At 31.7% G+C, this 128,318-nt stretch overlaps 2 protein-coding genes across 4 annotated transcripts; both read right to left on the bottom strand.

Annotated features, from left to right (window-relative positions):
• Positions 1-2,693: 2,693 nt before the first annotated feature.
• LOC134726150 (integumentary mucin C.1-like) lies at positions 2,694-7,864 on the bottom strand. The gene is made up of 5 exons (XM_063590549.1): positions 7,840-7,864; positions 6,322-6,501; positions 5,406-5,530; positions 4,403-4,531; positions 2,694-2,961 (listed from the first exon to the last, which is right to left on the bottom strand). Exons 1-5 carry the CDS (start codon positions 7,862-7,864, stop codon positions 2,758-2,760), a joined length of 663 nt encoding a protein of 220 aa, XP_063446619.1. The 3' UTR covers positions 2,694-2,757.
• A 22,089-nt stretch (positions 7,865-29,953) lies between these two features.
• On the bottom strand, positions 29,954-126,349 carry LOC134724639 (cAMP-dependent protein kinase regulatory subunit-like). 3 transcript variants are annotated; one of them, XM_063587784.1, is made up of 11 exons: positions 126,141-126,349; positions 78,091-78,252; positions 68,631-68,722; positions 59,147-59,208; positions 48,830-48,876; positions 42,166-42,264; positions 40,541-40,600; positions 33,827-33,887; positions 32,992-33,113; positions 31,986-32,067; positions 29,954-31,520 (listed from the first exon to the last, which is right to left on the bottom strand). In XM_063587784.1, the coding sequence occupies exons 1-11, from the start codon at positions 126,303-126,305 to the stop codon at positions 31,348-31,350; spliced, it is 1,125 nt and encodes a 374-aa protein (XP_063443854.1). In that variant the 5' UTR covers positions 126,306-126,349; the 3' UTR covers positions 29,954-31,347. The 3 variants fall into 3 exon arrangements, with proteins under 3 accessions (XP_063443854.1, XP_063443855.1, XP_063443853.1); XM_063587785.1 differs by lacking the exon at positions 126,141-126,349 and adding an exon at positions 105,736-105,881; XM_063587783.1 differs by lacking the exon at positions 126,141-126,349 and adding an exon at positions 97,892-99,150.
• Positions 126,350-128,318: the final 1,969 nt, after the last annotated feature.

Genomic DNA, 128,318 nt, shown 5'->3' with positions numbered 1-128,318 from the left:
GTTTTGTCGTGCTAGAATGTATGAACTTATGAATCTCATTCGGTTACGACATCTTACCCTCATATGTACTCAATGTCGTTAAACAACCCCTAGTAGTTGTTACGACTTAACTTTTCTCGCACGTTTTAAGTACGTAAGTCTTGCTGATATAGTTGAGAAAAGAAACTGACACAAATACTACCTTGTTTAATTACATTACATCAAATATACTATTAAAATCTACATAAATTGTTATTGATAAAAAAAAAAGTCGTGGACTTCTTTAAAGAAGACACTTATTTACAACAATTACACAATCAACAGAAGCTGCATTTATCAATCAATATGTATTATATAAAATAGGGGGTTTCACATCAAAAGTCAACTATTTTTTCGGGAGTAAAAGATCAAATAAATTTTTCAATTTAGTAGAATAGAGAATACTTAAATCACATATCTATGTAATTTTCCTGAATAGGCAATCAATTTGCCACTAGACGATACAAAGCCATCCATCATCATCCCCCTCATTGTCTGTGTTTAGATATGGTTAGACTAACAGCTACAACTGCCTACATTGTTGTCTGATTATTACAATGTGTTTCCTAATATGATCATAACGAACACTAATTGTAATACTAGTAAACTGTTATGACAGAGATATGTCTCGCCTTTTGTAATTTTGATTATGCAAATGTTGAAATCAAAATAGCAATAATTTAACAGCTTACACAAGTTATGCAAATAATCAAAGTCAATGAATCATGACTGAGTTACATTGCTTATCAATTTCCATTTAAATGAGATGTGCCAATGCTAATACAACTACATACCAAATACCATTGACTTATTATAAGTCGTTCTCAAACCTACATACAAAAATTAACTTACAAGTAAGCTATGTAAAAGTTTCAAAGTCAATGAAGCATGAAGAGGGGTTGGGGCCATATAATCTCCATGGAAACTACTTGCAAATGTAAATGAATTTGAATACCGAATATCATTAATTTAACATTTATTTAGCAGTTCATCTAAAACTGATCTAATCACAAACTAATACATGTATATGTAAACTGAGATAAGTTTCAAAGTAATTAGACTGTGATTGAGGGTCGAGGCCAAATATTCTCTATTGAAATGAGGTGTGCCAATGCTTATACAACTGAATACCAATTAATATTGGCCTACCACTGATGGTTACCCTTGAACTGACCTAATCATAAACATGATAACTTACAAAAATTTTCAAAGTCAATAGACCATGACTAAGGGGGCAGACCGAAACTATCTCTATGGAAATGAGATATGCCAATGATTATACAGCTGCATACCAAATAAGATTGACCTACTAGTTGTGGTTCCCCATAAACTGACCTAATCACAAACTAATACATGTAAAATAAGCAAAAGTTTCGAAGTCAATAGACCATGACTGAGGGGGCAGGGCCAAATAATCTCCGGCCATGAAAATGAGATATGCCAATGCTTAAAAACTGCATACCAAATATGATTGACCTACCACTTATGGTTCACCACAAACTAGACCTAATCATAAACTAATATATTGTTAGCGCCATTGCCGCCATCGCCCCCACCGTCGCCGGAAACAGCATATATATGTCTCGCTTTTTGACTCCGTCAAGACGAGACAAAAATGGGAACAAGCAAAATAATTAATCTCATTCAGCTTCGATTACTATATAGAAGCACAATCTAATCTAAAATGACAGAAGTCATATTCAATGATTTCAAACTTACTGTTATTGAAAAGATATAAGAAATAGATTTTTTTGCAGAAAGTGCTTGACCAGTTCGAGCTATTATTTAAAATTCTGGTTCTACCTAATGTGGAAATTTCACTGAATATATGCACAAATACTATCTACACACTCAAACTCAAATATAATTTAGCTATGCTAGCTATAGTCGAAGTTCACATACTACGTTTTGATCATAAAAGCAAAATTTAGAATGCTAAAATTACAGATTCATTACAAATATACAATTCAAAGAGACTTGGATAAAAAGATTACTATTCACCATGATTTCGAAACTTAACCTTTAAATAATATGAAGCTTGGCCTTGTTTGCATGTCAGTATTTCTACGACTCTCTATAAAAAATGTAAACCTATTCTTGCTGGGATTTTTTTTTTTTTTTTGTACCTATAAAAATAATTTGAGTGATAAAAACTGAGATGTGAACAAGGTTATGAAATGTAGGGCGTTTAAGAACAATTGAAAATGAATTTTTCAATTCTATTTCATCTGACAATTAACATTTTAAAAATAACATTAAATGTGAGGTAAATTCCATTGTATCAATCTTAATAAAGACGTCATTTACAGATTTACCTTGTCTCGATTTGCATGATTAAGTGTTGTTATTGCTTACACAATGGCTAAAACTAAAGGGCTGAAATGGGATTTTATTCAAATCAATAAACCCCTATTTATCGTACAGTAGGAAGTTTGTTAATTACTTTAACTATGATCTTGGAAAGTAAAGGTAATGAAATAAAAGGGGTATGGAACAAATCTTTAGAGATAACATTTACTGCTTGTCATAATCTTTGAACATACTCTTTTAACTCTTTGATAACTAAATATGCAGCACTAGTAGATTTACCAAAAAGGTCACCTATATATTAAGTTTTTCATGTATTTTCTTTTCAGATGAAGAGATTTCTTCAATTTAAAGTTTCTACTGGGTGGTTTTGACCTGTCTGAATCCGCAATTATATTGTTCGTATACAGTGAATCTTTCAAAAGTATTCGATCAGAAAAGACTTATAGCTATACAAATCACAGACATCAGAAAATTGTATTTCACATATTGCCCACTATTGAGCAAAGATAGATCCTTGTTGCATAAATGGTCCCGACAGCAACCAAAGATGTTTTTTTGATTGGTGCAGCTTGTAATACATCCCATGGTATAGTTAGCAATGCTTTCATTTTTCGAGTCGACTATCTTATTAACCTGGAACAAAAATAAAAAAATGTGTTGAACTGAACATTGCAAGGTTATCGTTGATCATAATAATGAATATTGATTTTCTCGCTTGAGTCTGTACGGCGAAAGTGAGAAAATTAGTCAAGTTCAGATGACCAATGATAATCTGTTTGTCGCTATTTAACCTTTCACGACATTTTTAATTTCATTGACAACGGGCACGTGTGCCCTTAGTTTAATTTCTAGCAATATTTTTTCAAATCTACTGTGTTGAGAAAGGAAATTAACAGTCTAGAAGATCAAAGAAAAATTTAGTAAAATAGCGATAAAACATTTTATAAACAATAAACTTATAAGAAAATGCAGTAATTTTGACTTTAAAATAAATGAAAAAAGTATTTTATTTGAACATTCAGTTTTAATTGTAAATAGCTCGATTACATTATCGGCTGTAAAATGAAATTTAGTTGTTACTCATTTTAAAAGTATATTGATTTGAACACAGGTACTTGTTGCAGAGCAAAATGTGATAAAAGTTATAAATGCAATTGTGCTAATGAATGGGATAAAAAAAGATACAGACTAGAAGGGAAAATACCCACTGGATTCTTGGATACTACACAACAGACTTTATTTCATAATAGACTAATATTATTAGAAAGTTTTTTTTCTGTATGAATTTTGAACAAAAGAGTTTATTTACCGGAAAAAAATGTTCAAAATTAACTTTTACCACGAATAACGACATGTGCAATTTGAAGAAAATGGATAGAATGAACAAGTACAGAATGAAATGTATAGCGGCAATAAACGTTACGCGCGAACAAAAAAAGGTTAAATATAATCTCATCATAGATACCAAACATATATTTCATACTTCGCGTGCTTTTCCGTATGCATATTCACAGAAGACTCAAAACTAAAATCATGTTTTTTGGTGTCATTGTTCCCATTGTCCAATGTTGTTATACACACACGTTTAAAAATCAAATGAGCTGATCACCAAATAATTTATGATTTAATAAACGAAAATACAAAATAGAATATATACTAGTAGGCTAAGTCAGGTAATAATATCCTATGGAATGCACGCGAAAAATGTTTGTTGGTACAATAAATTAAAAAGGCTAGGCAGTCGAAAAAGTCCAGTGTGAAAAAATAACGCCAACCGTTAACTGTTGTGTTGGCATCAAAAATGAGGGACGAAAGATACCAAAGGGACAGACAAACTCATAAATCTAAAACAAACGGATAACGCCATGGCTAAAAATGAAAAAGACAAATAGACAAACAATAGTACACATGACACAACATTGAAAACCAAAGAATATGTGATGATGATTCGAGTTTTTAACGACATTGACTGACAATACAGCCATTGCACGGTCGGAGTTGATGATAGCTGATGAGTTTTCAGATGAGTATTCATACTTTTAAAAATTCACATAATATATATAAAGCAACTTACGAAACAATATCCTGTATCTGTACGATCACACATCTTAACGTTATTCGGAAAGTGAACTGTTTTGTTCTCATACACGTCCGGACAAGCTGCTTTGTTACATGAAATTTCATACATGTAGCACGTATCAGGCTGACAATAAAAGAAATGAAAGATAAGTGTATTCACCGATAGATTTCGTTATATGTGTATGTGTTATATCTTATAATCTATATGTTTTCTGCATGAAGAGAGATATATTTATCCTTATTTTCCTTCTTTTTTGAGGCAAAATATTGGATTCTACATAGTGGCATACTTATATTCTCTATGAATTTAAATCTACATGCAACTATGCAAATCATATTAAAATATTTATAAAGTTTTTTTCTTCCTCCGTTAATAAAATTCGTCAAGATGCTTTATCTTTGATTTGTCTTAATGATTACTTTGATATGTGTCCATTCTACGTGATACATTTCAGTATCAGAAATAACTTTTGTGTACAGAAAATGTCATGTGGCTATATGCTGTCCTATAGTTTTCATATGTGGTATAACCCAAGGGTGTAACAATTGCTTTTTTCTCTGTTTTAATCATCTATTCACTACATATCTACTGTCAGGCTTAGATGATTGATTCTTAAAGAGTATTTAAAACTCAAAAAACATTTTTATATAGGGGCAGCTGAGTCACGCCTCCGTGTGCGGGATTTTCTCGCTGTGTTTAAGACCCGTCTGTTTTCACTCGGGTTCGGTTTGGGTTTTTTTTGGTCGGGTTGTTATCGCTTTGAACCTTTCTTCATTTCCATTCTCAATGTTATTGTTTATTGTTTGAAACCGTATAGCGACATCTACCTATAATTCTATCAGTAGTGTCTTTACGTTTCTGTCTCGCTAACGTGTGCCGTGACCGAAAACGTTTATTTCTGTTTAATTAACATGTGTCCCAAATCTTCTCATCTGCATGTATATGATACATATGATGGAAAGAAATTTGATCTGTTGGATATACCATGTATACTTACAGGTTTTGGTGTTGTCGTTGTTGTTGTTGGTGTTGTTTTTGGTACTGTAGTTTGTGTTGGTCCTGTTGGTACTGTTGTTGATGAAGGAGATGACGTTGTTGTATTCATTGGAAGCTTACTGGTAACTGTACAATACAATGAAAGTAAAATTGCAAATCTGAATCATACAAATACTATCCTAAAACAATACCGTATGGAAATGCGTTGTGACTATGTAGGGATACGTATTGAAGTGTAATAGTTCCAGTTCTTCCAAATTGTTTCTCAGATAACTGTTTAGGCTAGTGTAAGCCTGACTGATGTAATCGAATTATTGAAAAGCCTTAGAGAAGCATTTTATTTTCGTCCCTGATCACAAGTACTCAGAGCTTACTTTTATCTTGTTATAATAATTCTGATTTTTGCAAAACATCATTTTATATTGAAGTCAATCCACCCATTGAAAACTATATGCAAATCAAATTATCATTATAGTTATCATGTAAATTAGAATACTATTCTCGTTCTTTTTCCTTCCTTTGTTCAATAAATGTTGTCAAGATGTTTTATAACATTCCACCTTGATTTGACTTACTGATCTATTTTCTAATGTGTTTATTCTTTGATTAGTTTCAGTTTCGGCTATTTTTCTTTTGCGTACTTTCTAGAGGGAATCGCAATTATGTTTTTACTACATATACAGTTCACATATAAAGAATGATATGATCTCAGTAGATATTTCCTGGAAAGAACTTCTCTAATGAACAAATATGTTTAAACATTGTTCTTAGTTCTGCTAACTACCTTCTATAAGTAACATTAATAATAAGCTCGGTATACAAGATATTTGGCACTCAATAGCTGTAAAAAAAAAAGTATGATGGAAACTTATATTTCATTGGTGGAAAACATGAAGTTTAATTAAATCTAGAAATACCATTTGCTGGAGGTGTAATAGTTGTAGATGCTGTATTCACGGTAGTAATCTTGGTTGCGGCTGGTAGTGCAGTGGTTGTTGTTGCAACGGATGTTGGTGGAGCGGCTGTTGGTGGAGCGGCTGTTGGTGTAGCGACTGCAGCGTTTCCATGCTTTACTATGAATAACAGAATAATCAGTCCTAAGAAAAAATAAAACATAAATTCATTTGCCAAGTCAAAGTATCACTATATAATATAACACAAAATTTTCAAACCCAAAGATAAACACTGACATGATAGTATATAACTGACTGGTAAACATGAAAAACAACAATAACCGATGAAACATGTAGTGTCATTTTGAAAATAAATACTACATTTATAAAACTCAATAAACTTGCATCAATTTATATTTACGCTGAACTTTTTTGTTCCAATCTTGATAGAAAATTGTCATGTGATATCGTTTCACGTATTAATACAAGAGACATGCATTTAAGGAACGAGTTGAAACAAATTGATGAATTTTGGAATGAACACAAAATCTGAGTTATTTGACTATCTATCTGAAACATTGTCTACTGTATAGGGGATAGATTCTAAATGGGTAAATCTTTCATCCCCATTGTTTTACCATCTAATTTCAAGGTTTTCTTAGTTTTCCTTTTTTTTTCAAACACAAACACAAAGCCAAATTTAATACTACGCCCGAGATTTCACTGCAAATCTACAATTTTTAAAACTTGTATCAGTATAAGTATTTAATTTCACATCAGCGCTGTATGTATATCCCTTTTCTAATATTTCAACTTTAGAGTTATCTAAACTCTTTCTGTTCGGTGTGGGCCAAGACTCCGGATTGAAAGCCGAACTTTGACCTGTAATCGTTTATTTTTACAAATTGAGAAATGGATGGCTCATTGGCAGTCATACCACATCTTCGTATACTAGTAGCTCTTTAACGGTATATCATATAAAAACAGTATTTCTTTGAAATGAATAGAACACTTTATAAATCGATGAGATTACAACCAACCACCCGGCGCACTGACGGAAAAGACATCTGGACGTATATTAAAAAAATCAAAATGAAATATCTGTTCATTATTGTAATTTCATGAAAACATATGGCTTGTTAACTTTGCAATTCTGATACCAGAGTTTCTAGGATGTAAACGAATTAAAAAAAAGAATAGAATTGCCTCATCTAGGAAGAAAACCAAATATCAATCAACTATAAAGAAGTTAAAAAAAATGTGTCCAATGTAATTGTAGATAAAATATATCTAACTTCCGGTTGTTGACTGGCAACATAGATATATATACTACAATAGCTTCCTCAATTCTTGGTTATTTCCAATGCAGTTATTAATCTGAGTTGACTTACTAATATCTCACAGACATGATTACGTGATATTTTAGCATAAAATGATGTGACATACTTTATAGGGGTCACGACAAACAGATAATGGAAATGTTGGGGGGTTTTCTGCAGAAAACGACTTTCTATAAACTACAAATCTTTGGTTTGTTTTTACCAAACTCTCTTGGTTTTTTAGTCATCGTCACGTATCTATCTCCCTGGCTGTCGTTGTGTCCGTCTATTTAAATGTCTGTAAGTATAAAGTCCGACAAAGAGTCACTTCTCAGCTATTTTTTTCATGTTGAATTAGGAATAAAAAGATTCCATTTATAAAGTGAACAACTTCGCACTTTTTACATAGAGTTTGTGTGCGACATAACCAATATTTTTAGATCCGCCATGTTTGTAATACATGCATCTTTTTCATCATCTTGTCGGATGTCCGCTAGGTATTTTGGCACACCGATTAACTTCTGCTCTGGTGTCGATCTTAGTCTCACCCTCTACGACTGACAAATTCTTTCAATCTTTATGGCATGTTGTTTGACATCATTAACTTTTTTAGTTGAAATACAGAATAATGAACCGGAAGAACAACCAAAGAGAGAAAGATATAATTAAAGATAATCTAATATGTGGGCTAATCAAAGTATACATGTAGGTATTTCTTTTAGGTGTTACATGTTATATAGTTAACTCTGTTATATGGTTAAACCCCCAAAAATGTATTAGCTAGAACTGCAATTTTTTAACCTTTTTCTTTGCATTTTATTTTTCAAATCTACTGACTTTGTGTCATGAATTAATACATCATGTATAACCTTATTTGTACTTGTGTTTCGCACAACAATGTTAGAACTGCAGTTTACACTTGCAAATGTACATCTTTCACTCAATAGGATTGTGTGTCGTCTCTCTGCCACACACGGCTTTTAGGCGGGGGGAAATATTGTAAATAAAATAATGAATGACTAGTGCTGATTTCCAGAATATAGGACGTAATAACTTTTCAATTAATTTATTTGCTTTTCGTTTTCAAAAGTGTGTATATCCTCAAACAACTTGTTTCTATCGATATGGGGTTTACTATCCATACCCGTACGAAACATCACTGTTTTTCGTACTGTTTTTCGTACGGGTATGGATAGTAAACCCCATATTGTAAGTAACAAATGCCTGTGTCCAGTTGTAGTAGTGGAATATTTTAACGCAACAACACAACAACAAATCACAAGCAAATTCTTATTTATTTATACATGTAGTATCTTTTTTCTTAATTGATTTGTTTTTAGAAAAGCAATACATTACATAATTTTTAAGCGTCAAAATCTTATGGAAAGCTGTAAAGTATTGTGTTGCAATTTCACTTTATATCAATTTATAACATTATATAGGAAACAAAACGCGTTTTCATATATTTTTAAGCTTTAGCTTCAAATACCTTAAACTTTACCAATAACAACGCTAAATATTTTTTTCTCAAAATCTAATCCAAAGTTATCATTAAAAATTCTGATAATACAATATTGTAATAAAATAAATATAATATTGTGTATCATACCTGCTATATTTATCATATTCAATTTTCTGTTAAATATCTCCATTCTGTCGTCTGTAAATGATAACTTTTTCCTGATTAAAGATAAAAATTTAGTCAGGTGTTTTGAGAAATATCTTGGTTGTCAACTAAACATAGCATGATTCAGAATTTTAAAGGTTAGGCATTTTTAAAACGCATTTTTGGTACAAAATTACGCCTATTAGTGGAAGTTTTGATAATTTATACATGATATATGGGAAGACGTAACTATGGCAGTCTATGGGATGGTCAATTAAATGAACTTTTCTCTTTTTTGAGGAAGTAATTCTGTTATCATATAAGATGGAAAATGTATAATGAACTTTATATATATATTACATATTGAATTTTGTTGAAAAGATACTGACAATAAATGCAAAAATGTGTACCTGACTATAAAAAAGAAGATGTGGTGTTTTTGCCAATGAGACAACTCTTCACAAGAGACCAAATGACACAGAAATAAGGCTGTTCATTAGCTATAGTAATCAGCATATATATTTATATAGAAATCACTCTTGAAATAGGTTTGCTTGCTGTGTATTAACAAATATATGAAAATAAAAAAGAGGGGGAGGGTTCTTACATGGAGAATTGTCTTTAGAACATATAGTGTGGTCATATTTTTAAAAAGCACGTTACGGTATACTCCGGCACAGGACATGAATTCAGGGATTTGAAGAAATACACGTCTAGTTTGTTTGTTGTACATACTTTTTGTGAGCCCCAAGTTGCGAATTTTCATATGATGATATTCTAGTATAAAAGAAATAAGGAGACATAGTATTCCTTTAAATACGCAGCACTATTACGACATATTTCTATCTTGAAAATGTAAGATGAGTTCGAAAGAAAACCATATTCGAAATTTTATCATAAGTGAAAAAGTTCATGTAATTTTCTGAAATAAAAAAAAACATTATTTATTATTTACATAATACATATGATTGGTATGATACTAATAGTACCAAATAAAATGGTATTTTTATACAAAGAATAAAACATTTCATCACTTTTACTAGTAAGTACTTGTTGCCTTTATTGAGGAACTACATTCTTTAGTGGATGGGATTCAATTTCTGTGGTTTACTTAATAATGGTCATCTATACTTCTTCCGTATACCCTTTCTAGTTAGTTGCTGGGGATGTATTAATATCATATCGCGACCAGTTGGCATGGAATCAATGTCTCGTCTGAAGAAAATACACCACTCCGTCTGCACGTTAAAAAATCTTAAGTTTGCTATCACAAGTGAGAGTAAATAAGTATATGGTTAAATATCCAATCTAACTTACCCCTTTCTCGCAGTTCAATTTCACTTTAATTTCTAACCTCTGGATCCAAATTGGAGAATTTAACAATTTGATTTTGATTCGTTAATTTGCTTGTATATATATACTGAATATGTATGAAACAGTATCTAATGAAAATAAGACAAGCAACGTCCTATCAATTTCAAAATCAATTGGAAGGTGTCAGTTGAGATTAATAATCAAAACAAGGCGGTAATATTTCACAACCTCATAGAACAAATAAACATTCTTTGTGATATGGGCGGAAATATTTCAGATTTAGTATGTTAAATACGATTTGGAAGTTTATTTTTTTGTTTTTCTCGTCTTCGTTGTATATCAAAGCATATATTCGAATAGCTTGAGGTCTCCCGCTGGCTGCATCACAATATGGGAATATTAAATATTAATTTGGAAAGGGGGGAAGGGGGTCGATCATGATAAAATATTAACTTTTTTTCGTTCGAATGTGCACACACCTAGTTTTCACTATCAAAAAAATAGTAAATATAAACTTCTATTAGCTGCAGCAAATGAATTTGAAAAAAATGTAAAAAAAAAAACGATTGTGTGGGAGTGTAGTGTAGAATACAGAGTGGAAAAGTCAAAACTGACAACTGAATTAAAATGACCATCAAAAGCACGTAATTTATCTATTATATCAAGAGAAACACTCCAAAAAATAGTTAATTCCGCTATTTGTATATGCTTTATTACCAACGTTATAAATAAGTTATTTGATAGTAGTTATTAGGATCTGGTTAAAAACACAGGGAAAAAATGTATTAGAACACATAGTAAAGGCAGATATTGTTTTAATTTCACCTTTACTCATCTTGACGGTTCGAATTTATCTTATTTTGTGTTACCTCATTTAAAAACTTATGAATTACTCCTGTTTAGGTTATAGGAACATTACATTTAAGAAAGGAAAAGTCATAAAGACGGAATGACGAAAATCGGATATTTTCAATTAATAAACCATAAAATGAAAATAATACAAGAAGCAAGGATTTGTATAGTACTATACAATTCCTTGCTATAGAATGGTATTCCAATTTGTCATAACTAATCAAAATACGTTCTTATCTCTTGGTTTCTCAATCAAAAAGATTTATTATTCAAAAACGATAAAGAATCTACTAGCCATCAATGCCAGCATGAAACAAAATCATTTATTCAATATGTCCTGTTCATAAAGCTAAGTATTTAATCTTTAATTATTGACTATTCTCTTGATACGACCACGATAAATTTCAATTGGAGTAACGGCAACTCGAGAGCACTCATGATGTTTGCATATGCTGATAAAAAGTTCATTTATAGCATGATTATTCTGTAACCTTAGTAATTGTTTCTGTAAAAATAGTTTCTTTATTATGAAATCATTTGTAAGCGGGATACGATACGTTATCCGGTTAAAGGTTTCTACAATGAGTTTATAAGGAATTTCGCTGGTCATGTCGGCCATCTTGTTTTCATCATATTGAGGTCCTTTGACTTTTTCCTAATAGCATAGTTACGACAATTTTGACGTGTGATTAACACTTTTGTTTGATAATTTCAGTAAATAAAATTTTACATTACTAAAAATATCGTTAAAGACTTGTCATTTATCAAGAGATTGTGAGAGTGAAAATCTTTATACAAAAAAGAAGATGTGGTATGATTGCAAATGAGACAACTCTCAACAAGAGACAAAAATGCCACAGAAATTAACAAATATAGGTCATCATACGGCCTTCGACAATGAGCAGAAAACTAAATGCATATAATAAATGAAAAATCAAGAAAGATCCTGTTTCTAATGTAATTGACGCCATTTGATAGTTTGGTCTCGAGAAACGATAGTCCGTCGGACTGGAGACGATAAATGGCTGACCCGTGTTCAGAGAGAACAAACTCTCTTGCACGTAAATGACACCCTTGAGTATTTCGACAAAGAGCAAGCTACTGCACCTACAAGACAGCACTCGCACCCGCAAAGTGGAAAGGGATTAATACAAGTTGCAATAACTAGTTTCCCAATCCAATATAAATAAATATGTTTAAAACTAAACTAAGGAGATATTTTTAAAAATCTTAAAACGCAATTAGTCACTGGTATCTATTATTCTGTCTTTAAATCATTATTTAATTTTAAATATTTGGTAACATGTAATAACAACTGTTTTTGAACATTCTTATTTCGAACACAACCATGGATTTTCCCCTTGATTAAAAAAATGCGATCTAACAAAATCCTAGCGAAGCTGAAATGGGATTAATCCATCACCTCACCTGGGCATTTACATAGTTTACCCAGAATCCCCAGAGCTTAGTACGTGGATTAATCAAAACCTTTAAACAAACGCTATGTAAATACAAGTCAAAGAATATAAGTAAAATATGTTCGAAAAAGATCAATCTGTATAGTATAGGTCATCCCCAGCTGAGATGAACGCAGTGATAAGTGAGCAGGTTAATACTTGAACGGACTACTATAATTGACCTTCAAATGAAAAAAAAAAAAAAACGTCTGATTCATGAAGTTTTTTTGCAGAGGCGAAGTTATTTGTTGAGGACTTTTAAATTGTGACACACCAGATGCAGTTTTGAGAAAACGAAGACCGGTACAGATCCAGTATTTTGAAAAAGAGATGGGTGCATGCTAGCACGACAACGTTTGGCTTGCATATGTATTTATTCTATATGAAGCTTCACGAGGGGCGTTCCCCTGTCCCACTCCCCAAATCTACCACTAGTAAAACAATGGTATATAGCAGAAGATAAGGAGAAGTAAGAGAGAAGCGAAAGATTCAAGAGGTACAATCAAACTCATTGATCAAAAATTAAACTGACAAAGGCAAATAAGAAAAAGAACAGACAACTAATAGTACACAGAAACAACATAGAATCTAAAGACTAAGAAACACGAACCCCACTAGAAAATGGGGGTGATCTCAGGTTCTCTGCTAGGGTAGGCAGATCCTGCTCTACATGTATCGCTCTGGCTTGGAGAAATAAGAGTAATGGCATTGCATTGACTATCTTTATGACTAATGGCAATAGAGTGTTAACTAATATAGTAACTGGAACGGATTCGCACCGTCTACTCTGTAAAGCAGTTATATGGTACAGTATTGCGCTGACTAAGATGCCTAGTAATAATTGTCATTAATGCACTAGCTAATACGTGATGACTCATCAAAATAAAACCATTGCTATACAAAATAAGATTGCCAATCATGAATGACACAAGAATCCACTAGATTCTTGATAACGTTAGCCTAAGATTTGAAGGTCAAATAGTACGCGACAATCAACAATGAACAAAACCCATACTGTATATTCAACTATTTAAGACCCTAGCAGAGAGAAAAATATGAAAAAATCAGACGAATAAACCGAAATCATAGTACGTCACATCCGGTTACGAAAAAGGGTAGAAACAAATATTCCTTAGAGTTTGACAGTTACAGGAATTTTTTACATTTTTTTGCAGTAAAAAAATATACATATATATAATAACTTCGGTTTTTCAAAGCAACATTATTTTTTGTATTTTTTGTATTTCTATAGAAAGTTTGAAAACTTGACGTTCAATGTCTTCCAGTGACGGCTTTTTTCTGATATGCAATGAAATGATAATAGTACGTGGAATTTTGTCTATTATAATTCTGAACATGATAAAATTTACTCATGCCAATAATTTCTTTATTCGAAACAAAGATTAACTCTGCACATTTTTTAAGAGAACATTTAGAAGAGACAAATAGGGGAGAATCAATTGTGGTATTACCTCTTTTAGGGTAATAGAATAGGTAGTGTACCGACTCACGATCGCTGACGGCTCAATTGTGACGAAATCGGGCTATATATAAACAGCACTGATATCGCCCTGAATATTATTGGTGGTTTAAAAGTAATAATATATTAGCTAGTTGGCGGTTTCTAATTTCTGAAACTGCATTGGCTATAGTTGGGAGACTGACAGCAATAGTTTTGCGCTGGCTAGTTAAAATACTAACGGCAATTAAATTGACTTAATGACGGTTATTTTCTTTTGAGTATTACTAAAATTTGAGTTTTTTACTGTTTCATGGAATATATACCGCGAGTTCATTAAAAAATTACTTACCTCTTATGGTGGTTCAAATTAGTATGTTGCGTCCAAAACTCTAATTGAAAAAAAAAATCTCAGTGGTATTGTTTTCCAATATAGATAACCTTGTTAAAATTCCAGGTAATATTCGCTTTGTCCAATAAATTTCTTCGGCCTTATCTTTGAATATTTAATGGAATTTTGAAATAAAGGAAATTTGACGACTGGTTATAGAACAATATCAAAGAAAAAACAAAACTAATGAAATATTTATCAAATTTGTATACAAATTCCCGTGAAACTGTTCAAGTTACAAATATTTCTATTGTCATAGTGACTTCGGAGATTTAATTTCCGTTCGATGTGGAATAACAGGTCAAACTACACGTAATATTTTTAATTGAGACTTCAAATTCAAAAGTCAAGAACATTGACAATGGTATATGAATCTAGAGAGATTAGGAGAAAAGAGAGAGACAAGTGGGTACCGACAAAAACGGCAAAAAAGGTTATTCGATAATTCGATTGAGTGTTTCCCTGTATTTCTGTTTATCACCATACTTTCAGTTATTAACTATTACTGTACTTTCTTTGGAAATTTTAACATTTATGAACAAGGTAATGTTTGAATGGCCCCATTCTTGAGTGGCAAGCATGCAGAGTAATGTCGTGTTGAACTGTTCAACAGATGAACAGTTTCCTGCTGTTTTCTCTTAATTAAGCACGTTACTTTTCTTTTCAGTATGGGATCATAACCTTTCTTTTTTCATTTGCCCAACTCTTCTTTGTGCTTTGCTGTCCAGTTTATATTTCAAACTTTTGTCAAGAGGATTCTATAAAATTGATAATTTTAAGGTTTTTTATAAATCTATTTTGTTTCGGTCAACTTCAGAAAACAAAACAAAATATGATTATAATAATCATATGAAATTCAAATTTGGAACATACGGCTATGAAACAGTAACTTATCGAAAAATTTACAGAAATTCATTAACAGTTCTTACAGTAATGTAACATTTATCATGATCATTTAGAGAATACAGCAGTATATTCTATCGTGTGTCATCTTCTCAGTGATTTAACCAGATTACGTTCTGCATGTCTACTTTATAGTTTTGAATGTGATCATTTATTTAAAGTTGGTATACTATTTTTCAGCAGTGACCACATTTTGCGGTCTTTGTTTGCATAGCCTTTTTGTAGGTATGCAAGTGTGTTCGATGATGACCAAGGACTCACAAGTAAAGAAGAAGGTAATAAAAGACAACTTCAGGGGAAACTGAATCAAACCGTTTGAATCTGAAAAAAATTACGAGAATTGGTGGAACCAGTCACAAAGTCGCATTAGATTCTAAAGCCTGTCTGTTTTTTCAGTGAGATTGCATTAATAGTCCATGGATAATCCAATCCCACTTTTTGTCTCAAATTGTTAAAAAAAGTTTACAAATTCTATACAAATTACTTTTATGTGAAGATCATTCACTTATTTATGTCCAGTGACAAATATGTATGTTGTTTGTAACTACTTACTGTACAGCAGTAAACATTTCCTTTGATTATAAGTGATATCGGTCAAGTCGCAAATATTTATTGCGATCACAAGCTTCAAAATGTTCAGTGGTAAACATTCATTGTGATAATAAGATACTTTCTGTCTAGTGAAAAATATTTCATGTGATCATACGCTTCTAACTGTTCAGAAGACTGCCTTGAAGTCCCATTGGTGGCCGGCCGTCAGCTGTTGTCTGTTCATTGTTTGGGTTGTTTTTTCTTTGACATATTCCCCATTTCCATTCTCTAGTTTATTGTGATAATTAGCTACTTTCTGTTGAATGACAAATATGTATTGTGATCATTAGCTTTTAACTGTTCAGTGGAAAATATTTATTGTGATCATAAGCTAATTGCTGTCCAGTGACACATATTTGTGAGATCATAAGCTTCGTACTGTCCAATGAAAACATATTTATTGCCATCTTAAAGTACTTGCTGTCCAGTGACAACTATTTTTTGTGTTCATTAGCTTCTAACTAATAAGTGGAAATTATCATTTGAGATCATAAGCTTCCCATGTCCAGTGACAAATATTTCTTGTGATTGTAAGCTACTTTCTGTCCAGTGACAAATATTTCTGTGAAAAATATTTATTGTGATTGTTAGCTACTTTCTTTCCTGTGACAAATATTCCTTGTGATCATTAGCTTTCTGTCCTGTGGCAAATATTCCTTGTGATCCTTAGCTTTCTGTCCTGTGGCAAATATTCCTTGTGATCATTAGCTTTCTGTCCTGTGGCAAATATTCCTTGTGATCCTTAGCTTTCTGTCCTGTGGCAAATATTCCTTGTAATCATTAGCTTTCTGTCCTGTGGCAAATATTCCTTGTGATCATAAGCTTTCTGTCCTGTGGCAAATATTCCTTGTGATCATTAGCTTTCTGTCCTGTGGCAAATATTCCTTGTGATCCTTAGCTTTCTGTCCTGTGGCAAATATTCATTGTGATCATTAGCTTTCTGTCCTGTGGCAAATATTCCTTGTGATCATTAGCTTTCTGTCCTGTGGCAAATATTCCTTGTGATCATTAGCTTTCTGTCCTATACGTATATTCCTTGTGATCATTAGCTTTCTGTCCTGGTCCAAATATTTCTTGTGGTCATTAGCTTTCTGTCCTGGTCCAAATATTCCTTGTAATCATTAGCTTTCTGTCCTGTGGCAAATATTCCCTGTAATCATTAGCTTTCTGTCCTGTGGCAAATATTCCTTGTGATCATCAGCTTTCTGTCCTGTGGCAAATATTTCTTGTGATCATTAGCTCTATGTCCTGTGACAAATATTTCTTGTGGTCATTAGCTTTCTGTCCTGTGGCAAATATTTTTTGTGAGCATTAGCTTTCTGTCCTGTGGCAATTATTCATTGCGATCATCAGCTTTCTGTCCTGTGACAAATATTTCTTGTGATCCTTAGCTTTCTGTCCTGTGGCAAATATTCATTGTGATCATCAGCTTTCTGTCCTGTGGCAAATATTTCTTGTGATCATCAGCTTTCTGTCCTGTTGTAAATATCCCTTGTAATTATTACTCGCTTTCTGTAATGTGGCAAATATTTCTTGTGATCATTAGATTTCTGTTCTGTGGCAAATATTCCTTGTAATCATTAGCTTTCTGTCCTGTGACAAATATTTCTTGTGATCATCAGCTTTATGTCCTGGTTCAAATATTCCTTGTAATCATTAGCTTTCTGTCCTGTGGCAAATATTCCTTGTGATCATTAGCTTTCTGTCCTGTGGCAAATATTCCTTGTGATCATTAGCTTTCTGTCCTGTGGCAAATATCCCTTGTGATCATTAGCTTTCTGTCCTGTGGCAAATATTCCATGGGATCATTAGCTTTCTGTCCTGTGGCAAATATTCCTTGTGATCATTAGCTTTCTGTCCTGTGGCAAATATTTCTTGTGGTCATTAGCTTTCTGTCCTGTTACAAATATTCCTTGTGATCATTAGCTTTCTGTCCTGTGGCAAATATTCCCTGTAATCATAAGCTTTCTGTCCTGTGGCAAATATTCCTTGTGATCATCAGCTTTCTGTCCTGTGGAAAATATTTCTTGTGATCATTAGCTGTATGTCCTGTGACAAATATTTTTTGTGATCATTAGCTTTCTGTCCTGTGGCAAATATTCATTGCGATCATCAGCTTTCTGTCCTGTGGCAAATATTCCTTGTAATCATTAGCTTTCTGTCCTGTGACAAATATTTCTTGTGATCATTAGCTTTCTGTCCTGGTCCAAATATTCCTTGTAATCATTAGCTTTCTGTCCTGTGACAAATATTTCTTGTAATCATTAGCTTTCTGTCCTGGCAAAAATATTTCTTGTGATCATTAGCTTTCTCTCCTGTGGCAAATATTCCTTGTGATCATTAGCTTTCTGTCCTGTGTCAAATATTCCTTGTAATCATTAGCTTTCTGTCTTGTGGCAAATATTTCTTGTAATTATTAGCTTTCTGACCTGTGAAAAATATTTCTTGTGATTATTAGCTTTCTGTCCTGTTGGAAATATTACTTGTGATCATTACTCGCTTTCTGTCCTGTGGCAAATATTTCTTGTGATCATTAGCTTTCTGTCCTGTGGCAAATATTCCTTGTAATCATTACTCGCTTTCTGTCCTGTGGCTAATATTCCTTGTGATCATCAGCTTTCTGTCCTGTGGCAAATATTCCTTGTGATCATCAGCTTTCTGTCCTGTGGCGAATATTCCTTGTGATCATTTGCTTTCTGTCCAGTGACAAATATTTCTGTGAAAAATATTTATTGTGATTGTTAGCTACTTTCTTTCCTGTGACAAATATTCCTTGTGATCATTAGCTTTCTGTCCTGGTCCAAATATTTCTTGTGATCATTAGCTTTCTGTCCTGGTCCAAATATTCCTTGTAATCATTAGCTTTCTGTCCTGTGGCAAATATTCCCTGTAATCATTAGCTTTCTGTCCTGTGGCAAATATTCCTTGTGATCATCAGCTTTCTGTCCTGTGGCAAATATTTCTTGTGATCATTAGCTGTATGTCCTGTGACAAATATTTCTTGTGGTCATTAGCTTTCTGTCCTGTGGCAAATATGTTTTGTGATCATTAGCTTTCTGTCCTGTGGCAAATATTCATTGCGATCATCAGCTTTCTGTCCTGTGACAAATATTTCTTGTGATCCTTAGCTTTCTGTCCTGTGGCAAATATTCATTGTGATCATCAGCTTTCTGTCCTGTGGCAAATATTTCTTGTGATCATCAGCTTTCTGTCCTGTTGTAAATATCCCTTGTAATCATTAGCTTTCTGTCCTGTTACAAATACGCTTTCTGTAATGTGGCAAATATTTCTTGTGATCATTAGATTTCTGTTCTGTGGCAAATATTCCTTGTAATCATTAGCTTTCTGTCCTGTGACAAATATTTCTTGTGATCATCAGCTTTATGTCCTGGTTCAAATATTCCTTGTAATCATTAGCTTTCTGTCCTGTGGCAAATATTCCTTGTGATCATTAGCTTTCTGTCCTGTGGCAAATATTCCTTGTGATCATTAGCTTTCTGTCCTGTGGCAAATATCCCTTGTGATCATTAGCTTTCTGTCCTGTGGCAAATATTCCATGGGATCATTAGCTTTCTGTCCTGTGGCAAATATTCCTTGTGATCATTAGCTTTCTGTCCTGTGGCAAATATTTCTTGTGGTCATTAGCTTTCTGTCCTGTTACAAATATTCCTTGTGATCATTAGCTTTCTGTCCTGTGGCAAATATTCCCTGTAATCATAAGCTTTCTGTCCTGTGGCAAATATTCCTTGTGATCATCAGCTTTCTGTCCTGTGGAAAATATTTCTTGTGATCATTAGCTGTATGTCCTGTGACAAATATTTTTTGTGATCATTAGCTTTCTGTCCTGTGGCAAATATTCATTGCGATCATCAGCTTTCTGTCCTGTGGCAAATATTCCTTGTAATCATTAGCTTTCTGTCCTGTGACAAATATTTCTTGTGATCATTAGCTTTCTGTCCTGGTCCAAATATTCCTTGTAATCATTAGCTTTCTGTCCTGTGACAAATATTTCTTGTAATCATTAGCTTTCTGTCCTGGCAAAAATATTTCTTGTGATCATTAGCTTTCTCTCCTGTGGCAAATATTCCTTGTGATCATTAGCTTTCTGTCCTGTGTCAAATATTCCTTGTAATCATTAGCTTTCTGTCTTGTGGCAAATATTTCTTGTAATTATTAGCTTTCTGACCTGTGAAAAATATTTCTTGTGATTATTAGCTTTCTGTCCTGTTGGAAATATTACTTGTGATCATTACTCGCTTTCTGTCCTGTGGCAAATATTTCTTGTGATCATTAGCTTTCTGTCCTGTGGCAAATATTCCTTGTAATCATTACTCGCTTTCTGTCCTGTGGCTAATATTCCTTGTGATCATCAGCTTTCTGTCCTGTGGCAAATATTCCTTGTGATCATCAGCTTTCTGTCCTGTGGCGAATATTCCTTGTGATCATTTGCTTTCTGTCCAGTGACAAATATTTCTGTGAAAAATATTTATTGTGATTGTTAGCTACTTTCTTTCCTGTGACAAATATTCCTTGTGATCATTAGCTTTCTGTCCTGGTCCAAATATTTCTTGTGATCATTAGCTTTCTGTCCTGGTCCAAATATTCCTTGTAATCATTAGCTTTCTGTCCTGTGGCAAATATTCCCTGTAATCATTAGCTTTCTGTCCTGTGGCAAATATTCCTTGTGATCATCAGCTTTCTGTCCTGTGGCAAATATTTCTTGTGATCATTAGCTGTATGTCCTGTGACAAATATTTCTTGTGGTCATTAGCTTTCTGTCCTGTGGCAAATATGTTTTGTGATCATTAGCTTTCTGTCCTGTGGCAAATATTCATTGCGATCATCAGCTTTCTGTCCTGTGACAAATATTTCTTGTGATCCTTAGCTTTCTGTCCTGTGGCAAATATTCATTGTGATCATCAGCTTTCTGTCCAGTGTCAAATATTTCTTGTGATCATCAGCTTTCTGTCCTGTTGTACATATCCCTTGTAATTATTACTCGCTTTCTGTAATGTGGCAAATATTTCTTGTGATCATTAGATTTCTGTCCTGTGGCAAATATTCCTTGTAATCATTAGCTTTCTGTCCTGTGACAAATATTTCTTGTGATCATCAGCTTTATGTCCTGGTCAAAATATTCCTTGTAATCATTAGCTTTCTGTCCGGTGGCAAATATTCCTTGTGATCATTAGCTTTCTGTCCTGTGCCAAATATTCCTTGTGATCATTAGCTTTCTGTAATGTGGCAAATATCCCTTGTGATCATTAGCTTTCTGTCCTGTGGCAAATATTCCTTGTGATCATTAGCTTTCTGTCCTGTGGCAAATATTCCTTGTGATCATTAGCTTTCTGTCCTGTGGCAAATATTTCTTGTGAACATTAGCTTTCTGTCCTGTTACAAATATTCCTTGTGATCATTAGCTTTCTGTCCTGTGGCAAATATTCCCTGTAATCATTAGCTTTCTGTCCTGTGGCAAATATTCCTTGTGATCATTAGCTTTCTGTCCTGTGGCAAATATTCCTTGTAATCATTAGCTTTCTGTCATGTGGCAAATATTTCTTGTAATAATTAGCTTTCTGACCTGTGAAAAATATTTCTTGTGATTATCAGCTTTCTGTCTAGTGGCAAATATTTTTTGCGATCATCAGCTTTCTGTCCTGTTGCAAATATTACTTGTAATCATTACTCGCTTTCTGTCCTGTGGCAAATATTTCTTGTGATCATTAGCTTTCTGTCCTGTGGCAAATATTCCTTGTAATCATTACTCGCTTTCTGTCCTGTGGCAAATATTCCTTGTGATCATCAGCTTTCTGTCATGTGGCAAATATTCCTTGTGATCATCAGCTTTCTGTCCTGTGGCAAATATTCCTTGTGATCATTTGCTTTCTGTCCTGTGACAAATATTTCTTGTGATCCTTAGCTTTCTGTCCAGTGGCAAATATTTCTTGTAATCATTAGCTTTATGTCCTGTGGCAAATATTCCTTGTGATCATTTGCTTTCTGTCCTATGACAAATATTTCTTGTGATCCTTAGCTTTCTGTCCAGTGGCAAATATTTTTTGTGATCATTTGCTTTCTGTCCTGTGACAAATATTCCTTACGATCATCAGCTTTATGTCCTGGTCCAAATATTTCTTGTGATCATAAGCTTTCTGTCCTGTGGCAAATATTCATTGTGATCATATGCTTTCTGTCTTGTGGCAAATATTTCTTGTGGTCATTAGCTTTATGTCCTGGTCCAAATATTTCTTGTAATCTTTAGCTTTCTGTCCTGTGGCAATATTGCTTGTGATCATCAGCTTTCTGTCCTGGTCCAAATACTCTTGTGATCATAAGCTTTCTGTCCTGTGGCAATATTGCTTGTGATCATCAGCTTTATGTCCTGGTCCAAATATTTCTTGTGATCATTAGCTTTCTGTCCTGTGGCAAATATTCATTGTGATCATAAGCTTTCTGTCTTGTGGCAAATATTTCTTGTGGTCATTAGCTTTATGTCCTGGTCCAAATATTTCTTGTGGTCATTAGCTTTCTGTCTTGTGGCAAATATTTCTTGTGGTCATTAGCTTTCGGTCTTGTGGCAAATATTTCTTGTGATCATTAGCTATCTGTCTTGTGGCAAATATTTCTTGTGGTCATTAGCTTTATGTCCTGGTCCAAATATTTCTTGTAATCATTAGCTTTCTGTCCTGTTGCAAATAGTCATTGTAATCATTACTCGCTTTCTGTCCTGTGGCAAATATTTCTTGTGATCATTAGCTTTATGTCCTGTGGCAAATATTCCCTGTAATCATTATCTTTCTGTCCTGTGGCAAATATTCATTGTGATCATCAGCTTTTTGTCCTGTGACAAATATTTCTTGTGATCTTCAGCTTTCTGTCCTGTGGCAAATATTCCCTGTGATCATCAGCTTTCTGTCTTGTTGCAAATAGTCCTTGTAATCATTACTCGCTTTCTGTCCTGTGGCAAATATTTCTTGTAATCATTAGCTTTCTGTCCGTTGGCAATATTCCTTGTGATCATCACCCTTTATGTCCTGGTCCAAATATTCCTTGTAATCAATAGCTTTCTGTCCTGTGGCAAATATTGCTTGTGATTATCAGCGATCTGTCCTGTGGCAAATATTCCCTGTAATCATTAGCTTTCTGTCCTTTTGCAAATATTCATTGTGATCATCAGCTTTCTGTCCTGTGGCAAATATTTCTTTTGATCATTATCTTTCTGTCCTGTGGCAAATATTTCTTGTGATTATTAGCTTTATGTCCTGTGACAAATATTTCCTGTGATCATCAGCTTAGTCTGTGGCAAATATTCATTGTGATCATCAGCTTTCTGTCCTGTGGCAAATATTTCTTGTGATCATTTGCTTTCTGTCCTGTGACAAATATTTCTTGTGATCCTTAGCTTTATGTCCTGGTCCAAATATTTCTTGTGATCATAAGCTTTATGTCCTGTGGCAAAAATTCCCTGTAATCATTAGCTTTCTGTCCTGTGGCAAATATTCCTTGTGATCATCAGCTTTCTGTCCTGTGGCAAATATTTCTTGTGATAATTAGCTTTATGTCCTGTTGCAAATATTCATTGTGATCATCAGCTTTCTGTCCAGTGGCAAATATTTCTTGTTATCATTATCTTTCTGTCCTGTGGCAAATATTCTTGTGATCATCAGCGTTCTGTCCTCTGGCAAATATTTCTTGTGATTATTAGCTTTATGTCCTGTGACAAATATTTTTTGTGATCATTAGCTTTCTGTCCTGTGACAAATATTTCTTGTGATCATTACTCGCTTTCTGTCCTGTGGCAAATATTCCTTGTGATCATCAGCGTTCTGTCCTGTGGCAAATATTTCTTGTGATCATTACTCGCTTTCTGTCCTGTGGCAAATATTCCTTGTGATCATCAGCGTTCTGTCCTGTGGCAAATATTTCTTGTGATTATTAGCTTTATGTCCTGTGACAAATATTTCTTGTGATCATCAGCTTAGTCTGTGGCAAATATTCATTGTGATCATTTGCTTTCTGTCCTGTGGCAAATATTCCTTGTGATCATCAGCTTTCTGTCCTGTTGCAAATATTACTTGTAATCATTACTCGCTTTCTGTCCTGTGGCAAATATTTCTTGTGATCATTAGCTTTCTGTCCTGTGGCAAATATTCCTTGTAATCATTAGCTTTATGTCCTGGTCCAAATATTTCTTGTGATCATCAGCTTTCTGTCCTGTGACAAATATTTCTTGTGATCCTTAGCTTTCTGTCCTGTGGCAAATATTCATTGTGATCATCAGCTTTCTGTCCTGTTGCAAATATTACTTGTAATCATTACTCGCTGTCTGTCCTGTGGCAAATATTTCTTGTGATCCTTAGCTTTCTGTCCTGTGGCAAATATTCATTGTGATCATCAGCTTTCTGTCCTGTGGCAAATATTTCTTGTGATCATCAGCTTTCTGTCCTGTTGTAAATATCCCTTGTAATTATTACTCGCTTTCTGTAATGTGGCAAATATTTCTTGTGATCATTAGCTTTCTGTCCTGTGGCAAATATTTCTTGTAATCTTTAGCTTTCTGTCCTGTGGCAATATTGCTTGTGATCATCAGCTTTATGTCCTGGTCCAAATATTTCTTGTGATCATAAGCTTTCTGTCCTGTGGCAAATATTCCTTGTGATCATCAGCGTTCTGTCCTTTGGCAAATATTTCTTGTGATTATTAGCTTTATGTCCTGTGACAAATATTTCTTGTGATCATCAGCTTAGTCTGTGGCAAATATTCATTGTGATCATCAGCTTTCTGTCCTGTGGCAAATATTACTTGTGATCATCAGCTTTCTGTCCTGTGGCAAATATTACTTGTGATCATAAGCTTTCTGTCCTGTGACAAATATTTCTTGTGATCATTTGCTTTCTGTCCTGTGACAAATATTTCTTGTGATCCTTAGCTTTTTGTCCAGTGGCAAATATTTCTTGTAATCATTACTCGCTTTCTGTCCTGTGGCAAATATTTCTTGTGATCATTAGCTTAATGTCCTGTGGCAAATATTCCTTGTGATCATCAACTTTCTGTCCTGTGGCAAATATTCCTTGTGATCATTTGCTTTCTGTCCTATGACAAATATTTCTTGTGATCCTTAGCTTTCTGTCCTGTGGCAAATATTTCTTGTGATCATCAGCTTTCTGTCCTGTTGTAAATATTCCTTGTAAATTATTACTCGCTTTCTGTAATGTGGCAAATATTTCTTGTGATCATTAGCTTTCTGTCCTGTGGCAAATATTTCTTGTGATCATTACTCGCTTTCTGTCCTGTGGCAAATATTGCTTGTGATCATCAGCTTTCTGTCCTGTGGCAAATATTTCTTGTGATCATTATCTTTCTGTCCTGTGGCAAATATTCCTTGTAATCTTTAGCTGTGTCCAGTTGAAAGATTGTTTTGTGATCCTTAGTGTATTTACTATACAGTGTCAAATATGTTTTATGCTCATTAGCTACTGATTTTCCAGTGACAAATATTTCGTGTGATCATGAGATTCTTCATAAGCTACTAGCTGTCCTTTGTCAACTATTTTTGGCTTCATGAGCTGCTAACTGTCTAGGGTCAAAAATTTCGTGTAGTCATTAGTTTCTTGCTGCCCATTTTGCAATATTTCTACTGATAATAAGCTACTCGTTGTCCAGTGTTAAATATGTCTTGGTAGCATGAACTACTGACTGTCCAGTGTCAAATAATTCGTGTGATCATAAGTTTCTTCTCATATATAACAAGATGTGGTATGAGTGCCAATGAGACCACTCTCTATCCAAGTAACAAGTCATAAAAGTAAACCAGTATAGGTCAAGGTATGGCCTTCAACACGGAGCTTTGGCTCACACCAAACAGCATGATATAATGGGTCCCAATAATTACAAGTGTAAAAGCATTTAAACGGGGACACCAACGGTCTAAATTATATAAAAACGAACTAGAGGCTTTAAAGAGCCGGTGTCGCTCACATTGGTCTATGTGAAACAAAGGACGCCGACGGATTCATGAAAAAACTAAGTTGTGTTTTGGTGATGGTGATGGGTTTGTATATCTTACTTTACTGAACCTTCTTGCTGCTTACAATCATCTCTATCTATAATGAACTTGGCCAAGCAGTTTCAGTGGAAAATGTTCGTAAAAATTTACAAATTTTATGAAAATTGTTAAAAATTTACTATAAAGGACAATAATTCCTTAGGGGGTCAATTGAACAATTGGATCATGTTGACTTATTTTAAGGTCTTACTTTGCTGTACATTTTTGCAGTTTACCTCTATCTATAATAACATTCAAAATAATAACAAAAAACGGCAAAATTTCCTGAAAATTACCAATTCTGGGTCAGCAACCTAACAACAGGTTGTCGGATCCATCTGAAAATTTCAGGGCAGATATATCTTAAACTGATAAACAACTTAACCCATGTCAGATTTGCTCTAAATGCTTCGTTTTTTGAGTCATAAGCCAAAAACTACATTTTACCCCCAATGTTCTATTTTTAGCCATGGCAGCCATCTTGGTTGGATGGCAGGGTCATCGGACACATTTTTCAAACTAGATACCCCAATGATGATTGTGGTCAAATTTGGTTTAATTTGGCCGAGTAGTTTCAGAGAAGACTTTTGTAAAAGTTAACGACGAACAATGACGGACGAAGGACGCCAAGTGATGAGGAAAGCTCATAGTCCTTTGGGCCAGGTGAGCTAAAAACGAGAAACACTTATGAACCACATAAACAAAGACAATAAATGAACATCAGATTCTTGTCTAGTGTTAGTTAATTTTCCTGATCATTATCTACTAGCTGTCCTCTGTAAACTATTTCTCGTGTTCATTGACAGCTAGTACTGTTAAGGATCATATCTTTAGTGTGACCATTTGATACTTCCTGTCCAGTGTCAAATATTTCTTGCGATCATTTGGTACTTCCTGTCCAGTGTCAAATGTTTCTTGTGATTATTTGCTACTTGCTCAATTTTTACTGTCCCAGACTAGCAGGGAGGTGTAATGTTAACATGCATGTTTTTTGCTGAATAAAGCCACATTCTTTATAAATATATCCCTAGATAGGAGTCTTTAATCTACAGTGTTTGTTGTTGGTTGTCTTCTGTTTTCATTTATATTTGCTCAGATTTCATCATCAAGATGCCTCTTTTAGCTTATGAGTTTAGCTTTATGTTTTAGATTGCGTTAACGTTTGTACGGTGATAATTATATATAAGTAGTTGCTAACATCCCCGTCCATTGGTCTTTGATGGATAATGGACACATTTGGCATTGAAACCATGCCTCCTTATTCTTAATGATTTTCAGGCATTAATCATGAGTTATTCAAATAAGGCCTGGCCCCTGTGGCAAATGGTTACATCTAATGGAATCAATGCTTGTCAACACTGAGCTTGTGAGTTCAAGCCCAGCACATGACAGGTGTGTTTGACTCTGAATTTAAATGACAAGGATTGCCTATTTTCATGTGTAAGATTGGTGGCTCATTCTGGCTTCCTTCATCAATAACAAATGACTGCCACAATGTAGCAAATAGGGCTAAAAGTGGTGTTCTTTTTTATATAGATTAGACAGTTGGTTTAACCTTTGAATGGTTTTACTCTACTCATTTTTTAAGCCCTGTAAGCCTTTCCTCCATGAATTTTTTATATACTTGATTTGCATAGGATTTTTTCAATAAAAAAAATCATCAGGTTAAAAGTATTAATGCATTGCAAAAGCTTACATTTCATCAATGAAATTCCAGTCACATATTCCCATGAATATCCCTTTTATGTACAATACAAATTTTATTAAGTCTGATACAGATTTTTCGAATGCAAGATGTTTCAACTGAGGCACAATACAGGCGTCAAAAGGCGTCATAAGACATCATAATTGAGGAGAGGATTAAAGCTTGCTGTTTGGTGTGAGCCAAAACGTTGTGTTGAAGACAGTAATTTGACCTACATGTATAATGGTTTACTTTAATAAATTTTGACTTAAATGGTGAGTAGTATCAATGATCATTGGCACTCATACCACATCTTCTTATATCTATTAAACACTGACAATTAATCAATCAGTCATTATATGCCTTTATCATCCTAAGCTAAAAAATTTGACACAGAATGGCAATGGCTGAATATTTTATTTATATCTTTTTTTTTAATATTGCTTCATATCAACAAGTTTATTTTCAGCAAAAAAACAAAACATTTCATTAGTAAACATAAAATTCACAAAAAATCAAAATATTATATTTGTAAAATTCTGTCCTAAGATGTATAATAAATGTAATTCATGGTTTTTATATACAGCAGCTGAAGATATTTCATATAATGGCAGACAACAAGTACACATGCACTAAACAACAGAGGTATATTAAAAACTCCATTTGCTCCTTGGAATATATCATTTTTACTAGCATACAATGTTACATAACTTGAAATCAGATCTATCAAAAGGTATGAAACTTTTCAATCATCTAATTACTGGATGAAATTTATTATTTTTTAAAAATTGTTATGAAAGGGAAGTAACTCATGATAAAAAACTAATAACTTTAGTAAGACTTTTTGATTTTTGTTTAGTTACCGGTATGCTTATATGACCAGATATGCATCTTGACACCCATTCCAATGTTTTCTTGTACATCAGAGAGGTAGCTTGACAAATATAATACAATTGTTGAAGAGAAATTTAAAAATTCATCAAAAACAATAAATGGGCTAATTCTAAATAAGCTGTTTGGAGAAAAATGTACTAGATACTATCCATAAATTCAAAGACCCTCAAAAAATCATCATGTAAGAACATTTCTATCTCTACTTACTAAAAATCATTTAAATTTAAACCCAACAACATTAATGTTAGAGACAAAACTAATGAATTTTCCCCCATGATAACAGATGTTTATACTGTATAATATCAAAAGAGAAGGAAAGAAATTATTGTTAAACATGCATGAATTTTTACTTCAGGCTGTACTGCATGAAAAATACATTTAAAGGAAAAGTTATTATCTAAATTAGATTTTTATTAAACCTAAAAAAACTCACTATTATTAAACATAAACTGCAATCATTATACAAAAAAAAAATCTGAAAATCTAACACTACTAATTATAATTTTCCTATTTCAATTGCAGCTACATATTTTGTGCTATTTATAAATAGAACAGGAAAAAACCTAAATATAATGTATTAATATGACAACTATAACAATTTACCTTTTACTACATAAAATAAATGGCGGCAAGCAAAACTTTTGAAATAAAACCAAATGGGGTTATCTCCCATTGTACACATGGTATTTGACAGTAAAAAAATTTAAGGTTGATTCTTTCAAAAAGATATTGAGGGGAGAATCAATTTAGTTGTTAACTGGAACATGGATTAATAATTCTATTAATAAATTAGTCATCATTTGAAATTAGGTTAAAAATTAAAAAAACTTTCAATGAAAGGGAGGTAATAGTACTTTAAGGGAAAAAAAATGCCCTCCTGAATATATCAATAAGAACAAATTTTGATAAGAAACAAATAAATAAACATTTGTAAATTGAGCTTAATAATTATACGATTGATTGGCTCCCAGTGGATCAAACCAAAACATCAAAATCAACTTTTTCATTAAAGCAACCGTGACTATAAACTGTAGGCAGATTTAGGGAGGCATAGAAGGCTTACTCCCTGTAGAGTGGAAAAAATATAATCTTTAGCATACAATTAACTGTCACCAAAAAATTGCACACCGTATCTTCCCTCTAACCCTCCCCCTGAACACTATTACAATTTTTTTTAAATATCCCCCTTTTTTCAGAAATTCGGATCAGCCCCTGATTACTATTACTGTTTTAATACAAGTAATTTCTATTGATCAAGGTCATAGACTCTTAATAAAAAACAAAGTTGACAATAATATTTTAATTTGGAACAACTGTTTAACATTCAAAAGTATTGAAGGTGTAAGCATCTATGTTAAAATAAACTATATGTTTTTTTGGTCAGCAAACAAAACAAACTTAAAATAACAGGCAAAAACAAAACAATAAATCTAATCTTCAAAGATATTAACAAAAGGCCACACAGTCAAACAACATTTATTAATGAGGCTCATCCAACATTTGACAAAAAACCTGGTTTTAGCAATTTGAATTAATTTCTTTTCCCTTTGAGAAATCTTCTTGCGAGAATGAACATAGGATATTATATAATAAGTCTAAAACAAAATAATTATTCAAACTAATGACAATGACTGTAACTAGAAAATATTATTTATTTGATTTTACAATTTTAAAACCAATTTATAGGAAAGATCAAAAGATTTAGATCATGTATATCTCTATCAAAATAGCACTACCTCAGAACTATATCTTTTTTTCGTAATGCTTAGTTTAGTTAAAGTCATAAATTCTTAATAAAATACCCCAAAAGCTATAGCCTATACATACTATACTGTACAATAACTTCTATATAAGCAATGTACAGCACAGTAAAATTTGTACAATTCTAACAAAGCCTAACCTATCACAAGTCTTAAGCCCTAGCTTTATTAAATTAATAATAAATAATTTTTAACGACTTTGGAACAACACATATAGAAAGTACTTTGCTATTTTCATTTAAATAAACTCATGGAAATATGACTTTTAAAGTATAAAGCTCAACACCTGCAGACAAAACATAAAATCATATTAATTAACTTTCATCAAATAGGTAATTTGCATATTATTAATTAGGGGAATAAAAAAATCATTTAGTTCATCTTAATGAATAATTTCGTGTAATTTTTAAAACATGTTTTACATGCACATTCTATGACATTTTTGATCCTGTGTCAACTAAAACTAAAACTAGGAATTATTTATCTTTTTACAGATGTGTTCATGAAAATTCATCCTCTATGTAGTTTAATCAAATTTTGAGGGTTTCATATACATATTTGAAAGGAATGGAAAAGGGGCATAACACTTTGTTTTGGTAGATTTTTTTTATCATTTTAACTTCCATTCAAACATTCAGTTAAACATTTCATACAAAACTTCCTGAAGAATTTAATGAGATCATTTCACAAATGAAATCCATGGAAAAATAGCAAAATACTTTTCATCTGCGTCCATAAAATATCAAAAAATAAAATCTATACAACTGAGTAAGTTCTACACTGATAATGATACAAAACTATTGTATTGTGAAATGTTTCTCTTGAGAATGTCCGAACAAGGCCCTAATACACGCTCAAATCGCCCTCGGTCTAGTTTGACACATTTTAATTGGCCTCTAGCGATGACTGTGGCAGCTCTGGGTCGATCTAATATTAAAGCAATTTCACCTGCAAATAGAAGATATAATATAAATGACATTTAAAGGTAGGAAGTTAAGATCAGGTGTTAAAACTAAAACTTAATCAGCAACCTGATCCTTTGATATATGATTTTCTTATAATAAATATTTAATTGTTGAAATCTGATATTTTCAAGTTATTTTCTGTGTCCTTGCGTACTCATTAAGTGATATTGTTCATTTTTTTTTTTTTTTTAAATTACATGTATGATGTCAATAATAGATTGAGAGATTCAGACCTTGAAATACGACTTTCGGATGCTTTAATCACTTAATTTGAATGCAACACAATAAGGCCTGTCCCAAATCAGGAGCCTGTTATAAAGTGGGTGTTGTTTGTTTCTGTTTATCAAGTTTTCTTTTTTGATTATTGTTTTATGTATTTTTTTCTTGTATTGTGCCAATGCACTTTTGTCCAAGATGAGGAGAGTCATTAGAATAATTTGTTACTCACCAAAGTAATCTGAGACTCCTAATCTTCCTACTTCTATTGGTTCCTCATCATCTGACTTTCTCTGTAAAACGGAAGCTTGACCCTGTTGAAGAAACAACAATGTATATAGTAAATTACCCAATCATATCATTCAGATAGCTGTCAAATAGACACTGCACTACATCTGCTTTTCTTAATATTAATAAATCATCAATTAATGTCTCTAAACCATAATAAAGACACATAATGTTTTTTAAATGTACAAACTTGTATTCTTCCTTTATTTTATTTTTTTATTATTTACAAGAACGTCCCTTCAGAGGATGATTTCAGCAATAACTGCTGTCTTCCCCTTACCTCACCAATGATAAAGAAATCTTCATACCTGCTAACATTTAAAAATGCTCATAGGGCTTGAACATGCAAGATGGCTGTCATAGTTCTACTAAAACTTTGAAAGGGCCTACAACTTTATGTTAATGTTGTTTATTTACTTCTGAAAGCTTTTTTAAATGCTATACCAATGGTAAAATTGATTGTTTTGTTTTAAATTGTTGACAATCTTGCGATTTCAAAATTTCCAATTGGCAACCCTCATGGGGGAAATCTCCCTCAAATAGTGACAGTTGGCAGGTATTACTCTTCTCCTGGTTCCCTAAAGCTAACTATTCCCTATTACCTCAGCAATGATAAAGAAATCTTCTCCTGGTATCCCTTGCCTAACTATTTCCCCTTTCCTCAGCAATGATAAAGAAATCTTCTCCTGGTTCCCCTTGCCTAACTATTTCCCCTTACCTCAGCAATGATAAAGAAATCTTCTCCTGGTTCCCCTTGCCTAACTATTTCCCCTTACCTCAGCAATGATAAAGAAATCTTCTCCTGGTTCCCCTTGCCTAACTATTTCCCCTTACCTCAGCAATGATAAAGAAATCTTCTCCTGGTTCCCCTTGCCTAACTATTTCCCCTTACCTCAGCAATGATAAAGAAATCTTCTCCTGGTTCCCCTTGCCTAACTATTTCCCCTTACCTCAGCAATGATAAAGAAATCTTCTCCTGGTTCCCCTTGCCTAACTATTTCCTCTCCATCTTCAAATTGTACTGGTTCTAAGGCATCTGCTACTGTTAGTCTCTCCCATTTGTCAAGATTTTCTGTTTAAAGAACACATATTTACAACGTTTTATGATTGTAATGTCAATTCAATAGACAAAGCTAGAAATTTCATGGAATACTTCAATATGATAATGAGGCAATTATGATACTTGAGTTTAAAATTGAATTGTGGTAAAAAATGCTATATATTACAAAAATTTCACATAAGCAGGTAAAACACATAACAAACTAGTACCAGTTTATTACATCCATATTAAGGAAAGAATGTACCAAAGGCAAAGTCATTTTTACACACAACTGCACCTCAGTTATCCAAAAAATATTTGTATTAAAGCAATGTTGATTTTGATTCATTGATTGTTGTTAGATAAATGTCCAGTGTCATATATTGTCATGCAATATAGACTGACGTCCCTTATCACTGAACTTGTAAACATTTTTGTTGAGGGGCCAGCTGAACCACTCCTCTGGGGGAGATTTTCTCACTGTATTGAAGACTTGTATGTGGCCTTCGGTTGTTTTCTGCTCTTTGGTCAAGTTGTTGTCTATTTGACACATTAACCATTTCCATTCTCAATTTTATGTTGAGGATGACTGTGAATTTGAGAGTCTATTACAATCTTGTTTTAAATTGTAATCTCTTCTGTTGGTTAAACACTTTGTAGCAATGAGGTATTTCAAAACAAATCTAAGTTTTGTCTTTCCAAAAGCATGTACTATTATGAATGAGAATTATTATGATATATCTTACCCAATATAGAAACTTTACAAAGGAATTCTTCATACATTTTTCTCTTTCGTATTGTACTTCCCTGAAAAGTAAAGAAGATAAATTTAACCAAGTGAAGCAATCATTTTACCAAAAAATACCTTTATTGTTTACATGTACAACATTTGTAACCGAGTCAAATCTGCAACATCAAATTTGAGTTACCTCTCTTTGTTCAAATATTTTCTGTAACTAAAAAGTCCCTCTAAATTATCACAAATTTCATTGAAATATGTGATATCAGCAATATTGAATGCTCGAATGATTCAGCGCCCTCTATTGGTCAGTGTCCTCTTGTTAATGTAGCAATCAATAGTGAGTCAGAATGTAACAACTGTATTATTTGGGTTAGTGAATTCAGTATTTTCTTTTCGAGTTGATAAGCAGAAATTGCTATGTCCAAGTTATATGGTATGGGAAACCTCAAAACTGACTTAATATCAAAATTTAAAAAATCAGGTGCAATATTTTTATGTTCTGTAGAACAATGTGTCTATTGAGTGTGGTTGATGTCTGTCAAGTCAATAACATATTGTAAGATGACACAAGTTATAAGTATGTGTCACTAAAGTTTTGATGTCAGGTGACACAAAAAAATTCTTCGATTCTTTAACAAAATTGCCTTTAAATAACAAGTATAAATAGATAAAGGACAACTTATCAATCACTTTTAATTTGGACATCAGTATAGGTTCTCGAGGCCATGAAAAATGTAAGAGTAAATGTCATACTAGAGACTCTGAGATCCAACCAGTCAAAATAGTAGATTTGGTGTTTGGAGCATCTATTTTGTATTCTTGAGTAAAGTTTTATGACCTTAACCCAGACCAAAGTGTACTTTTCAATTTAATTGCCAAAAAAATACCTTTTTTCATTAACCCATATTGACAACATAACATTACATGTCCAGACCCAACCTGAATATACAGTCATTATCTTTCCATCTACCACTTAATGCTTCAATTTAATAAACCTTCCTTTGTCAAACGTCATTAGCTTATTAATTCTACCAGCGCTCTTTTCTGATTTCAGGATAAAAATCAATTGCTCCTATTCATTTCATGCTGTTAGGCAAATGCTTGTTAATGTTTTAACCCTTCAACAGCGCTATTAAGACTTTCCACTAAAAATGTCTATTATAACAAATCCATGTTTAATTTGTACTAGAAGTGAAACCCATTGAAGCGGAAAAATTAGTTTTCAACTGGTTGCAATGCTAGATTGCAGAAGAGCACCAGTCAATTAAAACAGTAATACTTATAATTAATCACAAAGTTTGTTCATTTGTCATTCTGTAACAGACAGAATATTTAGTTTCAGTCTTGTAATATCTAGTGAAGAGTAAATTCCCTGGCCAAATCAGTGTTAGGGTTATTAGATTTATTTGTCACATAGATTTATCCTCTGACTACAAACTGTCGCCAATACTTATATCAATTCTGAATCAATTACAATCTAAATCTTCCCCCTTTCCAGACCCGTTATTAATATAATAAATCTGGCAAGGGACCATTTATATCTGATCATAAACACTTCCATTATTATGGATTTTTGATTTAAAGTTGATAAAATTTCAAATGTCAATAGACCGGTACGCGGCCATGACTGAAGGGGCTGGGCCAAATAATCTCCCTGGAAATGCCAATGTTTGTACACCTGCATACCAAATATTATGGACCTACCACTAGTGGTTCCCCATAAACTGACATCATCAAAAACTTAAACACGTAAACTAAGCAAAGTTTTAAAGACAAATGACAATGACTGAGGGGGCTGGGACAAATTAACCCCATGGAACTGAGATGTGTAAATGCCTAAACAACTGCATACCAAGTATCATTGACTTACCAATATTTGTTCACCTTAAACTAAATCACAGAGTAATACATTGCTGCTGCCTCCAGAAACAGTATTTCTCACTTTTTGACTACGACAAGGTGTTAGTCAACTATTTTAAAAGACATTCAAAATGACAAATGATAACCATATAAATTATTTATATATAAGTCTCTATGAAAACCTTTTAATATGTCAGTCATTTATTTTGTGCTAGAGGTGCAAATTTGGTACTACATGTATGTTACTAAAAATGCTTTTATTTCAAGAGCCAATTAAGATCCTTTCTACCCTTATATACCTCTTTGGTTTCAATTATTTAAGTATATCTTCAGAAATTTTGGCCACTTATCACCATATCAGTGTTCTAGACAAATCTAAGTCCCAACAGAGCAGTAGTAAATGATAAATAAATTTCAATAAAAAAAAAAGACAACAACATTGTATAAAGATATATGAAATATTGACACTTCTCCTAAATACATATATAAATATATATATATATATATATGCAAGCAATTTTCTCAAGGGATCACTTCCAGTACAAAATTAATCCTGGATCAATTCAATCTCAAAATAACTACAGAAAAACACACCATAAAAAAGAATTGCATTTTTTTGTGTAGCTACTAAAGTCTGAGTATTCTGTCATTAGCATATTGTTCCCAACAGAATAAATTATACAAGATAGATGACAATTTACTTGTTAATTAGGGCTGACTTAAGGAGACAGGAAAACTATTCCAGCGTTATATACAAATCTGTAATCAATTTACCGATTACTAAGTTACCAATTCTTAAACAACAGTACGTGGAGCAATAGGTACTATACTTTCTGACATTAATGCCAGTTTTATCAAGAAACCGATCTCCGGCTAGCTTCAGATATAATCAACTAATAATTTAAGCCTTGCTTTGTCCTAAACATTGACATTTTAGTGCAATCAATCTATTGAATAATTTAGACATTTTCTTCAATACTTTTTTTATGTTATCTAAAGAAAATTTCTCAAGTTGTACAAAAAAGACCAATAAATTCAATACTCAAATGCAATAAATTTCCCAAACATTTTTACTTTTTAATCATCCAAACTTCAAGCACCCAGCATGTCATAACTGTATATCAAAGCACCTATGTTTCACATAAAAATTCAACTTTGAAATGGTTATAGTTTTATTATTTTGTATTTTTCAACATCAGTTAGCAAGATGTTTCTGCTTAAGTAAAGTCACAGTCCTCATATCTCTATTTTAAAGCATATTTATTTTAAAAGGTGATTTTTGTAGAAAACATTATGATGTCATTAGATTTAGATGTTTCCCTAATTAAAATAAAAAAGAACTGCTACTTTGTTAAAAGACTTCACATTTATTTTTAAGTGACAGGCATGTTTAATCACCGGAATACATATTACTTTTATTTTTTTCATTTTAATGATGCCATGAAAAAATAGGTCAACTATTTGCTTTTTAATTTTTTGTATGTGACTTTAACAGCCTTTACATTTGGACCATCAACAAACAGCTCTTTCTCTCCACAGAACTTCTGTTTACTTGTAAAAATAACCAAGTCTTTGTTACTCCATATGAGCTGTAATCTACACTTCACTGTCACATCTTGTTACCTCTTTAACTATAAATCTACACTTTACACTCCTTCCTATCAAATCCTATGCATATAAATGAATGCCTAATCTCTTATTCTTTCAGTAATGTTATTGTCGTCTGCTAAGCCAAATAATAAAATCAAGATATGTCAAACTACATTTCAACGTCAAGTAGAGATAAATAATGAAGAACAACTCTGAGATAGCAGTTTCCGAGTTTAATGTTCTACATCCAATGATCCAGCGTCTGTGGTGATGGCTTAATCAATAAGATGTTAAGCTATCGTAACTTCTATCTAATTGATTTGAATAGTCCTTGTAGTACCAATAAAACATAATCAACATTAACGAAATTTTACATGGCAGAAGAAATGAAAAACACTTTAATTATTTACAAGTAATTAGATTTGACATTTTGTATTTTTGTTCAATTTAAGAACTCAAAACTGTTTTAGGGATGTTGCAAGATCCTGAAATTTAAATTAAATCATTTTCATCAATATTTCTTTCCTGAGAGAATAAAGACTAAGTATTGCTTAATCTTTAAGTTTGCTCTATTCTCAAGATGCTGGACTGATAATGTATTTTTCTCAGGCTGGTTTTATAAAGGGTAAAAGTTTCTAATGTGAAAGGGGCATAATTCAAGATAAACTAGTTACTCATTTAAATTGTTTTACATTTGGCCTTTTATAGCTGACTATGAGGTATGGGCTTTGCCCATTGTTGAAGGCTGTGTGGTGACCTATAGTTGTTAGTTTCCGTGTCATTTTGGTCTCTTGTGGAGTGTTGTCTCATTGGCAATCATACCATATCTTCTTTTTTATATAGACAGAATTAATAAAAATCATTAAAGATACAAGTAAAAATGAACAAAGGTTAAAGAAGTTGGTCCAGATTGACAGACATGCTAATTTCTATATTATGACACTCTGATTGAGGATGAGGGATAGGAGAGGTTTTGTAGTACAAAGGTTTCACTGAATTTGAAGTCTTTACTTATTGGGTAAGATATCTAAATGATATTTTGTCATGAATGTTGTCCCTAAATATACAAGCTGTTTTTAAATGGCAATCTTTTCCTGAGACTTAATTACTATAATAGAATTCCGATATTGTTATAATTATAGAGATTGTAAAGACCTCAGACCAAGGTGAAATGAAGTCAATAAAATATAACTGATGAAGAATAGTACTTCTTATCATTGAGATGTAGATAGTTTCTAAATAATACAGTCTAATCTTTATATAGTTACTGAATAAGACAGTCAAATCTTTAGATAGTTACTGAATAATACAGTCAAATCTTTAGATAGTTACTAAATAATACAGTCAAATCTTTAGATAGTTACTGAATAATACAGTCAAATCTTTAGCTAGTTACTGAATATTAAATCCTAATCTTTAGATAGTTACTGAATAATACAGTCAAATCTTTAGATAGTTACTGAATAATACAGTAAAATCTTTAGATAGTTACTGAATAATACAGTCAAATCTTTAGATAGTTACTGAATATTAAATCCTAATCTTTAGATAGTTACTGAATAAGACAGTCAAATCTTTAGATAGTTACTGAATAATACAGTCAAATCTTTAGATAGTTACTGAATAATACAGTCAAATCTTTAGATAGTTACTGAATAATACAGTCAAATCTTTAGATAGTTACTGAATAATACAGTCAAATCTTTAGATAGTTACTGAATAATACAGTCAAATCTTTAGATAACTACTGAATATTACAGTCATATCTTTAGATAGTTACTGACTATTACAGTCTAATCTTTAGATAGTTACTGAATAATACAGTCAAATCTTTAGATAGTTACTGAATAATACAGTCAAATCTTTAGATAGTTACTGAATAATACAGTCAAATCTTTAGATAACTACTGAATATTACAGTCATATCTTTAGATAGTTACTGAATATTACAGTCTAATCTTTAGATAGGTACTGAATAATACAGTCAAATCTTTAGATAGTTACTGAATAATACAGTCAAATCTTTAGATAGTTACTGAATAAGACAGTCAAATCTTTAGATAGTTACTGAATATTACAGTCTAATCTTTAGATAGTAACTGAATAATAGTCAAATCTTTAGATAGTTACTGAATAATACAGTCAAATCTTTAGATAGTTACTGAATAATACAGTCAAATCTATAGATAGTAACTGAATAATACAGTCAAATCTTTAGATAGTTACTGAATAATACAGTCAAATCTTTAGATAGTTACTGAATATAACATCCTAATCTTTAGATAGTTACTGAATAAGACAGTCAAATCTTTAGATAGTTACTGAATATTACAGTCTAATCTTTAGATAGTAACTGAATAATAGTCAATCTTTAGATAGTTACTGAATAATACAGTCAAATCTTTAGATAGTTACTGAATAATACAGTCAAATCTTTAGATAGTTACTGAATAATACAGTCAAATCTTTAGATAACTACTGAATAGTACTGTCAAATCTTTAGATTAGTCAAATCTTAAGATTAGTGTCAAATCTTTAGATTAGTCAAATCTTAAGATTAGTGTCAAATCTTTAGATTAGTCAAATCTTAAGATTAGTGTCAAATCTTTAGATTAGTCAAATCTTAAGATTAGTGTCAAATCTTAAGAAAAATACTGAATAATACAGTCAAACCTTTAGATAATTGAATATAGTCAAACCTTTAGATAATTGAATATAGTCAAACCTTATGGTAAAAGAAAAAAATATTGATTCTTTCAGGAGCAAGAGTGTTTTATGCAGAAGCTTTGTTTATAAATTTGAAATTTGTCATACCCTTTAAAGGCAATAATATGCTTATTTTATCATGATGACTTGAATGCTTGACAAACACACTGTTTAAAGTACACTTTGTATGCTTGTGTAATTATGTGAAGAAAAAAACCCAGAAATTAGAAAACTGGAAAAAAATACTTCTTTAACAAAATTCCTACTTCAACTTACCCATTATCAAAAAATTTCCAAGAGTTGTTTGCCTTTTATACAAAGTTATTATCTGCATGGAAATTACCTAGTTTTAAACTAATAAATTAAATTTTTACCATTAAATTAAATTCTCATTTTAGATTTTCAAAATAAATGTGATTCTCTAAATTCTATTAAATTCCTTTAATATGGCTATTTCTATTCCTACAAAAAGAATATCTGTATGATACTGAAACTAAGCATTAGAAGCTGCCATTAGGATTATCACATGTCATATGTATATATATAAATAGGGACTACCTACCATAAGTATTCTTCTGTAACTGTCTCTGTCAATGCCCCATAATTTTACATCACCTTTTGCCTGTAAACATATTAATAGTCTATTTTGGTTAACATTGGATCAGGAGCCTGTAAATTCAGTGGCTGTTGTTTGTTTATGTGTTACATATTTGTTTTTTGTTTATTTTTTTACATAAATAATTAAGGCCGTTAGTTTTCTCGTTTAAATTATTTTACATTGTCTTATCGGGGCCTTTTATAGCTGACTATGTGGTATGGGCTTTGCTCATTGTTGAAGGCCATACGGTGACCTATAATTGTTAATGTCTGTGTCATTTTGGTCTTTTGTGGAAAGTTGTCTCATTGGCAATCATACAACATCTTCTTTATTATATAATCAAGCTATTTTGCTACAAAAATATATAGACTTGCCAAGTTGACTTATTAGGTTTTTCTTTTCATGCCCCTTTTTGTTTTTGTTTGTTTTTTGCTGTCAAACATTTTATATTTTAGTTTTTCAAACTTTTGTTAATGTAGCTAGATAGTTCATAAAGGTTATTTCAAAAACCTATGTTGTTTTGTCAGATACCATAACAACTTTTTTTTTCACAGGTAACCTTGTTTTTTTAAATCGGTAAAAAACAAACATAACAAACTCCACATGAAGATGCTTCGGAAAATGTCAGTTTGTCCTTGAAGGCAAATATTACAGGTTTATAATGACATAATCATTCTATTAGAGATGTAAATTTCATAATAACCCTGATCAATTTCATGTCCTTTCCACACTGTTTTATAAGGCAAGGGCGGATATTACAATCTTTTATATTGAAAACAAACAAAGCCCTCAGCTAAAAAAGGGCGGATGTTGTTATGTAAAGACGGAAACAAAATTCTATCAATGTAACAAAATGAAATAAATGTTGAGGTACACGTGACCTTAGAATGTAAATATTTCTTTAAATGTTTGTTGACAGATACTGACGATGTTTTGAAATGTACGTAGGTGTTTCTGATGCATGTAAAGGTAGTTATTTCATTTCCTTATAAAATGTTACATGCATACAATTAACGACTGACATGTATTATTTACTTTTTTTCTCTTCTGCAATTTCTAGCATTTTCTAGAAAAATAAGACTTGTCCTGTCAATAGACAATCAGTTAATTTACCTTGACCTGGTTAAATAGTGCTTGAAACAAAACACATCTATATATATAGGAGGGTTTTGATATTTTCAAATTTTATCATTTTTAATATTTTTGTGAAGTCACTTTATTTGCCTGTTGAATCCCAACCTCAAAATTTATTTAGAAAATAAAGTTGTTCCCCATTCATTGTATACTTTCACTGAACAAGTGCACATTTTTGTTAAGGCCTGACACTGTGGATGTGGTATTTTCTTGTTGTATTGAAGACCAATTGGTGGCCTTCTTTTGTTTTCTGCTCTTTAGTTTGGTTATTGTATCTTTGAAAAATTCCTCATTTTCATTCTCAATGTCATAGGATAAAGATATTTTTTTAATGACAGTACTTTTTAAGACCTATTTCACACTATAAATCAGTTTACACTGTACATACTCTATATTAAACTAGTTCTATAATCATTTGGTAAATTACATTTACCTTATAAGTAAATTACATTTACCTTAACTGTTGCTGCTCTAGGTGTTCCATAAATAAGAGCCAGTTCTCCAAAACTTCCACCCTCACTAATGGTTGTCACATTAACTCCATTCACAAATATCTGAAAATAGAAAAATAAAACATATTAAAACTAGTGTCATCTGACACATATCAAATTTATGAATTGCAATATTGCCGGAAGATATCTGAACCCCATATGGGACCTGTTACTATGAACTGACTAAAATGAAAGATTCAGATTAGGGCATAGAGGGTATACAGCAAGGAGATCTTAGTCTAACAGTTTCTGATTAATTCATAAACACAACTTTGAGACTCCTTGATTTATTTATTGTATAGACCACCAGTAAAGTTCATAAAGACTCTGTATGCTGATATCTGATGGTCTTTTGGTTTCTCTGGTTTCTTGTGTGATTTTATTAAAAAAAATAAAAAAACTTTGCTGTCTCATAGACATATGCTCATTTCACCATGTATTTTTATCAATCAAATGCAAAAGGATTTTATGTTGAACAAATATTTTGTCTTGCACAGCTTCATAAGCTATATTCAGTACACTAATGCAAAGTTTCATTGGAATCTATAAAACAAAGAAAACAAAATTTATCCAATGAGTTTATGAAATAATTGAAAACAAACAAGATTGAGTGACGTATTACATTCAGCCCCCATATTTTGTAAGGAATAAACAAGACAAAACAATTCATTAAATTTAAGATGACACTATCAAAATTTCTCTATCATTATCTATAATTATTTTATAACCTTATTTGTTCCTAAATCATTGCATAACAGGAGTCTATGAAATATAATTAATATGCACTTTCACACTAACAGCATCACTATATTAATAATTTGTTGACAATTTTTCAATTTCTTCGCCTTATGGTTTACGGCCACTGTTTGTTATTTCTGCTTTATTTTCATCTGAGAAGTACACTAACAGTGTGCCTCCAAATTACTATACCATCAACGCTGTCAGTGTTGCAATCTTAATATTAGGTCTGATATAAAATTGTAATATCAATACGCTGTCAGCCTTGCAATCTTAACATTAGGTCCAATATAAAATTGTGATATTTGACAAACATTTTACAATCCATCAATTTCGGAGTTTTATAATTTGTAATTATAAGCCCATCAAAACAGTTGTTCAGAGTAAATGAAATGATGTCAGAATTAATTTGTCATATTTCTGAACAATCGTTACAAATCATCAAAAATGTTCCATCTACATTGATTTTTATCAAATTAAATTTCTTCAGCGCTTTCTTTCAATTTGTGGTTTTATTTCTTACATAACTCTGCAGAAAATCATTTTATTGATGTTTTTCAACTTTTGATTGAATATGGCTTCACTGCTGCTTCATTATAAAACTTAATAACCATGAAAAGGAAAAATTCTTCAAAGGCTTCCTACTGATAAATGGAATTGTTTCCACGAAATTATAAACCAAAATATCTGAAGACAGGAAAAACAATCAATTTCATAATGGCTTTATTTATGATTGTTATGATCACTTTGCATAATCTTCACAGCATGAAATATGAACTACATTTTACAGCACAGTAAACATGGTAAATATCTATTTTTGTCAATTTTCCTTCCCTTTTGGTCTTGTAAATGAAATGATGTCAGAATCAATTTGTCTTATTTCAAATAATTTCTCAGTAAATTTAAGATAGCCATCAGAATAAAATCAGTTATTGGACTGATACTGTTTCTGTAGCATGGTAAAAAAAACTCTGAACATTTTGTTAAATGCAAAATGAATTATTAAATAAAGGCAACAGTAAGTATACTGCTGTTTAAAAGTCATAAATCTACTGAGAGAAAACAAATCAGGGTTACAAACTAAAACCAAGGGAAACATATCAACTATAAGAGGAAGACAACAAAACAGCAGAAACATTGAAACAAAAAATAACACCAACGTACATCGAAACGAACTGTTTGATAACAACTGCCATATTCCTGACTAACTGGCACAGTGACATTTAAAGAAAAATTGTTGGGCTGAACCTGGTTTAATGACTAGCAAAACTTCCCAATTATATTGCATTCTTAATCTATAACATGTTTGAGATTGTTTATTTTTGTTATATCTATATTGTAATAATAATATATACTACACAGGTTATTCAGTGTGCACCACATTTTAGTTACTGTATTTCTTCATTATAAGACAGGGAAAATATTACAGCCATTCTTTATATATAATATGATTAATGCAAAATCACACATTTCAATAATAATTAATTTCTGAGGGGTCTTGCAGCAATTTGACCTTTAAAGAAAAACATTAAAAGCAGGATATTCAATTACATTTAATGGAATATTGGCGTAAAAATAAAATGTTATTTCCATGGCAACCAATTTCGTTCTGATAACATTTTTGTAAACTTTAATGAAAATGAATAAATATTATGAAAGTGTTGTGCAATTTCTCAACAATAAACCTAAGCTACATTTAGCATCATAGTTATAACTTATTTTTGTCAATTTTCCCATTTCTGAATGATAGGTTTTACATTTTCCTTTTTGCTTTTTTTACCTTTAACATTAATTTTGCTATGAGTTAAAAATGTGTTCTCTGAAGTTCAATATAACCTTTTTTCACACAAAAACTTAAATAAAACAACAATTTTATAAACATAAGTTATCCTTAAGACCAGTAGCAGTGATTAGGAAATAATACATTAATGTATCTAAATATTATTTTTCTATAATGTTTGTTTCTTCTTTTTTCTTTCCACAATTTTTTTTAATTGGCATCAATACCATCCACTCTCTAGAATTTTATGATTTTATTAGCCTGATTCAAAATTTACCTTTACACTTTTGGTTTAATAGTGAACATTTTCGATCAAAGGTTGAAGTTTTTTCTAAAGATTTAAGGTCCAAAAATTCACTAGTCTAAATATTTGTAGGATCTCCAAATTGTGCTGACTTTGGAGCCTGTATTAGGTAATATCATAAAGAGATTTTCTTTTTTACTTAGGGTTTAAAGGCTTCGGAAATAGATCCATTTTAGCACAAAATTTTGGGCTTTTTAAAAAAAAAATCATCAAGCTGAACATTTCAAGACCATATTTGGCCAAAAGTTGGTAAAATGTCACCATTTACTAAAATTAAAAAAAAAAATAATTTAAAACCAAAATTTTTGAGTCCTCTTTACATTTTTGATCTACAAAAACAGATTAGTTTTGTTCCAGAGGTCATAATGATTTATATGAGTGTCACTGATCCCAACGATTAAGCTGGGGTCACACATTCACGATTTTTACTGCCGTCCTTGACAGGACCATTCCCGATTAAAATTTGTCAAAAGTCTGATCAAGGTCCTGTGAATCGTGGATGGAAATTCGATTTGTATCTTTCGCCAGGTAAAATTCGACCGAGTCTGTCACGACTGCGTCCCGATTCTACCGAATGTAATCCGACAGAGATCAGATAGTGACAAGACAGTGAACCGACGCTGACGGAAGTTATCCGTTCGAAAACTGTCGACATAATCGGGATGATCAGTTACTGTCGGAACGTAATCCTATCACGGTCCGCTCTATCGCATTGCAAACGGCTTTGTCTGGTCTCAGTCGTATTGTATTCTGTTATTGTCGGGACTTCTCCAGATCATTCCCGTTCCACAGGACACCGTCCCGAATACACAGAACATTGTTAGGAATTCGATCCGATAGAGCAGAATCTGTCACGACATAGGCACGATTGTAATCCGACTAGACAAAATCGGCTGAGTTTCCCCGAATGTTACGGGACGCACCTAACTGTCGGGGTGCTTTGCCGAACTATTCGGACCCTTCCCGACCAGTAGGAATCTGTTACGAACTAAAACGACTGCGTTCAGACAATAATAGGACATTCCAGATAATTGAGGATACTAATCCGACTTTTTCACTTTTCGTGTCGTATCGCTGTCTGATCTCAAACGGGAGCAATAATCGGCAATGTGTGAACCCCGCATTACCTGTGTTGGACAAAGCATATCATCTTATACAAAGACATGTCTCACCACTTACAAATCACTTCTGTAAGTTCATTGATAGTTCAAGCTTGTTGTTACAAGAAATCGGCTCATAAGGTTGAAGACTCCTGTCATGTTTTCTTTTAAGATGACAATATCAACTATGTGAATATTAATCCTTTCTTGCACAGAATTTATGAAGCATTATTTAAGCTTTCTATTTCTCCATATTTCATCCACATATTTTAATTAAGGACAGATTTCAATGAAACTTTAGAAGAATCTTTATTGTCTAACCTTATAATGAGGGGGATAGGAGGGGTCCTGATCCCAAAATCCCAGGCTTAAAAACATGAAATCCCGAAATCCTGGGCTTAAAAATACGGAATCCCAAGGTCCGGAAATCTGTAAAAAGAATTCCCGGATCTCGAAAGGGTCAATCCCGAAATCCCGAGCTTAAAAACACACAATCCCGTAGTCCCGATAAAGGTCCTATCCCCCCTCTATAATGTTATAAAGGGATATAACTTATGAATAGTAAAAGTGACACTATCCAAATTCTTATTTGTTTTGAGTTTTTGTGGTACGTAATTACCATTGTGTATAAGTTTCATAACTCTAGAATGGTAAAAGTGATGCCACCAAATTTCTACTATAGCAATAAGCATTGTGTACTGTATAAGTAAAATAAAATTTGGTTGAATTCAGCATTTTTGTTCATTTGTAAAGGAGCATAATACTTCAAGAATACTAAAAGTGATGCCACCAGTACTTTCAAAACTGATCTGTGCTTTTTGGTAATATTAGCATCATTATTTTTTTAATTTAAGGTTAATATTGTAATCAATTCTTCAGAAACAGAATTGTTAAAGTATTTTATATAACAGCTCTCAAGGCATTAAAGAAAGTTCTGTATGAGCTGATACTGTAACTTTGCCTGCAGGCCTATCTTGATTTTAAATCATCGTATGCTGAATTAAAAGTTCGTAATTTGTAACAGCTAAATACAATCTTAGTGATGTTTGTACAGAGTTAATACAACTTCAAAATCCTCAAAGCTTAAGATTTTATCCCAATTTTCAACATGTTAAAACTGATTGAGGTATAAATTAACAATTTTGACACCAACTTTTAAAAAGATAACATTTTTTTTTTTATCTTGAAGCAAAAGGTTTCTGTATTTTTGTTAATATCTTCCAATCCTTCATTAATCATGTTAATGCAGCATCACAAAAAAAGGATGTTGATGCACAATTTGTGAAATAAAAATCCAAGGTGTCATTAAATAAGAAAATGTACAAAGTAATGTGACTTTCATCATATACCAAGTGAGAGGTTAAGGTAGCTATAAAACCAGGTTTAATCCAACATTTTCTACATAAGCAAATTTGCCTGTACCAAGTCAGGAGTATGACAGTTATTGTCCATGAAGGATTTTTCCCTCTAACCTATTTTGGGATTTTTGTTGTCATTGACAATACATAAAAGTGTGATAACTCTTGACCTCCTTAGCGACTATCTGCTTTTCCATCTATGACATATTTTGTCCTTGACATTGCTTAAATGTATTGGATCCTATCTTCCGTAAGTAATTTTCCTGCCATTGTTATCCAATTTGACTTTGACCATGGCCTTAACACTGATAAAGGAATGCAGATGTAGAAGCTATTCAAAGAAACTTGTAGGAAGTTTTTTTATTGCTTCAAATTAGCATACAATCCTTCAAAATCAATTTATTTTTTGCCATTCTTAACTGCCTTGTCCTTGATGCTTTAATCTCATTTTTATGTCTCAACAGATAAATAGTAAAATAATGAGAAAATACTAGTAAAAACAGAACCATAACTTAGCAATAACTACCAGAAAATTAATAATCAACCAGAAAATTATCAATAAACAAGAAGAAAATGCTATAAAAATAAACAATAACAGGATTTCTAACTTGTGACCAAACATTATTCATTATTTCAATGAATTTCCATCGAAAATACTATCCTTTTTTTTCATAAAGGAAATCGTAAAACAAGAAAAAATCAGCAAGGTGTAGGAAATGCAATAATATTGTACTCTCAATGGAGCAAAAATAAATACTCATCAGAAATAAATTGTACCTAAATCTTAACAGAACTCAGAAATATTGATGGTTGTTATAAATATGACAAATCAACAAGGGCAATTTTCTAGGGATGATAACATATAGCTTATAAAGTAAAAAAAAGAAAAGATTGAAGACTAAAATTGCCATGGTTAATTTGCTGTATGATTCTTAAACAAAGACAAATGCTCTTTACTGAACACTCAATATTTGAAATGGAAAATGTAACAATACCTCAAAAATTCCATAATAGCATGTTTACAACTTCAAAGTACATGCAATCTGCCTATGAAGTTTCAAGGTCTGGGTTGAAAACTTTGGAAGGAGTTGATTACACAATTCTTGTACCCATGCAGTCTTTAATAAATTTTATAAAAAAAAGGACTACCAGTAAGTTACCCCGTCTAGAAATGGGGAAAAAAATCCCCAATAGCTGGTGCACGTACATCAGACAAGTCTTTTGTAGAGGAAATGTGTGTCTGGCATACAAATTTATTATCCTGGTATCTTTGATGAGTTTTGAGCCAGGTCAATAAAACTGAAGTTATACACCTGATCAAACTTCAGTCAATAATACATATACTTACATCTACTTCACCTTGGTCAATAACATAGAAATTATCACCCTCATCACCTGAAATATAAAAAATAATTTTATCATAGCAAAATATTGCAAAACTTAAAATAATATAGAGCCAAATAAAATAATAAGTTAACAATATAGTTAACAATATTTAAGGGTCATCTCCATTATTTACTCAAAGTGAAAGTTAATGGTGGCTTTGAACATTGCAATGTATAAAAACAAGAGTGCACACGCTGAAATGTCTCGCCTTCTGTACTAATCATTGATATTATGTTGATAGTCCAAAGTATAAAGCTTTATTACTTAACTGTCACATAAACTTATTAACATTAATCAAGATAACTAAACAAAGACCAACGAACCTTGAAAATGAGGTCAAGGTCAGATGAACCATGCCAGGCAGACATGTACAGCTAACAATGCTTCTATACAACATATATAGTTGACCTATTACTTATAGCTGAAGAAAAATAGATCAAAACACAAAAACTTAACACTGTGCAATGAACAGTGAAAATGAGGTCACGGTCAAATAAAACCTGTGCGACTGACATAAAGATCATAAAATATTTCCATACACCAAATATAGTTGACCTATGGCATATAGTATTAGATAAAAAGGCCAAAACTCAAAAACTTAACTTTGACCACTGAACCATGAAAATGAGGTCAAGGTCACATGACATCTGCCCGCTAGACATGTACACCTTACAATCATTCCATACAACAAATATAGAAGACCTGTTGCATTGAGTATGAGAAAAACACACCAAAACACGAAAACTTAACTATAACCACTGAACCTCGAAAAAGAGGTCAAGGTCAGATGACACCTGCCAGTTGGACATGTACACCTTACAGTCCTTCCATACACCAAATATACAAGTCCTATTGCTTATAGTATCTGAGATATGGACTTGACCACCAAAACTTAACTTTGTTCACTGATCCATGAAATGAGGTCGAGGTCAAGTGAAAACTGTCTGACAGACATGAGGACCTTGCAAGTTACGCACATATCAAATATAGTTATCCTATTACTTATAATAAGAGAGAATTCAACATTACAAAAAATCTGAACCCTTTTTTTTCAAGTGGTCACTGAACCATGAAAATGAGGTCAAGGACATTGGACATGTGACTGACGGAAACTTCGTAACATGAAGCATCTATATACAAAGTATGAAGCATCCAAGTCTTCCACCTTCTGAAATATAAAGCTTTTAAGAAGTGAGCTAACGCCGCTGCTGCCGTAGCCGCCGCCGCCTGATCAATATCCCTATGTCGAGCTTTCTGCAACAAAAGTTGCAGGCTCGACAAAAAAGCACTTTAAAATGCAGCAACGCTAATAATACAAATATAAAATACAAATCTCTTTGAAGCTTTAGTTTTTGACTAATGATCAATTTGTTGCTACAATATGCTAATTACACAACAAGTATGCATCCAATTCTGATTGAAATTGATATTGATAGATACAAGAAGATGTGGTATGAGTGCCAATGAGACAACTCTCTATCCATTAGTCACAATTTGTAAAAGTAAATCATTACAGGTCAACGTTCAATCTTCAACACAGAGCCTTTTCTCACACGGAACAGCAAGCTATACAAGGCCCTAAAATTACTAGTGTAAAACCATTCAAATGGAAAACCTGAACAGTGTAATTTATATAAAATACGTGAAAAAAATTGAGCCTTTAAGATAAAGGTCTTCAGAGATGACCTCAGAAATAAGTCATGGTAGAAAATTTATTTTGCAAAATTTTTCAATAAAATAAATTTGCAATCAAAATAGACTTTAAAGTTACTATATTCAAGCAAAGGAACATCAACTTTCAATTGCATTTCAAAATATTTCTTTAAAAAATTACATGTAGGTTCTCGAAAATCTATTTTCCTATTGGTGTACAGTTAGTTAATTAAAGTTACAGCTTCTAGAACACATTTTTTTTTTAATCGTTCAATCACTGACAAATTAGGAATGCAATTTAAAGGTTAATTTTGACAGAATGTTTCTATCTTCCATGGTAATTGTGTCTGGAATATTTCTATTTGGTATGCAATTTTTCCGCCTTTCAGCATTGACGAAATCAGACTATTTCTACATTAACCAGAAAAACTAACATTTTATTAGCAACACAAGAATAATTGGCACTGACATGGCAATATAACATTTATCTTCTTAAATTAGATTACTTTCTTAGAAAATAGATGTTTTTCTTAAGAGATAACCAAAAGTGTTATTTTTCCCCAATTAGTATGTGAGATGTGTTCTTATTCCTTATATTCCAAACCAACATTTTATGTAAATTGACAAACCACCCTCAGGACTCTTTACAATAGCTGTCTTTAAATCTGATTTACACTTATATTTCTAGATATAAATTTTTTTTTTTTTAACTTGCAAAAGTGACTTAAAACTTCTATAAACATTGAATTATCTGCAAAAAGACTTAATACTTGTATTTAAACCTCTAATTTACTTCATTAGTAACTAAAAACATTTAATTGCAATAATATCAAATTATCTTCAAAAGTGACTAAAATAACCAGCATATAATATTAAAAAGTGACTTGATACTTGCATTTACACCCAATTATATTAAAAAGTTACTTAATACTTGTGTTAAGACCCAGTCATATCAAAAAGTGACTTGATACTTGTGTTAACACCCAGTTATATTAAAATGTGACTTGATACTTGTGTTAACACCCAATTATATTAAAAAGTGACTTGATACTTATATTAACACCAAATTATATTAAAAAGTGACTTGATACTTGTGTTAAGACCCAGTTATATTAAAAAATGACTTGATACTTGTGTTAAGACCCAGTTATATTAAAAAATGACTTGATACTTGTGTTAACATCCAATTATATTAAAAAGTGACTTAATACTTGTGCTAAGACCCAGTCATATCAAAAAGTGACTTGATACTTGTGTTAACACCCAGTTATATTAAAATGTGACTTGATACTTGTGTTAACACCCAATTATATTAAAAAGTGACTTGATACTTATATTAACACCAAATTATATTAAAAAGTGACTTGATACTTGTGTTAAGACCCAGTTATATTAAAAAGTGACTTGATACTTGTGTTAAGACCCAGTTATATTAAAAAAATGACTTGATACTTGTGTTAACACCCAGTTATATTAAAATGTGACTTGATACTTATATTAACACCAAATTATATTAAAAAATGACTTGATACTTATATTAACACCAAATTATATTAAAATGTGACTTGATACTTATATTAACACCAAATTATATTAAAAAGTGACTTGATACTTGTATTAACACCCAGTTATATTAAAAAGTAACTTGATACTTGTATAAACACCCAGTTATATTAAAAAATGACTTGATACTTGTGTTAACACCCAGTTATTTTAAAAAAATGACTTAATACTTGTATTAACACCGTTATATTAAAAAGTGACTTGATACTTGTGTTAACACCCAGTTATATTAACTAGAGGCTCTAAAGAGCCTGTGTGGCTCACCTTGGTCTATGTGAATATTAAACAGAGGAAGCAGATGGATTCATGACAAAATTGTGTTTTGGTGATGGTGACATGTTTGTTCATCTCACTTTAGTGAACATTCTTGCTGCTTACAATTATCACTATCTATAATAAACTTGGCCCAGTAGTTTCTCTGGAAAATGTTACTGGTAAGTAAAAATTTACAAATTTTATGAAAAATGGTTAAAAATGGACTATAAAGGACAATAACTCCTTAGGGGGTCATCTGACTATTTTGGTCATGTTGACTTATTTGTAAATCTTACTTTGCTGAACATTATTGATGTTTACAGTTTATCTCTATCTATAATAATATTCAAGATAATAACCCAAAAAACAGCAAAATTTCCTTAAAATTACCAATTCAGGGGCAGCAACCTAACAACGGGTTGTCCGATTCATCTGAAAATTTCAGGGCAGATAGATCTTGACCTGATAAACAATTTAACCCCATGTCAGATTCGCCCTAAATGCTTTGGTTTTTGAGTTATAAGCCGAAAACTGCATTTTTACCCTATGTTCTATTTTTAGCCATGGCGGCCATCTTGGTTGGTTTGGCGGGTCAAGCCACACATTTTTTAAACAAAATACCCCAAAGATAATTGTGGCCAAGTTCGGATTAATTTGGCCCAGCAGTTTCATAGAAGATTTTTGTAAAAGATATATAAAATTTACGAAAAATGGTTAAAAATAGACTTTAAAGGGCAATAACTCCTAAAGGGGTCAACTGACCATTTTAGTCATGTTGACTTATTTGTAAATCTTACTTTGCTGAACATTATTGCTGTTTACAGTTTATCTCCATCTATAATAATATTCAAGATAATAACCAACAACAGTAAAATTTCCTTAAAATTACCAATTTAGGGGCAGCAACCCAACAATGGGTTTTCCGATTCATCTGAAAATTTCAGGGCAGATAGATCTTGACCTGATAAACAATTTTACCCCATGTCAGATTTGCTCTAAATGCTTTGGTTTTTGAGTTATAAGCCGAAAACTGCATTTTTACCCTATGTTCTATTTTTAGCCATGGCGGCCATCTTGGTTGGTTTGTCGGGTCACGCCACACATTTTTTAAACTAGATACCCCAATGATGATTGTGGCCAAGTTTGGTTTAATTTGGCCCAGTAGTTTCAGAGGAGAAGATTTTTGTAAAAGTTAACGACGACGGACGACGACGACGACGACGGACGACGCCGGACGCCAAGTGGTGAGAAAAGCTCACTTGGCCCTTCGGGCCAGGTGAGCTAAAAAGTGACTTGATACTTGTATTAACACCCAGTTATATTAAAAAGTGACTTGATACTTGTGTTAACACCCAGTTATATTAAAAAGTGACTTGATACTTGTGTTAACACCCAGTGATATTAAAAAGTGACTTGATACTTGTATTAACACCCAGTTATATTAAAAAATGACTTGATACTTGTGTTAACACCCAGTTATATTAAAAAGTGACTTGATACTTGTGTTAACACCCAGTTATATTAAAAAGTGACTTGATACTTGTGTTAACACCCAGTTATATTAAAAAAAGACTTGAGACTTGTGTCAACACCAAATTATATTAAAAAGTGACTTGAGACTTGTGTTAACACCCAGTTATATTAAAAAGTGACTTGATACTTGTGTTAACACCCAGTTATATCAAAAAGTGACTTGATACTTGTGTTAACACCCAGTTATATTAAAAAGTGACTTGAGACTTGTGTCAACACCAAATTATATTAAAAAGTGACTTGAGACTTGTGTTAACACCCAGTTATATTAAAAAGTGACTTGATACTTGTGTTAACACCCAGTTATATTAAAAAGTGACTTGAGACTTGTGTCAACACCAAATTATGTTAAAAAGTGACTTGATACTTGTATTAACACCAAATAGTCTTCAAACATGATACTGATACTTGTATTAACACCCAATTATGTTCAAAAGTGACTTGATACTTTCTGACTTGAAACTTGTACATTTAACATCTAAATATCTTCAAAAGTGACTTAAAAATCAAATTATCATGCATTTAATTATCTTCAAAAGTGACTTGTTACTTGTACATGTATTAAAATCCAATTATTTTCATACTTGACTTAACACTCATTTTAACATCCAATTATTTTTGAAAGTGAAAGCTGATTTGTTTTTGTTTCTGTACGTTTCATTTAGTTAAATCAAGTGTAAATTTTTAAAGTATTTTTTTTCCCTGTTGGCTTTAAAATGGAATGGAAAATAAATTTAAAGTGCACTTTCTATCTTCAGCTGTGAGAAAAGATTCAATTATCTTGCAAACAATCTCTCCAAGAAGCTTATATAATAGAATAACGAATATAAATCCATGCCACATTCTATTTATGGATTATAAAAGGATTATACACATCTCTAAACACTGGTTATTGCTCAAACTACCGAAGTTTGACATCATTTACTAAAATAACTTTCAATTAACTTAAAGTAGAACTTGCTTGATGATACTTCCTTTAAATAACTTTTCTGTGATCTTAAATGCTATAATTAGGCATGCAACTTTTTTCCTTCAGAAATCCCATCTTTTCTCAATTTTCTTAATAATATATTTACCGAAACTGTTAAACTAATGAGGAACTGACAAAAGTTTGCTAATTTCCAAAATCACGATGTTTTTTTTTTGTAAATTTTCCCTACTTCAAATTTTTTGCATGTATCAGATATCAGAATTCAAGTTCTTTGTGTTTTAGAATTATTCAACAAGTGGCATATATGTTTTCGAATTAATAAAAATATCCCAATTATTTCGGAATTTACAGTAATTGATTTATACCAATACCTCTTTTTTTAATTAAAAATAGAATACATTTTTTTAGTTATCAGGTAGGATGTTATAGCATTGCCCTAAGATAATTTGAAACATAATGTAGAGTTCAAAGCTTAACAACCCTAAAATATTACAGAAAGAAGCAATCAATTCTTAACAAAAAAACAACAGAGATGTTGAGTATAACAGGATCAATCAGATCAACCTGAAAACAACAAATAATAATTAGAGACCATCATACAATCTTCAACCTAAGGTAGGTATTTATCCAATATAAGGCCTTAAATAAAATATTGTTTGTTTCCCCAATCCCGACCGACCCTTCAAAATTGGTGCTACTCATAAAATTTTATTGTCAAAACTAAGTGAAATATTATTTTATTCATTTTGGATTTTCAGGCTTGCCGGATCGTCCGATAATATTCAAGCTTTTTGGAAAAATAAAATTATTTCCCTACCTACCTATCCACACCTGGCTTGGCAGGGTCGGGATTGGGGAAACAAACAATATTTTAATTTAGGCCTAATTGTCAAGTTCTTTATTGCAGTCTAGAAAAGCAGTAAACAAATTCCACAAACACCATCAAAGATCTGTAAAGAACATCCAATTCCCCAAAAGAAAAAAGAAAACAAGACAACAACTTACACATTTCCTAACTTTGAACTGACAGAAGACCATCAGGTTGTTGAAAAGATACACTTTCAAAAGTTTGTTGAATAGTGTTAACTGACGTTATGACTTTATAATGCAATCAATCATATTTTTTTTTAATTTTATGTGTCAGATCTACTTTTGTACTTTGTTAGTTTCTGATTTTTTAAAGTTAAAAAAAATTATTTATATCAGTTTCAACAATTTCACTTGAATTCAACTTTCCTCATTTAATGTTTAAAATTTCTTAGATATGAATTACATAAAAAAAGTTATTCAGTTTAGCAAATATTAACCAGTATAATATCACCAAGCTATCCTCGCCAACCTTTCCCATTATTTTCACAAATGGCCAATTAATCAAGAGGTGTATTGTTAGCAGGCTGGTTCAGAGTCGAAGACAAAGACTACAGCAGAGAAAAATAAGTAACCAGCTGATGTCAAACCAATTGATATCTCATCCTCTCCCCTGATCTACTTCTTAAGAAACCTATCTTAGTACTAAAAGAATAATTTATATATGACCTTAACCAACTAAAATGAAAACAAAAGCCATATGTTACCACAAACAAACTCCTACTCAAAAGTACTTTTATTCTTTAATTCTATTGTACTAACAGTTTGCACTAAAATATTTTCCTTTTACTAGTCTGAAAAACAATATCTTGTGTCTTAACAAAATTCATCATAACAAGGGTCTGTCTTATATTGATTTTTATAGGCACAATTGATGCAAAAAACAGGTAAAATAAAAAAAATTGGAATGAAGTAAGTGGAGCATATTAGTGCATTAAATATAATGCCTACTCTTCATCGCTTTGGTGCTTAAAGTTAGTGGTATTCCTTCATGGCTTAAGTGCATTAAAGTTATTGTTATTCCTTCATGACTTTAGTGCATTCAATGTATTGTTATTTCTTCAGGGTTTAAGTGCATTAAAGTGATTCTTATTCCTTCATGGCTTTAAAGTTATTGTTATTCCTTTATGGATTTAGTGCATTAAATTTATTGTTAAGTTTCTACATTCACCGCTTTAGTGCATTACAGTTATTATTATTATTCCTTCATGGATTTATTATAGTGCATTAAAGTTATTGTTAATCCTGCATTGCTTTAGCGCATTAAAGATATCGTTATTCCCTCATGGCTTGAGTGCATTAAAGTTGTTGTTAATCCTGCATTGCTTTAGTGCATTAATGTTGTTAATCCTTCATTGCTTTAGTGCATTTAAGTTATTGTTTATCCTGCATTTGCGTTAGTGCATTAAAGTTATTCTGATTCCTTCATGGCTTTAGTGCATTAAACTTATTCTTGTTCCTTTATGGCTTTAGTGCATTAAACTTATTATTATTTCTTCATGGCTTTAGTGCAATAAAGTTAGTTATTCCTTCATGGCTTTAGTGCATTAAACATATTATTTTTCCTTCAGGGCTTGAGTGTATCAAAGTTATTGTTATTCCATCATGGCTTTAGTGCATTAAAAATATTGGTATTCCTTCATGGCTTTAGTGCATTAAAATTATCTTAGCTATTCCTTCAGGGCTTTTGCAGTGCATTAAAGTTATTGTAATTCCTTCAGGGCTTTAGTGCATTAATGTCATTGTTATTCCTTCTTGGCTTTAGTGTATTAATGTTATTGCTATTCCTTCATGGCTTTAGTGCATTAATGTTATTGCTATTCCTTCATGGCTTTAGTGCATTAATGTTATTGCTATTCCTTCATGGCTTTAGTGCATTAATGTTATTGCTATTCCTTCATGGCTTTAGTGCATTAAAGTTATTGTTATTCCTTCATGGCTTTAGTGCATTAATGTCATTGTTATTCCTTCATGGCTTAGTGCATTAAAGATATTGTTATTCCTTCTTGGCTTTAGTGTATTAAAGTTATTGCTATTCCTTCATGGCTTTAGTGCATTAAAGTTATTGCTATTCCTTCAGGGCTTTAGTGCATTAAAGTTATTGTTATTCCTTCATGGCTTTAGTGCATTAATGGTATTGCTATTCCTTCATGGCTTTATTGCATTAAAGTTATTGCTATTCCTTCAGGGCTTTAGTGCATTAAAGTTATTGCTATTCCTTCAGGGCTTTAGTGCATTAAAGTTATTGCTATTCCTTCAGGGCTTTAGTGCATTAAAGTTATTGCTATTCCTTCAGGGCTTTAGTGCATTAAAGTTATTGCTATTCCTTCATGGCTTTAGTGCATTAAAGTTATTGCTATTCCTTCAGGGCTTTAGTGTATTAAAGTTATTGTTATTCCTTCATGGCTTTAGTGCATTAATGTTATTGCTATTCCTTCATGGCTTTATTGCATTAAAGTTATTGCTATTCCTTCAGGGCTTTAGTGCATTAAAGTTATTGCTATTCCTTCAGGGCTTTAGTGCATTAAAGTTATTGCTATTCCTTCAGGGCTTTAGTGCATTAAAGTTATTGCTATTCCTTCAGGGCTTTAGTGCATTAAAGTTATTGCTATTCCTTCAGGGCTTTAGTGCATTAAAGAAATTGCTATTCCTTCAGGGCTTTAGTGCATTAAAGTTATTGTTATTCCTTCATGACTTGAGTTCTTTCAAAGTATACCTGTCCTTAGTGGCTTAAGTGCATTAAAGCTAATGCCTGTCCTTCATCAAGAGATTAAGCCACTCCATTAAAGACTAGGCTGAACATTAACACATTATGGTACTTGAAAGGAATTGTCATTGCAAATTATTTTATGTATGGAATAAATGTGTGGGATTCTCAACTAATAAAACAATTTGTGATATGATAATGCAGGGCTTGACCGCTAATTCCTAACCAGAGACAGAATCTATGGTGCACACAAAAGCTGTCATAGCAATTTCAGAACACATGACTTTTGAAGAATAAACCCCTGGCCCTCATGAAAATATTTTTCTAATTTTTTTCTGAACATGATGCTGGAATTTACTGAACACATTTAGTAAACATTTTTCTTAAAAATGCCTGAATTTGGCTCGTCCTTTTCAATATTTATGATTTTTTTGTGTTTTAATTTTATTTTAGTACATACATATTCCTTATTATTTGAATTATTTTCAATTATTAACTCTTGTGAATGTTTTTTTTCCCATTTTCTTTGCACATTTTGATAAAGTGATGCAAACCCCTGTCAAAATGCAACCATCGCTTACCATTGACCATGATATGATGTGCAGAAAACCATGGCCAATAACCCTTAATAATGAAATGTAATGCAAAGGTATATTGTATTAACCTGTATAATGTGTATGATAGTGTATACTTGAACTTTAAATGTCTTTTGAATGTAAATGGTATTGGTTGCTGTACTTTGCTAAAATTCTGTTTTAATTGATATTTACCTTGCAGTATAATGACCTCCCCTGAATGTCTGTGCACTGGAAACATGGCATCGAAAATATCACTGAAAAAACAAGAGAAACATGAGTTATTATACTTTGGTCTGAATTTTCTACTTTCTCATTTTCCTATACTTTACAATTTTTATATTCAAACTTTTTTGTGTTAAAACTAAAATCTATCAAATCTTTAAAAAACTTGTCATTAAATTGTATTCTGAAGGGCTGAGTAGATCATGGACCCATTAATTTGACCTAGGCTTCTACTTTCTTCCTTACTTTTCCTTAATCATACCACACTAGTCCACCAATAACACTGGCATGACTCACAGGGCTACCTCTTGAAAATGTATGTTTTAATCCCTGCATGTAACTGCATATCATGTAGTGCACAAACTTGACAAAAGATGGCAATAAAATAAATTCTATGGTCAGTAGTTCAGACATTTTATACTTTTAATTTGTGACATATAAATATGAATCTGGTTTTTTTAGAATTGAATATGATGAAACTTTTTTATATGTTTACAATAAGCTATAAAAATATTTGATCCAAACTTAAGAAGGCCTATAGGTCTACTAAAGAACACTGCACTTGTTGTCCTTCTTTTTTTAAATGAGCAAAATTATACATAAATTTGATGAAACATTAAACAAACAACTTGGTAAAAATACAAAGTCAAAACAAGTAGTTTTCAAATTAACAATAGACTTGGATGATGATAGTAATACACGGAAACTTCCTATTCTTCTTAAGAAAGTAAATGCATTGTCAATTAAAAAAGAATTTTCTCTTTGAAATTTAATTAATCAAGTTTTATACAAGTTGGCTTTATTGTAAGAGATTTCAAAAGATCAAAGTAATTAAAGTAATTGGAACACATCTTTTTACATGCATCAACTGGAAGTCAATGGGTAGTGTAATTACTATTATCAAAACTACTTCAATGGGCAATAAAATATTTATTTTTCTTTTTACAATTTCATGTCAAATGATAAAGATGCAATTTTAAGTTGCAATTATTGCAATTTTATGTTTTAAAAAAGATCTTAAAAAAAATATTCTTCATTATTTTAATTTCGTGTTTTAAAGATATCAATATATAGGATTTGAGCTAATTTCCTAATGCTTGTAGATTAAAACTTTGGTTGGCTTGCTTGCTTTGTTTAAATAAAAATTTACATAAGCTTTGTAATTAAGATTGACATCTCTAAACAATAAATATAGGCAAAGTTAAACCTGTATATGTTATATTTAAATTTGAATGGACATAAACTCAATTACAATTGTACAATAAACAAACAAAACAAACAAACTAACCAAAGTCCTGCTCTACATACATTAGGAAATTAGCTGTAACTCCTATTTTAACGTTTGTGATTGTGTACTTTAAGAATGGATGTCTGTAATGCTTATGATCATCAATTAATTGCTTAGTATAATTTTGGAAATCCAATTTGTTTTTTCAACATATCTTCTTATGTCCCAAATTGAATCTTGTATCTAATTCCCTTTTATAAATGTATTCTAGGGAATGGCAATAATTAAATGTACTTCTAAAGAAACTTCATCTTCACTGGCCAAGAAGGATAATCCAGTCTGCTGGTCAATGAAGATGAAAAACTTAAACAATATCAATTTAATCACATTTGTTCTTCCAGGACTTAAGGAGGTATTGGTGTCTTTTACCATCTTGGATTGTGAAAAAAAGAGAATCTAAGGTCCAGATTTTCAATCAAGTTATCAAAATTTGGAACAAATTATAGGATTATTACTAATAATTATCAATATTTTTACAAGTGTAGATGCTTTTCTTGATTTCTTAATGTTTCAAATTAGTATTTTAAGGGGAGATAACTCTAAGACAGTGGATTTTCTGAAGGCACTTTTAGATTTTCCACCAGTGTTGACAATGAGGAAAGATTGTTAAACTGATATCTTAATTATTCCTAAAAGTCCCTTTAATTTGTGCAGTTCTCCGACCAATGCTTTGGTTATGATTATTGACTTTTCTTTATGTCCAGTGGCAACTTTCCAATGTAATATGTTCAGGTCAACACACTGGTCAAACTTAATGACAACTTACAATGACTTAAGATATAGAGAAATGTAAATACTCAGCTATTATTGACAACTGTAGAGTTTCAAGAAGCTTTCTAAGTTATTGGAAGCTTTTTTCCAGTTTAATCCTGAATCTATATGATTGACAAGTTATATAGGTGGACAATGGTCTCAGTAACCTATTTGTTGACACATTTAAGAAACATGAATATCTCTAAAGAGATAATGTAATCAGTAAAGCTCTACCATGACATAAAAGGACAACTGTGTTCCACAATAATTATGTTGCAGACAAAATGGATGTCAATCATGCATCAAGAAAAAATGACATTTTCAATCTAGTGTCCATCCTCCCACACTCTCAAAGATTGACATACGGGTGAGCACAATCATGGAATTTTTTTGGTTAAAATTAAGTAATCTAGGATACTGATTATTGGACTGATCTTTCTGACTGAAATCGGTTCACAAAAACTGATATTATCATTCATTGATTGATTGTTGGAAACACTTACTGGTTGCTTTAAACATCCAGTGGCAAATATTTCGTGCATGTTCAGGACAATCTGATATTATCATCATCACTTCTGTTCTAATGTATTACAACAAAATCAACAACAAATATTTCATTTACAAAAAAAAAATTGAATTATTTAATTGTCCTTTAAAAGTTAATTCAATTCTGAAATTGATGCAGCCTGAAGAGTAAATTTAACCATCATTTTTGGATATCCAATGTGATTATATTGAGATTAAACTGACGTGTAGACGTCTTCGTCAATCTTTGACTATAACTTTTGTTGACATGCAGAATTGAACAAAGTTTTAATCATTTGTTTTGTGTTAAATTTGAAGAATTTGTTTCAATTTGAAATTTAATTTTAAAAGGGTATGTAAAATGTCAGCATTGCGTGTGACATTTTACATATCCTTATAAAATGCAATTGTAAAACAATTATTTCATATCAAATTATCTTCCTTTACCACAAGAATCTAGAGTGCAAATTCACCAGTATGATACTTTGAGGTCGGTGTCTTAATAATGTGTCCAATAATATACATATGTGTCAAAATACAAGCATATACATATGCGCCATAAGTGGCGGGCACTTAAGAAGTATTCAAAATATGTTTATTTGAATTAGTTTCAAATTTGAACATGAGGTGATGTACTGTGATTAATAATGAGACGACTCTCCATCATAGATCAAACCAAACAGAAGTTAGCAATTATATGTCACTGTACAGCCTTCAACAATGAGAAAAGGAGTTCAGACAAATCAAATGTCAAACAAACATATTTTTACTTAATGGAATGCTTGTATCAGTTTCTGTGTCGTAGAGTGCAATTCCACTTTTTTGTTATGAAGATTCATAAAGTAAGAAAATGGCTTTATTAAGAAACATTTGTTTACCGTTATTATGATTGACATTTCATTATTACTTCTGTAAATAGTCATTTGCAAGAAAATGTGACATCTTAGTAGCTCTGGGAGTTCACTCAGTTGAGTTAACTGAATGCCCTTTGTCATTCGTCCAATCAAATGTTTATATGCAGTTGTATAACAGCGTAATTTCCCAATATAAATTCTTTATACAGTTGTATAACAGCGTAATTTCCCAATATAAATTCTTTATACAGTTGTATAACAGCGTAATTTCCCAATATAAATTCTTTATACAGTTGTATAACAGCGTAATTTCCCAATATAAATTCTTTATACAGTTGTTTAACAGCGTAATTTCCCAATATAAATTCTTTATACAGTTGTATAACAGCGTAATTTCCCAATATAAATTCTTTATACAGTTGTTTAACAGCGTAATTTCCCAATATAAATTCTTTATACAGTTGTTTAACAGCGTAATTTCCCAATATAAATTCTTTATACAGTTGTTTAACAGCGTAATTTCCCAATATAAATTCTTTATACAGTTGTTTAACAGCGTAATTTCCCAATATAAATTCTTTATACAGTTGTTTAACAGCGTAATTTCCCAATATAAATTCTTTATACAGTTGTTTAACAGCGTAATTTCCCAATATAAATTCTTTATACAGTTGTTTAACAGCGTAATTTCCCAATATAAATTCTTTATACAGTTGTTTAACAGCGTAATTTCCCAATATAAATTCTTTATACAGTTGTTTAACAGCGTAATTTCCCAATATAAATTCTTTATATGCAGTTGTATAACAGCGTAATTTCCCAATATAAATTCTTTATACAGTTGTTTAACAGCGTAATTTCCCAATATAAATTCTTTATATGCAGTTGTATAACAGCGTAATTTCCCAATATAAATTCTTTATATACAGTTGTATAACAGCGTAATTTCCCAATATAAATTCTTTATACAGTTGTTTAACAGCGTAATTTCCCAATATAAATTCTTTATATGCAGTTGTATAACTGTGTAATTTCCCAATATAAATTCTTTATACAGCTGTATAACAGCGTAATTTCCCAATATAAATTCTTTATACAGCTGTATAACAGCGTAATTTCCCAATATAAATTCTTTATACAGTTGTATAACAGCGTAATTTCCCAATATAAATTCTTTATACAGTTGTATAACAGCGTAATTTCCCAATATAAATTCTTTATACAGTTGTTTAACAGCGTAATTTCCCAATATAAATTCTTTATACAGTTGTTTAACAGCGTAATTTCCCAATATAAATTCTTTATACAGTTGTTTAACAGCGTAATTTCCCAATATAAATTCTTTATACAGTTGTTTAACAGCGTAATTTCCCAATATAAATTCTTTATACAGTTGTTTAACAGCGTAATTTCCCAATATAAATTCTTTATACAGTTGTTTAACAGCGTAATTTCCCAATATAAATTCTTTATACAGTTGTTTAACAGCGTAATTTCCCAATATAAATTCTTTATACAGTTGTTTAACAGCGTAATTTCCCAATATAAATTCTTTATACAGTTGTTTAACAGCGTAATTTCCCAATATAAATTCTTTATATGCAGTTGTATAACAGCGTAATTTCCCAATATAAATTCTTTATACAGTTGTTTAACAGCGTAATTTCCCAATATAAATTCTTTATATGCAGTTGTATAACAGCGTAATTTCCCAATATAAATTCTTTATATACAGTTGTATAACAGCGTAATTTCCCAATATAAATTCTTTATACAGTTGTTTAACAGCGTAATTTCCCAATATAAATTCTTTATATGCAGTTGTATAACTGTGTAATTTTCCAATATAAATTCTTTATACAGCTGTATAACAGCGTAATTTCCCAATATAAATTCTTTATACAGCTGTATAACAGCGTAATTTCCCAATATAAATTCTTTATACAGCTGTATAACAGCGTAATTTCCCAATATAAATTCTTTATACAGCTGTATAACAGCGTAATTTCCCAATATAAATTCTTTATACAGTTGTTTAACAGCGTAATTTCCCAATATAAATTCTTTATACAGTTGTTTAACAGCGTAATTTCCCAATATAAATTCTTTATACAGTTGTTTAACAGCGTAATTTCCCAATATAAATTCTTTATACAGTTGTTTAACAGCGTAATTTCCCAATATAAATTCTTTATACAGTTGTTTAACAGCGTAATTTCCCAATATAAATTCTTTATACAGTTGTTTAACAGCGTAATTTCCCAATATAAATTCTTTATACAGTTGTTTAACAGCGTAATTTCCCAATATAAATTCTTTATACAGTTGTTTAACAGCGTAATTTCCCAATATAAATTCTTTATACAGCTGTATAACAGCGTAATTTCCCAATATAAATTCTTTATACAGTTGTATAACAGCGTAATTTCCCAATATAAATTCTTTATATGCAGTTGTATAACAGCGTAATTTCCCAATATAAATTCTTTATACAGTTGTTTAACAGCGTAATTTCCCAATATAAATTCTTTATACAGTTGTTTAACAGCGTAATTTCCCAATATAAATTCTTTATACAGTTGTTTAACAGCGTAATTTCCCAATATAAATTCTTTATATGCAGTTGTATAACAGCGTAATTTCCCAATATAAATTCTTTATACAGTTGTTTAACAGCGTAATTTCCCAATATAAATTCTTTATATGCAGTTGTATAACAGCGTAATTTCCCAATATAAATTCTTTATACAGTTGTTTAACAGCGTAATTTCCCAATATAAATTCTTTATATGCAGTTGTATAACTGTGTAATTTCCCAATATAAATTCTTTATACAGCTGTATAACAGCGTAATTTCCCAATATAAATTCTTTATACAGCTGTATAACAGCGTAATTTCCCAATATAAATTCTTTATATGCAGTTGTATAACAGCGTAATTTCCCAATATAAATTCTTTATACAGTTGTATCTAGAGTAATTACCAAATCAGACATTGTAAATAAGGGCTCATGGCATTTCTGAGGTATTGAACTTTACTTTTTAAGATGCATACTTAGGTCACAACATTCTACTGATCGAACAGGTATTGAACTTTACTTTTTAAGATGCATACTTAGGTCACAACATTCTACTGATCGAACAGGTATTGAACTTTACTTTTTAAGATGCATACTTAGGTCACAACATTCTACTGATCGAACAGGTATTGAACTTTACTTTTTAAGATGCATACTTAGGTCACAACATTCTACTGATCGAACAGGTATTGAACTTTACTTTTTAAGATGCATACTTAGGTCACAACATTCTACTGATCGAACAGGTATTGAACTTTACTTTTTAAGATGCATACTTAGGTCACAACATTCTACTGATCGAACAGGTATTGAACTTTACTTTTTAAGATGCATTCTTAGGTCACAACATTCTACTGATCGAACAGGTATTGAACTTTACTTTTTAAGATGCATTCTTAAGTCACAACATTCTACTGATCGAACAGGTATTGAACTTTACTTTTTAAGATGCATACTTAGGTCACAACATTCTACTGATCGAACAGGTATTGAACTTTACTTTTTAAGATGCATACTTAGGTCACAACATTCTACTGATCGAACAGGTATTGAACTTTACTTTTTAAGATGCATACTTAGGTCACAACATTCTACTGATCGAACAGGTATTGAACTTTACTTTTTAAGATGCATACTTAGGTCACAACATTCTACTGATCGAACAGGTATTGAACTTTACTTTTTAAGATGCATACTTAGGTCACAACATTCTACTGATCGAACAGGTATTGAACTTTACTTTTTAAGATGCATTCTTAGGTCACAACATTCTACTGATCGAACAGGTATTGAACTTTACTTTTTAAGATGCATTCTTAAGTCACAACATTCTACTGATCGAACAGGTATTGAACTTTACTTTTTAAGATGCATACTTAGGTCACAACATTCTACTGATCGAACAGGTATTGAACTTTACTTTTTAAGATGCATACTTAGGTCACAACATTCTACTGATCGAACAGGTATTGAACTTTACTTTTTAAGATGCATACTTAGGTCACAACATTCTACTGATCGAACAGGTATTGAACTTTACTTTTTAAGATGCATACTTAGGTCACAACATTCTACTGATCGAACAGGTATTGAACTTTACTTTTTAAGATGCATACTTAGGTCACAACATTCTACTGATCGAACAGGTATTGAACTTTACTTTTTAAGATGCATACTTAGGTCACAACATTCTACTGATCGAACAGGTATTGAACTTTACTTTTTAAGATGCATACTTAGGTCACAACATTCTACTGATCGAACAGGTATTGAACTTTACTTTTTAAGATGCATTCTTAGGTCACAACATTCTACTGATCGAACAGGTATTGAACTTTACTTTTTAAGATGCATTCTTAAGTCACAACATTCTACTGATCGAACAGGTATTGAACTTTACTTTTTAAGATGCATACTTAGGTCACAACATTCTACTGATCGAACAGGTATTGAACTTTACTTTTTAAGATGCATACTTAGGTCACAACATTCTACTGATCGAACAGGTATTGAACTTTACTTTTTAAGATGCATACTTAGGTCACAACATTCTACTGATCGAACAGGTATTGAACTTTACTTTTTAAGATGCATACTTAGGTCACAACATTCTACTGATCGAACAGGTATTGAACTTTACTTTTTAAGATGCATACTTAGGTCACAACATTCTACTGATCGAACAGGTATTGAACTTTACTTTTTAAGATGCATACTTAGGTCACAACATTCTACTGATCGAACAGGTATTGAACTTTACTTTTTAAGATGCATACTTAGGTCACAACATTCTACTGATCGAACAGGTATTGAACTTTACTTTTTAAGATGCATTCTTAGGTCACAACATTCTACTGATCGAACAGGTATTGAACTTTACTTTTTAAGATGCATTCTTAGGTCACAACATTCTACTGATCGAACAGGTATTGAACTTTACTTTTTAAGATGCATACTTAGGTCACAACATTCTACTGATCGAACAGGTATTGAACTTTACTTTTTAAGATGCATACTTAGGTCACAACATTCTACTGATCGAACAGGTATTGAACTTTACTTTTTAAGATGCATACTTAGGTCACAACATTCTACTGATCGAACAGGTATTGAACTTTACTTTTTAAGATGCATACTTAGGTCACAACATTCTACTGATCGAACAGGTATTGAACTTTACTTTTTAAGATGCATACTTAGGTCACAACATTCTACTGATCGAACAGGTATTGAACTTTACTTTTTAAGATGCATACTTATGTCACAACATTCTACTGATCGAACAGGTATTGAACTTTACTTTTTAAGATGCATACTTAGGTCACAACATTCTACTGATCGAACAGGTATTGAACTTTACTTTTTAAGATGCATACTTAGGTCACAACATTCTACTGATCGAACTCAATGGTTATAATGTTGTTATTCATTTCACAAAACATCCTACATTTCAAGTTGATTATAATTTATATTGAAATGTTCATGACATAAGTAAAAATTAGTAACAATTTTTTTCTGGTGGTAAAATTCAGATAATAACAATAAATGGTCTTGGCCAATAAACTAGTTCTACTTTAGTACTTGTCTATTTAAAAAATGTATGCATTGAATAAGATAGCATATCCAATCCCTCCAGTGGTTAAACCTGCATCAGTAATGTCCCTTACGTTTGACTAGAATGTATGTTGATGATAAAATCCCATTAAGGAATTGAAGGGAACACATCAATTGTCTGTTATTTGCTTCATGTGCAGTGGCAAATATTTCAAGGATATTCAGGACATCTGTAGACCTTTGAAAGAGTGCAAGGTTTTGAATGTGGAGGAAAGTGGACAGTCTCCAAACTTGGTCAAGGTATAACTATTAAATGGGGTCTTTCAGGCATAGGGCAAACATATATAAATAATTAGTTTAAGACTAACTATTATGTCTATTTTCAATACTTTTCTACTAACCTTCTTTCATTATCATCTAAATGAGAAAAGAGAACATTTTTGCCGATAGCTTTTGACAATGCTGCCATGGTTTTGTAGTCCTTTGGCACAACCTGAAAAAGAAAACACAATTTATGAAAACACAGTGTAAAGATGAAAGTCCTCACAGCATCAGAGTGAGGTGTCAATTATCTGCTAAATTGCTTTTAAATTTTTATACAATCTATTATTTGTTTGTTTATCTAGGTTAAGTCCTTTTTTGTTCAATTTGGTTCTTTTCAAGATTATCAGTAAGTGCTGAAGAAGCTTTCAGCATATGTACCAGGTACCGGTAGACAAGTGGCAAACTTCATCACAAATCAGTGATCTACATAACTCGAATAATTCAAGCCCTTTCTCCCACACGAGGGCTTGAACTCCTTATGATCATTGGTCGCATCGCCTGCTCTCTGTGAGAGAGAGCCAATCGGCGGTGATCAGGATAATGAGTCTGCGCAACTGTCGTGTAATTGTCTTACCAAACACGTGTGTTCAATTAACACAAATCCGATAATAAATAATTAACATCAATTAACATCAGTTTTCATCGTTTAACATCAATTAACATCCAGAACTCCTCCTTCTTTAGATGCCAACTTACATCAAAATTCCCATATTGCATAGTTGTGTGAATTTTCAGGTTGACGTTGTTTATCGAGGGAGACGTTCAGGCGTTAATGTAGCCTTCGTAGATCAGTGGAATATATAGACTGAATTATTCGGGTTATGATCTACATTGAAATTGAAGTGTATTTGCCATTTTTGAAGAGGAATGCACTGGTGATAATAATTAAGAAACCCCTACAGTATGGTAGCCTTGATCATGTTGATCCAGGCAGTGGACTCTTTGCAATTTTTAGTATCTGGATCATACTATATATTTTACTTTTTATATCATCTTAATTTAAATTCTCTATATAAAAAAAAAGATGTGGTAAGATTGCCAATTGAGACAACTATCCACAAAAGACCAAACTGACACAAACATTTTAAACAACTATATCTATGGTTTCATATTAAATAATTATATATTGTATATAGATATAAAAAGATGTGGTATGATCGATTGCCAATGAGACATTTTTACTCTCTCATCAAAGTCACAACTAAAAAGTTAACCATAATATATATTATAGGTCAAATTAGGGTCTTCAACACAGAGCCTTTGATCACACTGAACAGCAAGCTATAATCGATGGCCCCAAAAATTTACATGTATACCGTGCTAAATAAATTTAAAAGGATGTTTCTTTCAAACTGATATTTTCCAAATTATAAATAGAAATTTCAAAGATGGTAAATGTAATCAACTAGGTATATAAAGCCCTATGGATAATGAATGACAATATTCTAGGAATGCCTGATTAAGTCATTAATGTTATTAATTGATACTTCAATATTTGTAACTATCAAGTATTATTAATATTACATGGATCTATGTTGTTGACTGATTTTTAATGCTTATTATAGTGATGATTTCAAGAATTGCAATATTAGCATTATTTCTACCAATATATAGTTATTAACTGAGTGCATTTTGGGAATAAATGTATTGTATTATGCACTTTGCACACAATATTTCTATATATTCCCCATTTGTCATTTCAGTCAACTCTAATAAACCTTTGTTAAAGTCCCATAACCCATGAACAACTATCCATCAGTGTTTTGAAGACATTAATTTAACAAAACTGATCATTGTTGAAGGCCTTATAGTGACCTATAGTTGGTAATTTCTGTGTCACTGCGTCTCTTGTGGAGAGTACCACATCTTCTTTTTTTATAACATAAAGATAAAGGTAGCTATAAGCGAATCAAATGGCCAACTAAAGATTTAAATGAGTTTTTCTGCAGTGTCAGTATTATAATTGGGCTCATATATTGGTGAGTTTAGGAAGTGTCCATGGGCCATTCTATATTCTTGGAATCATCTGAGACGTAACAACATTTTTCAATCTTTTATACAGGATACATTATCTATGTCTTTGATACGGTCCCTCCATGATAGCTAGCTACTTCACATAGTATATTTTGACAATCAAAGTTCATTTGTAGAATGGAAAGTAAAACAATAAAGACTAGATTGCAGTCAAAGAATCATTTATATATTAGAACCTATTTGCCATTAAATTTGCCTTTTTAATAATGTGAATGATTATTGAATATAAAGTAGCTGAGTGTCATTATACTCATAATTTTAAAGAATAAAGGTACTAAGCATCCAAAACAGAAGCAAAACTATGAATAATGTAAAATGAAAAAAATATTGATCTTTGAAAATATCATAGAGAAAATATTGCTGGCAACATTTTCTAATTTTTGTGTTGTATGCATGGTCAGACCAGTGACAGACCTGCATCTCTTGTAATAAGTAGAAACCCCATAAAGAAGCATGCTGCTGTAAAGTATTACAACAAAGAGGATTAAAATATCAGTATATATATCACTGCTGGGTTTTCTTATTTCTTAGATCTATCCTGATCAACTCATTTTACAAATTAGAATGAGGTCCTTCATTGGAGAAACAAGTAATCACATAGTCAAAATTGTGTGACAAGGTAATCATGAAATCATAATTGTGTGACAAGGTAAATAACATAATCACAATTGTGTAACAAGGTAATCACATAGTCACAATTGTGTGACAATGTAATCACATAGTCACTATAGTGTGACAAGGTAATCATGAAATCTCAATTGTGTGACAAGGTAATCACATAGTCACAATTGTGTACCAAGGTAATCACAAAGTCACAATTGTGTGACAAGGTAATCATGAAATCAAATTTTAACATTCTACTCTGTAACTAACTTGTGTTGTTTCAATATTTTGGGGATGTTACCCAAATATTTCAAAGTAGTCCCTTCATTAAAACCAATGTTGAGAAACCCCTAAATTTCAAAAAAACAAGTTTAAGTATATAAGCAAACATATATTTGCTACATGCTTGCTGTTTAAAACCATTTCAAATTAAAATAAAGTGTTGAAATAAAATAAGATATAAGTGAAAAACATAGGTTATATTTATGATTTATAAGTTTTTATCAAGTAATTTGTACCTCAAATTATTAATATAAAAAAAAATTAACCCTTAAAAATTAAAATATCTGAAAATTAAATTTAATTTACAAACTTACATCATCTGAAAATTTAGGTTTTCTAAAATCAAATTCCCTTTCCATTTTATCCAGGCCAGTCATATCCATTTTAATTTCCATTCTTATAATTATCAATTACACAAAATAAATTGTGTCATACGCGTTGACAAATACCAATACTACTAAATATTGACAACAGAAATGGAAAACTAGATATCAAACAAGCAGATAACCAAAATCAGGATAAATTGGGAATTTGTAGTAATCCACCAGATTAAGCTCCTCCCCCTTTGGAGAAAGTGAAAAATTTATATTTCTTATAATCTACTAATGTCATTCATAAATGGAAGGACCTGGTAAGTAATTTTCGGTAAATGATTTTTTGACAACTTCTAATGACTTAGCAATGATTTAGGGTTAATAGGTATTATACTCCTACTATCTGACCAACAGATAGTCGGAGATATGGATTTTTATCATCCCGATAATCTTGTCTTTTTTATAAAGCAAGAGTTTTGCGGAATTGAAATTAACGTAGCGAAAATAATAATTCATCACACCAAGGAATGATAGGAAACTTAATAGGTAATAAAATTATCGTAATCGGTTTCCGTTGTGATTTAATCCAATCAGATACGATGTAATCTTCTAAAATGACAAGGGAATATATCCTTCTGAGATCGTGACGAAACGGCGGCATTAGTCTTTGGTTCTCTTGATCAAATATATGTCATGGGATATCATTATCCAATCAAATTAATTAACATTCCATTTATAGCACATGGTCACATTGTTTACCAGTTACAAATGTACTATTACGGTCTATAGATATAAATCAAGAGGAATTACACAACATGAATTATTTGGATTCTATTTATAAGAAGGAAAAACAAATGTATTGCAACTACAGTGAAATACGAGGACTTAATTCTCAAGTGACAATTTATCATTTTAATGTTGTGCTGCACAGCTGAAAACAGAAACTGTTCAAATAGATATAGGAAGATGTGGTATGAGACAACTCTCCATAAGAGACCAAAATGACACAAAAATTAACAACTATAGGTCACCCATAGCCTTCAACAATGAACAAAGCCCATACTGCATAGTCAGCTATAAATAGCCCCGAAATGACAATGTAAAACAATTCAAAGCATATTTAGGACTGAAAATATGCACTTTACTGAGTTATAGATTATTCCTCTTTTCATCAAATCAAATTTGTAAGAGTTTTATCTAATGATAAGAAATAATTGATAATTTAATGGACATTGCTTTCAATGCTGTTCTTCATCTTTAAAAAATAAAGTGCAGAAAAGTTAATATTTTTCATGAGGATGAAGAAAACACCTTACAATGACTTAACACTGTTTGATTGATTGATTGATTTGTTTGTGTTTGAACACCAAATTCAGCACTTATATTGGTTTTTGGTGGTGCCATTTTTTATGAGCGGGGGATTAGCCAGAAGGCTGAGAGAGAACCATTAACCTTTAGCAGGAAAACTTAAGTTATTGTAGTTTTTTAAGATTGGAGTCCAAAGAACCTGCCCAATATGATGGGTTTGAAGTGGATCTCATTGGGGTCTAAGCGTGATGCAGGATTGCTGATTTTTAGTAAGTGTGACTTGTGAAAGTCAAATTATTGTGTTGTGAAAACTGAAATGAAGTCTAGCAGGACACGTGAAATTACCAAAAAATGAGAATTGCTTACATACATAGTGTAAGCGGGATACAGGAAACTGACAAAACAGTAAGAGGGATCTCAGACCAGAACCCCCCAATGAGACCCCTTTTGGACTCACAACTTCATTGTTGATAGGTGGTACACAATTTGAACTATTAAGATCATTCAGCCACTGAGACAGCCTACCATGCCTTCCACTGTTTGATATTCTGCTTTGACTCAAGTTGTATGGTTTATGATTATTATGATTATCTCTATTAACATTTTATGCTTTATTATGATTATCTCTATTAACATTTTGTTTAACTTAAATTGCAGTTGCTTTACCTATTACACCTGATAAGATTCACTCACTTAGGACTTATATGAGCCTAATAATTTTAATTTATTGATTAGACAAGACTCACTCTGTGACCCTGGACTTTTTTATTCACCACCCAATCATTCCAGGGGCGGATCCAGCCATTTTAAAAGGGGGGTTCCCAACCCAGAATAAAAGGGGGGGGGGGGGGGGGGGGCAACTATATGTCCCCATTCAAATGCATTGATCGGCCAAAAAAAGGGGGGTTCCAACCCCCGGAACCCACCCCCTGGATCCGCCACTGCATTCTCTATTCATTATATTTTTTTGGGCCTATTTTTTTTTTGAGATGAAATTATAATAATTTGTAACTAGAACATTCATGTTGAATGCTTAAACAAAACCAAACATAACATTTTTTTCATGTACCAAAAGAAAAAGAGCATTATATATATATATATATAAGTCAATGATCTAACATCATTTTTTTTGGAAGTGGTTTAAACCACAAAGCATTTTGTGTACTTTTTAAAATATTACCTAGAGTGCACTACAATTGAAAACAGTCAATTGTTTAGATCACAGCTTTCCGTGTACTTTTGAAAATATTACCTACGATTCGGTGTACTTTTATTGATAGTTTTAAAATCTTATGCATGATGATGAAAGGGGAACAATTTATTATCAATTTCATACTTTGATGACTTTAATACATTTTAATAATCATTATCCTTGTGGTAGTTTGGTACCATTGTCAACCGATCTATTATTTTACGCAGTATGTGAGATTGTGATTGGACAAGACATGTGATGTACATTTCTATTTCCATCCTTATATACATGAAGGGATGTCCAATTACTTTACCCAGGCTTGATGTGCTGACTAGACTGACACACATTTATATAATTTAGTTTTCATCAAATTTGGTTAAGAAATTTAGAAGGAAAAAAATTGGTTGCAGTCTGGCTTGACAAAATCTTACAGGTTTAGAAAATTTGTATTGCATTGATTGCTATTAAAACGTTATGTAAGATTTCTTGAAAAGTAGTTTCATGTAATTCAATTTCCTTTTTTTGCATCTTTTTCAATAAGAAAATATCAGTACATTTTACATAATTATTTTTGACTTTTACAGTGCATCTTTTTTAATTTAAGGATCAAAAGTCTGTCGGTAAACACAGTTATTGTACTTTATTATATATTCATTGTCTACAAATATGGTCCCTCCTGTGAACCATGTATTAGTTAAACATTTTTTTAACAATCTTTCCAAATTTATTTCTTCATTTTTCATGTTAAATATAGCAAGAAAAGGGGGGGGGGTAAATTACACCTCTACTATATGAATTTTAAATTAAAGCAGTGATTAAAGGTCAAGCTGTCAAAGGTTAAACATAGATTGTCTGAAGCTGTCAAAAAAAATCAAGACCCCCTTAACATGAAAATGTCCATATTTTCAGTAAGGGTTGATGAAGTTTTCTATAATTTTAATATAATAAGTCCCAAAAGCAGTACAACACACTGTAAAACATTTTTGAGTAAGGGCAATTAAGTTGGATTTTTTTAAAATTTCATTTATTGACTGTGATTTCAACAGTTACTTCCCTTTCCACTGAATTTAAGTTTGAATTCCTTACAAGAAAAATGTTGTTTTTTTTCTTTTTTCTGTTTTGTGTAAATTTCTGACAGCAGAAAATGAGAAGATATTGATAAATTTCTAAATTTCAACTATAAACATTTTTAGCACTTACATAACTTTTGAGAAAAAGTTGGTAAAAATTTGCTGTCCAAGTGTCATTAAGAAAGATAACTCTTACATAATGACACATGAAAAGATAGCCTCATTTTAGCACCTACAATATTTACAAACTAGAAATAGATAAAAATGCTTGTGTGCAAAACTATGTAAAAGGGGAGAATAATATTGAACATGTGAATCAAACTTTTAAGGTGGTACCTAACACTATAGTGAGATAACTCTGTAAAATCAGCTAAACGTTTTAATTATGTTGTGTTATTAAGGTAATATTAAGCTTCTCAATGATCAAAATAAGTGTTTGTCAAACTGCTAAAATTATAACCAGTGTATTTTTTCTGATAAAATGGTTGGTTCAAATTCTTAGAAATTTTTCTATTTATGTCAAAGGATCAAAGAAAATACTTTGTTAAAATTTTATCAAAATTAAACGAGCCAAATTAATTTTAGTTAAAGTGTTGGTTACCACCTTAATCGATTTCAATTCGTTGCTTTAATATCTAACTTATCAAAAAGCATCTTGTAGCATAATTGCCTTTTCTCAAAATGTAAAATTTTATATATCTTTTTACATTTCAAATGCAGTTGTATGTGATTAGGTGATAATAACATTTAGCATGAGATAATTCATCTTAAGAAACTACTTTATTTCACCTGTTTTATAATGCAGTAAATTATATTACATATTATATGTTATGTATAATTTGTAAAATGAGAAAACTAACAAAAAATAAAAAGATTTGAAAGCAGCAAAGTTAAAATAAACATGTAAAGATATTGTGAATGATTGATTGCATGGTAAGGTGGTCTATCCATCAACACATAATGGCTTATAAAAATGTATATCACAGCTAAATTTTAATTTAACCGATAAACAAAATTTAGAACAAGATCTGAATTATATATTCTGTATCAACATTACAAATCTGTGTCGGGTTGTGACTCCAATTCAAGGTTTTGAAACATTTTGTTTATTTAAAAGATATTTTTTACTTTTCCAATTTGTATACACTTTAACAATCAGATCAGAAAAATGTCAATTAAAATTTCAAAGATTTTAAAATTACACAATACCAGTCAGACTAAGAATTTGTGATACAATTTATTAATGTACAAAAAAATGTATTTGCATAACCATCATAAAGATATCGAAATTAGATTAAAATTAATTTACTTTCAATCAAATATGTTACATTCAATAAATAAATTCAATACATTTCTTTTCATGTTTTTTGATGTGTTACATTTGTCCTAGTTATACAGAGAAATGCATTAGTTTTTTTCACTGCTAAATTATAAAGGTTCAAAAATATTCAATTTTACAGTGGAATTATTTACTTTCATGGGAGTGGGTTTTTTATTTACATTTCATGACACAAAATGTTGGCTTATCATTGATTGTTTTTTGCATTTCAATAAAATTGTGACAATTTTGATGGTCACTTTAATTAGATGAAAATGCAGTGACTTGTTCAACCACCCAAATGTGGTTTATAAGAGGATGGTAAGCGTGAGTGAGTCCAGCCATTTTTAAAAAGGGGGATTCCACCTTTATGTCCTATTCAAATGCATTCATCGTCAAAAAATAAGGAGGTTCCAATATTTTAATTAAGCTCGCAACCCCCTCCCCTGGATGTGACACGTGTAAGGTCAGAACCTAAAACTTCGTCTTTTCAACCCCTGTTCAGCCATTTATAATTGTCAACTTATTTTAGTGTGAATTCATCAGAACAAATTGTCATTTTTTTTAGCATTTACGAATCAGTCCTCCAGTTATCTAAGACTTAATTATTGAATTGTAATTGTAATTGATGGAATTTAAGATAATTTTACCTCATGTTTATTGATTTCTCGCCTTTTTAACAAACAAGATTAAGTTTGTCATGGAGCCCAAATAAATAACGATTCTTATCACTACATCCAGGAAGGTTGGTTACATATACAACACACAAGCTATACAAAAGATCTTATGTTCTTCAATGCAATGTCAACTGCAAATGCAAAATCCTCAAGGTTATATATACAGGACAGATTTGACTATGATGGAGTCATAATTTTTTTATTCACATTGTCCAAGCAAAGAAAAAATGTATATATTTTCTTAAAAAAAATAATAAAAGATTTTCCACTTAGGTTCAGATTACCAATTTATAACTCCACTTTTTCAGTTGATAGTTTAAAGGTCAATGCAAATTAGTAACAAGGCTGTCAGTTTTCTTTTTTGAATTGTTTACATTGTCATTTGATGGGCCTTTTATAGCTGTCTATGCGGTATGGGCTTTGATCATTGTCGAAGGCCGTACAGTAGTCTATAGTTGTTAATTTGGGTCATTTTGGTCTCCTGTGGTTAGTTGTCTCATTGGAAATCATACCACATTTTTTTACACAAAATACACAAAAGTCAACCTTGTTGTAATTCATTATTGCTAAAGAAACCAATAGCAAATATCAAAATCAACAAAGTCTAGTATGTGTCTGGCTAGTACTCCATGATAAATATCTGATTTTATTTCAGCCATGAGGGAAATGCCTATAACCACCCTCGACAGTGGTTCCTCAACTCAAAATTTAAATAACAGTACATGGATTAACCTCTGACCTTTTTGACATACTGTGCTGCATCCTCCTCTTTGTACACCTCTGCACTGACTGCCCCTCTTCTGATCCTCTTTTGCATGTGATGAGGTGGTGTCTCTGATATATCATCTTCTTTCTCATCACTAGGTGGTGTAGACGATTTGACTGGTTTTGCTTTTTGTTCCTGAAAATAAACAAACAGTATTAATTAGTAATTATTCAAAAAGATAAGTAGGTCAAGGTGATTTTTCATTGACAAAAACCAATCTTGCTTTACCTCTAAAGAATGTCTGCTTGCAGTTCAACAAAATAAGTAAATCAAAACTGCTTTAAATAATAATGTGATACTGGAAGTTTGATTCTAAGGACTCACCATATCACCAGAGTTCAATCTAAGCAATATTGTTTGAAGTCACAATAAAAAGAAGTATTTTGAAGAAGTCACAATAAAAAGAAGTATTTTAAATAAGTCACAGTAAAAGAGAATTCAAAATTGTTTTGATCAAATTCAAATTGAACACTTCAATACCGATAGAATGTGGGCAGGGATGAGCTGTTTCTGCAGTAAAATATACATAGTAAAACCATTTATTTCTTCTTCTGTCTACTCTCAAATGATGCATAAGACTGTCAGTACATTTTGTATTCTGTATAGTTTAGAATGGATTGGTATAATTCTTCTATAATGTCTGTTTTATTTTTTCAATATTACAACAGTTGTCTTTCTTGGCATAAGGTACTTTCTGGCAAATGTCAATATTGAAGATTTATTATTTTTTATTTAAATGTTCACATTGTTATCTGAAACAGCTACAGGCTGGAAAATGGTACATTAGTTATAATTGGCAAAGAAGACATGAAATACACAAGAACTACATAATATCAATTAATGTAAACTTTTTAGAATCGTTATAATGAGTTTCAATTTTTTTAATATTTGTGCCTGCATTAGGCAGATAACTCCTTCATACAATTTTGACATAAAAAAAAACCTAACATTCAATATTCTTTAAATGGAAAGACCACCCATAATATTGATTTGTTTGCTAAAATACACAATTGCTCTTTATGAGTAAATATTTAATGAACATAATTTGTCTTTATAAAGTTTCCTATCTACAGTGCAGGGGCATTATCATTAATACAGCCATTTTTAAAAGGGGGTTCCCAACCAAGGAGAAAGGGGAGGGGGTTCTACTATATATTCTCATTCAAACCCCTGGACCACCCATCCCTTTGGTCTGCCACTGCAGTGTCACTAAGACAAACAAAAAACAATACTAAAAGACTCACTGTTAGTCTGTTACATGTATTTTCAAAAGATTAACTGTTAACCAATCATCAATTTTTTTGTCTGTAAAACTCTTTCAATATTAACCATGCCATAAATGTACAAAACTGATATTAATGATTTTGTTTACTGTTAATTGATCATTAGTACTAAGGTCTACTACCAGTAAAAGTTTGTGGTTGTCTATTTTAATTGGATATTTAGGGACTGAAACATCAACTGATGACAAATTATTACCTTCAAGATGATATATAAGATGGGTCAACATTATCTCATTTTTTTCAGGCTAAGATGTTTGTTTATAAAAATAATCAGGTTAATGAGGTATACATCACTGTCAAGATTTAGACATGAAAACAGTTATGAAACCAAGGGCTCCTGTATTTTTCCTTGACTGCATACAGAATTTAATTAGCAGCTAGATTAAACACAGGCTGCAGTTTGTTTTTCAATCAGAATCAATTTAATTTCATTGAGATTCTGTGTACAGATCAGGCCTGTCTATCACTGCCTTTGAGAATAAGTCTGCCATTCACAGTAGTATTTGCTCAGGCCAACCACTGTTAAATCAACAGAAATGAGTGAATTTTAATTGATAAAATATTAATGAATAACTGTGTGAATGCATGATGACAGTACCCTTGTCTGAATCGCTGCAAGTACTTTGTCTGAATCTGCAATTAGTTTTTCTGAATCACTGTGTATTAGCAAGTAGTTTTTCTGAATCACTGTGTATAAGCAAGTAGTTTGTCTGAATCACTGTGTATAATTAGTTATCAAAGGTACCAGGATTATAACTAAGTACGCCAGATGCGCATTTCTTCTTCATAAACTTCTTCAGTGCTGCTCATATCAAAATATTTATAAAGCCGAAAACAAAGTTGAAGAGCATTATGATCCAAAATCCCCAAAAGTATAAGCAAGTAGTTTGCCTGAATCACTGCGTATGAGCAATCTGTGTGTGTGTGATAATGCAAGTACTTTATCTGAATCACTGTGTGTGATGCGAAAGTACTTTGTCTGAATCGCTTTGTGTGATGTGCAATTACTTTGAATCACTGTGTGTGGTGTGAAGGTACTTTGTCTGAATCTCTGTGTGTGATGTGCAAATACTTTATCTGAATCACTGTGTGTGATATGCATGTACTTTGTCTGAACCGCTTTGTGTGATGTGCAAATACTTTTTCTGAATCACTGCGTGTGATATGCATGTACTTTATCTGAATCTGTGTGTGTATTGTGAAAGTATTTTGTGTGAGTCACTGTGTATGTTGTGCAAGTATTTCATCTGAATCACTGTGTTTGATGTGGTGATGTGCAAATACTTTGTCTGAATCCCTGTGTGTGAATGCAAGTACTTTGATATAGGAAGATGTGGTGTGAGTGCCAATTAGACAACTCTCCATCCAAATAACAATTTAAAAAGTAAACCATTATAGGTTAAAGTACGGCCTTCAACACGGAGCCTTGGCTCACACCGAAAAACAAGCTATAAAGGGCCCCAAAATTACTAGTGTAAAACCATTCAAACGGGAAAACCAACGGTCTAATCTATATAAACAAAACGAGAAACGAGAAACACGTGTATATTACATAAACTAACGACAACTACTGTACATCAGATTCCTGACTTAGGACAGGTGCAAACATTTGCAGCGGGATTAAACGTTTTAATGGATCCAGACCTTCTCTCTTTTTCTAAAACAATAGCAACTAAACATCACAACATAGAAAAACATACGATAAAATATCAATTGGCAGACTTAACTCAATCAAAAAAAGTATGATTAAACAATGAAAAAATAAATTTGATCTGCAATATCTGAATACAAATGCACAGTTAATTAAATATTAGAGACAAACATTCATGAATCTTGAATTTGTCTGAATCATAATGTGTGATATGCATGTACTTTGTTTGACTCTCTGTGTGTGACATGCAATTACTTTATCTGAATCTATGTGTGTGATGTGCAAGTACTTTGTCTGAATCACTATGTGTGATGTGAAAGTAGTTTGTCTGAATCACAGTGACACTGTGTGTGATATGCAAGTACTTTATATGAATCTGTGTGTGATGTGCAAGTTCTTTATATGAATCTCTGTGTGTGATGTGCAAGTACTTTGTCTGAATTACTCTGTGTGTGCTGATTGTGCAAGTATCTTATCTGTATCACTGTGTGTGATGTGTTGTACTTTATATGAATCAGTTTATGATGTTCAAGTAGTTGTCTGAATCACTGTATGTACAATGTGCAATAATTGTTTAATGGCTATGTGTGCAATGGTTCTGTGTGAATTGCTGAGTGATGTACAAGTACTTTGTCAGAATCACTGTAAGTGATGAGTGAATTAATTTTGTCTAAATCACTGTGTCTGCACTGTTTCAATGATTTGAACAGCTGAAGTATGTATAATGACCATTTTGATTTCATTCTCTGCAATTTGTTGCAACCCATGGTACACTACTAAAACACATTTCAATCATGTAACAAAACAGTTACATATATATACGGTCCACAAAGGTTCTGACATTTGTCTATAACATACAAATGATCAATATGTCTCTAATGTTAAAAGCATTAATTTCCATTTTTAGGAAATATGAAACATGATATAACTCTTTCAAAATAGAAAATGTTCTATAAAATGGTATAGTACAACATGCAGACAGGATAATGCACCTGCTGCACAAAGGATACAACATTTTCTTTGAACATATTATTAGGCTTTCTTAATTCAAAGTGACTTTTATTTAAATTAATGTATCAAAGCTAATAGCTTGCATTTTTCAGATTTGATCAAAGGCAGATATTTAGTTTCCTATACTGCTAGATTAAAACTTTTATCAGCTGCTCAATAACTTGCTACTAAAATATAGCAATAATAGTATTGGATATTTTCATTAAGTTTTAGATAACCAGCTTTCAGCTTTATAAATACATCTCCATCCTTACACTCAAGTAAAAGCTGGATCAACAAACATACAAATTGGGGGAGGGTTTTAGGTCTAAAGTTAATAACATAATCATGTTATTTTAAGACTGAAGTAAATAGTACTGAAGGAAAATAAGTAGGACTTTGACCCAATGGTATGAATAAAGACAGATCTTTAACAAAGAATCTATGAAAAGCATTGAAGGTTTTGTAATAATTTAGCTGTACAGATCGTAACAACACAAGTGTAAATGCATACCAAAATTCAATTTTACCATAGATTGTTTATGTTTTATAACACTAATTTAAAGCACAACTTTCAGGCAATTCTGTGGCGTCAGGCGGTCAGTTTCTATTGGTGAAATAAGCCAAAAATACCTGTAGAAAACCACCAACATTTGATAGGGAAACTGACAACCCTAGTTAATTAAGATTGGAGTTAAGTGCAACCACACAAGCTGGGTTCAATCTCACAACCTTAATGTTGACTTAGCTAGTGATAACAGTAGTAGCTACTTACCCTACCCGACCTGACCAAGGCCCCAATTTTACCCCAGAGATAAAGCATTTTAACAGCAAAACATTATACCGGTATACTTTCAGTTGTGGGTGTAGCCTATTCACAGTTATAAAATTTAGACATTTGAATTTGCAATTTGACATTTGGATTTTTCATTTAGATATAAACATATTCAGAAACAGCAAACACCAACAGTGCTTTCAATCCTGATTTATAGAAATTCTAACATACATCTAGAAACTATTATTTCCGATCTCCATGTGTGAACTGTGTATATCTATTTCCATTCATCCTTTAATACAGTAAAGGACAAAAGATCGGGGGAAAATAAAATAATGATTAATTGAAAAACAGCTTTGGTAGGAAGCTTTATGTAATCTAGAAAAATTAAAATTTACAGAAAATTGAAATTCCACTATTTTACATTTTATAATCATGCTGTCAACTCAATTATTTTATCATATATAGAAGGTTGTCCATGATTAAAGGTTCAATAATACTTTTTTTAAATTTTGAAACTCATCAAGAAATTTGTCAAGTACTTAATTATTAACAAGATCCCTTTCCTAGGAAAATTATACCCTCCAATTCAAATCAAATGTGGACAGCTTAGTGCTAATAACTGCTTGAAATTTTTGATTTTGTAATAAATTTCAGCAAATGCATTATTTTCATCTCTGAGCATCTTTTTTTTGAAGTGCTGGTTAAATGTATAATAAGTGCTATTATCATTGTCTGACTATTTTTCATTTACAAAAAAGTTGTCGATTTATCGAAATGTCGAAATGCAATAACCATATTTGACCATGGTTGAATGTGCTTTAAACCCAGTGTTCAACTATGGTTTCCCACTTTTGATAAATAGTCTAAACTGTGAATGTAAAGTGAAATTAAAAGCCCTGATGTTCAAAAGACTCATATGTGTCACCTTAGAGTTGCTCCCCTTGTTATCAAGGAAAACATTTGTAGAAAGAATTGTCTCCCTTTTCATAATCAATCCAATCTTTGGTTGTCTAATTGTTCCCCAATACCATAATACAAATATGAGGTCAACCAAAGAACTGTTTTCTCTGAAAAACATTTAGACAATTGATTTGTGTGACCAAATATCCCTAATTGTACAAATGGATCCATCACTAAATTAATTGTAAAATTTCAATCAATCATTGTAGACTTGATGTGGATTGTTTTAGCAACATCAGATAAATCAATTGTGGTTTTATCAACATGAGTAAATCTATTGTGATTAGGACAAAATATTACAGATGCATTACACTATCTATTTTGTTTTATAAATGTTTTACATCATGCAATGTATGCATCAGTTCAAGTGGTATGGAGAAAGTATAGTTGGTTATCAATATTTAAAAGTTGTAATTTTTGTTCCTGGAGAGTCAGTTATTCTTTCATTTTTCCTAAAAAAAATCCTTTTGCTAGAATTATACACTGTATACCTGGTTTAATTTTTGCAGGTGTAAAATTTTGTGATTTTCATTAAAAAAGGTATACTAAATATTTTGGCTGTTGTTATTTTGACCGATTCAAAACTTTTATCAATACCTTTGCATGTACACTTTAAAATTGGGCAGAATTTATTTTTGCGATTTTGTTCTATCAGCCAAAATAATTGGGCAGAATTTATTTTTGCGATTTTGTTCTATCAGCCAAAATAATTGGAAATTTACACCCCACAAAAATAACCCACTTTAACAATCCTTTGAAGCATATGCAATGTACATGATGTATGTCAAAGCGAATTATTTTTTATATAAACTTTTCACTAATTAATAATTTATAATCCTGGAGCAACTCCTAGTATACTCATCCTTGTTATAAGTAAAATGAACTGCAAGCATTGGTGGTTATTTAATAATAAATATAAGTCTTTCAAAGAACTTAGATAGCATTTTTCATAAGTCATCTCTTTATACATAAACATGATAAAACCAGCCATAATATGGCACGTATCAGAGGTAGATCATTTTGTTTATCCCTTTATCCCAGAAAAAGGTCACTTTCCTACTTTATGCCCTATATCCCATACCCCACTTTTTTTAACCTCTATATATCCCAAAAGCCTGTCATTTCCGCTCATTGTTGAGGATGAAGTTTGTACTTTAAAGACAACCCCTATACTTTTTGAATACAAAGAACTCAATACAACTCATCTTTTATAAATCATATTAGTAACACCAGCCTTCATTTAAATATTTTCAATTATCTACATAACCTCCCATTGATCTATGTACCATCAATTATTGTGTTACATCATTTTTCATCACAGAAATAATTCTTCATAGAAGATTTTCTGTGAGCTAGGGACCAAGTAATTACAGTTCTAACACTTTTTCTAAATAAGTTATTTCCTATACATCCTAAATTGACTCTAAAATTACAAATGATTATAGGTGATTCCCCATACTGTGGAGTATGGGCTCACCTGGTTCACTGTTAAGTAAAGAGCTTATGATTAGCAGTAATGAAGTATCCCACTACTGTAAATTCAGAAATAATTGCTAGCATTTATTTTACTCTTTGAATATTTCTAACAAAAAATCAAGATTAATCATTCTGGTTTCAGAAAAAGTTGCATACAGATATATGTATCAGATATCAAAATGTGAGATCTTATTACTGCAATACTGACACGTACAGGCCAGTCACATAATTTGCATAAAAAACTCTTCACAATAAATTCTGAATTCACAGTATTGAATGTTAAATATTGTTTGAGCATGTTAAAATACAGCTGAATGTTAAATCTTTTTACAAAGCAAATTTTTTCTCTTTTCTTCAGCAGAACAATACTTTCAATTTTACCTCACATCAGTTAATTCAATTCATGGTAAAGTATGACACTTATTGAAAACTTTTGCTTTCCATTTGATTTTGATTTTTTGTGTTTTAATGCCACTTTTATAAGCAAACTTTTGGGCTCATTTGTGGCAGCCAGTATTTCTTGGTGGAGGAAGATGAAGTGCCCAGAGAAAACCACTGACCTTCAATAGGAAAACTGTCAATTAAGATTGGAGTCCAGTGCATCCACACAAGCAGGGTTGAGAACTCACAACCTCAGAGTTGACTTGCTTGTGATTACAGTAGTTACTACTTACACCACTCGGCCACCAAGGCCCCATTTTGCTTTTTAACTAAGGGGTCACTGGCCGTTAAGCAACCAAAAACTTAAACCAACCAACTAAAGAAGGAATGAAGTCATTGAAGTTTGATAAAATAACTAGAAAATAGGTTAAAGGCTTGAAAGCCTACTGAGAACAGTTATTTCAATAAATATTAAATAAGATTAAGTGTTGATTGCTAATGAGAAGACTTTCCACCCGAAACTAACTGACATAGAAGTGAACAATTTAACAGGCCACAATACAGCTTACAACAATGAGCAAAACCCATACTGCTTAAAAGCAAGCTGACATATGACAGATGTAATACAATTTAAAGAGAAAACTAACACCTGATTTATGTAGAAAAACCTGAGTACATTTTAATTAAGGACCAACATCTGCATCAGATATATCAATTAAATCATACAAAAGGTATTGATCAATGTTTCATTCCATTTGAAAATATTTCGGTTAATATGAAATATTTAATGAATTGGAACTAGTACAAAAAGATGAACGTGTTGATTTTTCCTTAAGACTGCGCTACATCCTTGGAGTTGTGATACACAACTTCCGTTGCCAGGATAAACTAACAATGATAGTTAAACTTGGTCATGATAACGATGTTTACAGTTGAATTCAATTCAGTGCCTTTAATGGAAAATTATGAAATATCAACTCAATCAATTCTATGGAAGAATTGCATTACAATTTTTCAAATGTTCTTAGCTTAATTTGTTATAGAAACTTAAATTAACTATGAAAATGTTTTAATGTTATAATCAAGGCAAAAGATTTTTGACAGATGAAATTTCAAATTATTCCGACTTAAGTAATGTATTTTGTAAGATTTTCATAAGATTAAGCTCAATGTTATATTTTCTTCCACTATGAGGGTTCACAGTTCAGTTGGCAAGACTTTATGTATTGGTATACTGTGAAAAAAAAGAATTGCATCTTTAGTTTAACATTTATCTGTAGTTTTTTGGAAAGCATATGAATTGACACATTATAGAGGCCTGGTACTGCATGAAAGCATCATGTCCCATAAGAGTGAAAGACTTCCCATAATTTTATTCCTAAACTTGCCACTATAATATACAACACTTGATTACTATTACAAATTTTCAAAAGTAATTTTTAGACTCAATGTTATATTGAATTGTTCAGATGAAATTTTAAATACAGTGAGTGATTCATTCTCCATTACAACTAATAGAACAGTTTTTTTCTTCTTCTACAACTGTTCAATTCTAATTGCAAATTTACACTGCACATGTTTTGAAATGGAATGATATTTAAATCTTATTCCAAACAATCAAACCATATAATAATTATTTAAAAATTAAAACATATCTCTAGAATACAGAAAGATTTGGTCTACAGAAAATTGCCCAAATCCAATTGCCAAAGAATTAAACTTAGAACTGGAAAATGCATGTATACAAAAAAAAAATATTCAAAGAAAGGAATTGTTATTGGAAACAATTTTAGCTTGGCTTCTCTTGTGCATAAAGTGTAAAATAATTATAGTCAAAACAATAAAAGATTACCAGTAATGGCACCAATGTTCTTGTGCAAACAAATTGTTTTCTAAAAGAATATCACTGAATTTAATCACAAGGATCAATAGATTGTTATAACAAATTAACCTAAAGGACCCCAACAGATTTATAACAAAACAACCTCTAAGAGAGACATCTTTAATTCTAAAACTGAAACAGTTGTATGGTGAATTAGGAATAGGATATAAAAATGTACGGAGCCTCAAGCAATCCAAAATTTGAAGGTTGCTCATGACATTAGGAAAAATCCAGTAAAGTTTAAGTAAAGACTAAAGTAGTCAAACCTAGGTAGGTTGATAGTCCAGTCAAACTAAGATTTAACCTCAAACTAATTGCAACAGAAAATGTTTTGGTTATAATCTATAGCATTATCCCTTTCATATACACAGAAAAAAGTTCCATAAAATCTAACTTGAGGAAAACTAAAAATCAGCATTTTTTATTTCCTATGGAAATTAACATTGGAGGGGGGAATAACTCTTGCAAAAAAATAGTCTTTTTTGGGCAGTTTTTGGTTGTTTTTCTTGAAATTTATGAATAGTATGATACTTTGATGGGGTTATAAGTTTGTATTTGACTAAATTATATAATCTTCTGCTCATGAAATGTACAAAACCGAAGTGTTATGGGTAGTTTTATTTTTTTCGTAAATTTTTCATTAAAGAAATTGCAAATTTGAAGCTTTGTAACCATTTTGAAAAAAATAATGTGAAAATTTGGTATGGCTTATATCTGTATGTTATATTTTTTCAACAACTTACTTATCTAAAAAAAACTTTAAACCACAAAAAAAAGAAAACATGCTTAATTATTTTTGTTAAATTTGAGATTCTTTACCTTGACATGTTGAAAAATTCAATAAATGGTAAACTAATAAATTACAAAATCTAGATTATAGCTTGATTAAATATATGACAACACCTTTAGAGTTGTTTGTTATACTCTAAAGAAAGCCAAAAAAATCAAGAATCAATACATTCTGATGAATAGAAGCGGTAAAGTTATAATTTTGTATCAATTTTTACTGATATTTCTGCCTTTTTGCAAGAGTTATCTCTCTTTTCAATGCAAATTTCCATAGGAATTTTAAATGGTGATTTTTTTAAGTCTTCCTCAAGTTAGATTTTATAGGACCTTTTCCTGTGTATATTTGGGGAATAATGCTAAAGATTCAACTTAAAAATCTTCTGTTGCAATTACTTTCGGGTTAGGGTCAAATTTATGCTAGATTGACTGGACTATGAGGCTCAGGGACCACAGAAAACTTATCTTTGTTATAGAGAGGTGATCTTAGGTTTAAAAGTCATGACAGCAGGAAAGAAAAAATTAACAAGAAAGATTTTCACCGGACAAAGGTGACCATTAAAGCAGATATAAAATAAGGAGATGCTATATGGTCGTCAATGAGACAACTCTCCACCACAGACTATAGGTTGGCAACTATTAAGGTAAATAGTACGTTCAACAACCAGCATGCAGCACAGCAAGCTAATTAATGAGGGGGATAGGACCTTTATGTGGACTCCAGCATCAGTTGTTTTTAAGCCCGGGATTTCAGGATTGATCCTTTCGGGATCCGGGAATTCTTTTTTCAAATTTTGGGACCTCAGGATTTCGTGTTTTTAAATCTGGGATTTCGGGATTTTGTGTTTTTAAGCCCGGGAATTCGAGATCAGGACCCCTCCTTAACCCTCCCTCATTAATAGGCCAGGACATGACAAAAGGGATGTGTTGTTACAATAACAGAAACATATACATTGTCATCCATGACACAGTTATAGATATACATAATTGATCAACCAAGTTATAATGTCATTGGCAATTTCAAACAATTGACTCAATTTGCTATCTGTAGGAATGTTGCTGCATGACTTGTAAAATTCTGTAATGTAACTGAAAAAACAAATGATATTCAAATATCTTCATTTCATAAATGTTTAATCTTTCATTAGAGAACATCTTTCTACCTCTGTAACCTATACAAATCTATTTCATTCAGTTTTTTTCAGTTGTAATTTCCTGAAATTAAATTAGTTCAATCACTGAACCGGTACACTTAAAGGATATTATTATTTCTGAGGAAAAACGAAAAATCCAATTTCCGTACCTTAATATGTTTAGATTTCAACCACACATTAAACACGATTTCTATATTATCCAATAAGCCTGAGGAATTTAATGAAATATCAGTTGTACTAGGGTATATAATTTTGTTCATTTGTAACATTAAATGACTGAGGCAGTGATACTATCATCATCCAGGTACAAATGACCAAATCGCCTCTAGAGAATATTCGTGTAAAATTACCTGACGTCAAGAGGTGACTATACTGCTAAAACCACCTACATTAAAGACCAACTCACCCCAGAAAAACTAGTGTAAAATTACCTGACGTCAAACAGTGACTTTAATACTGCTAAAAACTTCCAGTACAAATTACCAACTCACCCCAGAAAAACTAGTGTAAAATTATCTGATGTCAAACAGTGACTTTAATACTGCTGAAAACTTCCAGTACAAATTACCAACTCACCTCCGGAGAAACTGATGTAACAATTCATGACGTCAAACAGACCCTTTACTGCTCAAAAACGTCCAGTACATTTTAATGACCAACTCGATCACCCCAGAGAAACTTTTATGAACTACCATGATATCAAACAGGGACTTCACAGAAAGGCCAAAATGTAAAACAGGGACAGAACCGCCTTAATCTTCTCCTGAGAAATCAGTTTCCTTCTGGCTGTTTTACCGAAACAAGATTTTTTTTTAATCTCCTACATATAAATGTATATACAACTTAATTAACAACAATTACACATAAAAGATTTTTCAAAAGAACAACCTCTAAATATAAATGACGTAACACAAAATTTTGAAAAACTGAAGACTTATACCCAACCTGAACAGAAGCTAAGCTTGATAGAATTTATAAATTTCTCTCTTTTTCACAAAATCATAAAATTTGAATTTGAAAATAAGATAAATTTATGATTTAACAATATGTAGTTATAAATTTGAAGACTAAATGAACAGAAATTTTATACATATGATTTATAGAGTGGTTTTTGTTTTCAATACTGTGTTCGTTGAGTTTTCAATTTCTAAGTATCTGGGCTTCCTTTAATAAAAATACAGTTGATTGAACCACAAGTTTATGAAACAAGATAATCTAAAGCATATATCAGCTGGATTAAACACTTTTATCCTCCCAGGTTTCCAATGTTAGTTTTATTTATTTGATACTCAATTTTCACAAATCTAGCTGTGAGTCATCATATTTCTAAGACATTATGACATCATCAAAAATGAAAATCAATAGATATAAGAAGATGTGGTATGAGTGCCAATGAGACAACAGAGACTCCATCCAAATCACAATTTATAAAAGTAAACCATTATAGGTCACTGTACATATTTATGCATGCTACTTTTCTTTTTAGTATTTGTATAATAAGCTTGTGCACTCTTATAAATACAGTAATAAGAAACTGTTTTTCTCTGTCTGTGACTAGTTAAGGCATTAAGAAATATGTCCTTACCATGAACTATAATTGACTTAAAGATCATGTTATGTCCAAAGGGTTTATCTGTTCTGAATGAACTTAAAAGTGCATTAAATAGATAGGTGCTTTGAAAGTGCAAATAAAGAGAGGTGAAGGCATAGGCTGGTTCTAGGATCTCCATAGCTTGACCACTAAAAAATATTTCACTGATCTAAATTATTTACAGTCATGACAGCATTACCTCTTTATAAGATTATTGTAACCTTTGTTAAATAGCATGTATAATGCAAGTCCATATATGAGATGCAGTGTTTTATTCCCTAATTTTAAACTCATAACCATACAGGTTGCCTCATTATGAAAAGCTTTTATTTCTTCATTTTAAGGGGTGGCCTTCCACAATATAAACAATCACATTAAAAATGTGTTTGTTCTCATTCAACTGCTGAGAAATAAATGGTCCAAATACATATTATTTAACATTATACCCCCTCCCTTCCTACCCATTACATAAACAAACACCCATTCAACACCTCATTAGAATATAAGGGTCCTAGCTGTTTGTTATAAACAAAAGTGTAAACATTCCTGATATTTTCCCTGCATTCATAGCATTTCTATACATAACACATAAGATTTGATATCTTATACATCCCATAATGATTTCTGACATGTAATTCTACGTTATGATGTAATATCACAAACCAAATCATAATTCCCAAGCTTTTTATATCTTTAAATATAAATACATCATTTGTATCAGCATCATCAGAGAGTGATAACAAATTGGTATAAAAAGATTTTGCAGCTTTGAGTTTCAGGGCTGGTGTAATGTTCCAGGATTTTCACTATAATAAATCAAAGAAAACAGGGTTGATGAAAATAGAGTTGTTGCCCCTGGGAGTCTCAATTTTCTGAAATGAGACTTAAATCTGATTGGTCCAATCAATATATATTAATACACTGATATTTCACTTTTTCCAGGAATAAAAACTTGGTTATCTAACATTTAGTCCTTCAATTGTTTTGTTTACCAAATGAGATCAAGATGTTAATATAAAAGTATTCGCTCAGTTTCTAAATAAAGGGTCAATCTTAAAGTGGGCCCTAATATGTAATTTAGACTATAAAACAGAAAATAACAGCAGGGCTTCCTTTGAAAGAGAATGTGACTCTTCAGGCCCTTCCATTTCGGAAACTTGTTGACCACTGAGATCGTTAATTTTTGGTACTAAAAATCTGTCAGGCAATTTGAACAAAAGCTTTTTAAAAAGTGGTTAAATATTTACATAAAAAAATTTAATATGGTACATATATGTAATTCAATGTAAGTATAATCGTGATTTTCCAAAAAAGCTGCAATTATGCCAAAAGCATTCAACAACTAAACAAGCCTAAAAATATTGTTCTGAAATCTTAGCCTAAATTGCACTATGATATATATTCACAAATTCAACTGACCCTTCAGAAAATTTGCAAGCCCTAGACCCTTATAAACAATCTTCTGTCTGCACCCCCTGTTCAAACTGGTGTACACCTCTCCCTTCTACACCCCCTGTTGATGAGTCCAGCAGTCCAAAACTGGTGTACACCTCTCCCTTCTACACCCCCTGTTGATGAGTCCAGCAGTCAAAAACTGGTGTACACCTCTCCATCCTACACCCCCTGTTGGTGAGTCCAGCCAAAACTGGTGTACAACTCTCCCTTCTACACCCCCTGTTGATGAGTCCAGCAGTCCAAAACTGGTGTACACCTCTCCCTTCTACACCCCCTGTTGATGAGTCCAGCAGTCCAAAACTTGTGTACACCTCTCCATCCTACAACCCCTGTTGATGAGTCCAGCAGTCCAAAACTGGTGTACACCTCTCCATCCTACAACCCCTGTTGATAAGTCCAGCAGTCCAAAAATGGTGTACACCTCTCCATCCTACAACCCCTGTTGATGAGTCCAGCAGTCCAAAACTGGTGTACACCTCTCCCTTCTACACCCCCTGTTGATGAGTCCAGCAGTCCAAAACTGATCATGAACTCTCTTGTTCACCCCTGTTGATCAGTACAGTTAAGTCTTAATACTGGTCATGAACTCCCTTGTTCACCCCTGTTGATCAGTACAGTTAAGTCTTAATACTGATCATGAACTCTCTTGTTCACCCCTCTTGATCAGTACAGTTAAGTCTTAATACTGGTCATGAACTCCCTTGTTCACCCCCTGTCGATCAGTACAGTTAAGTCTTAATACTGATCATGAACTCTCTTGTTCACCCCTGTTAATCAGTAAATTTAAGTCTTAATACTGGTCATGAACTCCCTTGTTCACCCCCTGTCGATCAGTACAGTTAAGTCTTAATACTGGTCACGTACTCCCTTGTCCACCCCCTGTTGATCAGTACAGTTAAGTCTTAATACTGCTCATGAACTCCCTTGTTCACCCCCTGTTGATCAGTACAGTTAAGTCTTAATACTGTTCATGAACTCCCTTGTTCACCCCTGTTGATCAGTACAGTTAAGTCTTAATACTGGTCATGAACTCCCTTGTTCACCCCCGTTGATCAGTACAGTTAAGTCTTAATACTGGTCATGAACTCCCCTGTTCACCCCCTGTTGATTAGTACAGTTAAGTCTTAATACTGCTCATGAACTCACTTGTTCACCCCTAACTTGATCAGTACAGTTAAGTCTTAATACTGGTCATGAACTCCCTTGTTCACCCCCTGTCGATCAGTACAGTTAAGTCTTAATACTGGTCATGAACTCCCTTGTTCACCCTCTGTTGATCAGTACAATTAAGTCTTAATACTGTTCATGAACTCCCTTGTTTGCCCCCTGTTGATCAGTACAGTTAAGTCTTAATACTGGTCATGAACTCTCTTGTTCACCCCTGTTGATCAGTACAGTCAAGTCTTAATACTGTTCATGAACTCCCTTGTTTGCCCCCTGTTGATCAGTACAGTTAAGTCTTAATACTGGTCATGAACTCTCTTGTTCACCCCTGTTGATCAGTATAGTTAAGTCTTAATACTGTTCATGAACTCCCTTGTTTGCCCCCTGTTGATCAGTACAGTTAAGTCTTAATACTGGTCATGAACTCCCTTGTTTGCCCCCTGTTGATCAGTACAGTTAAGTCTTAATACTGGTCATGAACTCCTTTGTTCACCCCCTGTCGATCAGTACAGTTAAGTCTTATACTGGTCATGAACGCCCTTGTTTGCCCCCTGTTGATCAGTACAGTTAAGTCTTAATACTGGTCATGAACTCCCTTGTTTGCCCCCTGTTGATCAGAACAGTTAAGTCTTAATACTGTTCATGAACTCCCTTGTTTGTCCCCTGTTGATCAGTACAGTTAAGTCGTAATACTGTTCATGAACTCCCTTGTTTGCCTCCTGTTGATCAGTACAGTTAAGTCTTAATACTGGTCATGAACTCCCTTGTTTGCCCCCTGTTGATCAGTACAGTTAAGTCTTAATACTGGTCATGAACTCCTTTGTTCACCCCCTGTCGATCAGTACAGTTAAGTCTTATACTGGTCATGAACGCCCTTGTTTGCCCCCTGTTGATCAGTACAGTTAAGTCTTAATACTGGTCATGAACTCCCTTGTTTGCCCCCTGTTGATCAGAACAGTTAAGTCTTAATACTGTTCATGAACTCCCTTGTTTGTCCCCTGTTGATCAGTACAGTTAAGTCGTAATACTGTTCATGAACTCCCTTGTTTGCCTCCTGTTGATCAGTACAGTTAAGTCTTAATACTGGTCATGAACTCCCTTATTCACCCTCTGTTGATCAGTACAGTTAAGTCTTAATACTGGTCATGAACTTATTCCAATGACAGATGATGACTTGACAGTTAGGACAAGTTTTATGGTAAGAATAGCATACTCCCCTGACATGTATTGTAACCTTGACATGATTGAGATGTCTGCATGTATGTACATAAAAATCTCTATCATGTACTAGTATGTGTATTCCTACAAGACTTGAATCTATAGGAACTTAATAGGAAAAGAAAATTCCTGTAAATTATCTACTTAGCCTTGAGGGGCACTCAATATAAATAAGAAGTATTATGCATGCCTGAGTGTGACAAAGCCCTGAAGCTATTTTTTTTTAACTTACTAGTATGTTTTTTTCTTTAAATTAATTGGTCCTATAAATGAAGATCTGGATGCCTTCGGTTGGTTTTTTTTTCTTTATTTTTTTATACCATTTTCTTCATGTTTTATCTAATTTGTCCATTTTTCTCTTTTTTTCTTATATTTTATATTTGAGCCTGTGATTCAGCACTTTGAGCCCATTATTCTCTATCAATTTAAAGTTATGATTGCTGATTTAAATATAATATCAGAACACATTTGTGACTGGTAATCCTTAAGACTTAATCCCATCTGTTGCAGACAAATAAGTGCTGTGTTACTTACTGTGTACTAATACTAAGTTACTTAACATGGGCATTACTTAGTCACTGCTCTTTACATTAGCATGACAGAGAAATTTCCTGTAAGACATCAAATGGGGTCTAAATGAAAGTCAGACATGCATTGACTAAAAGTGCAAATAACATGTGTTTTCCCATGTTTTTTTAATCGAAACTAAAAATAAAAGAATCTTAAAATATAAGAACTTCATTTCAAAATCCAATAATTGTGCATTTTTCTGTTTTTCCTTTTCTATTCTGTGTGTTATAAATCTACTTTCGTTTGATATTCACAAGGACCATTATCAATTATTGACTTTTTACACATTTAATCATACTTTATGTTTATATCTTTTTCTGAAAACATATTTTCCCATAGAACTGGTTCATATGTTAAGTATTATATTATAGTAACAAAGGCATGTCACAACATCTGAACAGCTTTCACTTTCACACTGTATAACAGATGGGACAATTTATATTTTTGCATAATAAACAGATGCAACTTTTTTTCACTCTAACTCTTAGCTTTGAGATCTTACAAATGGTGATTTTATATACCATGGTCTGTTATATTATTTTTTCTGTACTTCAAAGTATTAGGTGTTGATGCTTTACACAGTATATGGTTGAATCTCAGTTAAATTTTAAAAACTTAACATTAAAAAGAGCTTTTAAATTCAGCACTTGGTATTTATCATAGAAAACTAAAGACAGAATTTAACCCCACCAAAAAAACTAAAGGTGATCTCAGGTGCTCTCAGGAGGGTTGCAGCAGTCATAGTCTGCTCCTAATAGATTCTTAGTTATTCTAAATTGAAATATTTTGACCTCTATATATACATCTCCTTGTATATTATATACGACTTTATTAAGTTATAGATATACATATTGTAATTTATGTATACCCCAAATCCACTATAAGTCATGTATATATAGTCAACCAAATGATACTAACTCATTCAATGGTAAATAATAAAGTCAATTTCCATCAAGCTAACAATAATGTCAATATCAATCAAGGTTATTTAGCATACAAATAGATAAGAACTGTTGTTTTCTTGGATCTGGTGTTTTAAAGCAGCTTTTAAAGCAACAAAGCCAGATCAATTCCAACTGACAAAGGTCATTCATGATTCAATTATTAGATACAAATCAGGAAATCCTACTACAGCATCTGAGTGTAAAAAATAAAGGGGGAAAAAAGAGAAGGAAAAGATACCAAAGGGCAAAAAAAGAAAAAAGACAAACAGGCAAACAACAGTATACAAAACACAACATGGAAAACATAAGACAGAATCCCTACCCAAAAACTGGAGGTGATATTAGGTTAATAATTCAGGAAGGATTAAAGCTGAGTCATACTGCTTCTTATAATATTGTACACCTGCGTGTCCTGTTGTTCATTTGTGTGTATAGGAACATACCGTGTGATAAGTCTAATTTAGTTACTAAGGACACATTCAGGAAGATGATTCCAAAAGGACAATCAAAATATAATTGAGAATGGAAATGGGGAATGTGTCAAAAAGACAACAACCCGACCAAAGAGCAAGAAACAGCTGAAGGCCATCAATGGGTCTTCAATACAGCAAGAAAGGCATGGACCCAGAGAGGGGCTTCACATGACCCCTAAACAAAAATGTGTAATAGTTCAGTGAAAATGGATGTCTTACAAAAAGCATAGTCTTAGATCAGACATCACATAGGGAAAAACAACCATGAAAACCATTCGAATTGACAAAAACCATAGTTGCTTTACTATTGTATTACTGTCCTCATTGCTAATGGCAGTCAAAATCTAGTGACAAGTCATATTTATTGATGCACAATAATCCACTTTGTTCAATTTTTTTCAGTATTGAATAAATGATAACACTTTTGAGTTTTTGAGTTATTGATCAAGTTACAATAGAACTTTTTACTATATGGGATACTACATGTAGTATTTCAATGACAGTAAATAGCCTTTGATTTTGTAACACTTGACTTAATGACATTTAATAACAAGTACTTTTTCACTTATGGCTGTCTGAAATATTCTCTAATGATGTCAAAATATGACAGGAATGTTTCTGATATTTTGTAAAGGCTGACAAACAGTGAGAGGTTGTATGGTAAATCGAGTGTTGCTTTTCTGAAGGCCTACATCAAGTTGGTTGTGTACAATTTCTGTTCAATCTATGGTATCCAAATAACCAACAACAAAACATATAATGCAAACAGAAACCATCAAAGTTTACATGATTTAATGTCATATAAAATAGAAACTTCATTTCAGGACAAAGGGGGGTTCCAACTATATGTCCCCATTCAAATGCATTAATCGTCAAAGAAAGGGGGTTCCAACCCTCTGAACCCTCCCCCTGGATCCGCCACTACCCCTTACCTCAAAAACTAGGTGAAAAGTCTATTCATGTACTTTCTATGATGCAACGAGCTAATGCCAGGACAGAAATGACCAATATAACTTACTTCATCAATGACCTGAGGTTCACTAACTTTCAACCCAGCATCTTCTGACTTGGTTTCTTTACTTTCACTTTCACTTTCAACTTTATTTTCATCAGTCTTTTGATTTTCCTCACTTTGAGGTTTTGTGTCCTCCTCCTTCACAACAACCTCCTGTCCTGTTTCAGTTTTGTTCTGATCACTCTGAGGTGTTGAATCCTCTTTCAAAACTACATCCTGTCCTGTGTCATTTTTGTTCTCAGGCTCTGACTGTTTTATATCATTTTGAACTTTATCATTTTGGTCCTCAGAGGCCTTTTCACTTTTCTGCTCTGAAGCAGTGTTGGCCTCGACATTGTCTTTTGATTTGGTATCCTTTTCACTACTACTCCCACCAGAAATCGTAAATTTACGAAACTTATTTCCCATTATTTTTTTCGAATGTGTAATAAACGTAACTTTCTCTCCAGGTACAATATGACCTAATTAACACTTAATCAAAGGCCGCCAATCAAATTGAAATATTCTAATAATTTGTCATAAAGTTATTAAAGATATTACAACAAGTGTGTAAACTACCTCGAGGCTAATAACAATACATCAGTTGTAATCGCCCTCTACAATCACAAATATCTAATTAATTCTTCCACATAGTTATGTGAGCATCGGCTTCTTAATTTCTCTTACAATTAATTCAGTGAAACTTGAATAATTATTGATGCAAATATAACCCAACTACACTTATTATTCCTACGTAAATGTAGATTTATGCAATCTGTCAACATACACACTAGTTCACAAACAAACAATTACACACATTCAGTTGTTAAATGCACAGTCAATGAAAAAAAAATCCCTGTTTGCCAATGAAATTGATTTCTTTCTGTTGAGAATGTATGTCAGCTTGGGTTCAATCAGCTGATCCGATAATAGTCCATTGCACTTCTTCCCTGTAAAAAATCTTCTTCACTGAGTGAGGTAAATTATCTTCCAGATGTCCACAGTGAGATGCTATCTGTGCTGAGGCTTATTCTCTAAGAACACTAAGTTATTATCACAGCATCTCAAATATAAGTCTGACGCAAGTATAGTAATAGGATAAATTTTTATAAAGCTTTTTACTTTTACGAAAAAATGTATCAACTTCGTATAATTAAATTCTGTTCTTCCCTACATAACCACTCAACTGTAAACCCCATCCACAGTACATAATAGTGCGTTAAACAACTTGTTCTACAACTTTATCTATAACCTATTTCGTTCATGCCTTTCCGAACAACATATTGCCCTGGGCAGTGGAAAGATAAGTTGATATACATGTTTCGATTAAGACAATATTAGACAGTTTGGACCAACAATAAAATGGACAATCATACCTTTCTCTGCGGTTCATTTAACATTCAGTATTTATTTTTGTAAGAATTAAGATTAAAATTGAAATAAAATAAAGAATAAAAGATAACACAAGTTTGAAGAAAAAAATCAATCAGAATGTTATTATTGAACAGTGGAAAGCACTTAACATGCTTAAGAGGATTTGGTAATAATAAAGTCAACATTGATAAGAAAACATCACCCAATTAAATTTCATTCTAGGGGAGACAACTACTCCTTACAAAAAAATAATTTTACACTTGATAAAAATTAAGTCAATAAGAAATTTCAAAATTACAACTGAAAAAATTATAATATCAATTTCAATCAAGTTTGGAAACATTAAGGGCAAACATTTTCAAAATTTAATGATATATTGGTTTTTTTATCTCAATCTCGTTAAAGTATTAGGTACCAACATGACCAATTATTGATTTAAAAAAAAAAAATCAACAGAAATGCAAATAGTTTTACTCAATTATGATCTAGCTATTTTCCACTTATGCAGTTTGAGTAATTCTAATTCAAAGGTTTTTTTTAATTGTGACAATGGAATAACAAACATGTAACATGCATGACATCTGTTGGTGTCAATAAATATACAAAGATGTAGTATGAGTCCCAATGAGACAATTGAATCTCCGATCAAGTCAAAATTTAAGTTCAAATCTATATTATATATATATAAGCAAAAAAAGTCCATGGAATTGAATAACTCTATAATAGAAATGCTTCCAAAATATCAATTCATTTATTGTACCATCAAGATTAGACCTTTTAGTTCGGTTTTAATCCAATATGCACTAGCTTTAAAACTTCTTTTCCAAATGTCAAGGTCAACTTGAAATCTAAAAATTCTGCAACACATTCTGATCATCCTTATTAAGGTCTTTCCTTTTTCTATAAGGAAAGACCTTACTGTATTTCTTCTGATTATTATTATTATTATTATTATTATTATTATTATTATTATTCTTTCCGCCAAACTTTAACGAAATTTCCCAAAAAAAGTACGCGACATGTTGAAATGATATTAGGTATTTAGTATCGGTTGACCAAAAGCTATCTTGTGGTGAGGGCACGACCCCGTAACATTTCCTTTATAGGAGTTATCTCCCCTAACACCAAAAACCTTGTTATCATTCTAACTCCATAACCATAATAGGTAGAAAAAAAACAAAGGGTGGAATTTGTTCAGGAACAGACCCTTGTGCTTCGTTACATTTGAATCGAAAAGTTTCAACGACTCATTGGTAGGGTTATGCCCCTTTGAAAATTAACAAATTTCGGTTGCCCACTGAAACTCAGAAACTGTAAATTGTAGCCACCTAGGATCATCACCAATGATCATTAATTGACATGGACATGAAAATTGACCTAAGGTCAAAGGTCAAGGTCATGACCTAGATTTTGACCTTAGCTTGTTATCGGATTTCCTAAATAACCGTAAAAGATGGCTGATAAAATGTAACGGAGGAAATGTGTGTCTTGTTGAGATCTACATTTGTTATGTTAGGTTTAAAATCATTGGACCAACTGTTATGGAACTAGGGCACCAAAACTGTTTTTGGGGTCCGAAATGATGATTGTTTGCTTATAACCCAAAAGTGGTTAGAGATAGAAAGAAACTTTGAATTGCAATAATGATCAGCATAAGAAGATCTACAAAGTTAGGTCAAGGTCAGAGGTCAAGTCCCTAGCAACGACATGAAACACCTTAGCAACCATATATTTTTGAACTTAGAAGGCTATGGATAATATAAATATGAAATTTTTAATACTGGAAATGACATTTTTGTCCCTAGCAACGACATATAAGTCCTTAACAATCACTTATTTTTTTAACTTTAAATACTATGAATAGTACATATGACATTTTTAATACTAACAGTAATATTTTTATCCTTATGAATAATTTTTGTCCTTAGCAACCACTTGTTATAAACATAAAAGTCCTTAGAAACCATATATTTTTTAACTAAGAAGGCAATTAATAAAAGAAAAAAGGAAAGACCTATCAATTGTTCATGAACAATTGACTTTTAATATGTTAACAGTGTTTAAACTTCTTTGATGGTGTAATAAATGCAATCATTATGTTACACCATAGATGTATATTACATCTACTAAGTTACGCCCACAAAAAGAACATAATAAACCTATCACTCTCAAATATATATATATATATGGTAAAATATGTAAATAACATGTAAAAATCTGAATTCATGCTATTTATTTTTAATATTGCCTTTAAGCTATTGCTTACTTTTTAAATACATAGAATTGACTTTTGATTAATAAAACCAAGTTATTCAATCATAAAAGACAAGATTTTTTTCACTTATCAATTTGTTAAAATGAATTTCAATTTGTGGATATTTGTTGTGAATTATTTTCTCTTTTTCTAAAATTAATTTATCTCCATAGAGCACCTATCTAATATCAAAATTAAACTAATTTCAACAATTGGTATTTAATCTACAAATTGTTCTGACTATTCTTTACTGATATTAGCCAAACTTCCATGCTTCATCTAAATTAAATAATGTCAATGGTTCACGGACCCTGCACATCATTGCTTAATCATGTTCGTTTTCATTTTTCAATTGTATTTATCGATTTTCCAGCATAATATAAGAAAGTTTCTAGGTTTTCAATAATAGCTGACAACTTTATAACCAAAGCCTTTTATTGTTTGTGCCATCAGCTTAAATGTATCATTTTATTCTTCATTTCAATAATGCTCGGCATTTTGTTTCCATAGTTAAGTTTTCATGACATACTCATCCACAATTTGTTCACAAAGCTTTGCTTATATGAATAAGAGTGTGGTATGAGTGCCAATGAGACAACTCTCAATCCAAGTCACAATTTGTGAAAGAAAAAACATTATAGGTCAAAGTAGGTCTTCAACACAGAGCCTTGACACCGAACAGTTAACTATAAATGGCTCCAAAAAATTACTAACGCTTTAAACTGTGATTCATACGAGAAAACCAATGGTCTTATCTATATAAAAAAAAAGAGACGAGAAACTTTATGAACCACATTACATCAACAAATGACAACCACTGAACATCAGGTTTCTGACTAATAGGACAGGTGAAAATAAATGCAGTGGGTTTAAAATGTTAAGTTTTACTAGGTACCAATCTTTGCCCTAATTTGAAACAATAGTGACTAACATCACCACAAAAAGACAAACTATAGAAAATTTGAATTGAAATGGCTTCCCTTACCTTTGCCATCTTTGCTGCCTGATCATGCAATCCAAGAAAAACAAATCATTCTTTGATAAAAACATATAAATTATACTTTAAAACTTTAGATTCACGAAAAACACCTAACATTACATAAAACTATCATTTTATGTTTGATATTTTTATTAATGTATAGTGCTTCTAATTCTTGTACAATTAGATTGGTACACCTTGCTATGTAAAAAGAAAATTGAATTACTTTCTACATCAAACAGGTTGATAACACATATCTAGTGCTATCTACTTCATACCCCAACAAAAAGTTTGCTTTCTGTGAAAGAACAAATGTTACAAGAAATGTACCATAGTCTTCAAAGAACCTGTGATATTAATCTACTTCATACCCTAACACAAAGTTTGCTTTCTGTAAAAGAACTAATGTTACAAGATATGTACCATTAGTCTTCAAAGAACCTGTGATATTAATCTACTTCATACCCTAACACAAAGTTTGCTTTCTGTAAAAGAACTAATGTTACAAGAAATGTACCATAGTCTTCAAAGAACCTGTGATATTAATCTACTTCATACCCTAACACAAAGTTTGCTTTCTGTAAAAGAACTAATGTTACAAGAAATGTAACGTAGGCTTCAAAGATCCTGTGATATTAATCTACTTCATACCCCAACAAAAAGTTTGCTATCTGTGAAAGATCTAATGTTCCATTAGCTTCAAAGGGACTGTACTGATCGCCTGGTACATATGGCATTATAAAATAAAATGGTGGCATTTTCCAACACAATAAAACCAGGCCTGTCCTGAGCTTCCGTACAAAAATGTTCTATGACAAAGAAATAACTGATTTCATAATTTGTTTAATTTTTTTTTTTTTTGCATTTAATTTTAATAAACAAAGACAGAGTTCAGAATTAGAAATAAATGTTTCATTTGGATATGGCTTTCATCTTCTTAAACAAAAAAATTTCAATACCAGTACACCATGATTTTCTCTACATCGTAAGAAAAAAATCACCTTCCATACATTTGTCCTTCAGTTCAAACGGAACAAGTACTTGGTTAAAACAATATATGGCTTCAAATGAAATTCAATAGAACATATACCAATAATGTTTGCCACACAAGACTCACAAACATCAGCAAATAAGGAAGATAGATTAGTTCCTTAAGGATTATGATTAAGGAACAAGGCAGATTAAAATAACACTATATAAAACATGGAAGTTTATTTCCTCAAGCGTGGTAACTGAGATATTCAATCAATGCATTCTATGATTCAAACAATGATTGACAAAAATAAAATTACCTAATTTCTATGTTATTTTTATCATGTAAAAGATGGAAATCAGCTCAATATCCACATTTAAAAAAATATTTTTGTAAGATATGACATTGACGAATCCAGGGGGATTCAGGGGTTGGAACCCCCCCCCCCTTTTTGGGGAAAATCAATGCATAAAATGAGGACATATAGTTGGAACCCCTCTTTTTTGAGATGATCAATGCATAACAAGGTGACATATAGTTGGATCCCCTTTTTGAAAATGGCTGGATCTACCTCTGCATGAGACATTTTCAGAGTAAAATTTGGTTGAATAAATACATTATTCTTGTGTTATTTCTGGTTACAATATCTCAATCTGTCAATAAAATGAGCGTTGATTATAATTAACAAAGACTTGGTAAATATCCCCTGGTTCTCCGTTAATGATATGCTTGGACTACAAATTTCCAACTAAGTAAGACCTAATGATTACTTCATTATCTCTACCGATCAGATGATCAATTGACGAATGCATTAGAAACCATTGTTTACAAAAATGTATCTGAATCTCAATCAACGAGATCAATTGATACATAAAAAACATCATTATTTATCAATATTTTCTATTGTTAAATAATAAATCTGGTCAGTATCTGACATTCAACATATGGTGTAACTAATTATATCTAATTAAGTCTGATAAATCTATTAGAACTCTGTTTATTACATTAGTTTAATGAAGAAAATAGAATCTTCAACCCCTTTGAAGGACAGAAACAGTTGTAAAATACTTCTACAAAGGTCAAGTTGAAGGAACAGTACTGCCATCTTGTTGGTGGAAAAATAAAGCTAAATAGATATCAGAATACTTGGTATGAGTGTCAATGGACAACTCTCCGTCTCAGTCACAATTAGTAAAAGTAAATCATTATACGTCATAGTACTGTCTGCAATACGGAGCTTGGGTCTCACCGAACAGCAAGAGATCAAGGGCCCCAAAATGACTGAAGTAATCAGTTTGATCTATATAAAAAACGTGACACCAAAAACATTATCAACCAACAAACAACAACTACTATACATCAGAAACCTGACTGGGACAGGGGCAAACAAATGCAGCAAAATGCAGACAAGAGTGGACAGGTGGAGGAAGTAGGAGTATCTGGAGAAAACCACCAACCTTGGATAGGAAAACTGACAATCCTAGTTAATTAAGATTGGAATGTTGGAGTTGAGTGCTAAAATAATTGTTCCTTTTTAAAAAAAAAAAAAAAAAAAAAAAAAATTATTGACAATTTGGTCGATTCCTAAGACTTGAAATATTTTTTTGTCTTTCCTATTGCAGTTGTTTGAAGTATGAAATGTATCTGTTTAGAAAAGCATGTTGATATGGTATATTACATTTAGATTCTAGAAGGAGCAATCAATGGAAAATCAAAGTCAATTATTTTATGAGAGATGAAGTTAAATACAGATTGCTCTTCTGAACATTGTTAAGCAACCAGCAATCAATCAATCAATATGACCATTATATGTTTACATAACTGTATAATGTCAAACCATTTAACAATTGTAACATAAAACAATCATGTACCATTTATGTAATTTGTAAATACATTTATATTAGTCAAGTTTGTTTGGTTATTGTAATACAATGATTGTTGCATAATAACTTGCATAGAAATGTGCATTTTTTCTATAAACTGTTTTCAAAGATACATTAACTTATAAATGCATATTAATATTCATTTTCTATATATTTATAAACAGTTTTTTAAAGATACATTTCTTTTTTCTTTTTTCTTTTTCTTCTTATCTTTTATCATTTTATGCCTCTCGCTTATCAATATACTGATATGCATCTCACTTAGTTTTCTATAATTTCTTTCAGCATAAATTGAACTTTCACTAATATTTGTAACTACTATACAAAAATGTATAAATCATAATATTAGAGTCTAAGGGAGAGAACTCTCAATTTTTATATAAAATAATAACATCAATTACTCACCACTATCATCATATTGGAAAGTCAAAAACTTGACAGGAAAATAAAATCCTAAACACAATTGTACATATTCTTCTTTAACTATAGATTATTGAACTGTACGAAGATGTCAGCCCTCGTCACTATAGAAACACATTTCCTCAAAATTAGCCATAATAACAATAAATAAACATCCTGATACAACACTGATCAATTTTCACAACAAATAAGTTTTTAGCATCACAAGCAGCGCCAAAATGAGAAATGTCAATAACAACTTCAAAATTTGCATTCACAAATGACGGATATTCAATAAAATATAATAACTTTATTTATCCAAGTAAATAAAACTGTCTTCCAAAGACATGATTCAAAGATCCAAAAATAGCATTCTCAATTTTTTCATTGGAATAAGCTAAATACTCGGTAATTAGATTCACATTTTCTGACACATCTTCTGATACTCCCCAACCCAGCAAGATCGGCAAGGTGTTTTCATTCATCTAATTTTCACGTTTATTAACCAGGAGCTTTTAATTTATCGCCTAATTATGTTTGGTTTCTATCTTATCTCCACCAACTCCGTTTTTCCCATCATAGATAACAAGTATCGAAAGTGAATCACATGAAAGAATGATATCAAAGAATATTACGTCAATATTTTGACAGATTTATTAAATATCATATTGGGGTTTTGTAAGTTTATTATTATTTAAGTAGCACACTTTTTAACACTCTGTTAATTTAGGATTAATAGGTAACAATTACCTACTTACTTAGAAATCAAATATATAGTTCAAGTGTAAGGCTTCAAAGATTAATTTTTCGCTTAATTTGAGATTCAAACTTATAATTCAAGACTACAGCAGTGTTGCAATTGTAATGCTTTTTACTTCTACCAAACTAAACAAGAGTGCACACACTGAAATTTCTTGCATGTTTTACTTATCATGCATTAATTTGCATTTTTAGGTTGAAAGTTTGTAACATGAAGGTCAATTTTAATTACAAGTACAAATGTATAAGATTATCTTAAAACATTGTCAATATTCTATGGAAAAGAGGTTAAGGTCTGCAGAACCATACTTAAGAGAGACATGTACACCTTTAATACAATCATTCCATACACCAAATATAGCGGTCCTATTGCTATTAGTACCCAAGAAACAGATCACAAAATATTGACATTGACCAATGAATAGTGAAAATGAGGTCACAATTCTATGAACTCTATATGTACATGTACAAAGTACAATCATTCAGTACACCAAATATAACGTAAGGGTACCCAAATTGCACCGAGTACCCAAATTGCACCTATTTAGAAAAAAATAGCAACACAAATTTTACAAGATTTCCTTGAGACTAAACAATTTGTATTTTTATGATTTGATACTATGCACGTCTTTCAACATAGGTAAACATATTTAGATATACACAAAACGTTCATAGTTTTTATCAACAGATGGACTGTTTACTGAAAAAGCAAAATGTACGAAAACGTCACCATGCGACGTCATCAAAACGTCATCTTTTTAAAATTAGCAAATACAATACATTATAAGTATCCATTTCGTAAAATATGAAAAGTAAGCATGGACAAATATCCAATTGTTCAAAATATTTGAAGAAATTAAACAAAAGCCCGGTTATTAGACTTTTGACGATGTGAAGTTAAGCATGGATGCAATTTGGGTACTCCTCATTACAGAATCATGGATAGTTTGGAGGTTGATTCAAACCCATTTTTCAATGACTCAATATGGATTAAAATTTAAGGTATACCTATACAATCAAGAAGGATAGGGCTACAAAATAAACACAGTATGGACATTTTTTTCTTGATCATAAAAAAACGTCGGTGAAAAAACTGTCAAAATAGGTGCAATTTGAATACCGTCACGTTAGACTACCAATTGCTTATAGTATTTGAGATATGGACTTGAACATAAAAACTAGATTTTTTTCACTAATCAATGAAATGAGGTCATGGTCAAGTGAAAACTCTCTGACAAACATGAAGGCTTTCTTTTAGGTAAGCATATAGGTACATGTATACCAAATATAGTTAACATAACTTCACTTTAATAAGAAATTAGCATTAAACTTTTTTTTTCTGATTTCAAGAAGTCATTGAACAAAATTACAACAGACAGCAAGGCCTAAATTAATATATTGTTTGTTTCCCCAATCCCGACCCTGCCAAGCAAGGTGTGGGTAGGTAGGTATGGAAATAATTTTATTTTTTCCCAAATGCCTGAATAGTATCATAGTATTGAACGATGCTGAAAGCCTGAAAATCTGAAATCAATAAAATAATTTTCAACATTAAATAGTTTTGACAATAAAATTTTATGAGTAGCACCCTTTTTGCAGGGTCGGTCGGGATTGGGGAAACAAACAAGATTTTATTTTAGGCCCAACCTCATAACATTATAAAGGCTCTTATATACAAAGTATGAAGCATCCAGTTCTTCTTCCTTCTGAAATATTCAGTGGAATATAAATCTGTAAGACACTTCTAGACCAATTTCTGTTAATGCACTACATGTTTTATATAGGAAAACAGGAAAAATACCAATTTAATGCTAGAAAATATCTAATATTTTTCTAAACTTTGTAACTCAGTTTTTCAAGTTTTCCAGAAACATGTTCTGAACACAAATAAAACTTTCAATTGCTTTCATCTTTAATTTGTGAAATAAGAAAAAAAATATCTTCATTTTGCAGAGGGTGTGGTTCAAAAGGAAATTATCAACAGATTTTTCATCCTAAACATAATTAATTCTTGATTGCCTAATAATTAGTAGCATTGTTTTTGGTGCAAATATAACATAAAAGTAAATCATCAATTTATAAACTGATTAATTCTAAAAATAAAGTTTGATACAAAATAACTCTTCCAAAATCATCAAGAAATTTCCTCTATTTTACAATTACATAAAAAGCTGTTGGACAATATCAATCAGAAAATAACCCAAAATAACTCAATAAGAAAATGTAATAATTGTAAGAAGGATAAAGTAGGAGTAACCAAATATAGGACAGTACAACAGAATAAATTGACCACTAAACCCAACTCCTCCAATAGTTAAACATCATTGACCAACAAAATTCATGGTATGGACAATTGGAGGTCATCACATGGTCTTCAATGATGGACAAGTCAACACATTATACCTAGCTTTATGTAATTGTATAAAGTTCTTAGAGTCAATAATTCAATCTTATAACACATATTGTAATACAACCAATTTTTTTCAAACAAAAATTGTCAGCTTTTGAGATTAAATATAGAAAGAAAATTGGTTAAGAGTGTAAAAGGATTATTACAGATTGCATTTCATATACATTTCTATAACACATGTCGATGCAACACTCTTGAACAGATTATTTAGCACTTTTAATTAATCTTAATCTTAATCTTAATATTTATATATTTATAACATTTAGAAATCAGACTTATTTTATGAACTCAAATAGTAATTCCCAATGAATGTATGCACCAATAAAAATTTGGGTCAACTGTACTTGATATAAAATAAGGAGATTGTACTGGTTTGATTGCAAATGAAACAACTTTATATCTACCATTGATACAAGAAAGTGAATGTAATCATCATACAGCCTTCAACAATGAGAAAAAGTTACTTTAGAAAACATAAACAAATGATGAGGATATAGATTTTTTTTCTTTAACTTTCAGAAAATTATTTCTATGACAATATCTTTAGACAAATGACCATGAGTGACAGCCAACCTAGATTGTTGAGCAATTTTTTGTGTTCTGGCATTTTTAGTATTGTAGTATGATTATTAATAAGGACCATATACAGTTCTGAATGGTAAAAGTGATAATCATCAATATTGAACTGACCTCCATTTTGTCATCTGAGTAACAATCAATGTATTTAAATTGGAAAAGGTTTGGTTGAATTGTTCATGAGTAAATACATGGACACTGTTTTGCAGCCACCTTCAAGCCAATTTTCACTTTCACCGTCATGGTTCAATATAACAAGAACTATAACTCCTTAATGGTAAAAAAGCTTAGTTTGATCTGTGAGTTATGAGTAAATGCATGGACAATGTTTGAGAGCATATTACAAACTTGACAAGACGCTCATTCTGTTAATATTTTTTTGTTTTTATTTTCTAACTTCTAATTTTCACCTTGAGAGGTTTATTTTTAATGATGGTAAACGAAATATGGAATGAGGGAGCTGCTGTTGATAATTGACATGGAATATATATATTGGATTGTTCTGATTTGTTCAAGATCAATCTTTTTAATATAGAGTATCATTTATCTAGAACTACCACAATTTAGCCTGGTAAAATCTTGTCATGCAATTTTAAGAACTAAATCTATTTCAATGACGTTTTCACAACTCTTTTATTGCATTTTTATGTAATTCCATTAAATTTAAGACCGATTAGATAGATTGAAAAGTTTTCAAAGTATTAAACTGATTGTGTTTTCTGATTTACTTTTTTGTAATGGTTTCACTGGGACATAAAAATCTAAGTTCTGAGTTAATGCTGTTTGACATGAGAATGGTGTATCATCAGAAGCAAAACACAACTAACACAGGTCCATTTAATGAGAAGCAAAAGAAAACAAAACATGTTATGGTTTCTGAATAGTTTTAATAGCCAATTAAAAACTTAATTAATTTGAAATCTGTGTCACTGAGAGCCACAGTTAAATTAACTGTCTGATATCAGATTAAAATACAGCTTTGATGTTCAAGCTTTGCTTACAAGGATCTCTGACATCACTGTCTTACTTTTTGTTCTAGTAATTATCCCATCAGCCAATGAAACTTCTGCCTTCAAAATTTTGAAGGTGTGTTTTGCTGGACAAAACCAGAGAATCCCCAAAGGTCTATAAAAAAGAACAGAGTGTTTCCAGATCATTGAAAGCAATTAGCTTGGACACAAGATCTTTATTTTAAGTAGATTGCATTGAGGACTTATTTAATCTAATGGTATTAAAAGGTGGTACCTAACACTACAGGGAGATAACTCTGTAAAGTAAGCTCAACGTTTTAATGACTTTGTGTTGTAAAAGTAATATAAAGCATCTCAATGATCAAATTGGTGTTTGTCAAACTGCTATATAACCAGTGTAATTTTTCTGACAAAACGGTTGGTTAAAAAAATTTGAAATTTTTATAGTTTTGTTAAATGGTCAAAGTAAATATTTTGACAAAATTTTATGAAAATTAAACAAGCCAAATTAATTTAAGTGAAAGTGTTGGGTACCACCTTAAATAGACCCTTGTCAATCATTCAAGACTTATTGTGAGTCAAGATAAATCTTTGGGTTTTATTTCTTGGGTTGCTGTCTCTTTGATTCAGTATATTCATTACCTCTCTGATTATTCATAACAGATGCAAATTAGGACAAAACCTTCACATTATTACAGAAAATCAATACACATTCCAATGCAGATTGATACAAAATTGTTTACAGTTGAGTTGCAAAAAGAATAAGCCACAATCTACCATGATGATAGTTCACCAAGTATATATTACTGGCACTAAATTGAAGCAACATGTAAAACAACTTTTATAGCAGTTACATTAGCAAAAGCATCACATCAAAGATTAGAAGGAATACACTTTTTGAATTCAATTAAACCACATTTAGATCAAGTAAGATTAATAAAGATATTGTTTTACATCATAAATGTTACAATTCTATAAGCTTTGCACCAGGTTTTTTAATATTATCTGTCCATCTTAATGTTCATTAACAAACTCATTAAACCTTTCAAATCACATCAGTTAATAAGAGTTCTCAATTTGATCAAGGAGGCTTCATTTAGAACAAAACTTTCATTGGTTTTATGAAGAGGCTCCATTCAAAACAAACATATCTTGGTTTGATCTAAATCATGCATAGAGATATATAAGAAGATGTGATATGAGTGCCAATGAGACAACTCTCCACCCAAGTCACAATATGTAAAAGTGAACCATTATAGGGCAACTAAATAAGTAGTCTTCAACAAGGAGCCTTGACTCACACTGAACAGCAAGCTTAGTAAAGGGCCCCAAAAAAATGATTAGTGTAAAACCATTAAAATGGGAAAACCAATGGGCAGCATGTTTTTGTAATATATATAACAACATATATATAGGTATTGTTGATTTAAGCTAGTTCAAAAATTTGCTGTTCCAGTTGAAATTTACATCCATTTTGAAAAATTGTGAAGGATCATTATCTTTTATGACTTTGTTGCAGCAAAAACACGAATCAATAGATACATATTTGAGAACTAACTTTTTTTTTTAAAAGTCTAGGACAATTCTGTTGTCAGAGAAAAAAGTAAAAACACAAAGAAAACTGAACGCTGAAGAAAATTCAAATCAGAAAGTCCCTAATGATTCCTACTTCCTGAAGTTTAAATTGGCCTGATTGGATTGGGCTGATTGAATTTTCAAAGTGTTCTATTCTATTAGTCTAAATCTAAGACATGATGTTATCCAATAGCCATCATTCACAGGATGCTTTACATAGTCTTAAGATACTAATTTGAAAGCTAACAATTAAACAAACAGTGGTACCATGTCAAGCCTAAGTAAAAGACAAGATATTGAATTGTTTAAAATATCTTTTTTTCTAGTTCCATTGGCTTTTTGGTTTAAGGCTATCAAATGTTTAATTCAATTAAAAAAGAAATTGACCACAAACTGAACCTTTATGTTGAGGACACTCAGGCATTAAGACTGTAGGTAATGTAGGATAAGTATGTCTCATTTATGCGACTTTATTCCTAAACAAGAAAATAAAGGATTCAGCTATTAAAAAAAAAAAAAGTTCTGGTTTACTGCTGTGTATGTCATCATATGCAGAATTAAATGACAAATTATATTGTTATATACTTGATCAAAGCATTATAATGATCATTCTATTACCATCATTGCGACAAGATCACCATCACACAGAATGTACGATAAACTTTTTAATCTACAGGCCCAAAGATGAATTTTATGAAAATATTAGTTATATTCTATTGGCTTGTAGAGATGATTTTTGCAGGCTCTATAACAGCAATTTAACATGCTTGAGCTGGTGGGCCTGAGGGTAAGCGAAGACTGATGGCCAAGCAGTACTATAGCCTGGCTGTGTGCAAAACAACTCTGCCACTTTGATTTTCATGCGCAGTGCAGATTTAGTATGATTTCATAACAACTTTTGCAACAAATGAAAACAGCCATATATCCAAGGTATGTCAGGTATTTACAAATTAGTTACAGTAACGTGTGGTTCCATCAAAATCAGTTTAAGCAAAAATGTTGGTTTATGTTAGTCAAGTCAAAATTGGAAACCTTCTATGATCAAACTGCATCTGTTACAGTCGAGTAAATAATTAGTTGCCAAAAATATCAAATCATAAGACACGAAAATCCAAAATTTACAATTCCAGTACAGAATTTTCTTTTTACATGAATTACAATAACAAATATTATCTCTAACATGTTTAATATGTGTTTATTTCTCTGAGCATGACAACAACACCAGATAGAAAAAAAAATAGCTAGAACATGTAGAACATTATTGCAGACTTCTTAGAAAGGCTATTATTTTTAAACACCTGAAGACATGAATGACAGGTTGATTAGCAATGTAATGACTTTGGTCAGTTCTTATGGGCTATTTTCCAGTAAGATAACAAGAAACTGTCTGCAACATCGTTCAACATTTCTAATTCACATTTCTTCCATATCTACTTCTAGAAATAAAAGAAAATGATTGCAACAGAAAATATTTCCAGATAGTAACAAATTCAAAACATGTTATAATGAATTGTTTCACATTTGTTTTACATTTTATTGATAACAGAAGCATTTGCTTCATATCTTCATAATATTAGCATCCATGGGCATCTTTACAACTCTCATAGATACATTCAAAGGGGGATAACACAGATACAAAAAGTATGCCAAAATTATCAAATTTCAAGGTTAATTCAAAAAGGTGGATCAGACAATAAAAACTGACAAAATCATATGTTAATAAAATGGAAAAAAAAATGAGTGAAAAACAAGTCATATTGCTGACAAAACTAGCAGTACATTGGCCTATAAAAACAATCCTTGTGTACCACTGTGGTTCTGGCTATATTCACCTAACAGATACGTTCAAAGGGAGATAACACAGATACAACTTCAACACTACAGTAGTTTATCAATTTATGAATGAATAGTAAAGCAGTCCTAGGAAACAACACAGAGGCGGATTAGTGGGGGGAGAGCCCAGGGGGCCTGGGCCCCCCTTTTTGGGAAAAAAATTGGTTGCTTATATAGGGAATCACAGAAGCGTGACTGAAGCGGGCCCCCTCTTAGGCAGTCAGTGGGCCCCAACTTATGAATATTTCTGAATCCGCCACTGCAACATAACAATTATGTATGCAGTAAAAAGCCCTCTCAACTAAGAAGCTTGTATTCAGACATTGTTCAGTGTCCAAGTTTTCATGTTTGTAACATAGTTACTTCATGATTTCTTTTCATAAAAGCAAAATTGAAAATTTGAATACCAATTTGTATGGGTATAGGGAAATTGTTTTTCATAGACATTTTGATTTAGTGGTTTTATCAAAGTCTCCATATATGCCAACAGAAATTATGTACTTTGTTGAACTTTTAAATTCATAGTTATAAACCTTTATACACGAAATCCACAAAAACTGATATCTTATAGTCTTTCAAATAATAATGAATTCAGTCAGTACCTAAATATGCGTTCTGTGGTTTCAGATAAAGCATTGTTTACTTTAAAATTGAGAATGGAAATTTGGAATGTGTCAAAGAGAAAACAACCTCACCAAAGAGCAAAAAACAGCCATCAGGCAACCAATGGGTCTTCAACACAACAAGAAAATCACATCACAGAGGAGTTGTTCAGTGATAATGGACGTCATACTAAACTCCCAAACATATAAATGAACTAAAATTTGTATACTATTAATACTAAACATTGCATAGACTTCTGACCAATTCAGAACAATTATCTTTTAAGATCATTTAAACTGAGAAAAAAAACTATTGTACAAAGAATCATTGCCAAATCAAACACTTCTTCAGAAGTCAAAAGGTTCTGTTGTTAAATGTTGTGTAGATCATTTGGGTATTTACAAGAAGGTGATTAAATAACAATATTTGTGTCAAGGGTGTTTTAAACCTTATACAAATATATACATTGTTATTTATTTTTTGAAATGTTAAAATATCTAATTACATTAGTATAATTAAAATCCAATAAACCGTTTTTAAATTATTATGCTACAATGTGACACTAAACTTTTGGTAATTTAAAAGTACTTGATAGTTTTTACATGACTGTTAGAACAATTATAAATAGGACATTTTTTATTTCTACTGTGCCACATTTGTATCAGTATTTGGAACAATAGCAGCTCTTTGAGTGTCTCTTCTTTAAGGCATTTACAGACTGACACCCAAAGCAAGGAGCACCGTAGCCTAATTATATTATTAACTGAGGTCTGCTAACTGCTTAAATTTCTCCACTCTTTTCTTGTTTTTCTCCTCATTATCCAGTTTCTTAGCACTTCCTCTGTCATATCAATAAATTTTGAAGTTACAAATTGAACATTAAAAAGTAAAAAATGCAGTATCGTAAAGTTTCTGTTCTTGTTAGAAAATAAGACCATACTCTTGTATCAAGAATTTATTCTGTGGTGTGATGCATGGTCTGCTAAAATACAGTTCTGGATTTTTCATAAGGCTCTGTAAAGAGGCTGTCAAAAAGACAGCAAACTATAATCGTATTCCTGTTTATCAATGACCTTTATAACCAAATAAGGGCCATAACTCCCAAAAAATCAATATTGAAAAGTGTGAAACTGTTGACCTTTTTTTCTTTATCAAAAAAAATCCAGCATAATTTTTTTAAAGAGAATTGAATCAATAGTTCTCAAGCTATCAACAGAATATGGGTAAATTTAGGACCATCAACTCCTGATATCATTTTTATCAAACTTGACCACCTTTCGGTTATCAGTAACAACATATTAAACTTTGTAAAACATTTGTTAAAATTTTCTAGTTATTGCACGCAAACAGCTGTTGCTAACTGCCCACCCAAATGCCTGCTGTACCATTACTTGATAAACGAACTGACTTCAGAAAACCAGGTCAATATAAGCATTGTCCTTTGCTTTTCTTTTTTAGATCTACATGGTTTTGTATTATCCCCTAATTGATACAGTTTATCCTTTCTATTCTAATTAAAACTTTAGGCAGTATGTCTCAAATGGGATGGGTAGTAATTCAAGATCATTGTTTCCTATAAACATACTATCCTTCCCAACATCTTAGAGTAGATCAAAGCATAGACATTTTACAGCAGACAATATATATTGACTGATTATAGTGGACATTGTATAGCTATTTTGTTCACATTCGTATAAAGACGACCTTGTGAAATCAATAGTTTATTATTATCCTGTCTTCTGTTTTGTATTTTACACAAACACTAAAGTTAAGTCATATCAATTTTATTACTTCAATAACATTCAAGAACTATATATGACTGGTATATTAAAATTAAAGGAAAGGTTTCTCATAGACGGCTGTCGTGTTTTAAATGTCTCTCTTATATGAATGTTTTTATTCAAATGAATGTTTTTATACATTGAAAAAGGTAATAAAAATTGATGTCTTCATTTCTCAACAGTATGTCTTATAACCTAAAAGAACCATGACATAATGAGGTCTTACGAAATAAAGCCTTCTTTATCCTTTTTGTCTGAAATAATCATACATTCCAACAGTGTGTCGATAATAATCTTGATTATATCATAAGCTCATAAAAAGTGTTTATAAGTCTAAGAAGTTGGCAAGAATGACAATGTTTTATATAAAATATTACTGAACTGAAGGATTTCTGAGTTTGATAAGGAAAAAGGGGGGCATTAAATAAATATAAACTAGCAAAAAAATAAAGCTAACTTAAATTAATGAATTTGGGGGCTTTATAATAAGGCCAGGAAATCAGCCATTTTTAAAAGGCCACTTTCCCAACCCAGGAGAAAGTGTTCTGACCCCCTGACTCCCCTTTGGATCTGTTACTGATATAAATGAACACATGAACATATGTATTAATCAAAAATATTTCACAACCTTAAAAATAAATCAACAGATGCATTGCATACATTTGCATTAAAGCTGTCTGAGAAAAGAGAAAATAATTCTGAGACCATACCTTCCCTATTTTGTAACATTACAAGTTTCCACTAAGTTAATCATGTTAAAGAAAGATCAATTATCAGCAAAATTTAAACACAAGTCCGAAATTTCGAAAATATTTCTAGACAAGTTGCAGAATCAATGCCTTTGTATGTAAATTGCATTTAAATCAAATGCATGCATATTATCTTCACAAACAAAATGCAATAATTTTCTACGTCAGACAGAAAAATTGATCTGTGCACTTAAAATTCCAATTTCCAAAGCCATCAAACAATTAACATATTTATTTACAAACTATTGATTCAATAAAAGGGTGAAGTACCATAGTCACCTTAAACCCCATTTCTATAAGAAGTAAACACATATATCAACTGTCTATTAACTCGTCTTTATTAAAGCTGGCAATGTTACTACAACAGACGCTGAGAGTATTTGATCTTTACAATCATTAACAATAAGATGAGATACATGTCTGGTAACGAGAAAACTACTATTCTCTGATTAATCTATAGCACGTCTATTCTGAAGGGTCGAGTAGCTCATAAAAGATTTGATGGAATGTTCAGGACTCCTGTGTCGTCACATTTTTATACATAACCGCGTTGTAACGCTAAATCTAAGACAGTAGATATTTCTTGAAGAACTGATGCCAGAACAGGTTTTTGTTTCGTAGACCATGATAATTTGGTTTGATAGTGTCAAAACCAGAAGTTTTATTTTGAAACGAACAAAATCTTAAAATTTCTGTTAAAAATCCATAAATTTTTAAGAATGTATAAGAGACAATTGGTTTTTACCATTTTCAGAACTGTTAATTCCACAAGTTTAAAATTGATTGAATATTTAGAATATAACGGGTTTATTCTTTTCAAGAACTATGAATTGCCACCTGATTTCCATGAAAAAATTGCCTAAATCCCAATTGATCCCCAGCTAGAAAAGGCTGGTCAGACATGATGGCAGAGCAATATCCGCCTACATTTCTTTTTCAAGCATTTTTTTTAACATTCTCAAACATCTAATCGTACTGTCCTTCTCTTCCTATAGTGCCCTAAGGCCTGTGACAAGATTTCATTCTCCTTAAAATTATATAAATGCTTAAACCTTTTGTAGGTTTATGTTACCCTTCTCTCTACATGTAACCCTTACTCACTTCCCGACCATGCAAGACCCTTATAGGTAGTCAAGGTCGTTAAAACCTACCTTGTCGTACATGTAACCCTTAATAACTGCACTAAAAGACAAATGTTCATCTTCCTTTCAGCAGATTACCTTGTACATACAAAAAATAATGTACATTTACATTAAATAGCAAAAAACATAAGATGTAACATTATTGCCAAAGAGACAACTATCTCATGTCTCTATGAGATATGACGTAGAAGTGAGAAAGTTGTTCACCAAAAGTACATTTGGTACAATAATACACTAACTTACCATATCTAGTAATGTCTGTGACCCTAGAAAACATTTTCCTCTAAATGTACCAGATGTTTTATCCTACTTTTACTTTTTTTCCTCATTTTTCATATGAAACATGTTTTTAATATATGGATTTTCTCTGGGTTTTTTTCTATAAATAGGTAGATTTTCTTTTCAAAAGATTTGTGTATATTGAAAATTTAATTAGCATCATTGAATGTAGATGGTTGAAAGTTAAATGCATAAGGTAATAGAAATATTTAATCCATTTGACTATAAAAATCACATATAATACATGGACAGCCAAATAATATTAAAGAGACAGGTATAAATTATCCCGATGTACGTAGCACTGGTGAGGAGATAGATATTTATTATTGTGGAATGCTTCAGCAACTGTACAGAAAAAGTATTGCAATATCCTTTTTCAGTCAGAGATTGCTCTGACGTATGGCCTATTTAGGACTTGTTAGGCCTAAAAAAAAGGTCATCAGACTTTAGATTCATCAATCAGAGCTATCGCGTACGATATCTTAATGTGTATATATATACCAAATAAAAAAGTCTACAGACTTATATTTTAATTAAAAAACTTTAAATAAAAAATAATTCATTACCAGTACTTTTTATGATCAAATTTTAAGGATATTGGTTGCTGATTTTTTTGACTGTGTATACTGATTAATTCCAGATCTTGAGTTCATAATAGAGCTAAAATGATGGTTCACTTAACATTCTGTCCAATGGACAATATCTTACTGATCCACACAAAATCTAACTTGAAAATCAGTCATTATTTAATTTCAAAATTCAAAAATATCATTGCTAATTGAGTTCTGTAAAAATTTTATTCTACTTTATTGGTTCAATAAGTCTTTGTTTGTTTTAACTTATGTCTAAAATCTCCTGGGATTTTTGTCTTCAATCTTCAGGTATGTAAGCTTCACTCACTCTTATCTTTCTATTCTAACTTATCAATAAATATTCTTCTCTTACATTTATCAGATATTACAATCTACTGATATATAAACCTGATATAGTATAAATACCAATGGTTTATTTTGTTTTAAATGAAAACCAAAGAAGAAATGAATACAGAGAATATAAGTAATTGCTTTAATCATGAAGATTACAAGTAAAAAACTGTGAGAAAAGAAGTACTGTTAGTCACAAACAACTTTCATAAGTCAAAATGTCAAACCATATGTGTAAACATTTACAGAATAAGATTATTTTTCTCAATAAGATTCAAATTGTCAAATTTTCATCTTCAATTTTACAATTTTTTTTATTCTTCTTCCATATTTGTTTTGCTGACCCAGCATTTTTTCCTGGTCTCTTAGCAAATTGATTTGGTTAAAAATAGTGAACATGTAGTGCCTAAATATTCTGCAACTTGATTTTATATAACCAAAGGGTTACTAATAGTCCCCCTCTCTCTATTAAATTTTTACTATAAACATGATAAAGAAGAATGGTTGATACAGGGTCGCTTTTTCAGGAATAATGTTACAGTTGCAAGAATGATTGAAATTCAAAGCTTCTTTTGAGTGTACAGGAAAACACATTTAATTGGTCAACAGTTTATTGATCCTGCTCTAACTATTTCTTATTACAGAAATCCAATGAAATATTTCCGCTATTATTCAATTATCTGGGAAGTCATATATATTGTAGAGTATATACCAGTAGAAATTTGAACTAATTTTCCTGAACTGCCAATACTTTAAGAGATCTGTACATTGTGTCTATTATATTTCATCTTCGCTAGCCAAGGGTTACAATCCACTCCCGCCTTCTCTTCACCCTTGGCTGATTGAGCCAGATTTTGTGAAGAGAGAGCGGAAGTGGATCGTAACCCTTGGCTATATATTATAGCGAAGATGATTATATTTAGGTTCCTTGTTGAAAGGTTACTCAGTCCTGTATTTACAGCACAACACAGAAATGAGCCACAAACAAGTCTTTACAGATAAGACATAATTAATTTAGGTAACATTTACATTAAAAGACCTAGTTTAAGTCAACATCATTTGTGCAAATGCATTTAAATGGAGTTTGTGAAACATATTGTCTCGAGATATTTTTAAACTACCCTCAGTATACAAAGATGAAGATACTTCCTGAATCAAATTGAAATCATATGTATTGAAAAATGTCTAATATTTTCAGAATTCAGCATTATATCTTCATGCATGTTCTTAACAAAACATGATATATTTATTTAAAGTACATCAGTCATGTTTTATACAGGTACAATCTATGAAATAACAATAAATACTGTAAAATGTAGAAAATATAAAATATTGATGGTTTGAGGCACACCTGCAGAGAATAAATATACATACACAGAGCATTACCCCTACACCAAAAATAAACTTATGCAGAACCTAATTATTGTGATTACCTATATGCTTGCATGTAATAAAATAACAAAAGGCAAAATATACAATTTTGTCCTATCCCCCCCAAAAAAAAATCAATCATGAGTTAAGAAAGTGAATAGTTTCCTCAAACTTGAAATCAGATTGTTGAAAAAAAAAGAAAAAAAAAAATCATAGTTTTCATTTGAATTAAAGATACAGGATCTCATAACTTTAACATATATGCATGATATGTAAACAAATGTTCTTTGTCCTCATTTATTCATATTTTATTCAAATCTCATGGGTTTTTCTCTTAAAGGTATGTACGCTTTTACTCACTCTTATCTTTCTATTCCAACTGATCAATAAATATTCATCCCTTATATTTATATCTACTGATATATAAACAATGTACCAATGGTTTATTTTGTAAATGAAAACCAAAGGAGATACGAATACATGGAATATAACTTATTGCTTTAATCTTGAGTACAAAACTGTGTGAAAAGTCACAAACAACCTTCATAATTCAAATGTCAAATCATAGGTGTAAAAATTGACAGGAATGATGTCTTATACATGCATGACATGTATTAATAATTTTCAAGTAGTCAAATTTTAAATCTTCAATTTGACATACTCTTCTTCCATTTTTTGCTGACCGAGCACTTTTTACATGGTCTCTAACAACAAACTTTGGTTAAAAATAGTGAACATGTAGTGCCTAAATATTCTGCATCTTGATTTTACTAATAGTCCCCCGCTCTCTATAAAAATGTCCTATAAACATGATAAAGAAGATTGATTGATATAGGGTCACATTCAGGAATAATGTTACAGTTGCAAGAATGATTGAAATTCAAAGCTTCTTTGAGTGTACAGGAAAACCCATTTAATTTGTCAACAGCTTATTGATCTCGCTCTAACTATTTCTTATTACAGAAATCCAATGAAAAATTTCCACTATTATTCAATTATCTGGGAAGTCATATATTGTAAAGTATATACCAGTAGAAATTTAAACTAATTTTCCTGAACTGCCAATACTTTAAGAGATCTGTACCTTGTGTCTAATATATTTCATCTTCGCTAGCCAAGGGTTACAATCCACTCCCGCCTTCTCTTCACCCTTGGCTGATTGAGCCAGATTTTGTGAAGAGAGAGCGGAAGTGGATCGTAACCCTTGGCTATATATTATAGCGAAGATGATTATATTTAGGTTCCTTGTTGAAAGGTTACTCAGTCCTGTATTTACAGCACAACACAGAAATGAGCCACAAACAAGTCTTTACAGATAAGACATAATTAATTTAGGTAACATTTACATTAAAAGACCTAGTTTAAGTCAACATCATTTGTGCAAATGCATTTAAATGGAGTTTGTGAAACATATTGTCTCGAGATATTTTTAAACTACCCTCAGTATACAAAGATGAAGATACTTCCTGAATCAAATTGAAATCATATGTATTGAAAAATGTCTAATATTTTCAGAATTCAGCATTATATCTTCATGCATGTTCTTAACAAAACATGATATATTTATTTAAAGTACATCAGTCATGTTTTATACAGGTACAATCTATGAAATAACAATAAATACTGTAAAATGTAGAAAATATAAAATATTGATGGTTTGAGGCACACCTGCAGAGAATAAATATACATACACAGAGCATTACCCCTACACCAAAAATAAACTTATGCAGAACCTAATTATTGTGATTACCTATATGCTTGCATGTAATAAAATAACAAAAGGCAAAATATACAATTTTGTCCTATCCCCCCCAAAAAAAAATCAATCATGAGTTAAGAAAGTGAATAGTTTCCTCAAACTTGAAATCAGATTGTTGAAAAAAAAAGAAAAAAAAATTTCATAGTTTTCATTTGAATTAAAGATACAGGATCTCATAACTTTAACATATATGCATGATATGTAAACAAATGTTCTTTGTCCTCATTTATTCATATTTTATTCAAATCTCATGGGTTTTTCTCTTAAAGGTATGTACGCTTTTACTCACTCTTATCTTTCTATTCCAACTGATCAATAAATATTCATCCCTTATATTTATATCTACTGATATATAAACAATGTACCAATGGTTTATTTTGTAAATGAAAACCAAAGGAGATACGAATACATGGAATATAACTTATTGCTTTAATCTTGAGTACAAAACTGTGTGAAAAGTCACAAACAACCTTCATAATTCAAATGTCAAATCATAGGTGTAAAAATTGACAGGAATGATGTCTTATACATGCATGACATGTATTAATAATTTTCAAGTAGTCAAATTTTAAATCTTCAATTTGACATACTCTTCTTCCATTTTTTGCTGACCGAGCACTTTTTACATGGTCTCTAACAACAAACTTTGGTTAAAAATAGTGAACATGTAGTGCCTAAATATTCTGCATCTTGATTTTACTAATAGTCCCCCGCTCTCTATAAAAATGTCCTATAAACATGATAAAGAAGATTGATTGATATAGGGTCACATTCAGGAATAATGTTACAGTTGCAAGAATGATTGAAATTCAAAGCTTCTTTGAGTGTACAGGAAAACCCATTTAATTGGTCAACAGCTTATTGATCTCGCTCTAACTATTTCTTATTACAGAAATCCAATGAAAAATTTCCACTATTATTCAATTATCTGGGAAGTCATATATTGTAAAGTATATACCAGTAGAAATTTAAACTAATTTTCCTGAACTGCCAATACTTTAAGAGATCTGTACCTTGTGTCTATTATATTTCATCTTCGTTAGCCAAGGGTTACAATCCACTCCCGCCTTCTCTTCACCCTTGGCTGATTGAGCCAGATTTTGTGAAGAGAGAGCGGAAGTGGATCGTAACCCTTGGCTATATATTATAGCGAAGATGATTATATTTAGGTTCCTTGTTGAAAGGTTACTCAGTCCTGTATTTACAGCACAACACAGAAATGAGCCACAAACAAGTCTTTACAGATAAGACATAATTAATTTAGGTAACATTTACATTAAAAGACCTAGTTTAAGTCAACATCATTTGTGCAAATGCATTTAAATGGAGTTTGTGAAACATATTGTCTCGAGATATTTTTAAACTACCCTCAGTATACAAAGATGAAGATACTTCCTGAATCAAATTGAAATCATATGTATTGAAAAATGTCTAATATTTTCAGAATTCAGCATTATATCTTCATGCATGTTCTTAACAAAACATGATATATTTATTTAAAGTACATCAGTCATGTTTTATACAGGTACAATCTATGAAATAACAATAAATACTGTAAAATGTAGAAAATATAAAATATTGATGGTTTGAGGCACACCTGCAGAGAATAAATATACATACACAGAGCATTACCCCTACACCAAAAATAAACTTATGCAGAACCTAATTATTGTGATTACCTATATGCTTGCATGTAATAAAATAACAAAAGGCAAAATATACAATTTTGTCCTATCCCCCCCAAAAAAAAATCAATCATGAGTTAAGAAAGTGAATAGTTTCCTCAAACTTGAAATCAGATTGTTGAAAAAAAAAAAAAAAAATTCATAGTTTTCATTTGAATTAAAGATACAGGATCTCATAACTTGAACATATATGCATGATATGTAAACAAATGTTCTTTGTCCTCATTTATTCATATTTTATTCAAATCAATGGCAGGTAAACATTAGCCCATTTATTAAATTATGTTTTATTGAAACAACACTTTCTATTGCCATGATTGCAGATGATCTGTAAGAAATTGTTTACTTAAATGTTTTTAAATGCAAATACTAAGGTATTTTCCTGCATATTTTGTATTTTGCATAGACATATAGTGTTAAGAGAAGATTAAGGGCATGTCCAAGTTTATGGCATATAAAATTGAGAATATTGATAACCTGATGTTCAATGGTTATCACTCATTTTTTTATATAGATTATCATAAGACAGTTAATGTTTTTCTTGTTCGAATGGTTTTACACTAATGCAGCTTGCTGTTGGGTGCAAGCCAAGGCTCCATGTTGTAGACTGACTTTGACTTTACTGGTTTTCTTTTACAAATTGTGACTTGGATTGGGATTTGTATCATTGGCACTCATACCATATGTACATCTTCTTACTTCTATAACTTCAACAAAAGATAAACATATGAATGTCCAAACCAAATTTCAAGCTCTTATTCAGGGACGTATTGGATTGCCAAACAAAATTGTCATAGTATGTCAATATGATTTTTTAGCATAAAATCATAAAAAAAATTGTAGTGATATATAATCTGTTTTAGGAAATTACAAATTCATTTCAATAATTCTGGATCCACCTAGTACTTCAGTTCTAGCTCTCTATTAATTGGCCCAATATATTATGACTAAATTTATAGAGAACACCAGAGGGTTCTCAGCAACATCAACATCAAACTCGGCACACTTACTATATGTCATTTATGTATAGGGGTTGTTATATTACAGCCTCTGATTTTCTTGTAGATACATTTGTATGCAAGTAAGTGGTCTTTATGTGTTTAATAGCAGAGACCGACTGTATATCCAGGCTAGAATATGCTACACTTGTCAATAACTTTGGAACAAAACATTATACATCTTTTCATTTGATGGTCAAAATTGGAATTTCAAAACTTTCAGATTTCATACAACCAAATTAACAACAAAGCAGACTAAACATGAACACTCATTCTGGCATAGCTGTCCAACTTTCAAACATCAAGGAGTGGAATTTTTCACTTTGGAAGAGTTTCTATATCATCGGCATATGTACAACCATTAATTGTGTCAATAGAGGTTACAAAACAAGATAACTTAAATCGGGTGCACATTATAAGCCTTATATGAAAGTTCAAAGATATTGAAATCAAAATGTCAGGAATGTGGGCAACATGAAAACATCAACCTAATTCATTGCAATTTTGACAACAATTTTTGGGTAACACATGTTCGGATAAATGCTACAGATGTTAGATAAACTGGCAAAAATCAACACAAGTATAGGTAATTTATCCAATGTTTAAATACATGAAATATGAACATATATATTGTTAGCCCCTGACGTCCAACGACTGCTTTGCCATTTGGGGTCTTGGACGCGAACCCAGCTTGTCTGGCAAAACAGCGGTGGTCAGAGATTTTTTTCAGACTAATACATTGTCTGTTCACTGTTGCCATGTTTAGACTAAAGTTTTTATTTCAAAGTACATCTATTAAATGTATAAGGCATGTGGACATATCATTCACAATTGTGGACTCAAGCTTCTGCAACAGTTTGGTTAGTTAAAGACCGGTTGTATAATTAGCAGATTAATTCTTATTTCTAATGAAAACAAAATTGGTAACGCGGACGTCGCAGAAGACACCCTGGTATGTTTTGTTTTGATAAATGGGAAATGTCACAAGAAAACTTACCTTGTCAAGCTTATCAAAGTAGTCTCGGAGGAATATAATTGGGTTATCTGGATGGCTAACACACAATTGTACAATACAATCTTTCAAAACTTGTTGTATATTATGCTTTTGCACGTAATTCTCGCATTCTTTGAGACTCTGCTCTTCAGAGTAATTGGCAGCCATTTCTCCGTGTAGTTTTTCCGAAATGTGGTTGTAACGGTACCAACGATTGGCTAACTTTAAAAGGCGAAGACCGGGTTGGCGGTTCATTGGTAACACTATGTCAGTAGTTAATTTGCTTTTTAACGAGATTTATCCAATACATTTTAAATATTGAAAACTTGATACAAAATGTACAGTTTGATTCTTGAGCATATCATTGTTTTCTAAAGAGAACTACTAGGTTGTTTACATCTGCTTCTATGCATACATTAGACGAATGTCAAGTTTTTATTCAAGTTTTTTTCTTCTTCTTCTTCTTCTGATATATATATCAGACACTAACTTTCCATTGTTATATAATGCATTTATAGAATCAAAGAAATTGTACGAGTCAAAGAAACCATCATGGTATATGTCATCTGAAAAACTTCTTTCACTGATTAATAATTATCAAATATCCTCAGACATGGCTAAACCAATCGACAACAGAAAACTAAGAATTGCCATGTTAAAAGATTGGGAAAAGAATCTCAAAACTCACTCAGAAGGAAAACTTTGCACATATGTTACGTTTAAAGCAAATTTTGGTTGTGAAAAATATCTTGATATTGTTAAAAAATTTGAAGATAGACGTAGTCTAACAAGATTTCGCATATCTGCTCACCATTTACTTATAGAGAGAGGTAGATATAGTAATACTCCCCGACACAATAGAATATGTAAGAGATGTTGTAGTAATGAGGTCGAAGATGAAACACATTTTCTTTTTAACTGTGATAGTTTATCAGATCAAAGGAAAGACATGATAACAATGATAAATAATTGCTGCAAGAATTTTCAATATCTTGACCCTAAACAAAAACTGATATGGTTAATGAATAATGAAGATGAGAATTTATTATCAGAATTATGCATGTTCATTAAGAAATATGAAAAGTTTTAATGGGATTTATTTCCCTCTACTACTTGTAATTTGAACTTTATATTTTCTCCATAGTGAGTTCTAGAGCACCGTCCCTTGGTGAATATTGTCCAGTAGCAATGTTAACCCTTGCTATTGTGCATTAGTCATGAGGAGAATCACTATTGGAGTAATCTCGTGTATCTGTAGCTAGTTCTGAAGGATCCCCCCTTGATGACCTTTGCATTGTTGTGATGAAGTCCCTCACTACTGTGCACTGGTCATGAGGAGAACTACTGCAGATTGAGATACTATATTCCCGGTTCTATTTTTGCTAATTTTTAGTTTTTACGTATTTTAAAATAAACTTAATATCATATCCTTTTAATATTAAATCGGCCTCATTGCACTCAATGTCTCTTACTATAATTATATCCTACATTGCTCATATTATCAATTTATTATTTGTGTATTACTTATTGTGTATGATCACTAATGTTTATATAATCATTGTATTATGATGTTTTTGTATCTTGCCTGACAAGGGCCCATGATTGGAAAAATAAAATAATGTCTATATATAAAGTTACAGCTTCATTATTATTGAAAATTACGAACTGTTGCATGCGCGGAGTATATGATTAAAAAATATGAACAAAAATTTATCTTTAACTTAGTAGAATACTTGGTGATATTTACATGAAAGAAAACAACAAGTGATTAAAAAATATGTACATTGTTATTTATAGAATTAAATTATGTTGTGGAGAACAGTTGCTGTCAACTGATCTCTGTAAATTTCAATGGTTTGACTTGCTACCACAACTTGTGGCAACATGTTCCATTGAATGATTGTTTGCGGAAAGAATGACCATTTGTAGCTGTCTTTAGAGGTGGATATTTGCCGAAATGTTTGTGTATGTATTTTTCTTGTTCTAGTATCTGATGGTATGAGGACTAGTGATGGGATTGCAATGAGTCCATGGATGACCTTGTAGAACATGATAAGTCTGGTTTTGAGGCGGTGCTCACTGAGTGAGAGCCATTGTAGTTCGTTTAACATGGATGTAACACTACTGGTGTTGTGGTAATTGTTACATACATATCGGGCCGCACGCCTCTGTACCATTTCT

The sequence above is a fragment of the Mytilus trossulus genome, chromosome 7, assembly GCF_036588685.1.
Source record: "Mytilus trossulus isolate FHL-02 chromosome 7, PNRI_Mtr1.1.1.hap1, whole genome shotgun sequence".
NCBI lineage: Eukaryota > Metazoa > Mollusca > Bivalvia > Mytilida > Mytilidae > Mytilus > Mytilus trossulus.
The sequence above is the reverse complement of the archived record's forward strand: the minus strand, read 5'-3'. Positions and strand labels throughout refer to the sequence as shown.

Bases quoted from the DNA above. Each gene is read 5' to 3' on its own strand.
- LOC134726150 (XM_063590549.1), bottom strand. From the start codon at position 7,864: ATGACTAAAAAACCAAGAGAGTTTG. The intron at 6,502-7,839 runs GTAAAAACAAAC...ATTTTTTCTTAG, and splicing joins TAAAAAACCAAGAGAGTTTG to GACTGATTATTCTGTTATTC. The intron at 2,962-4,402 runs GTAAGTTGCTTT...TTTTTGTTCCAG, and splicing joins CAGATACAGGATATTGTTTC to GTTAATAAGATAGTCGACTC.
- LOC134724639 (XM_063587783.1), bottom strand. From the start codon at position 98,296: ATGGGAAATAAGTTTCGTAAATTTACGATTTCTGGTGGGAGTAGTAGT. The intron at 59,209-68,630 runs GTTAGTAGAAAA...TTGTTTTTTCAG, and splicing joins TTAGATGATAATGAAAGAAG to TGATATTTTCGATGCCATGT. The intron at 48,877-59,146 runs GTAAATATCAAT...TTTATATTTCAG, and splicing joins GGAGGTCATTATACTGCAAG to GTGATGAGGGTGATAATTTC.